This window comes from Eptesicus fuscus, chromosome 15, assembly GCF_027574615.1.
Source record: "Eptesicus fuscus isolate TK198812 chromosome 15, DD_ASM_mEF_20220401, whole genome shotgun sequence".
NCBI classification, from domain to species: Eukaryota; Metazoa; Chordata; class Mammalia; order Chiroptera; family Vespertilionidae; genus Eptesicus; species Eptesicus fuscus.
In genome coordinates, this window is record NC_072487.1 from 33870422 (window position 1) to 34007745 (window position 137324).

At 44.2% G+C, this 137324-nt stretch overlaps 2 protein-coding genes across 4 annotated transcripts; both read right to left on the reverse strand.

Moving 5' to 3' along the window:
- Positions 1–5251: 5251 nt before the first annotated feature.
- Positions 5252–115698, reverse strand: DMRT1 (doublesex and mab-3 related transcription factor 1). 3 transcript variants are annotated; one of them, XM_054727583.1, is made up of 6 exons: positions 115354–115698; positions 110467–110627; positions 84970–84992; positions 73308–73591; positions 56934–57078; positions 5252–6385 (listed from the first exon to the last, which is right to left on the reverse strand). In XM_054727583.1, exons 1-6 carry the CDS (start codon positions 115696–115698, stop codon positions 6231–6233), a joined length of 1113 nt encoding a protein of 370 aa, XP_054583558.1. In that variant the 3' UTR covers positions 5252–6230. The 3 variants fall into 3 exon arrangements, with proteins under 3 accessions (XP_054583558.1, XP_054583560.1, XP_054583557.1); XM_054727585.1 differs by lacking the exon at positions 84970–84992 and adding an exon at positions 107852–107865 and having other exon boundaries at positions 110458–110627; XM_054727582.1 differs by having other exon boundaries at positions 110455–110627.
- On the reverse strand, positions 105949–106620 carry LOC103289206 (mediator of RNA polymerase II transcription subunit 10-like). Its single transcript, XM_054727586.1, has one exon. The coding sequence runs from the start codon at positions 106581–106583 to the stop codon at positions 106176–106178; it is 408 nt and encodes a 135-aa protein (XP_054583561.1). The 5' UTR covers positions 106584–106620; the 3' UTR covers positions 105949–106175.
- Positions 115699–137324: the final 21626 nt, after the last annotated feature.

Genomic DNA, 137324 nt, shown 5'->3' on the forward strand with positions numbered 1-137324 from the left:
TCGCCACCCTTTCCCCTTTGCCACGCCAACAGTTTGGCATTATTTGGTCCCGGGCTGGGTCACTCCAGTGCACACTGGGGGCTGAGATCTAAATACTCATTTGATATATAGCGTAATAATCCTTTCCCCATATTTGATGGGAATGTTTTCCATATCCCAGTATTTGACAACATCTCCCTATAGGGACAGGTTTGTATTTGTGTTGGTAAAATGTCCCCTGCCTCCAAGTCTATTGTAACCCAACACCTGACAACCCCGAGTCCCATTTCTGTTTGCAGAAAGGGTTTATTCAAGCACATAATGGGATCCCAGCAGAAAGCCTCCTCGAACAAGGGGCCCTGGTAAACTTCACCACATGAACTCCGTTTCCAGGGCTATTAAGCTTTTAATTGGAAAATAGCAGAGGAAATTTCAAGGTGACTATAACGTGTTAGCAGTTAGCGCGGAGAAGAAAAGCCGAAGCGGGAATGAATGTGGAAAGCATATGGTCCGAATCACATTTAGGCGGAGCGGCCTGCTTCTAAGTCCCGGCAGCTTACACACGGACGGGAAAAATAATCAAAGGCACTGGAGAGGGAGGGAGGGGTAGGATGACAAGTCAATGGAATCTCACTAGACCGGACCCACTCGTGTTCTGCTCTGGGTGGGTGGGGTGTGTGTTTTCCAGCCACGACGAGCTGGGTAGCATGGTGACAGGCATTCACGGTGAAAGATCATGGGCCCGTGGGGTTCTTTCTCTTGGCGCGCGCAGTCTCACGGTGTATCTGTCCACAAGCTTGAGGCGCGCAGGTGTCCTTGCTGAGAAACCGAGGATGTTCGGACTCCAAATCTGGGAGCCCTGCCAGCTGCTCCTCACCTCGAGACACAATCAAAAGGACAGTTTCATGTTGTCCCGATTGTGTAATACATCAGGGCATTTTCTGCTTTGCTGGATTCTCATGGAGGCGGAGGTCAGGGTTCCTATTTTGTCGTTTTAATCTCAACCGCGGTGACGCTGGAAGCGGGAGGGGGTGGGGCGTGTAGAAAGCCCTTTGAATGCAGAAAAGCGAGCCCCCTTTCCCCGCGTAGGAACTTCTCGGCTCGCACACTGTCCGTGCCTCTGGGCATCCGTCTTCGGCCAGCTTCAAAATGAAAGGCTGGGGGGGGGGGGAGGGGGGGGGGGACGGACAAATGTCTAGCGAGGCCTTGGTGGGGCAACCAGCAATCGATTTCTTAAGGTGACAATAATGCCCTTGTTCTCCCTCAATTAACTGGGGAGAAACCCTTGAGCACTCCCCCCAAGACACCCCGACGCCGCCCTCTGGGGTGTGGGGCGGCGGCCGCGATTGAACCTGCATTTGCAGGGCCTGGGGGAAGCCTCTGGGCAGAAAGAAGGTCCGGAGCGGTTCTGTCCTCCCTCCGTTTGGGCAGCGGGAGGCCAGAGGATCTCCAAGGGCCTAGCCTTTGGGGAGCAAAAGGGGGCGCGGGGCTGCTGCTCGCTCCTTCCAGTTCTCGGAAGCCAGCAGCGACTCCAGCCTCGGAAGGTGGGCTCCCCCCGGGGCAGATTCCTCAAACCCAGCCCACGCGCAGGCCGCGCCCGCTCCCACCTTTTGGGGTGAGGTGGGGGTCGTTCCTGTGTTGCTTCCTCCAAAGGGCCCGCTGAGCAGCGACCTTAACTCCTTAACTCCGGGCTTTCGGAGGAAGGACCCGGAAAAGCGCTTCCCCGGAGCCAGGGGCCGGGCCCGCTTCCCGGAGGGCCCCGGGCGCAGCAGCTCGGTCTCTGCTCTGGTCTCCGGCCCGGGGGCGCCGCGGCCTCGGCCCGTCCGCCGCCCAGCGGGTTCCCGGGGGCCGGGGAGCTCGAGGCTTTGGCCCTTTGAAGGAGGGGCTCGCTCTGGGCTCCCGGGCCAGCCGGACACACCCCGCGGGCAGCAGGGAAGCAGGAGGGGGCTGAGGGCGCCGGTCACGTCCCCTTCCCCATTTCGCAAGAGGGTCGCAGCGGGCGGCCTTAAGTGTAAAGGAAAAAAGAAAAAAACGTGTACCCAACAAAGTAAAGCGATGGCTCTAAAAGTTTTACGATTATCTTATGCCTCTAATATCCGAAACAAAGCCGAGGAAATCTCTTTAGGTAAGCAGTGCAATATTCAAGGGGCAAGAAAGTCTTGCTTTGCCCTCGCTGGTTTGGCTCAGTGGATAGTGTGTCCGCCTGCGAACTGAAAAGCTCCGGGTTCGATTCCAGCCAAAGGCACATGCCGGGGTTGTGGGCTTGATCCCCAGTGGAGGGCTTGCAGGCGGCAGCCGATCAATGATTCTCTATCATCAAGGATGTTTCTATCTCTCCCTCTGAAATCAATAAAAATGTGTTTTTTTTAAAAAAGTCTTGCCTAGGGTTCGCTCATGGGGCTCTGGTGTGCAGCTCTTCCCAGGATGGGCCCCTTTTCCAGAATTCTCTTCCGCCCCCTTCCTTCCTCCTCCCTCGCTGTCCCAGAACAAAGCCCTGCGGCGGGGAGCAGGGAAACTGGGAGGATGGGCGGGCTTCCAGGAAAGCAGTCCCCGCTCAGGGGACGGGCAGTGGGTGCGAACACCAGGCACCGAGGCCGGGCCCGCGGGAGAAGAACGCAGCACCGCGCGAGGCGCGGGGACTCGAGAACCACCCCAACCCGGGAAATTGAGGCCGAGACTGGGCACACTTGACCCAACACGAAGCCCTCGGGACCGCACGACTTCCGGAGCAACCGGGGCTCCGCCCCCACCCAGCGCCCCGCCCCAGCCCTGCTCGCCCCGCCCACCCGCCCAGTTCCCCGCCCAGGCGCCTTCCCAGCTGCCTTCCCAGCTGTCAGGGCCGCGGTGGTGGAAAAGTTTGCTGGCTGTTTGGCCCGGGGACCAAACTCCAGTGGCTGAGTCCAGGCCCTTAGAGTGTCCTGAGGGGGAGTGGGGGCAAGAGGGAGGCGTCTTTTACCGGCGAGCCGTTGGCAGCGCCGCGCTCAGCGGCCGGCAGCAGGGCTCAGGCTTTGCCCGCGTGTGGGTGTGCGGAGGGAAAAAGGAGAACCCAAGCGCCGCCAGGGTTCCCCGGGCAATCTCTATTCAGAGGGGCAGCGGCCAGGGCCACGCCGCCGTGACCCCCATCCGGCCGGGTGGACCAGGCCAAGCTGGGTGAGCCAAGGAAAAGCCCTCTTTCTCGGCAGACTGCTGAGGGCTGGAGGATTGCAGCGCCAAACGCATCCTATAGAAACGCTTTGAATACCTCTTGATGCAAAGCGCCAGGCGTAGTGAGTGTCTGTGTACCTTGTGAAACCAGTTCACGGAAGTTCACGGGAGACGGAGAAGGGGCTCGGGTTCTATGCGTGGATGGGAGTCTCGTTCCCACGAGGTGATGGGGAGACGGCTGGGGCTGGCTCACGCCTATGCCGCAAAGTGCGGTTTCGTGCGTGGGTTTCAGAGAGAGAGAGAGAGCCCCAAGGCGGGTATGGCAGCGGTGGTGGCAGGTCAGAGGCTTGTCACCAAGGGCTTTCCCTGAAGCCCTAGGTCTGCAGCGTGGGCTTGGCAGCCGTAGCTGGGTGAGAGCCAAACCTACCAGGTGGGCCGCCGGCCCAGCCACCGCGTCCGCTGGAAGAAGGGAAGGGTCGCTTTCGCCCCAGCCACGGCTCGGAAGGGCGCGCGATTCCTTTGCGCACAACCCACCCCATGGCGTCGTGGCAGCGGCTTTACGCTGCGCTCAGGAGAGAAAGGCCCCGCAAGTCTGCTTCGGCTTTCCCGCGCCGGAGCAACAGATGCGCTTGTAAAAAGGCTCGGAAAGGGTCGTCCCAGCAGCCCGCCGGAAGGGGACACGATGCCCAACACACCCACACTTGCACACACGTGTTGTGCATGTTAGTGTACCGCACACATCACGGGTACCGTGGCCCCTACTGTTCCCAGATCCCTTTCAAGGGGGCAGAACTTTAAAATGATCGCCCCGCAAACGTATATTAATGTTTAAAATCCAGCAGCCAAGACTTCCAGGCGAGGCTCTCTCTTGTGTTGGGAATTAGGTAAGTTCCTAACGCCGCCCACCTGGGCCAGGCCCTGGGCTGCCTGGCACCCTCCTCCCTAGCAGTCAAGGATAAACACCCGAGGAGCCAACTTGAGCGCCACAGGGCCGCTCCTCTGCATCAGGCACGGGAGGAAGACCCCCTTTATGGGGCGCTATTCAGAGGAGAGGCCGGATCTTCCCGCGACTCCGCAGGGGCCCCATGGTGGACCTGGGGCCCGGCCCTCCCACGGGTGTGACCCTTCTGGGGCCGCCCGATTCAGAGTGCACTCTCCGGGCCCAGGAGGCCAGGGGGTCTCTGCCAAGGACGGGCGTAGCCCACCCAGCCTGGTTCCCCAGGCACCGGCGGCCGGAAGTGGATGTTCGGGGCGGCGACTGGAGGAGGCCAGGCCCAGAAGGTGCTCAGTCAAGACTCCACAAGAGCGCTGGCACGCTTAACCGGACTCCGCTGGCTTTCCAGAATGCTGGGGAACGGAAGGGGACTGTGCTCCGAGGGAGCACTCCCCGCATTGAGGGGGCTTGCCGAGCTCCTCCTACCAAACCGCCAGGTAAAATTAATGTGTTGAGGGTCAACTACGGAACCGTGAGAATTGCAGAACTCCTGGACCCGCAGAAGCTAGGGCTATTCCAAGAAATGAGAGGGGTGTGGGCAGCGAGTGCCCAGGTGAGCGAGGGATCATCTCCAAGGACGCCACCATTAAGGCCCTGAAGGTGGCGGCTCCACGTCCCGGTCCCTCCCAGCTTGCTGGAAGCCTCGCGGCATCGCCGTCACAATAGCTACAGCTACAAGCACCCAGAAGGGCACGGCTGCAGTAGCAGCGGCCTGACAAGTGTGATAAAATGATCTCCCTTAACTAAACTCGTAAAGCACTGGGCAATAAAACTCAATCTTCTGTAAAATCCAATTAAGTCATTATCTGACTGATTGTATCTTTAATTGAAAACAGAAGTGACAGTAAATTTCTGTGATATATCAGGATCAATCGATACCGCTATACGATTCAGCCCCAAGAAGTGATTTATAATGTCAAACCTATATAGGTAACTCCACATTATTCTCTCTAAAACCACTGGTGGATGAAATTAAGAGTAAGTGCATTTAATAAAAAACAAGATGGTCAGGTTATTGATTACAACTGATGGGGGTGAAATCAAATAGATGTTTTCAAAGCACAGAGCGAAGAAAATACAAGTAATTTCTTTTTTCCTGTTTACTATCGCTCACCAAATATACACACAAGAAAATGCAGTCATCAATAACATTTTTATTTCAGGTACAGCTGCAACTACACAAAACAATGAATTTTTTAAAGACTAGTTTCATTTCAGGATGGCTTCTGTTACATAAGGAAGTGATCCACAAGCAATTTTTAACAAAATAATGAACTCAGAAATATCTAGTAACTTTTAAAGATGTACTTATTTTTAAATCAGACTACAACGGAAGGTTACAAAATAACCTAGACTGCATCCATTTTTTCCCCTGTAGTAGAAAGAATGTGTATGATAAACCTGTGATGCTACTATTCTAGAAACAACACCCAGGAACTGTGCCTTACTGCGGTTACTTTAAATTGTACTGTTTTCAATTTACTTTTTACAGAAAAGGCAGCAATTCCTAAGGGCATGGCTTTTTCTTCTGACTTATTTCAGTCCTGTTTTGGAAAGGGTACATGTTTTGGGGATGAGGTTGGGTGTAGGCTTTACCAACAGCAACACAAACACACAGTACTTCCATTTCTGCAGATTTCTAAAACAATCACAAACTTTGTTGTTTCCTTCTCACCAGTCAGGCTAAATTTATGTTTTTAACGTTTTATTAAAATACTAAAATTCAAAAATATCTAAAGCACCTAAGATTTCATTTCCAAACTGAATATCTAATTATGGACACACATAGGTGCAAACATATTGCTTTAGTTGAGTGAATTACTATACTTCTTGAAAACTACATGTAAACCAGTGTCATAAAAATATGAGGGACACTACTATTCAATATTTAACTTCATGAGCAAACCACTTAATTCTTAGGGATGGTAGTCACCAATCCTAAACTATTCTAAAATTTGTTTTAGCCTCTGGGCTAAGATCTAAGGAGTATAAACCAAACACATTCTCAACAGTTAAGCTGACATGAGTCAAGGCAAAAGAGTAACAACAAACCCTGTGTATAAATGGAATAAGCCCGCTATTCCAAGTAAACCACCAAGGCACTGGGCACCGCTTACTCGTCCTCCTCGATGACGGGAGTGACCGCAAAGCTGCTGGGCTCGGAGGCGGGCTCACATTCAAGCACTCCCTTTGTGCTCTCGTTGCTAATGGGAGAGCTGCTGGAGAGGGAAACCAAGCCCGAATCTTGACTGCTGGGTGGCGAGAATACTGGGAAGTGGGAGAGACAGAGGGAGAAGAGTGTGTTAAAAGTGTCTAGTCTTTCTACATTCAGTTTTCAATTAGGTTCCAACAAATAAAGAGGCACTCTGCATTTCTATTTCCAGTGAGAGTGTTTTTATAGACACTCATTAAAATCCTGAGCACTTTTTTTTATAAGAAAATAGAATTTCAGCACAGTATTATCTCTTTAACTGTAGGGAAAAGTTAACTAGCAGAGTTCCAGTTTTATGTTAATTAAAAACAAAAAAACAGTCTGTTCCCCTCTCTAGGGGGAAACTATTTCCACCCTTCATTGAGCCCCTCCTTTGTGTAGAGGATGCTAATAGAACCTGTCTTGTCAAATGATCCATCTGACAAATTACCCCAAGCAAGACTCCACCCATGTATTTCCACCATTTGATGGGTAACCCTAGTTTTCAATATATAGCATGTGAAGGTGACAGCGTATCAAATTTCCTTGAAGATATGGGGACGAACACTTGGGGTGGGGGGGAGAGGGCCTCAGCATACATACTGTTTTTAAAAGTAAAAAGCAGTACATGGGAGGGAAACTTTTTAAAACCACAAAAAGTATAAGAAATTGAATTATACCCCACTAAAATAGAACCCAGATAAAGATTTTTAAAGCCAACCTGTGAACATAAAACTCCTCTAAAAACGGACATTAAATATGAAGGATGTTAAAGTAATAAAGTGCTGAACAATTTTTGTGACCTTACAAGCCACAACAGATACAAAATTTAAGCAAAAGGGTCTCTGACCTTCTTAACCTTAACTGAGTTCAGATCCACCCCTGGAACTCCCTTCCTGCCTAGTGTGAATGTAATTAAGGGGAAGCTGCAGTGGTAATTTCTCTCCTCATTAACTTCCTGATTGGTTTCAGCCTCAGGATTCTGCCGGGCAGTAGTTTGTCACCAATTCCAAATGGCCAATCGTTAATACTAATGTTTGTGTAACTAACTGCCAGCATCTGCCACGGCTTCTTGTACAACAATAATGGTGAAAGGGTACATTAGTGCTCCTGTGTTAATTCAGCTTGTGTTCATCAATAGGGAAATCTATGGTGTAATTAGCAAAATGCATTGGGAGCCGAGTGTTGAAGTCATTTGTAGAGAACTAAATCATAGAAGCTGTACTGGGTCCTGATGTGTTTGCCATCAATACTTACTATGTTTGGAATTTAATAAGGTATATTACCATGCTGAAGAGACAGACCCTTTTATAAGAGAACACCATTTTCGCTTGTTATGAGTTTGGAAAAGTTTGCTGCAGCTAGTGAAACCACACAAAAATAAAAGACTAGGGCTGGGATTTAAGAAGCAGACCTTTAACCACTCCACTGGACCAAATGATTTCAGAAAGCCCCTTTCTTCTAATGTGACATTTGGCCAGAAAGACAGATGGATAGTTTTGTATAGCTACCTCAATATCCAGTAAAGAAAGGCATGATCTGAAAACTTAATAATTGAATAACTTTGAAAAATAATTTAGGCGATTTCCTGATAAGCCATTTTCATATTCCCAGAACTTCAATGAAATGCAAGAGTAATAGTTTGTCAAAACAACAATGAGGTACCATCTCACACCTGTCAGAATGGCTATCATCAACAAATCAACAAACAACAAGTGTTGGCGAGGATGCGGAGAAAAAGGAACCCTGGTGCACTGCTGGTGGGAATGCAGACTGGTGCAGCCACTGTGGAGAACAGTATGGAGTTTCCTCAAAAAACTGAAAATGGATCTCCCATTTGACCCAGTAATCCCACTCCTGGGAATATATCCGAAGAAACTAGAAACACCAATCAGAAAGGATATATGCACCACTATGTTCATAGCAGCACAATTTACAATAGCTAAGATTTGGAAACAGCCTAGGTGCCCATCAGCAGATGACTGGATCGGAAAACTGTGGTACATCTACACAATGGAATACTATGCTGCCATAAAAAAGAAGGAATTCTCATCATTTGCAGCAACCTGGATGGAATTGGAGAACATTATGCTAAGTGAAATAAGCCAGTCAATGAAAGAAAAATACCACATGATCTCACTCATTTAGGGATAGTAAAGAACATTATAAAATGGTGAACAAAAAGATAGATACAGAGACAGTAAAGCATCAAACAGACTTTCAAAGTACAGGGGGAAAGTTTGGGAAAGGTGGGGGAGTTATGAAATCAAACGAAGGACTTGTATGCATGCATATAAGCATAAACAATGGACGCAAAACTCTGGGGGGGGAGGGCATGTGTGGGTGTGGGGTGGGGGGGGGTAATAGTAAGATATGTACACATATAATACCTCAATAAAAATATTAAAAAAAAAAAAAAAAAAAAAAAAAAAAAAAAAAAAAAAAAAAAGAGTAATAGTTTGTAAGCTTTTTTTTTTTAAAGGAGCCATTAAATAGTACTTAAAATGCCAATAAGGGTGCATGTGCATATACTGTATAAATATAAGTAACAACCAAAAAACCTGGCAACGATGAATTCTGAAGCCTTCATTTCATTGCAGTTCATTAAAGGCTTCTTACTAAATTATATGGATTTACAATTCCCTGCAAATTTAAGGTGAGTTATGAATTGTGTTACATGCACAAGGATACTGTATATACACAAATGTTTTCCAAAGGTGGTAGACTTTGCTATGACATCTTGTTATTTACTATACAGAGATCTGGAGCATTAAGAGCCAGCCAGAGAGTCCATCTCTACTTCATCCCTAATTCAAATCAGGGACAGAAGTTCTCTATAGAAGCGATGGGAAGGGGATGAACATTTCCTGACTGCTTCCTGTACTGCCACACACTTTATTGAGGTATTCTCTCCATTTTACGTAAGGGACCCTGTGGAGCTGCCAAGGGCAGTGTGGCACTGGACAGCCTGACCCTCTGGCTTGCTCTCATCCCTGCACCATCCCACCCTTGTGTACCTTTTAATCACTGGCAACTGATCCTTCCTAATCTCTGTGAGTTTAAAGAGGCAAACAACGGACTCTTACCGGACTAATGCAGAGGTTATAAGGAATAGATAAGTGTTCTCCAGGCCTTCTAAGCCCCAGGCCTGCCTTTGCCTTCAGTTAGCGGCTGACCTAGAATTCCTGCCCCTCACTCCAGTCACACACCTCCCACTCCCCATTTATGGGATTTGGGCCTACAAAAGGGAGATGGGGTAGGAATTCTGCAAAAGAAAGTAATTTTGGGCTAGACCCCCTTTTGCTCTCACTTGCCTTGTGGATATTTCCTTGGAAAGTATTTCTATGACTTGGGGCTACAAAAACATGCAGAGTGTTGTCACCTGCATAGACCAGGGAGGCTCTAAGCAAACTTAATGCATGACTGCACTGCGGAGAAGATGTCTTGAAACATAACTATTTTTAAAAGCATTTCTCCGCTCAAAATTTAAATCCATGTTATTTTACTCTGTTCAAGGCTTAGCATTGTCTTTGAATAATGGGCTGTTGAAATTAGGGATAGTACCTGTTCAACTCATTTTGGTAACACCTCATAAAAGTAGATCCAAGTGCATTCAAGATTTTGTAACTGTTTATCTTAGTAACTAAAGTTCAAAATCTATTTTACTACCATCCTTAAAGATACTCTCTCCATTTGAATGCAGCTTCATTAAACTGTGTTGGTGGAAGAGAAATAATTGATCATTGTAAATAATTTTATGCCAATTAAAAATTCAAAAGTCAAAATTATCCCTTTTTCCTTTTAAGTTGATTCTAATGAGCCCCGAACAAGGCTAATTTCAACTCTAAAGGTTTCTCTTAATTATTATTTTTTAAATGGTAATGTTTGGTGTCAGTGGGACTGTTTAGGAAAGGGCTGTTGTTGGTAGCATTAGAAATTGGTTCAATCTTTCTGGACAGCAATCTAGTGACATGTAATAAGAACCATAAAACTGTTCATACCCTCTGACCTGGTAATTCCACTTTGGGGAATAAGCCCCAAGAAAGAAAGATTAATTGGCCCATAGATGCTCAACACCCCACTATTTGCATCAGTAAAGATGTGCTGTGCTCTGGTGCTGGGGTGGGGGGTGGGGCTGGGGGTAGCAGCTCTTGGGTTGGGGGGTAGGAAGCATCCACAGGCAATCAACAATTCAGGATTACGCCACCCTGTAATCATCAACAGGCTCCCAGTATTTACAGAAATGGAAGAAATGACTTGTGGAGACCGAAGTAGAGACTGAACAGAAGAAAAAGGGAAACCTGCCCATCTGATCTTTTTACATTACAAAGAAAGTGGTAAACCTGAGGGTGACTGACCCCTGTTTGAACCAGCAAGCCCAGTATCTGTTTTCTCTCAAGTAGCCTATTTGTCTACAGAAGCTAAAGGGTATTTATTATTATTTAAAAACAAACAAAAACTTACACATAACCACTCTTACCAAGAATGTTGGGGGAAAACCTTAAGATGATTTCAGTGATACCATCTAAACCATCAGTATTCTTTTTAGAAAGTAATATGTACTGCCCCAACCCCCCCCCCCGCCCCCTGCTCTGAAAAACAAAACAAAAACCACTCTAGCTGCTAAATCTTTTGACATTGCAAAGACCCCTGACTTTTAACTTGAATGATCTGTTGGAAGTCAATGGACTGGAACGAATAATTCTCTTCCAGTGATGTGAGAAAACTGGATACTCATGCTTGAGAAAAAAAATTTCTTCTTCTATATACTATTAAACCCTCACTAAGAAACCATTTAAAAATAAAAATACAAGTGGCATTTTTCAATTGCTAGCAACCCTTCACTTAGATGCAGACAGGGGGAAAAAAAAGTGCTGGCCTCTTTAGTTTCCTAGTTTACAGGCCTAAGAGTCTGATGAAAAGCTGATGAATATTTCTCAAACAACAAATTCTTCTGCTTCATGATAACCATAGTGTTTGGAAATAAAATCATGTCCAATCAATACCACTTAGCAGATATTTAATGTTTCACAACAGAACTCTTTTCCAGAGTGGAACTGTGGCCCTTCTCACTAACATTCAAAATAATTAGGATTATCTTAGCTGTCCAAAGCTTGGCAGGTTCAGTTTGCACTTTCAAACAGCATTAATTCTTGGCACTCAGAACAAGGGATAAAAGCTAAAGATATGAATGGAGATCTTTATTCAACCTGATCTATCATGGATTAGCTCATTCTTTTCCAGTTCATGCCTGCATTCTAGTTAAGAGGAAGGCTAAGCTGTAACTGATGTAATTAGAAACCACAAGCTCAGAAAAAATAGCCCCTTTTTTCTTCCCCATTTCCTATATATTTAGTAAAAAAAATAATCTTTGAAACAATTAAATGTTTTTTCCACATAAGTGTAATTAAAGAGGAGTGAGGTATGCTTTCCTGAAAATATATCTTAATTGTCAGTTCTAAAATCTAACACCAATTTTATCTTAGTAACTAATGTCCAGAGGGGCCAGCTCTGCACTTTGCATATTGTATAGAGAAATGGCCAAGCCATGGCAAATGAGAGTTCCTGTAAATGGAATAAGTACATTATCAGTGCTTCTTCCTTGATATAACTATGATAACCTTGTAAACACTGGGAATTACCATTTTTAAAAATGAAGTGAACTTAGAAAGTACATACTTATGCAGTATCAACAATAACTCCCTCTAAATTTCTTGTATAAAATGCATGCACAATTCACAAAATAATGCTAGTACATTTTTCTTAAAAAACTCTTTTGACCCCCTTCACTAAGAACAACTTCTTAATTCTCAAAATAAACAGAAGTCTCTCAAGTGTCCTTCTGTAGCACATGGGAGAGTCTGAGGACTGGATCCCAGCCTGGCCCAGCCATTGCTACAGACCAGCTTTCCTACTGCTTGAGAAACTAGGGGATAATGCACCTAAACCTACTCCCTTACCCCGACAGAGTTCAACACAAAGGGAAGAATCTTTTTGTTTGTTTGTTATAATGTAGTACACAAAAAATGGAAAAGATAGAGGGGCTCCATTCAGTCTTCCACTGCACCCGGGACCCAGGCAGAATCATCTTGGGCCAGACATTCCTCGTCCACCCCTATCCCGACCCCTGCACAACAGACTCTCCTGGACTACAGCATGGCAGCTGCCAAAGCCCCAAATTCCTTGCTTATTTCATGGGGGAGGAGGAGAGAGGTCACCAAAACCAACTGGAGTCTCAAAGAAAACCCACAAACTAGCCGTGTGTCTGACAGCACCCCCACCCCGATAGGGACTCACACTCTCAATGAACCTCCCAAAACACCTCTGGCTGCTCCCTCACCACAAACTGTCACTACCAGTTGTGGAACTTTGTTCTCACTGACGTATTTCTTCCTGAACCCTTTCCAAAGTGAGCAAGGGTGTATATGAGGGGTTAACTCACTATTATTTGCTCAACTGACTTGTCTCATCCAGGAGGAAGTATAATAGAATCAAACATTCAAAGATTCTTGTTCACTGTGTTTTAATGAAAACAGACTCCATTTCAAAACCTACACATAGTGTGGCTTTTACTTCTCTTTGCTAACAACATCCTGAGGTAAATCCTCACTCTAACTCTGCTCTTTTTGTCTCTTTGGTGAAATAACCACAAGACACTCTGTGAAGAATTCCCCTCTACTATGGGTGAGGGACTTAAGCATCCTGAGCCTCAGTTTCCCCACCTGTGAAAGGAGGCTAACACAGCAGGTCATTGTGATAATGACTGAGTACACACTCGTTTCCTTGCTTCATCTGTCTACAGTCTATATCTCAATGTCTTCAAGTTATGTGACTCTTGCTTTTGAAGGCGCCAGAACTCAATCAGGATTTAGTACCAGGTCTATTCACTCCAGACACACAGAACTTTCTGAAAACCAGGACCCAGGAAAGCACACTTACTTCATTCTGAGTGTCACCCAGAAGGCAAAACTACTCTTCCTTCATTATATACACTCTGCCTTTTTATCTTTTGAGGGGGGAGGTGATAAGATGGCTGGTGTCAAATCAAAATCAAACAGCAGAATGTCTGTGGACATGCTTTATAAGCCATACAAAAAGTGTTATCCAGTGATCATGCAAACTATCTCTTCAAACAGTATTTGGAAGCAGGAAGAACCTCGTTTTTGAGCCCAGTCTGTCTAAAAGTTGGCAGCTTGGGAAGCACTTGGGCATGAGCTTCAGTTTTCCCAAGGATCCTAATCTCATGGCTCCTGACTGACTGAGGCTTGCTGGTGTATCGGAAGTTCTGGGAAAATACAACAGAGCAGAGCCAGGATTAAGTGTGTGGGCTTTGGAAACAACTGTCTCTTACTGTCTTCAGATCTTGGACAAATCCCTTATCCTCCCTATGCCTTGTTTTCCTCATGTGTAACATGGGGATAGAGTAAGCACTTGGTTCTATGCCAAGTGTTGGGCCCCCCCTTAGGCCAGTGCAGCTGAGAAGCCAACAATCCTGCACAACTTTACCAACTGGTCACCCACACGCGCGGCCTGGCAAGTGCAGCTCCTCGCACTGGATGCCTGTCTGAAACAGGCCCTATCCTTGCATCACTTCCCAGCCTCTATCCTCTCTGCTGTCCTCACCTACACCTCATCCTGCCCACTTGGTTGCTCTGCAGTGTTTGAGGGGCAGTAGAAAGAAAGCAGCTGCTGCTCCTGCTCTGGCCTCTCCTCTGGGGAGGCAGACGGGTTTCCCATCAGGTAAGCGCATTGATGACAGCAGGTGGTCTGAGGGGGTCCTGCTCCAGGCAGGGTTCGGATTCTCTGGGGCCGAGCCCAGTTCTGAACAACAGGAGGTGGTGTGGAAAGACCACAAGGTCTGTCCTCATATACTAGCACCTCATAAACACCTCTGAGTCGCAGTTTCTTCCATTGTAAGAGGAGGAGAATAATCATATATCTCACACAGCTGACTTTTAGGGTCAAGGAGATGATATATGACAAAACAGTTTGTAAACTTGAAGACTCTATACACTTGTCAGTCATGTTCTTTGACCCCTTCCCCAGGCCCTTCTCTAGGGAAGAAGACTGAGTTACTATCTGTATTCCATTGTCTAAGACAGGACCAAGAAATTAATAACATTTTTATGAAAACATTGGTTAGGAAAGAAAAAAAGATTTTTAGTGACACACAACTCAAATATCCCTGAATGTTTAAGTTTCAGTTCTGATGTTCACGGAAAGGTGACTTTTAATTTATCCCTTTCTTTATATACGAGAGACAAAGTTAAGATAGACCGTCAAACTTCAGAGGGAAGGCAGGGGAGGTTAGGTGGGGTAAGAGATCAACCAAAGGACTTGTATCCATGCATATGATCATGAACAATGGACACAGACAATAGGGGGGTGGGGACATGTAATACTTTCAACAATAAAGAATTCTTTTAAAAAGTTAAGATGGATTCCAAACTGAAACCTGAGTCTGTTACTCTGTGCTTTTTACAGCATCACACACAGGACCTCAGCTACACATGACACTTCTTGAGACTGGCCAAGAGGCAAGACTTGGCTGAACCAGGCTGGGACTAAAAGCCAGGAGAACCACCGCATGGCAGAAATAGAAAATCTACAAGGTAAAAGACAAACATCTGGCCAATTGAAACGAAACTGCGAATATCTACCATGCATTGTCTAGCACAGTGCAGTATACATAGTAGGTGCTTAATAATGGATGAAAGAGTGAGAATGACCATGGAATTTAATCGTCACAAGACATGCTGCAACAAGACAGGGCTGACCCACACATGGCAAAGAGAGTCTCCAGTCTAAACCAGTTTTGAGGATTTTAAAGTGCAAGGGTTTTATTTAATTCCATCTATATTTACTACTCAGTGGCTCTATACAGAGGCTGGGTGCCAAGGCAAAGAGAAAAGCCGCATCAAACACACGCTGGGACCAGAGGTGGAACAAGGATCTCAGCCTGCTCTTACTGAGCATGAAGAATCAGGTTCCTTGGGGACTCTGCAATGTAAAGTGTTACATTGAGGACTCAAGTCCAAGTGCAGCACCACCCCTGGGTGGTCACACAGACAACTGCATTTGAAAACAGTTTAAATATGAACGTGAACATCGCGGAAACTAAGGCAGACCAGGCAAAGAAGATGCTCTACAAGTCTTCTCTGGAATAGAATTCCCCTTTGATTCTGGGAAAGCAGTTTTCTCAGATATAAGAGGAATCAAACCCACAAAGCAGGCTATGGCATTTGCCATCCTAGAAACTAGGTTGGCTCTGTCCAGATATTTTGCAACAACAAAAAATGTTATGGTAGCCTTGTTTTCTTCACATTGAGAAGAAAGAATCATGCTTAACCTGATGGGCATCTTGTTAAGGCTAAGAAAAAAGACTAAAATTCTGGAGTCAACAGTACTGCCAGAGAGCTGGTCACAAGACAGCAAACACCACCTTCTAACCTAAGGCCCAAAATGAGCCCAGTTTCTGTCTAATCCACCAGCTTTCTGGCAGCCTTTCACTTTAGAATTACATTATCTTAATAAAACACAGTTTAACAAAATGTGTAAGATGTGCAGCTTTAGCTATATGGTTTTCAGGAAGTCCTTTATTTAATAAAAATATTCTGAGACTTTGCAATTAAATGGATCTAAGAGAAAGTTCATGAACCATTTCTCAAGTAGAACTTGTATAACATCTGCATTTAATATTTGAAATGATATGCTAGTACCAGGTAGAGGACTGTGTCAGGTAAATTACATTATTCTAACTACCAGGAGACTGTCTTCTACAAAAAGAAAATACAAAATTCTATCATATTGGCTATTATACTATGCCAACTTTTTCTTCTTTCTTTCAAACTAGCATTACAGGAAATTTAAGGCTAGTGATTATTAACCCTTTGCACTTGGATGTCGAGATTAAAATTACTCTTTGAATGTATCAACAATTTGAAATATAAAAAAATCCAAATAAATAAGTTTGTATGAAAAGAAACTCCAGTTTTTTATTCTACTGCCGTGCTTTGTAAAATCTGGGGTATTTAAAAAATTAAATCCTGAGTAGAATAAAGGAATCGAGAAAAAAGCAAGTGAGTGCAAAGGGTTAATATTTTTTCTCTGATATAGAAAAAGAAAGCAAACACCAGGACACATCTAAATAAAATATATACCAGATTAAATCAATTGGGATAGAAAGTTCCAGGCATTTCCAGGCAGGAGAATACATGCCTGCTTACAGTTGCTTAAGTTATACTAGTGGCCCGGTGCACGAAATTCGTGCATTGGGGGGGGGGGGTGTTCCTCAGCCTGGCCTGCACCCTCTCCAATCTGGGACCCCTCGAAGGATGTCCTACTGCCCATTTACAGGGATCGGGCCTAAACCAGCAGTCGGACATCCCTCTCACAATCTGGGACTGCTGGCTCCAGCTGCTCACCTGCCTGCCTGCCTGCCCCTAACCACTCTGCCTGCCAGCCTGCTCGCCCCCAAATGCCCCCCCGCCAGCTTGCTCACCCCCAATTGCCCCCCCTGCTGGCCTGCTTGCCCCCAACTGCCCCCCCTGCTGGCCTGCTCACCCCCACCTTCTCTCCCCACTGGTTTGCTCACCCCCCAACTGCCCCCTTGCTGGCCTGCTCACTCCAAACTGCCCCCCCCCACTGTCCTGATCACCTCCAACTGACCCCCACTGATGGCCTGCTCACCCCCAACTGGCCCTCCTGCTGGTCTGCTTACCCCCAACGGCCCCTGCCATCCTATCCTGGCCTGATCACCCCCCCGGCGACCCAAGGTCCCAGCCCCTCCTTTTTTCTTTTCTTTTTTTTTTTTTTTTAGCACCTCCTTGAGTGGAGGCCAGGACCGGCTAGAAGCAAGTATCTAGGATTTATTTATCTTCTGTAATTGAAACTTTGTAGCCTTGAGCGGAGGCCGGGGCTGGCCAGGGCAGGCAGGAAGCTTGGCTTCCTCCATTGCCAGGGGCAACCCAAGCCTCCTGCTTGCTCCAGCTCTGTGGCCGTCGCCATTGTTGTTGGGATTTATTTATCTTCTATAATTGAAACTTTATAGCCTTGAGCAGAGGCCAGGGCTGGCCAGGGCAGGTGGGAAGCTTGGCTTCCTCCATTGCTGGGGCAACCCAAGCCTCCTGCTTGCTCCAGGGCCGTGGCCGGCCGCCATCTTGGTTGGGTTAATTTGCATACTCACTCCTGATTGGCTGGTGGGCATGGCTTGGTGTAGCAGAGTTGTGGTTAATTTGCATGTTTCTCTTTTATTAGTGTAGATGCACCTAAATGCAACACAGCCAATATGGATGGATAAGGGAGTTCAGATTACAGGGAGCAAGAATACACTCTTTTGGAATAGTTCTTGTTAAGGGTGAACAGACATAAGAAAATAATGGCGAAATTATATGTTTTCCCAATAGAATATTTTGACACTTTCATAAGATCACAACAGCTAAAAAAATTTATAAATGTATCTCTTCAAACATTTTTGGGGTTAAAATGCTGTCTGTTCAATTAGCTCACAAGAAAGGATGTCCACCCTAAGAGGTTAATCTGCAGGCGATATAAGGCATTCAAGGAATATGATTGTACCTGCCTCTCCAGGGGTTTATGATATATTCAGGAGAAAAGATTCATGTGGTTTTTTAAAAATCTTTTTATTGATCTTGAGAGAGAGAGAGAGAGAGAGAGAGAGACACACACACACACACACACACACACACACACACACACATTGATTTTTTGTTCCACTTACACATTTATTGGTTGATTCTCATATGTGCCCTGACCAGGGATCGAACCCGAAACCTTGGCATATGGGGACAATGCTCTAGCCAACTGAGCTACCCGACGAGGGCCACGAGCTCATGTTTTGACAAGTATTTTAGTTTATCTTCAAGAAAATGTTTTTCCTCCCCCCCGCAACTGCATTCTGTCTGAAGCCACACTTACCCGTAGCCTATCTTTAGGGGCTTCTAAGAATAACCACCTACGGTGTCTTTGAGTGAGAAGCTTCTGGATGGGGCCTGCTGGTGCTGGTCAGTTGAGCTCAGCTCTGAACTGAATGAAGGAAACTAAAAGCTGTGGTACATTTACACCATGGAATACTATGCAGCTGTAAAAAAGAAGGATCTCTTACCCTTTGTGACAGCATGGAGGGACCTGGAGAGTATTATGCTAAATGCAATAAGCCAGTCATATAAAGACAAGTATCACATGACCTCATTTATATGTGGAATCTAATGAACAAAATAAACCGATGAACAAAATAGGGCCAGAGGCATGGATGCTTGGAAGAGACTGACAGATCTCAGAGGGGAAGTGGGGGGATGGGAAGAGATGAACCAAAGAACTTATATACATACTAGAGGCCTGGTGCATGAATTCGTGCACCAGTGGGGTCCCTCAGCCTGGCCTGCGGGATAGGGCTGAAACTGGCTCTCCAATATCCCCCAAGGGATCCAGGATTTCGAGAAGGTGCAGGCCAGGCCGAGGGACCCCACCAGTGCATGCTTTGGGCTGGGGAGAGATGTGGGAGGTTGGCCAGCTGGGGAGGGACCGCGGGAGGGCTCCAGGGCGTGTCCAGCCTGTCTCACTCAGTCCTGATCAGCTGGACCCCAGTAGCAAGCTAACCTACTGGTTAGAGCATCTGCCTCCTTGTGGTCAGTGCACATCATAGTGAGTGGTTGAGCAGCCTTAGCATATCATTAGCATATTATGCTTTGATTAGTTGAACGGCTGACTGGTCGACCGGACACTTAGCATATTAGGCTTTTATTATATAGGATATGCATAGCCCATGGACACACAATAGTGTGGTGAAGGCCTGGGTGGAGGTGGGTGGAGGGGGACATGGGGAGGGGGAACTATACTGTCAAAAATAAAATAAAATAAAATATTTAAATAAAATAATATTGGCAGGTATTTACTAAAGCATGAGACAAATTTTTTAATTGTTGCTCCCACTAGTAAAAAATGATTTCCTTTCAGAATTCAGTTTTCTGTTTTTAATTTTTTTTAATAGTGGTAAAATATATATAACATAAAATGTACCATTATAACCATTTTAAGTGTAAAGCTCAGGGGTATTAAGTACATTCACAATGTTGTACAACCACCTCCTGCCATCTCTAGAACTTTTCCCTCTTCCCAAAGTGAAACTCTATACCTAATTAAACAATAATTCCACATTTCCTCCTCCCCCAGTCCCTGGTAACCACCCTTCTACTTTCTCAGTGAATTTAACTGCTCTAGTACCTCATATAAGTAGAATCACATAGTATTGGTCTTGTTATGACTGACTTATTACACTTAATATACTGTCTTCAAGGTTCATCCAGGTTGTAGCTCTGGCAGAATTTCTTTCCTTTTTATGGGAAAGTTATCTGCTTTCCCACTCATTTATCAATGAACATATGGTTCATGTCCATCCTTTGGCTATTGTGAACACTGCTGGTATGAACAATGATATTCAAATAACTATTTGAGTTCCTGCTTTCAATTTTTTTAGGGTATAAACCCAGAAGTGGAATTTATGAATTGTATAATAATTTTATTTTTAAGTTTTTGAGGAAATTAGACAGTTTTCTAATTTAGCAACACCATTTTACATTCCTACCAGCAATGCACAAGGATTCCAACTTCTCCACAGCTTCAACAACACTTTTCTGTTGTTGTTTTTAAATAATAGCCATCCTAATGGGTGTGAAATATGGGATTTAGTTTTTGATCCTTTTCTATGATCCCTTCCTCTACTTCTTCCCACTCTTCCCCAACCCTGACCTATTATTCTGTCTCTATTTTATTACTCCCAAATTTAAATGAAGCGTCAGCCTCACTGCCCACTCAGTGGATTATGCTGGTGGCTGTCTTATTCCCAGGAGTTTTCTCAAGGTCACCCATAACCTGCTGATCACCAAAGCCAATGGCCTGTTCTAACATTTCCTCCTTCCCTCTGGAGCACTGGACACCTGACCATGTCCTCTTCCTTCCACCTTCCTCTGTCTCTCTCCAGGACTTCTCCCTTGCTCTGACCATCTCTTCTTCAAACACATCCTAAGTATAGACTTTCTCCAAATTGCTCAGTGCCATCCTCCCTTGTCATACAAGCTTTAAATGTCATCTCCTTGCAAATGACTTCACAATTTATATCTCTTGCCCTGAGAACTACTTCAGTATTTTAAATATCTGCTGGACATTTCCACCTGGTTGAACTTCTTGCAATGTAAAACTCACAGTATTTAAAAATGAACACACCATCTCTTCCTCCAACAATAAACCTGATGCTCCCTCCTCTCTCGGGTCCTGAGCATGCCCACTTCACCTGCTTGCTCAGGCTCTGAGCCTCAGGCATTATCTTAGATCCATCCCCACCTCCCTCCCACATCTAAGCAGCTGCTAAGTCCTGCTCTTGTGACTCCACAGAGCTCTTCCACACGTTTCTCCTTCCCAGTTACCTATCCCACCACAGCCCAGTCTGACTTCCCACCATCATTATCTCATACTTAATCTGCTAGCACGTTGTTGCTCTATCCAGTCTTGTCTCTACTTCACTTTACCCATGAAGTACCCATTCTTATCTCCCAGAAGCATGTCTCTAACAAGGCATTTTCCCTAAATAAACAGCTTTGGTGGCTTCTGAAAAAATCCAAACTCGCTGGCCTGGCATTTAAAGCACCCTGATTTTCCATTTCTCCCCTGCACTTAAACCATGTTCCTGACTCACTCCTGCTCTTCATTCTAGGACAGACCTAGGTTCCCTGGCTCTGACATTGAACTCATGTTGGTCCCAGTCTCCCCAACCTCCACAGGTAAAAACCTAGTTCAAAAGCCAACTCCCCCCCCCCCCTCTAATGCCCTGAGTATTTTGCCTGTACCCTTTCTTGTGGCACTATCACTGTCACCTTCCTATCATCTTCCATTATAGAACAGCTCCCCTACAAAACAGAATAGGATCCACATCCTATTTGTCTTTGACGCCCTTTGGTGGCCACTAGTTAAAAGTGTTACCCCTGGTAAACATTCAACAAGTAGTAGTTGATGAATGAATGAAACATAAGTCTCACTGGTCAAAGCCAGCTGATCTGTTTCCTAGAAACCACTGTTCAAGACCAGCACACTGGATGAGCATGCAGGAAAAGATGGTGCAGAAGCAGCGATCATAACAAGCGAGGAGTGACAACAGCCAGTCGCACATCAAGGAAGGGGCAAGGAACACTAAAAAGCAACTGGGGAACCAGTATAGGAGTACAGATGTGACAATGAAACTGAATCTCAAGAAAGGTTCAGCATCCCGAAGGCAAGAAAGAAGAAAATCTATAATAATAAAAGTGTAATATGCAAATCGACCGAACGACCGAACAGCAGAATGGCCCACACTGTGACACGCACTGGCGCCAGGCCAGCCAAGGCAGTTCGATGCAAATGGTCAGGGCCCCCTCCACCCCCATGCCATCGCCCCATGATCACCCCACAGAGGGAGGCCCAGGCCACCGGCCAGTGATGCTGTGGTGGGTGTGCGGGGCCGGCCAGCAATCGCCCCGCAAAGGGAGGCCCAGGCCAGCCAAGCGATCACACCCCATGCCTGTCGCCCGCAGAGGGAGGTGACCGGTGGTGGGGGAGGGGGGAGAGCGCAGCACAGATGGCAAGCAGTGGCAGTGGCGGGGCGGGGCCAGCTGCCGGCAGCTGGGGAAGGAAAGCCCCGAGAGGCCTTGATTGCCGTCCAGGCCTAGGGATCCTACCTGAGGGGTCCCGGATTGCAAGAGGGCGCAGGCCAGGCTGAGGGACACCCCCCGCCCCCCCGCACATGAATTTCGTGCACTGGGCCTCTAGTCTATTTTATAAATATCCTGTCATCGAAGGCTGGGAGCAGGAAACTTTGGCAATTGCAGGAGAAATCATCAGTTATTTGGAAAACTGATTTTTGTGAAACAGATCATTTCTCAATGATGGCAAGTTAATTAGACATGAATTCATTCTTATACCCAGTCCTTGGACAAATGTCCCTTCACTCTGGACAGTAACAGAAATGTAAGAACAACATGCTGGAAGACTGAAAAGTATACAAACTTTTCCTCCCTCCACGGTAAAAGAAGCTCATTAAAACTATTACCTTTCAAAACTAGGTAATGTGGTGCTATCAGACAGGTTGTGGAGAGACTGCTTTTATCACTGATTGGCTGAAGATGTGAGTGAGCTTGAGTCCACAGACATACACAGAACTCCAGCCCCAACAATGAGTGAAGCCACATTCCTCACAAGCACACCTGGCACATTAACACAAAATGACCATGTACTAGTTTACAAAGCAGGTCTCCACTCATTTAAAAAATGTGTGTCTTTTAAACCTTAGAAATCTTGGAGATTTAAGCCTGTAGTCTAACAGAATAACTGCAAAGGAAAAACCCTTCAGCTCTGAAAAAAATGATGAACAAGGTGAAATAAATTTCATTAACTCTGACTAATCAACAGGCCAGGATTTGGTCACAATATGATTGATTTCACCGTTAATGCTACTGTTGAAAGTATTTAAATGCCCAGGCACTGACGCCAACCCACACATTCCTCCCTCAAACCCACATTCCAAGTAGATCAGTTATTTTCACACTTGGTTCATCTTCAGTGAAGACGGTAATTAAATCTTTAATTTGAAAACAAGAGTGCAAGTCCAGTGTCACTACATTATTGGCTGCCCTCAAAGCTTACAGCAAAGAGCAAACAAATAACAAATGGTGACCTCAGCTCCTTAAAGCTTAAGTGATCAGCTTATTTCAGAAGGGAACATCTCAAAAGTGACCAGTTTACATGTGGGAATGCTTTCCAGTCGTCTGCAAACTTCCTGGGGATTGGAAACTTTACTTAAATTGCATAAATTGTCAAGTTTGTGCACTGTTTGGCTTTCTGATTACACCATAATTTTTAAAACATAAATTTCAGAGCACACTCTATTTTATGTACAAGGTGTTGGAAGAGGCCTCTGAGGAAGCTAAATACTCTCAGGAACAGGATGACTGCTGTTGGTCCTCTATTCCTTTTTTAAAATATGTTTTTACTGATTTTTTTAGACAGAGAAGGAGAGGGAGAGATAGAAACACTGATGAGAGAGGAACATCATCCATGGGCTGCCTCCTGCATGCCCCCTACTGGGAACTGAGCCTGCCACACTGGCTGGGCCCTCTTTCTTTCTTAATAAAGAAGTAGCTAAAACTCTTCTTAAGCATAAAAGAAGGCAGCATGGTGCTAACTGGTTACTTAATTTGCGGAATATTTATTGAGCATGTGTTCTGTGCCCCGCACTGTTGCATATAAAGGGAATATAGCCGTGAATAAAACATGTCTCTGTTCTCACAAGGAAATTGCCAGGAACACCTGGGACCAGATTCCAGCTGAGCCACTTACTGCTGATGTGATATTGGGTGATAGATAATTTAACAGCTCTGAACCTCAATTCCTCACCCATTAATAAAAAACAATGCTAAACGTTATAGTTAAAAATAAAATATACCAAATATTCCAGTGACATTAGTTCCTCCCTTTGCTTGTCTCTATAATAAGGGAGCAAACAGTAAGTGCTTCCAATGTACACCAGGGAACATCTGAAGCAAAATCAGGAGGAAGGTGACACTGTCCCTCAGTTACATTTGCCTGATCCTTTGCATCTCCTTGCACGTTTTTCCTGTTCTTAGGTATCCTGCGTTCTGTTCAGCGTTCCCTTGTCCTCTCCCATCTTCTCTCTGCCAAATTACACCTCACCCCTCCCCTCAACTCACTCCAGAAACAATCCTGTTCTGTGTACTGCTTGAGGTTCTTAATGAAATGCCCAATAATCTAATTCACCAAGGAGTAAATGCAGGCTTCGTGCTCTAACCCTCTTGCTGATATTTCCAAAAAATGGCTTCTCGACCTTGCAGAGACGTCATCTTTGGGGGCAGAGTAAATCTCCAAGGTCTTGCCAATATACCACTCACTATACAGAATGCACTGCTATTAAGTGGGTAAATCCTCAAGCTGCATGTTTCCTACGCCAGGTTTTCATAACTTACGGAAAAGAGGCATTCTTGCTGAGTGAGGTTCTGGTCCATGCCTGGCCTGCAGCCCCACCTTAGAACGGAATCACAGTCTTTCAAAGTATTGATTGGTGAGAGACTCTCAAGTTGGTAATCAGCTTCCTTGCACTTTGCCTTCAGAATCTTAATTAGAATGGAGTGCTATGGCTAACCAGAAAACTGGTATTTAAAGAAGAGAAATTGCAAGACAATTATTTTCCACGATCAGAAACTCTCATGTTCTCTAGTGTTTCAATGGGGTTCCAGAATACTAATGAAGTATTTGTCAGAGCGTTGAGTAAAATGAACTTTTATTTTTGTTTAAAAAAATACTGCTAGTTCTAATACTACTAAACCAGATAAAAGTGAGAGAAAGGAAAAAGATACAAATATTAGCATGAGCTAACAAATGTGTTTGGTAGTTAAAAGGAGAAATTTTTCATGATGCTAAACCAAGGTCCTCTGTTTATTTAAAAAGTACTTAGAACTGTGTCAAAACTCAGATAGCACAGGCTTTAATTTGCTCTAATAAACATGTATTATTTTTCCAGTAATAAAAAGTGATATAAAAGACAGAGAGTAAGGCTGAAAGTAAGTCACAGAAAACAGAAGCCACTGCTGGAGGCATAGCTCTTCCCTTGGGCTGTAGGACTGAACTGCTCTGTAATGAGTGCAGGCTGGTGGACACTGGGAGATGAACAGGAATTCCCAGGAAGAGACTACTGGCCTCAGGCAGGAGCTGGCAAGCGCTGACTTAGGTCAGCAGAGCTTGTTAAATGAGGTTCAGCCCACATTATTTATTAGTATAATTATTAATAATAATCATTATAATTTATTGAGCCCCTATCATGTTCCAGGCCTTGTCCTTTACTTATTTTTACATAAACCCTTTGGGGAGGTGGTATTAATATACTCATTTGATAGATTTTAAAAATTAAAGCTGAGAGGGTGATTAACATCCAAGGTCACACAAGTGCTGAGTGTCAGAATATGTACTCAGGACTCAAACCAGGGAATGTCCACCACCAGGCCACAGTACATGACAGTAGGTTTGCTGGTTTGTTTCTCACCCTGCCAACTCTCACCTCACCCAGGAGTCCCCTTGACCCTTGCTCTTCTGCACATTCACGGAGTTGCTGTCTGAGTTCCTCTCCAGAAAGCTGTGATCTTGCTGGAAAAGACAACTCTCAACCCCAAGCATCACCTGAGTTGTAGGTTTGCCTTCTGAAAATGAATCCAGGAAAGCAGCTACCCAAGGGACCCCAAGTCCCACATTTTTAGAACCTACTTTCCAAGCAGAAAAGACTTCAGGAATCCATCATCTGATTTGGTGGATTGAAGGGTTATCTGTTTGCTGCCTATCAGATTGTGTTTTTCAGAAAATAAAGTGAGAGTCACTTGGCAGAACCCTGCATTCTTTTCAAAAGCCACTTCTTGCTGCAGAGGCCTGTGAGCCCTGAAACAGTAGAGCATAGAAGAGGATAGAAAAGTACAAGAGTGGGGTCACAGGTCACAAGGTAAATCCCTCCGGCATCATATATCTCTAACAACCAGGTTGTACTGAATCCTGGGAACAACAGGGGGCCTGCCAGGGGCCATGGAGAAGATGCTGACTTCTACCAAGGCTCCTGCACATCTGGCAGGGGAGACTGGAACAGAACAATAGGATGTGGGAATTTGAAAGCTATCTATCAGACACTGCGGTGTCAAAAAAAGAGTGTTTAAGGGATCCTACTTTTCCCAAGACACATTCCATGTGTCTGGGAAGAAAAGTGGAAAGGGCGACAACGCCCCTTAGTAATGTAAAAGCTTGGCTTTTCCCTTCATCTAATTTCAGCTGATGTGCACTGTCCATCAAAGTACACATCCGACACAGGAAGGAGAGCGGACAGCAGGACGGAGCCGGCAGGGGGTGGGGTGGATGTCTCGCTCAGCATCATGTGGCACAACAGGGCCAAATTCTCAGCAAATCCATACAGGTGAGTTTTCAGAGCAGATAAGTAATTACCCTATTCCACCTCATGTGACCTTTCATGAAGTCGGAATGGAGACAATGAAAAATGAACCAATTCACCCCAGGAGGCTCCAGCACCTCACGGTCATCAGTATCAAGGGATCCTGATACATCTAACAGAAATGCCATAGTGCCTGGCCAGGGCCACCAGCAGGAGAAACCTATCAATCAATGAAGCTAACGCAGAGTCCAGTGCATGCTCAAATCTAAAGCCAGAGCAACAGGAAACAGTGCATAGTACAATAATAAACTCATGGGCTCACATGGTGTGTGTATTTAAGACTACGCTGTCTCTTAGGCAAGCCATGTTTAATGCCTCAGTTCCCACAGTTATAAAATGAGGGGGTTGAGAGCTCAATGACTTCCAACTCTCCCAAAAATACATTTTTTGTATATTATGATTTCTTATTGTTACAATTTCTCAAACCTCCATTTTTTTTTAAGGTCTAAAGGTTTAAGTGCCTGCTCAAAGTCAGAATTAATTGAGTATAAACAGAGCTGGGTAATTTAGCATCAAGTGATTACTTCTGAAGCAAGAAATTAACCCCTTTTCTTCCCTAATAGAGACATTAATGTTTTCTGTCAATAATGGACTAAGCTCTTTCCAATAAATGTGATTCAACTGTGTAATGGGAGGAGGATCAATTCCTCCATCTTTGTGCTCCTGTATATAAGTAGTAGCTTCATACCCTAGCCAGTATTGCTCAGTGGATAAAGCGTCGATCCATGGACTAAAGGGTCCCAGGTTCAATTCCAGTCAAGGGCAATACCTTAGTTGCAGGCTCAATTCTTGGCCCTGGTTGGGCATGTGCAGGAGGCAACCAATTGATGTGTTTCTCTCACATCTATGTTTCTCTCTCTGTCTCTCCCCCTCCCCCTTCTACTCTTTCTAAAAATCTATGGAAAAATATCCTTGGGTGAGGATTAACAACAACAACAAAAATCAATCAATCAATCAAACAAACAAAAAAACTCACAAAAAAACAAATGTAGCTTCCAGTGACATGTACAGCCTCTGCCTCAGAATCAAATGCTGATCACATTACGATGGCTTGGTGGAAATCAGATCAGCAGCTAACTTTGCACGATGCATTTCCTAACACTAGTGGTTCTTCAGTGTCTTGGTTGACTCAGTCTAGAATCCAGTCCTTGGCAGGTGAGTCACTGCTCTCTGTGTGAATCTCAACTATTGTCCAGTGTGACCTCGCAGACCTGGACACACCCCTCCGAGCACAGAGAGGACACGTCCCTAACCTTTCCTACAGAGAAGACAGCACATTTTTAGCCAAGTTGAAACACAGTTGTCCCCACATTTCATCAAGAAAACAGCCTTTCTGCTTTGTGGGCTGTCTTCCATTAAACTAGATCCTTTAGTAATGAGACAGTCACAAGAGATGAAAATCACTAGGGTCTTTACAAGCACCTCTGCTTGTGTAAGAGCTGGTGTTTTTATGTGAAGATTGATCAAGATTCAGTGCAAGCTGGCTGTCAGGCAGAGATGGACTACGCTGGAGACCCTTACCTTGTGACCTGTGACCCCAGTCTTGTACTTTTCTTACAGGAAGAGAAGGAAACAGTGGTGGATGAAATGGTCCAGGTCAGCTGGTGTTGAAGTCACTGCCCAGATGCTGAACAAGGGCACCCTCCATACTGACAAAAATGTAGATGTTCAATGATATTACGCTAGCAAAGGTTTAGGGAATGAAACAGGGAAAGCTCTGTCTTGGGGTTAATTTGGTGGTATTTAATATAATCTAAAGCAGGCTTTCTTTGAAATGCCCCTTCTTAGCATCTCCCCAGAAAAACACCAGAACATGTGTACAAGGGAACTGCAGCATTTGTTTAACACAATATGATTGTCAATATATAAGGAAATTAAGCAATAAACTATGATCTACCTAAACTATGGAATCCTATGTACCTGTTAAAAAGATAAAGCTGACCCTCATGTACTAACATGAAAGATCTCTAAGACTAACTGTTGATTTAAAAAAAGCATTTTTGAGGAACAAGATGTCCACCATGTATAAAGCCAAGCAAACTGTGTGTTTCTACAGACACACGTATCTGCATGTGATTTCATAGCAAAAGGTTTGAAATGACATATAGTATATGTTTAGCTCTTGAAGCAAACTGTTAAATAAATTGAGGGGGAAAAGTCCACAAAACAGTATGTACAACCAAGATTAAAACAGGTAAAAAAGAACAAAAATACCCTCATAAGGAATTAAAGAGAAAATAAAAATCGCAGTGTTCCTCTGTTTATTTAAGCAAAAATAAAGTCATTTTAACTCTACGTACAGAAACATATTCTGAAAAAAATGTTTCCAAAGTTATTTTTAATTGCTCTTTTATAAATCTCTGACTTATAAGGTACTTTTTAGATGAATAAAGTACAAAAGTTAGCTGTATAGGAAGTTTCATCATGATGGAAGTATGAAATGGCTGACTGTAAACTATTATGAAAGAACTAGAGTCCTAAAAAAAAAAAAAAAAAAAGAACTAGAGTCCTGGTGCACGAAAATTCGTGCACTGGACGGGGGGGGGGGGGGGGGTCCCTCAGCCTGGCCTGCCCCCTCTCACAGTCCAGGAGCCCTCAGGGGATGTCTTACTGATGGCTTAGCCCGCTCCCTCCGGGAGGTGGCCGCCCTCTGTGGGAGGTGACCGGCCCATCAGTGAAAGGCACCGCCCCCAGCACCCCCTTGCTGCTGCTGCCTCTGGCCTCCCTCTGTGGGAGGCGACCAGGCTGATCAGGGGAAGGCACCACCCCCATCACCCAGCTGCTGTTGCCACTGCTGGCCACCATGGCTGTGAGGTGTGAGCCCCGGGCCTTGCAGCCACCAGGGCTCACAGCTGCCTGAGCCCATGGCTGCCTGAGCCCACAGCTGTTTGAGCCCACGGCTGCCTGAGCCCCAGGGCTCTCAGCCACTGCCATGGCTGCCTGCCCTCGGCTCTCGTCCCTCGCAGCCACCACCAATGGCTGCCTGCATTCAGCCCTCGCAGCCACTGCAGCTTTTTCTGGATGGACATCCAGAAGACGTCTGCTCTAATTAGCATATTACCCTTTTATTAGTATAGATAAGCATTAACTAAAGTCTAGTTACAGTGTTAATATGAACCACTTAAAACTATTTTGATTTTTGGAAATGGTACATTGCAAAAGATCTAACTTGTTGATAAAGTATGCATTTCACTTCATTATTATTGCCAATCTGTTACAATACAGCAGGTCTTTATCCAACAGAGAGGTCTGCACAATTCCTTAGGTTAAGTTAGTCATTGGGTGAGGTGTAGTTTGGGCAACTATTCCCTAAATTATCTTGTTAACTTAATAAGTAGTCATGCACCTTCCAAAGCAACTGACAACTGTAATAAAAAATATTCTGTAATGGAGGGAGAAACCAAGATGGCGGCATAGGTAAACACCTAAATTGCTGCCTCGCACAACAATTTCAAAACTACAACTAAAAGTCAAAACAGACATCATCCAGAACCACAGGAAGGCTGGCTGAGTGGAAATTCTACAACTAGAAGGAAAGAGAAAAGCACACTGAGACTCAGAGGAGCTGCGGAAGTAAAGGCAGAGGTACGGAGGCGCGGAGGCGCGCGTCGAGAGGGCTGGCAACTGAGAACGCGGCTGGCTTTTTCAAGCGGGAGGGAGACAAAAGCTCCTGACTGCTCTGAACTCCAGTTCCGGGTGAGACTCTGGGGATCCAGACTCATTCGGGGAGAAACTGGACTGTCTGGCAATGGGCGGAACTCGAGGGCAGCTTTCTCTCAGAGGTGCTTGCAGCGATTACCACAGGACACTGAGACCCTGGGGGCCTCTTAGGGCAGGGCTGATGGGAAGCCATTGCTGTTTGCTCTGCCCTGAGATCCCGCCCCACGAAGCCATTGCTGTTTGCTCCGCCCTGAGACTCCCAATCCAAGCTGAGCTCAGAGGCTTTTGCATATGAATAGCCTGGTCCTTTGAATTCTAAACTTACCTAACAAACTGCAGCTGAGTCAGTGAGACCCAAAACATCCAAAAGGCCCAAGGCCCCACAGCAGCTTGCATTGCTTCACAGCTGGGCCTCATGTGGGCACCTCCAAAACCCAAACAAAAAGAGGAATCTGCAGATCTCTCTGTAGCTCCTGCTGGGTGGCCTCAGGCAGAGGCTAAATTAGCACCTTCTTGGAGATACAAGAGCCAGTGTACCCAGTAGTCAGAGTGGAACCATCCAGATTACAACTCCTCAGATCCATAAAGGACACACTCAGGGGGCAGACTCAGTGAGCACCAAAGCCCCACTGAAGCAAGTTTTGTCTCATAAGGGTGTCTCCAGCACAGAAGTTCTCCCATTGTAGACACAGCTGATCCTCACAGCCAATTGGCCTGGAGGTCAATTCCTCCCAGTGATACCAACAACAATCAAGGCTGAACTACAATAAGACTGTGCACACAGCCCACAAAGGGGTGCACCAAGAGTGTCCACCTCAGGTAACTGGGGAGGCTGAGCCACTGGGCCCTATAAGACACCTAGCACACAAAGTCACTCTATCAACTCAGGGAAGCAGCCAAAATGCAGAGACAAAGAAACAGGTCACAAATGACAGAAATGGAGGAAAGTAAATGACTGGATATAGAGTTCAAAACCACAGTTATAAGATTTTTCAAGAATTTTCTAGAAAAGGCCGATAAATTTAGCGAGACCCTCGAGGATATGAAAAAGGACCAACTAGAAATTAAGCATACACTGACTGAAATAAAAAATAATATACAGAGATCCAACAGCAGACTAGAGGATCCCAAGAATCAAGTCAAAGATTTGAAATACGAAGAAGCAAAAAATACCCAACCGGAAAAGAAAAAGAAAAAAGAATCCAAAAACATGAAGATAGTATAAGGAGCCTCTGGGACAACCTCAAGCATACCAACATCCAAATTATGGGAGTGCCAAAAGAAGAGAGAGAGCAAGATACTGAAAACTTATTTGAAGAAATAATGACAGAAAACTTCCCCCACCTGGTGAAAGAAATAGACTTACAAGTCCAGGAAGTACAGAGAACCCCAAACAAAAGGAATCCAAAGAGGACCACACCAAGACACAACATAATTAAAATGCCAAGAGCAAAAGACAAAGAGAGAATATTAAAAGCAGCAAGAGAAAAACAGTTAGTTACCTACAAGGGAGTACCCATACAATTGTCAGCTGTTTTCTCAACAGAAACTATGCAGGCCAGATGGAAGTGGCAAGAAATATTCAGCGATGAATAGCAAGAACCTACAACCAAGATTACTCTACCCAGCAAAGCTATCATTCAGAATTGAAGGTCAGATAAAGAGCTTCACAGATAAGAAAAAGCTAAAGGAGTTCATCACCGCCAAACCAGTATTATATGAAATGCTGAAAGGTATTCTTTAAGAAGAGGAAGAGGAAGAAAAGGTAAAGATAAAAATTATGAACAACAAATACATATCTATCAACAAATGAATCTGAAAATCAAGTGAATAAAAAATCTGATAAACAGAATAAACTGGTGAATATAATAGAATCAGGGGCATAGAAAGGAAGTGGACTGACAATTCTCGGGGGGAAAGGGGTGTGGAGGGTGTGGGAAGAGACTGGACAAAAATTGTACACCTATGGATGAGGACAGTGGGGGGGGTAAGGGCAGAGGGTAGGGTGGGAACTAGGTAGAGGGGAGCTATGGGGGAAAAAAGAGGAATAATTGTAATAATCTGAACAATAAAGATTTATTAAAATATATATATATATATTCTATAATGTCTATGATATTTGAAACATTTTAGAATAGTAATATTTTATGACACAGAGCCTGTTATTATATTAGGGATACATACAGTATTTGGAATGATACCAAATTTAAAGCACTTTAAAAACGAAGATCCTTGAATCAGGCTTGATTCCATGTACACACAAGAGTGATATGAGCCGAAACCGGTTTGGCTCAGTGGAAAGAGCATCGGCCTGCGGACTGAAGGGTCCCAGGTTCGATTCCGGTCAAGGGCATGTACCTTGGTTGCGGGCACATACCCAGTAGGGGGTGTCCAGGAGGCAGCTGACTGATGTTTCTCTCTCATCGATGTTTCTAACTCTCTATCCCTCTCCCTTCCTCTCTGTAAAAAATCAATAAAATATATTTAAAAAAAAAAGAGTGATATGATATTTAGGGGTAAGAGATTCTGTCCTGAAACTATGCCTGCCACCCAAGGACCAAAATATCTGACATTTCTCAGTTAAAGATTCATTTATTCAGAATAAACACTGATGTCCTTTTAAAATGCAAATAATCAACAGACCTCAGACATATGATCAATTATTATTTTACCGTGTTATTTAACTAATTGTTTTTCTAAAAAGAGGGAGAAGCAGGAGGGAAGTACGCTACCAGAAGTAAGAAAACGTCCTACATGAGTATGTGCCCTTACTGTGTGAGGACACGGAGGAGAAACAACGGAAGTCCACCCCACTAATCAATCACTCTGTTTATTTCCTGGAACTGGTACTTCCTGGAACACCTTCAATGTACTCTTTCTAAGAACTCTGGCAAACACCAACTCAATCAGAAACATACAATTAAGATAATAAAATTCTTCAAAAACCAATAAAAGTACAACTTACTAAGCACTAACCATATACAGTGCTAAGCCATTTACAGACATTACTTCACCTACTTCACCTTAAAATAAACCCTAATGATGCCGAGGCCGGTTTGGCTCAGTGGATAGAGCGTCGGCCTGCGGACTGAAAGGTCCCAGGTTCGGTTCCGGTCAGGGGCATGTACCTTGGCTGCGGGCACATCCCCAGTGGGGGTTGTGCAGGAGGCAGCTGATCGATGTTTCTCTATCATCGATGTTTCTGACTCTCTATCCCTCTCTCTTCCTCTCTGTGAAAAATCAATAAAATATATTTTTTTTAAAAAATAAAAATAAAAATAATAAAAAAATAAACCCTAATGAGATACATACTGTCACCTCTAACTTACAGATGGAAAAACTATGATTCAGAGAGAGGAAGACACTTGACCAAGGTCACATGGCACTAAGTGACAATGCAGGTCTGTGAGACACCAAACTCAGTGCTCTGAACCATTATGCACTGGTACCTCACCTCCACCTCAAATACAAAGAAAAATAAATTAATTTGACCAAGAATCAGTGCTTAATTCCAAAGCCAACACATATTCTCTGAAGGGGCACTCATAGCTTTAAACTCATCTTTTCTTTAAGTAGATATATTTTGGTTAAAAACGGTAAAAATAGCTTCTTTCCCATGCATGGTGCCTTTTCTGCTTTTCTCACCAAAACAAATCTTCTTTAGAATGGGGTACTTCATCAATAAATTGGAATCTGCTGGAAAATCTTCAACAAACTTACTTTTAACCAGTCCTCCTGGTTCCCCTTCCCTTGGCTGATGTTCCCACATGAAAAAGAAGTCCATTTGGCAATGGATCATATATCCCAGCATCCCAATGAGTTTCAACTTTAACGAAATAAAAATAATCCACACTATCTAATATCCAGGTCCTAAGTGTTAGGTGGCTGTGTGTGTTACACTCATGGGGAAAAAAGTTGGGTAAATGCACTGTCATGTATGAGTGCAAACGGTATTCCTATATACTGTGCTAGATGCCTCTAGAGCCAGACTCACATCCTATTAGCAACACCTCTGTGCAAGCTTCAACTCCACTCCCTGTAACAGCATCTTATATCAAGAGTGGACTGGGCCCCTTACTCCTTACCCCAGGGCTTCTCTGATGCTACAGATATTAGCAATCTTTAAGCACACATGTGCAACTCAGAAGTGAGGGAATGGGAACTCATGGAAAAATGCTTCTCCTGCCCGACCTGCATGACTCAGTGGTTGAGCATCAACCAATGAACCAGGAGGTCATGATTTGGTTCCCGATCAGGGCACATGCCCGGGTTACAGGCTTTTTCCCTAGTAGGAGGCATGCAGGAGGCAGCCGATCAATGATTCTCTCTCATCATTGATGTCTCTCTCTCCCTCCCTTTCCCTTCCTCTCTGAAATCAATACACACACACACACACACACACACACACACACACACACACACACTGCTTCTTCTTTATCCTCAGATGGATGATTCGAAGATGCTTTCTAGGAGCTCTTCAGAAGGTTCCAGAGCTAATGCCGGGTCTCTAATGACACAACTTTATGTTGGCTTTTCTCCTTCCCCTCACTCTTCCTCCTTGGAGTTACTACCCAATATTCTACAGCATACAAGTTCTTGTTGTCTTGAGTTCTAAGTAGAACCCAAGGTAGAAAATAGACCCTTTATACCTCAGCAAGCAACATAATACAAGGGGTGGGAGCAGAGTAAGCTTTAAGGATAGACTGGAGTGTGAAATTGAGCTCTGGCATTTATTTGCCACATTCTTTGGGGGAGTAACTTCATTAAGCCAGTTGGCTTCATTACTACAATCACTCACTTTTTTTGTGGGAACTGAGAGAAAAATGTAGAAATAAAGAATTTCAAAAATCTCTTTAAGAACAATGTAAAATACGTCACGCAATATCTACACATGAACAAATGAACTCATACAATAGTGCTAGGAAATGACCAATAAAACAAACCAATCTTCGGAAAATTTGACCATGAACACAAGAAAATCTGTATTATAAAAGGCCAGTGGCCATAACACTGTAACGCCCAAACAACCGGTCACTAGGAGGTGCATCGATGGGTCCCATGGTGGCAGCGGGAGGGACTCTGGGTCTCGCGCGATTTTGCGCGCTGGGACTCTAGTAAGCATATAAAGAGAAAAGCATTAAACATGAGAAAGTGAATATAACCACAGGTATCGTATTTTCAAACATTTATGAGATCACTATAATTTTTATCATTAAGTTTGAAAATAAAGGTAAAAATGGGTATTTCTTTTCAAATAAAAACCAACTGCCAAAAACAAATGAGGGCCGAAACCGGTTTGGCTCAGTGGATCGAGCGTCGGTCTGCGGACTGAAGGGTCCCAGGTTCGATTCTGGTCAAGGGCATGTACATTGGTTGCGGCACATCCCCGGTAGGGGGTGTGCAAGAGGCAGCTGGTCGATGTTTCTCTCTCATCGATGTTTATGGCTCTCTGTCCCTCTCCTTTCCTCTCTGTAAAAAGTCAATGGAATATATTTAAAAAAAAAAAAAAAAAAAACAAATGAGGAAGAGAGCTCATTAAACTGATTTCCATAAAATAAACAGAAAGGTTAATCAAGACTTACTTCCCATTTGCAAAAGGACTTAGGCCTAGATGGTTTTATGGACAATTTTATTCAAACACAAAGACATAATTATTCCTTAAACTTCTCCAAAAAATAGAAGATGAATGACTTCAGTTTCATCCTATGAGCTTAGTATAACCATAGTACAAAAACATGGTAAGATAACACAAAATAGGAAAAAAGGCAAAGCTCACTATGGCTAAAAATATAAAAGCCCTAAATAAATACAGGTAAATTGAAGCCAACAATGTATTACAGAGATGATGACTCATGACCAAGTAAGATTTATTCCAGGAATACAAGGATGGTTCTACATTTAACTATAGTAAAACAATAAAAATCTCATGGTTATTTTAATGAATGCCAAAAAGACATTTGCTATAAATATAGTGTCCACTCTTGCAGGTATTAATGTATCCTATATAATATAAGGCTAATATGCAAATTGTCCCCTCTACCCGGAGTTTGACTGGGAGTTCAACCAGGGGGCAGGGCCGGCTGGCCAACTGCCCATGACCCCTCCCCCGGCCAGCCGCACCCTTAATCGCCCCCCCACCCCCCTGACCCTGATCGGGGGTAGGGATCAACCCTGATCAGGGCAGACTGGTTGAATCCCACCTGTGCACAAATTCATGCACTGGGCCTCTAGTATTATCGTAACATTCATTGGGGAGGAAAGGAACACAAAAAGTGCAATGTCTACATGAAAGATATCATAAAACTTCATTATGAAACTTCTGGTTTAAATAAACTTCTGTATTATTGAATTTTTCCCCCAATGACTTTACATTTCTTTTTGTAAAAATAATGATAAAAATAGGCTTGCATGAAGGTTTGAACTAGGAATTATACACAGAATAATGCAAAAACCCTCTTTAGGCAGTTGTGGTCTATATCAAGAGCCAATAAAGAAATGACAATGTTCAGGGAAAGAATAAAGAGAAAAGTGTATATAACAGAAAATAGGACTAACTATTTTTAGTATATGCATGAAAGTTTCATATTTCAAAAGAACAGGACTAGGGAAAATTAACACTATTATGACTCACTTTGGAAAACATTGTGATAGAGGAGTTTCAAAGCTAGCTAATTAAAGAAGAGGATTTGAAGAATGAGGGCCGTTTGGAGCACCAAGTAGGGAGTAAAGATTGTTCCCAGTATATGGTACAATCTAGGAGTTAAGTTCAACAGGAATGGGCAGACAGTTAAAAGAATGTCCGTGGTGGCCTGGAGAGTGTTCCCTGGGCAAAGAGTAGGCACCATGGTCACCTCAGAAAGGAAGACGCTGAACTATCCAGGGCACGAGCAGGGGCAAGGCCAGGATCCAGCAGTCATGTAAACAAAGAGGATTCTTAGGTAGAGGGACACATGAAAGATGAATGGAGTGTGACTGGTACCCTGGAGATAGCCTGAGAATGCTATGGGGTGAGGCAACTCAACCAGTGGGGGGAGGCAGGTTAGACAGAAAGTCACGCTGGAGTTGACAACCTGGCACCTCCATTTCACAGGACAATGATGGCCTTACAACTTTAATGTAACCTTAGATGGTCACACAGCATTAAGAATGTACTTAATGGCACTAAATCCTGCACTTAAAAAATGGTTAAAGTGCCAAATTTTATGATATGTGTGTGTGTGTGTGTGTGTGTGTGTGTGTATAGCATAATAAGAAAAAATATAATAAAAATAAAAGGTTAGTGTTACACTGAGAGATATTATTAACACTAGAGGCCCGATGCATGAAATTTGTGCAAGGGGCTCAGCCCTCACAGCCCCGAGGCCCACCCACTGGTCTTCTGGAGGTCATCTAATTAGCATATTAGCTCTTTACTATATAGGGTGGCCTAGCAAGCCCCGTGGAAAAGGTAAATGGAAGAAGACAGTGGCCCAACTAAAAAATATATAAAATAAAATCATGAAATAGTTCTTTCAACTAGTATTAAACATGAAACAGGGTTCATAACAGAGCCACACAAACTGCAGAATCTGTGTTCCAACCATGAAGGGTCAGGCTACTGACCACTTGAATTGTCAAAAGGCATGAATGCAGCCATTTCACCCGTTTTCTCTCAACAACCAGAGTAAATAAGGATCAGGTAGCACACATCCTTCATAAAGAAGCAGAGCCAAACAATCCAATGAAAGATATACCTGTCCCATTATTTAGTCTTTGCTTAGGAACGTCCAGGGCAAGAGCCACCCTCTCCTTTTGGAGCCCTGCACATACTGGCACCTGGTAAGCAGGGGTTTGAGAAGCTGGTTGAGACCTAGAGCTGTAATTACAGTCAGTGTCTCCAGCCTTCAAAATGACTTCAGATGTCCCTCACTGCAGAGGGTGGGTGGAGAGACTTTCCTGTCTAACTACACAGAATTTCCTCTCTGGTTTAACAATGGGAAAGCACTAGTTGCAGGATTTTAAAAAATGAGCAAATCATTTGCCTCTGTTTTCTGGAGACAAACATTTGGTTTCAAAAGTAAACAAAAGTCATTTCTACTTAAAAGACCACTGATTTACTTCAATGGTCTGAAGGGGGTGTAATTTATTTCAGTCTATTTAGCACTGTAACAACTCTTTTCAAAAACCGACATTGATTCATGAAAATGAACATACGGACTGACTCTCTTTGCAGCATAAACCTCAACGCCTCAGGCAAGTGCTGATGGAAATGTAGTACAAGGCACTGCAGACCAGTAAGGGGACGTGAGCAATTACCCCCGGTATTTAACCCAATCTATTGCTCATCAGAAAAGCGCTTAGCACAGGAGTCAGACTCAGAGGAGCTGACAAGGAGCACAGCCACTTAAATGTCCCCTCCAGCGATTACACTCTCAACCCAAGAGTGTGTCAAATTAAAACAACTACACATTGACTTTTTGCTTCTGTAAACATTAAGGGGTGATTGACAGTTACAGGCTGCTGCCAGCCAGCCAGGCATTAGCATCAACCTCTCAGCTTATCTGCTCTTAGTTCCAGCAGTCTGTTTGCTTAGGAATACTCCCATAGAACACAAAAGGATTTCAGGACTTTCCACTGGGGCTTGCCTGAAGAGGTTCTGCTATCTCTTCCACATAAGCAGCTTTACGTGACCCTTAAAAACTGAGAGTTTTAAACACTGGTCACTTTCTATTAGAAAAATTTCCAATCAGAAAAATGGGAAATTGCCCTGGCTATTGTGGCTCAGGGGTTGGAGTGTCGGCCCTCACACTGAAGGACTGCTCAGAGGCACGTGCCTGGGTTGCAGGTTCACTCTCTTTCCTCTGATTGAGACACATGCGGGAGACAGCTGGTCAATGTGGCTCTTTCACATCGATGCTTCCCTCCCTCCTCCCTCCCTCCCTCCCTCCCTCCCTCCCTCCCTCCCTCCCTCCCTCCCTCCCTCCCTCCCTCCCTCCTTCCCTCTCTTTCTGAAAAGCAATGAAAAATATATCCTCTGGTGAGGATTAACAACAACAACAAAATATAAATGGAAAATCAGCCACTCTTACTGCTCTACTGTGATCTGGACTTGGGCAAGATTCCCTTCCCTTGCTACCCTATTCTCTGTGATTTTGGAACTGTAAGGAGTGAAAAAAGATACCGTTTAGACAGGAGGGAGAGCAAGTAAACCAAAGGAAAAAAACTGAGGAAATCTATTCACCAGAGATCCAGGTGAATCATCACTGGCAACTTTACAGGCTTGTGCTGAGGACTCAGCACTCCGTGACTGATGTTCTCTGATGATCAGAGGAAAAGGCCTTTCTGCCGCTCTCCCCTCTTGGTGCCAAGACCATTCCAAGGGAAAAGAATAGTGTATTCAATAAATAGTGCAGGGGAAACTGGATATCCACATGCAAAAAAAGAAAAAATGAAACTGGATCCTTACCTTACTCCATATGTCAAAATTAACTCAAAGTGAAAACAAGAATAACTCAAAGTGGATCAAAGAACTAAACAGAGATCCACCCTGGGCAAGTACTACCATTCTTGGACTGAGATCAACCAAATTCTAGTGTATTCACTCAGTTTCATCTGCTATTAAAAAAAAAAAAGTGTGCACCACAGTTATACTCAAAGGTCGACTGAGTTTATCAACCCTTAATTAGTCCATCCAAAAATAAGTCCTCCTCAACCAGGCAGGCTCTTCGAATAAGGGATGATGCTTCCACAAACGTAACTTTCAAAATGGTGCTTTTTGAACTTGGAGGCAAAGGAGGTATTGTCACTCCTTTGCCTCAGGTTTAAGCCCTGTGATTCCCCTTCCTGTCACTATGGAAGTCCAACACAGAAGAGCCTTCGTCTGTCTGTCACGGTGGCGTTGTCCAACAGGACTGTCTGAGGACAAACTGTCCTTTTATGCTCTCTCTAGTGTAATAGTCACGAGCCACATGAGGCCGCTACTGAGCACGTGAAATGTGGCTAGTGTGACAAAAAACTAGATTTTTAATTTCAATTGATTTAAATTTAAGTAACTGCATACGACTAGCAGTCCTGTACTAGATGGTGAGGGTCTAAGACAGCAGAGTAGATAAAGACAAGTTTTGATACTGGTGTGACAATGTGAAGGTGGAAGGTGTCCTGAGAGGTTTAAGTCAGGAGAGAGAAGACCACCCAGCTCCACTGCAGCTGTGTCACCTGGTCTCTATTCAGTGGATTCACAGAAAGAGATTTGATCTTTGTCCCTGGTTCCTGGCACAAAACTCCTAAAACCCTTAGAATTTCCTGAGTAATAAGCGTGACAGGAGCCTCTTTGGTTCTGATGAGTTGACTCCTGGTGGGCCCCTAGATAGCTTTAGGATGGGAGCTGAGTACCAAAAAGAACCAGCCTTAATTAGAAGCTTAGACCGTCTAGTCCTACCCAACCCCCAATATTCAGGGAGAGAAGGGCTAAAGATTGACTTAATCACCAATGGCCAACAATTTAATCAATCATGCCTCACATAATGAAGCCTCTAGAAAAAAACCCTTAATGACAGGGTTCCTGTAAAGCTTCCAAGCTGGTGAACACATCAAGGTGCTGCGAGTGTTGTCTGCCCTGAGAGAGCTGGGAGCTCTCCACCTCAGCCCATTCTTGTCCTGTGCATCTCCTCCATCCATCTATTCCTGAGTTATATCCTTTATAAACAGCCAATAATAGTAAGTAAAGTGCTTGTGAAGTTCTGTGAGTCACTCTAGCGAATCATCAAACCTGATGCGGGGGTCGTAGGAACCCTCAAGTTTGTAGTGGGCTAGGCAGAAATGTGGGTGGCCTGGGGATCTCATTTATAGCTGGTGTCTGAAGTGGGCAGCCCTGTGAAATTACGCCCTTAACCTATGCAGTCAGCTAACTCTGGATAATTAGTGTCAGAACTGAATTGAATTGCAGGAAACCCAGTTCCTGTCAGAATCGTTGGTGTCAGGGGGAAAAAACCTATTATTGCTTGATAAGACTGTTGTTAGGATTAAGTAAAATGATGTGTGAAACTGCTTCATAGAGTATTTTTCATATTTGGCTGAACGGTAATGGACATCAGCTAGTTCATGAATGCTAACTATGGGAAGTTTGCCTTTTGTCGGAGAGCTTGGGAGGTGAGTGAGTAGTCAGCAAATGCAAGACATTAGACCAGGAAAGATATTCCATTCATTCTGTATACACTGGCCCACCAAAAGTCAGTGTCCTTCTCCTATTTCCCAAGAACCTCATTAAGAAAAGACAGGTAGAGACAGTAAACCCTTCTATGTTATGGACTGAACTGTGTTCCCCAAAACTTATTATGTAGAAGCTCTAGCCTCCAATGTAACCGTATTTAGAGTTAGGACATTTAAGAAGGTAAATGCGGTTAAATGAGGTTTCGATCTTCTCTTTCTCTCTCTGTCTCTGTCTCTCTGTCTCTGTCTCTGTCTCTCTTTCACACACACACACACACACACACACACACACACACACAAGGCCAAAGGAGAGAGGGACAGAGGCGTCACAAAAAAAACAACCTTAACGGCACCTTGATCTTAGACTCCTAACTTCCAGAACTGTGAGAAAATACATCCCCTTTTTTAAAAAAAATATTTTATTGATTTTTTTACAGAGAGGAAAGGAGAGGGATAGAGAGCTAGAAACATCGATGAGAGAGAAACATCGATCAGCTGCCTCCTGCACACCCCCCACCGGGGATGTGCCCGCAACCAAGGTAACATGCCCTTGACCGGAACATTCCCCTTTTTTAAGCCACCCAGCCTGTGCTACTTTGTTAGATAGCCCTAGTGGAATATAAATAGTATTACCATAAAACAGGAAAATTACACAACCTGGCTTGCTCAGTGTCCTTACTAATACATTTCTCTCATTTCATATAGTGGATTCTACTCATTACAGACATTCATGTGCTGAGCTACTTTACTATTACTGACTAGAGGCCTGGTGCACGAATTCGTGCACAGGTGGGAGTCCTTCGGCCTGGCTAGCAATTGGGGCCGATAGGGGCCGGCCAGGGGGAGGGACAGTGGGAGGTTGACCAACTGCGGGAGGTTGGCTGTGGGAGTGCACTGACCACCAGGGGACAGCTCCTGCGTTGAGCGTCTGCCCGCTGGTGGTCAGTGCACATCATAGCTACCGGCCAGTCGTAATGGTCACTTAGGCTTTTATATATATAGATAATTTGGTTATAAAGGATATAACTCAGGAATAGACGGGGGAAGAGATACACAGACTTGGAGATTAATAAAATGAGCTAAAACACATATTTCACCTTGAGAATCTTATGATTTAATAGTTTTTCTGGGCCCTGTAAGATTATGAACTCAAAATAAACCATAAAAAAAAATAAGCACTATTACATGCTACATCTTGAATGAACCTCAAAAACTTTTTGCTAAGTGAAAGAAGCCAGATAAAAAAGCCACATACTATGATTCATTTATATGAAATGTCCAGAATAGGCAAATCCATAGAGACAAAAAGTCCAGTAGTAGTTTCCAGGGGCTGGGAGGGAAGTAGAAATGAAAAGTTACTGTAATGGGGACTCCCTAGGGTAGTGGTCGGCAAACCGCGCAACTCGCGAGCCACGGTTTGCCGCTCTGTTGACTAATGAGTTTGCCGACCACTGTCATATACTGCCTCTTTGCCTCTTTGCACACAATATGCCACAATTGCCTAATCCTCACAGCTTCCAACTACACGGCAACATTTAGTCTAGTCCAGTGGTCGGCAAACTCATTAGTCAACAGAGCAGCAAACCGCGGCTCGCGAGCCGCAGGTTTGCCGACCACTGCCCTAGGGGATGATGGAAATATTCTAGAGTTAGGTAGGGGTGATGGCTGCACAATTTTGTCAATATGCTGAAAACCACTGAACTGTATGCTTTAAAGGGGTGAATTTTATGGTATGTGAACTATATGTCAATAAAACTGAAAATTGATTTGTTGTGAATAAACAAATCAATCAAGCCCATCCCACCTCTATAACCATATAAGTAACAAAGTTGAAACATGCCTGGAAAGGAATAATTGGGGCATCTATCCATATCACATTTGGTTGTGATCCTCTTTTCTCTAATCTGAGAAGTAAACTCTCCCTTAGGTTTCAGGTGAAGACCTCAACCAAGTCTTGAAAGAGAGCAGGACAGCTGGGCATGTATCTACTCCCTCATCCACCCTGTAGAGGTTAGACAGCAAGGCTGTTCTGTGTACAGGAAAGAAAGATGTGTGTCCCTGAGACCTGCTGACATTTAGGGATCACTGCAGCATGCTCTCTGCTATGGTTCATCATCTAGGCATAATGCTAGGTCCAAAGACACATAATTGGCACTCAATGAAGTTATTACTTATACTAGAGGCCCGGTGCACGAAATTCGTGCACTGGGGGGGTGGGGGGGGGTGTGCCCCTCAGCCCAATCTGCACCCTCTTCAATCTGGGACCCCTCAGGGGATGTCCAACTTCCAGCAGTCGGACATCCCTCTCACAATCCGGAACCGCTGGCTCCTAACCACTCACCTGCCTGCCTGCCTGATTGTCCCTAACCCCACTGCCTGCCTGCCTGCTCGCCCCTACCTTGATCTCCTGCAAGCCTGATTGCCCCTACCTTGCCCTCCCCTATCAGCCTGATCACCCCAAACTGCCTGTGCCTTGGCCCCCAGTCTGGCCTCCCTCTGGAGGCACCACCCCCATAACCCCAATGCTGCTGCCACTGCAGCTGGTTATGGCTGCCTGAGCCTTGGCCTTTGTAGCCACTGCGGCTTTGTCTGGAAAGATGTCCGGAAGACAACCACTCTAATTAGCATATTACCCTTTTATTAGTATAGATTTGGGGACCATTACAACCACGCAGAACTTGAAGAAAACACATGGCCCTGGTCAGTTTGGCTTAATGGAGAGAACATCGGCCTGTGGACTGAAGAGTCCAGGTTTGATTCTGATCAGGGGCACACATGCCTGGGTTTCGGGCTCAATCCCCAGTAGGGGGCCTGTGGGCGGCAGCTGATCAGTGATTCTTTTTTTTTTTTTTTAATATATTTTATTGATTTTTCACAGAGAGGAAGGGAGAGGGATAGAGAGCTAGAAACATCGATGGGAGAGAAACATCGACCAGCTGCTTCCTGCACACCCCACACCGGGATATGTGCCAGCAACCAATGTATATGCCCTTAACCGGAATCGAACCTGGGACCTTCCAGTCCGCAGACCGACACTCTATCCACTGAGCCAAACCGGTTTCGGCTGATCAGTGATTCTTATCATTGATGTTTCTATCTCTCTCTCCCTCTCCCTTTCTGAAATTTTAAAAATATATATTTTTTAAAGAAAACACATGATCTTCACTTTGGGCTTTGTCATCTTACAATATCCTTTGTGCAGTGTTTTAACTTCCCTCAACTTTCCTTTACCCACCTTTAAAGTGCAATCTATTTTGGGGAAGATGATCAGGAAAGTGATTCCAATGGGTAGAAGTTTTTTTTGGAGGGGATGGGTCATGAAGATATTTAAAAATTGAGCATGGTGATGGTTGTACCACTCTGAATTTACTTTAAAAAGCCAGTTCATTGTACACTTTAGGTAACATGTACAGTATATGGGTTATATCTCAACAAAGCTGTTCTTTTATTTCTTTTTAAATAAAGACCAGTCTTATAATCAATTGCAGATGTTTTCAGAGGCCCCTCAAGATTTGCTCACCATGTCCCAAATCACGGCTGTGATTCCCAGTTGCCTCCAGTCCTGGTGGATCTGGATGGTGTGGTTTGCAAAGGAGAAGGTGGCAAGAGGCTTATGGAATTTCGGCAACCCCATTCCCCCGGTCTCCTCATAGGGCACCAGGGCCATTCCCACTGTGCCAGCTCTGCTCCCTTTAACCTGTTGGGCAAAAGAATCCTGCGTGCTCTGGCCAGAAAGTGCATTCTTTCTTAGGTGGCCCGGATGCTTTTTTTAAGGTCGTTTTATGGATTCAAAAGAATAAACAGAGATGTGGAAAGCTTTTGTCAAAATCCTTTTACATGGTTCTTCCAGTCTCATGGGAAATGAGATGTGGCTCTGAATTCATCCCAAAGTGTGTCTTTGGGCAAAAGCACCCAGAACGGCACAACTCCTGCAGAATGCCCCACACACTTTGCTGTCAGGACTCAGGGGGGCTTGAGGGTGAGCGAGGCGGCGGTGCCAGCACAGGACCTGGGAGAAGGTAGCGCTTTCTACACTGCCCAGGCCACGTGGACTACAGCAGTACCCGCCCAGGTGGGCAGGGTATTTCTGCTGTTTTGTTTTGGTCTGGCCTCCACCCCGTCAGCCACGGACCTGTGCCTGCACTGAGACTGAATGGTTTGATGGCCCTACTTTTTGGTGGACAGTGGATGCACTCCCAGAGACTGGCAGTTAGACTCTGGTGGCTTCTGAGTCCCTTGCGGGGAGAGCCCGGCCCTAGGTCAAGAACAGACTCAGGCGTCCTCGGCCAGGAGGCCTCCTTGGGCTAGGGGCCGCCACAGTTTGAAGGCTAGCCATGACCCCAATCCTGGCAGGGGTCTCCTCTGGGGTGCTGGCAGGCCTGGGCTAGGGCTGCGGGCGGTTTAGAGGCTGGTCACGCCCCCGATCCTGGTGGGGGTCTCCTCTGGGGTGCTGGCAGGCCTGGGCTAATGGCCACCCTGGTTTAGAGACTGGTCAAGCCCCTGATCCTGGTGGGGGTCTCCTCTGGGGCGCTGGCAGGCCTGGGCTCTGGCGCCGCAAAGGGAGAGGTTCCTGCACCTGCTTCCCACACACCTAGGCTAGGATACATCTTGTAGGAGGCGGCTTCAATGCCGGGGGTCGGTGACCAGGTCCTCCGGAGCCTCGCTTTCTGGGCTGCAGTCCCACGTCTCCCAGTGCCCCAGCCTCAGATGCGCCCACGCAGTTGCCCCCACCACCAGCCACCTCAGCGCAGGCCACAGCAGCTGAAGCTAGCCTCTTGGAAGCCAGGCCACCACACCCACCACCGCTAGTAGCTCTCTGCTGCTCGCTCTCTGTGCCCTGTCCACTGGGGTAGGGGAGTGCTCCCAGCCCAGAGGCCCTCCCTCCCTCCGCAGCCTGGCTTGGGAAGCTGGCCTCATGCTGGGGCTACTATGCCAGCATGCCCACTCGGCTACTATGGGTGCGACACGGGCCCCACGGAGGCCAACCTGGAGAACATAGACCCCAGCTCTGCATCCGGCTGCTGCAGATGGCCTCGGTGGTCAACTACCACCTGCTCCTTCCACTGGCCCCATTGATCCCTCTCAGCACCAGCCATTTAGGCCAGGGTGGCGATTGCCCGGGGACCCCGCCCCAGGAGCGGCTGGCTGGGCCCGGCCACGACCCCCCGGGAGGCTTCTGGCCGTGGCCGGCCACGCCCCCCCGGTCGCGATCCAGCCCGGGACCCCCGGGAGGCTTCTGGCCGTGGCCGGCCACGCCCCCCCCCGGTCGCAATCCAGCCCGGGACCCCCGGGAGGCTTCTGGCTGTGGCCGGCCACGCCCCCCCGGGTCGCGATCCCCCCCGGACCCCGGGAGCGGCTGGCTGGCCCGGCCACGCCCCTCTAGGGTTGCCATCGCTCCCCAGGACCCCCCGAACTAAGAGGATTTGGCGCCGCCATCTTGGTTTTCTTAACGGCCAGATAGGCCACCCGGAGTCCCGCCCCCAGCCTCTGGCAGGCCCAATCATGGGCATAGCGGAGGTGCGGTCAATTTGCATGTTTCTCTATTATAAGGTAGGATATTGACTGAGCTATCAGTATATATGCTGGGAGAGGATGGGTGTCAGGAAAGAGAGAGGAACTGGACTTGCCAGAGCACTTCAAGAGTTACTGTTATAGCTGGCAAAGCTACCAGGGGATAACTGAACCAAATGCATGAAAAGTACAAATTTCTACTTTGATTCTGAGCGGCTGTGCATTCTTTTTTTTTTTTTTTTTTGCTGTTATATTAACGGAACTAACCTATAGAATATGAAAAAAGAAATATCTGGACCTATGAATTACCTAAACAATACAGTTAATATGTTCAAAGATAAATTACAACCCAGAAACTTTTCACTGAGAAACCCATGGTTTCAGCCAAAACAGGAAACTGTTCCAAGCATGATCAGCACTGCCTCTTGTACTCTTTTTGTAGAAATATAAATGAAACTCTTAAAACTGCTGAGTATGCTTAGAGAAGTATTGCTTTCCTCCATGCATTTTTTTTTTTTTTTTTTTGCCTTCTACCCCAGGGTCCTAAAACAGTGGTTTGGAGCAGACTTGGATGAAGCATAAAGGTGCCAGATTTAACAAGTAAAAATACAGCATGCTGAATTAAATTTAAATTTTAGAAACAATAAATTATTTTTAGTATTGAGACAACATGCTTACATTAAAATAATTTTTTGTGGTTTATCTGAGATTTAACTATAACTGGCCGTCCTGTGTATGATCTTGCAAGCTTAATGAAGTGACTGCACTGGCTGACAACCCCCGTCCTGCCCTCCAAGAGCCAATGGAAGGGCTCTGTCCTGTGTCACCCTAGAGGCCAGAACCTTACACCTGCAATTGAAAGTGTTTCCTTGTGCTGCTTCAGGAAACTCAGATGTGGCACTGTTGTTTATCAATCTCTGGTAAGAAGACATTGCATCTAAAAGAAAACAACAACAACAAAAAAACAACAACAGAGGACTATGGTGGGAGGTCTATTTAAAGTGAGTGGAACCCCCACCCTAGACTCGTGTAAATGGGGAGAGTCCCTGATGTGATGTAGTACCAGGTGTGTAAAGGTCACTAAATGGTTCTCCTCACAACCCTGCTACATTGAAAAGAGAATTTTAAATTATGAACATGTGTGTGTTAAGATTATCATGGAGCCCTAGCTGGTTTGGCTCAGTGGACAGAGTGTAGAGCGTAGGCCTGCGGACTGAAGGGTCCTGGGTTCGATTCCAGTCAAGGGCACATGCCTTGGTTGCAGGCTCGATCCCCAGTGGGGGGCATGCAGAAGGCAGCCAATCAATGATTCTCTCTCATCATTGATGTTTCTAACTCTCTCTCCCTCTCCCTTCCTCTCTGAAATCAATAAAAATATATTAAAAAAAAAAAAGATGATCATGGAACCGTAGGGCCTACTGTTATCTCTGAATATTATATTTTTATGGAGCTCAGTTTTAATATTAGCACTTTTAGGGTAAATGTAAATAAACTGATCATGCAATAAATTCAGTGTGCTCTTTTATTTTGAAGATTTAAGCTAAAACACCATAAATCTTAGAAGCAGCATCTTTCAAGATACAGAGGCAACACTAAGATTTTGATATCCACTAAAAAATAATAAATAAGCAATGAACTTCAGAGACTTCCCTTCCCAACTGATGTGTCCAATGGGGTGTCTTCTCTTTGCCCTCATATCAAAGGGATCATCTAGTGTACTACAATAATCCCAGGAGAGAGGGGTCCTTGGTTTTATAAAAAAGAGTGGTAAGTATGACCACTGTACACATAGTAAAATCAAACCCACTTCCATGATGAAATAACCATCTCCTCTAGTTCCCCCAGAAGATTCCATTTATGCCAATCTCAATGAACAACAGTTGGAAGGTACATAAAGCTGGTCACCATCCTTTACAGCAGAAGCCCAGTTGGAACCTGACCTCAGCATATATTGTATACCCATGTATATGTGCAAGATGGGAAGTATATGCCTATATATAAATATAAATACATATAAAGCTAACTTTCAGTGTTCAGAAAACAAAAGCTATCCCCATATAACAGCCAAATTCTGACATAACTCAATTTGGACACCTCATCTGGTGTGCACTGCACTCATTCCCAGTGTAAACCCCACCGCGCTGGGCAATGATATACTGTAATGTCACATCGCAATCTGGATTTACTATAAAGGGCCTCTGACGAGCTTCAGAGCAGTAAACATTGCAGCGAGGTGTATTTCACACTGAGCTGGTTTTTATGAAGAACACTTCACCGCCCAGGCACGGCACCTGCATGATGAATGGTGAAAGATGCATGACAAGCTTCATCATTGTTTGTAAATCTTAACTGTTCCTGCTCACTAACTCTGGAGGCAATTTTCAAAGACAGCGGCAGACAGAAGGACAACACAGCTTTCCTGAAGGTTATTCAAGTTGTACTTGGCCTGGGCTGTGCCTCTGAGGAGCTGAGCAGGGGAAATAAACTCCTGCTCAGCTCCATGCCCGAAAAACATCACTTGAGGCCCAGTGCATTCAAGCCAGACTGGAATGAAGAAACCCCGTATGTGATGATGCTGGATGCTCTAATCAGAGTGGCTACTCTTGCATCCAAAATAATGCCCACATGGGTGCTGCATCTTCAGGATTTTAAAATTCAAATGGTCACTGAGTAAGTAACAGAAACAGGCAAATCTGCTGATGTGTGATGTGCTCACAATACACTGGGCTCCCTGCACTATCCCCTGTGCCACCCCTAGAGGCCAGCACCTTACACCTGCAATTGCAATTGTTTCCTTGTGTTTCACTGAGCAGGCAGGTATGTCACACCTGAATCTCATCAAGATAAAATTGCCATCGAAAAGATAGGCAAGCAATGTTTTCTAGTCATTATGTTCAACCTGGTTATGTCAGGACACTTCCTAAAGGTGTACTTTCCAGGGCTCCTGCGCCCTGTATCCTGCTGTAGACTACAATCTTTAGTCCCAAGGAAAACCCCTGCAAATGTGCCCTCTGTACGGAATTTAGAATTTTTAAAGCATAAGTTAAAGATGTAAAAGAAATCTCACAATAAGCCACTGACAGACTAAGTAGAGTGTAAAATACTGTCTCTATCAAAAATTATCTGGGAAAATCAGCAGGCCTTTTATTCACACTCCTCTTAATTCTATATAATAAAAGCATAGTATGAAAATTGTCCCCTCCACCGGGAGTTTGGTCAGGTGGTGGGGCCCGCCGGGAGAAGGGAGGGAGGCCCTGGCCAGCTGGCACTAGGGACCTTACCAGTGTATGAATTTTGTGCACTGGGCCTCTAGTTTTAAAATAATAGCTTATGCCAACGGGAAAAAAAAGAACTACAAAAGCAGTTAATTGTATTTCTATATACTTATAATTTCAAAGCCAGTAACTCCTTATTTAATTTTGAAATGTCTTCCTTTATCAAATATTAACTTCACTCCCTCCTGTTGTAACAAGAATACTCAAATATAACCACAAAATTAAAAGTAACTTTGCTGGCCCTAGCCTGTTTGGCTCAGTGGATAGAGCATCGGCCTGTGGACTGAAGGGTCCCAGGTTCGATTCTGGCCAAGGGCACATGCCCAGGTTGTGGGCTTGATCCCCAGAGGGGGCCGTGCAGGAGGCAGCCAATCAATGATTCTCTCTCATCATTGATGTTTCTCTCTCTCTCCCTTCCTCTCTGAAATCAATAAAAATATATATTTTTAAAAAAGGTAACTTTTCTGTGTTAATTAAGTAAAAAAAGGTGTTTTAAAGTTTATATTTAGCTTTGGGAATAATAGCAATGTAAATACCATACCTGATATGCTAATGATTTTTTTTTTTAAAGCTACTTTTTGTTGGGCAATTTTTATTTATTTATTTATTTATTTATTTATTTATTTATTTATTTGCTGGAATACCAACGGGCTACAGAAAGACAACCCCAGATAGGGGTATTTCTGCATGATGCACATGCTGAGGGAGCAAGTTCTGAAATTTTATCATTATAGACAAGAAGTACTATTGCATGACTGTTGTCCAGTGGACTCCAATCAAGCTAAGTCATCACCATGCTGGTTCTCCATCTGCACATGAAAATGAGGACCCCTTCTCCTCCCTACTTCATCAGCATCAGCTCTATGCCTTAGTATCCTCATCTGCAAAATGGGGATACTACTACTATTATAAGAATTGAACGAGAGGCCTGGTGCATGAATTCGTGCATGAGTGGGGTCCCTCGGCCCGGCCAGTGATAGGACCCGATCAGGGCCACGGGAGGTTGGCTGTGGGGAGGGGCCGCGAAGGTTGGCTGTGGGAGTGCACTGACCACCAGGGGACAGCTCCTGCATTAAGCATCTGCCCCCTGGTGGTCAGTAAGTGTCATAGCAACCAGGCAACCAGTTGTTCGGTCGCTTAGGCTTTTATCTATAATAAAAAAAGAGTAATATGCTAATTAGACCGGGCAGCCAAACGACCTTCCGGACGTCCTTTCAGACGAAGCTGTGGCGATGGGGGCCGAGGCAGAGGTTGTTAGGCGTGATCAGGCAGGCAGGCAAGCAGTTAGGGGTGATCAGGCAGGCAGGCGAGTGGTTAGGGGGGTCAGGCAGGCAGGCAGAGGGGTTAGGGGCAATGAGGCAGGCAGGCAGAGTGATTAGGAGCAATGAGGCAGGCAGGTGAGTGGTTAGGGGCGATCAGGCAGGCAGGCGAGTGGTTAGGGGCGGTCAGGCAGTCAGGCGAGTTGTTATGGGTAGTCAGACAGGCAGGCAAGTGATCAGGGCCAGTCAGACAGGCAGGCAGAGAGGTGAGGGGCAATCAGGCAGGCAGGCAAGCAGTTAGGAGCCAGTGGTGCTGGATTGCAATAGGGCACAGGCCGGGCTGAGGGACTCCCCTCCCCTCAACCCCCATGCACGAATTTCGTGCACCAGGTCTCTAGTATACATATAGATAGATAGATAAATAAGTTATTTCCATCAAGTGCATAGACATTGTCTTATATAGATTGTCAGAGTTAAATAACTGTGAGAAAAGGAAAAGGAGAAGGAAGAGGAAATCACAGGATATAGTAGTAGAAAGAATGCCCATAAATGGTTCAGAAAACTTGAGTTCCTATGTTGACTCTTTTTCCTAAACACCAGCACCAAAGCTCAGGGACACCGTAGCATCCAGCCTGCAACTCCATCCAATCTCTATTAAATGTAAAAAGTGATTAAGTCCCTCACTTCCTCTCTTGCACGGCTATGTTATTAATCATAAACCAAGTATATGTAAAGAATTAAGTCTTTAAAATGCAAGTTTTCCAAAGGGAAGATTCTACATGACATACTAGTAAATCCAGAGTATGTTTAAACCTCACGTCTGATCTATTTGGATTGTTTTACCAGTGAGGCACTGGCAGAAATGAGGCCAGTGAGGCACCAGCAGAAATGATCCAAAGGTCAGTTTCTTATTCATTCAAGAAACCAGGACCCACCCCTGGAGCCCTCTGAGAACATGGCCTGATGCTAGGCACCTGGAGAAACACAAAGCTGGAAGACTATGATCCGTGCCGTGTGTGAGAAAACACACCCTGGTAATTCTTACTAAAGCGCTGCAGTGAGTGAAGTCTTTCCTTACTGCAGCGAGTATGATGCGTTCACATAGCCCCTGCGAAGTGCCTGCTATTTTTAGACTGGTGATGACTTTGTCAAAAGCCAGAGTTTTACAGAGGACATGTTAGGTGCACATTGGCTCTCAGCCTTTTCCACAGTTTGCCTTGTAGGGTATTATTTTCATGGAGGAAGAAAAAGAGGTTTAAAGAAAATACAAAAATATGTGTGCCCTCATCAAATAGCATTTTAGTTTCCCTCTATCCTATTCTTTAGGTATAAGGGGACCTGCTGTGTCCTTATACACCCATTTTCTCTAGTTATTTCCTTTGTTCTATGTAGGAAATATATCATATGTGTGATATGTTAAAAATAAGTTTTCAAAGCTGCCATTTCTAAATGTTCATTATATGCTTAAAATGATTATGCTTCACCTTCCTCACTCAGCAGACCATGATGTCTATCTAGCTAATTTCAAGAATTACAATCCACATATGGTTAGTTTCAAACAGGGTCCTTTTGGAGCTAAAAAGTAAGCCCTTCTTGATGAACATAATCACTTTCATGTGTACAGCCCACTGCCAGGCACTTGCTGAAATAGAAAGATATAAGACATGGTGACAGGCCTTCATGTGAGAATAAGGAAGTTGACAGTTTCTGCCATACATTTTTATAATTACATATATATATATATATATATATATATGTATGTATATATTCTTATTGATTTCAGAGAGGAAGGGAGAGGGAGAGACAAACATCAATGATAAGAGAGAATCACTGATCAGCTGCCTCCTGCACGCCCCACATTGGGGATCAAGCCCACAACCCAGGCATGTGGCCTGACTGGGAATCATACCGGTGACCTCTTGGTTCATGGGTCAATGCTCAATAACTGAACCACACCAGCCTGGCATTCTATTTAATCTTAATTCCTTTACTTATCTCCTCTTAGACTAGGAACAAAGAATTCACAAACCCACACCTTGGGCCAGCTGGCTTTCCTTCCCTATTGGATTATTCCCATCAGCACACAAGCCTATCATAATATCTTCCATATTTGGAAAAAAAAAAAAAAGAGAGAAAAGGACCTTCCTTGAACTTACCTTTTCCTCTAGTTAGTGCTCCATTTCACTACCCTCCTTAGAGCAAAACTCCCTCTAGAACTATCTGTACTCATATGCTTCTCTCCCATGTAATCCTGAGTGTAGTAAGGCTTTGGTTCTCACTTCCTCACCAAAGTGGCTACTCATCCACTTTGATGTCCAGGTAATCAAACATCTCTTGCAGCAGCCAATGGTCAATTCTAGTCCTCATCTCATTTGATCCATCAGTATTATTTGACTCTTTTCATTTAAGTGCTTTCTTTAACTGGCTTCCAAGACACCATTCACCCTTAGTTTTCCTCCTACCTCATAGGCTGCTCTATATTACTCTCTCCTTTGTGGGTCCTCCTCATCCACTAGAGCTCTAAACACTAGAGGGCACCAGGGCTCAATCCCTGGTCCTTTCTTCTTCACCTACACTCAGTTCTTTGGAGTGGGGGTGGGGGGTAGGATCTCATCATATTGCCTCCAATATGCACTGAATAACATCTATGCACTGAACTTTCCAGTTCTTTTTTCCAGCAGTGACATCTCCCCCCAATGTAGTCTTCATACATCCAATTCCTATGACAATCTCATGAACATCTCAAACTAAATATGTGCAAAATTAAACTAATTCCCACAAACATGTGTTCCCCATAGTCTTCTTTACACCTCAATAAGTTGAAACTCCAGTTTTCTACTTGGTCAGGTTAAAAATTATGGAGTCATCTTTCACTCTTTCCTTTATGGCCCATCCCAAATCCATATGCAAATCTTATTGGTTCTATCTTCAAAATACATCTAGAATTCAACCACTTGTTATCATACCACATTCCCACCCTGACTGAGCCACTGTCATCTTTTGTAAGAATTACTACTGTAGCCTTTTACTAGTGACTGGTCTTCTTGCTTCCACATCAAATCCCTACAGTCCATTCTTAAATAGTAGCCAGAGTTTAAAACCACAAGGCAGACACGTCACCCCTTTGCTAGAATACTCCAGTGGCCTCCCAGCTCACCTGAAACAAAAGCCAAGCGCCTGCAATGGTTTACAAAGTCTGGGCCCCGCCATCTCTTTAATCTACCTCCTAACACTTTTCAGGATAAGCAAAGGAGAATGGCTTTCAGCCTTTTCACAAAGACAAACATTGAACAGTAGCAACATGGCATTCCCTACATTCTATTTTCATGTGGCAACCTTTAGCAAAACCAGAGGAAAACTTGTTTCTTTAGATGGTAAGGAGAGGTTATGGCTGTCTTTAAAGAAACTGAAGAAAAATAAACCTAATGGACAAACTTATACTTAACTAAGACTTTAAAGAAAACATTAAACCTCTTGAAAATACTGTTTTTCAAATTACTTAGAAGTTCCCACTTAGAATAATTGATGTACTATTTACTAACCGTTAACTTATTAACCCAACCAACCAAAGGACTTCAAGTCAAACTTGACAGAATTGATAAATGTAACTGGTTATCAGTCAGCCTTTGTCACTCTCACAAATAAAAACACTGATGTCATGTCCTCATCCCCACTCACAGCACCCTGCCACTAGCCTCAGCCCCATTAAGGGCCTAATTTGTCCCCAAAGAGCTCCCCACTTGTGTCAATACTGATAAAATTGAGGACCCTGTGCTCCAAGAGATGGCACCTGGGATGTCCACATACAAGTTTCCCTTTCCTCTTCCCTTCCCACCAGCTCTATAAAAATCTCATACAATGTAGAGCTCATGACACCATACATGGAAGTCATAAGGCCACACTTCTTTTAAAAATAGCTGAGTCTTGGGTTTCCAATTAATTCATGTTCTCGTTCTCCATCAATTCCAAATTAGAGATTTCACTGCAATTCTTCCTAGCTAATGCCATGTCTGAAGCTTGATCCTCCTGATTAATTATTAGTGAGTTAGAAGGTTACTGGGAGGTTAAACCACACTTTCAGATACACAAATCACCAGAAAAGTTTTGAGGAAATTCTAGGTGTTATTCACCCAATCTTTCCTTATGAACACTGGAGCAGCCAATCTTTTCTTTCCTGGACTGTAACCTCTTTCCTTCTGAGTCTCTTCCTTTTCTGCCATAAATTCAAATGCCTATTGCTCCTCTTCAAATTCATCTCTGTTCTAATAAATTCTTATCTTTTTGTCTTATTGCCTTCCTGTGAATTTACACCTTTGTCTCAAGAATGCCAGTGCTTCTCAGAACATTCCATTATTCCTGGAGAAAGAAGGTCAGGCAATTTCCACCTTAAAGTAGGTTTCATTGCTAATTTTCTGAATAAACTTTTTTTAAGGACTCCATCAGACTATTAGGATTCTGACCTTTCAGAATTACGTTTCCTTAAAGAACAAACTTACTTAAAATAATACTGGATTAATTTATGCATTCATCACTCAACTAATAAATAACAAATTTTTAAAAAGGCATCATAGCAGATTAAAAGCTATGAGATATGTTCACTATCCTTAAGAAGCTTACAATCCCGATAAACATATATGTAATCAATGGAAGTATGAAAGGAAGACCATTTGAGCATATATTATACAGTATAAATATTCATACTAGTTATGTCTGTCCACTCTGAAATATGACTATTAATAAAAGTCAAAGTACAATCAACCATATGTACTTCAGTTCACACTTATCAGTTCCCTTAACCTATATATTCCACGTTAATGGAATCCTTTATTTTTAGTACAATAAATAAAGTGTAACTTGCCTAGCCTTCTTAGACTTCAGATTCTCATTCTCTAAGTACTTGCTTTACAAAGAAACCAGTTCTCTATAGAGAATCAAGTTATTGAAATTACCAAGTCATTCACTATTGCCCTGATTTCTACCTACTGTCTCGACTGTGTAAGCTTCTCACTTTCCCAGGTCAAAAGATAATGCTTCAATATAAGGAACTTAAAAACAGGTCCTGGGAACACAACAGCCGTAAAAGACCTGTCTCCACAATGAAAACGCTGGGGAGAAGGTTAAAACTGAAATTGAGCAATTGTGTATTTCAAAGTGCTTTGGTACATTAAGCAGTCATTTTTCACTTCAAAGCCATTTTATCAGAGTTATTTACATTGCTACTGCATAAACTCTGAGATCGATTGTATTAAAAAATGTTTTATTATGTTATTTTATTTCTTTTCCCCAAAATATAAATATACCTTCAAATTTAAAATGGAAAAATTTTGGAAAACAAGTATTCAATATATGGAAATTCACTTTACCAAAAACATCAGGACTTGGAACCACATTTAAAGTGCCCCTGTATTTCATATTGATCCCTCAGAAAACACATTTTTAGCTTCTGAGGAGTCTTTAATCTTATTCCTGTCACTCTGGGTATACAAAAGAGAGAAATGTAATATTAAGAATCTAGGCAAAGCAAAATCATTCCATAACAAAACACCTTAAAGGATACTTATATAAGACTTACACAGCAATAAACTTCCCAATAGCTCTTAACTAGTGAACCCTTGGAGAGCCAGAGACCCCGTGCTGAACACTCATCCTCTCTCCACCCAGAATCTAGTCTGTGTAACCAGACACCTACCGCTCGCTTTGGTTTCCGAGTAAGGAGGGCCATCCTCAAAAGTGAAGATCTGGGACACGCTCTGGCCCAGGTAGGAGGGAGCTGGGTAGTAAGAATGCATCCTGTACTGGGAACCCACAGGGTGGCGGTTCTCTGAGGTTTTCATCTGCTTAAGAAAAAAAGAAGGAATGTATTAAGACCAAAGTTGCATTTTATAGTCAATTCAAGAATTGCCTAATTCTTTAAGTGAAGGGTATACCCTATTAAGTTGGTAGTGTCCTCAACCATGAATATACCATCCAGTATATTAACCCTGAAAATGCTAGAATTGTGCATTCTGAGGTGCCTTTTCTATCTTGGGGTTCCTGCTAAAGCACCCCTAAAATTCCTTCTCATCATATGATCCCCAATTAACAAGTACTAAAGAGAATTGGGTAGGAAAAACAGGAGAGCATGGCATTACTGTCACAATGACTACCTTGTTTGACCAGCAGCCAGTCATTTAACCTTCTCACATTTCTTCATGTATAAAACTGGCAACTCATCTTAGTTAATATACAGTGCATATCTATATATATAAAAGGCTAATATGCAAAGTGTCCCCTCAGGAGTTGGCTGGGAGACCAGGAGTTCGATCACTTGCTATGATGTGCGCTTACCACCAGGGGGCGGCGAGGAAAGAAGGAAGGCCCTGGCTGGCCCTAATCACCGGCCAGAACTAGGGACCCTACCCATGTACGAATTTTGTGCACTGGGACTATAGTAGAGAATACATTTTTTAAAAAATATGTTTTACTGATTTTTTACAGAGAGGAAGGGAGAGGAATAGAGAGTTAGAAACATCAATGAGAGAGACATCAATCAGCTGCCTCCTGCACACACCCTACTGGAGATGTGCCCGCAACCAAGGTACATGCCCTTGACTGGAATCGAACCTGGGACCCTTCAGTCTGCAGGCCACCGCTCTATCCACTGAGCCAAACCGGTCAGGGCGATAATATTTTTTAAAAACATGAAAATAGGGTAAAAGTAAGCTATGCTTTTCCCTGTAACAAAGAACAAAAGTGTGATATGTTTCCCAGACTCTCCTGTCACCAGGGTTCTGGAGGTGATTTGGATTCTGCTAACAAGACATGGAGTGAGATCTGGAAGACAGAAGGGAAGGCAAAGGGAGCACATGCTGTCCCTCCAGCAGCAGTGAGCAGCTGGCACTCGGCATTCGTGCCTTTTTTCTGGCAATCAGACCTTGCCTTTGGGACCATGGGGCAGCTTTTATATAAGGAGCAGTTCACACAGCTTCTTGGCCTCTCATTCAAAGCTAAAGAATCGGGACCTGCAGGCTTAGAAGGGCACCCCACTCCCACTTTCCTGGTTCTTCCTGGCCACTCTGCGAACACCTAGAATTATTCTGTTTCCTACACACACCCTGGTATAGACACTAAACATTAAATGCATGACCCTATCTTCACAGCAAGAACATCTAGACTTCAATTATTTATAGTTTCAAAAACACTAAATTCAGATGGTATTAATTTTATTTAAAAAAGTCAATCTAAGGAATGCTCTGGATAAAACAAGTCTGTTCAAGAATTAAGGAATAATTTTGAAATGTTTTTCAATCAAATCTCTAGAAGCTACTTATTTGATTTAGAAAAATAGTACTAACTTGGCAAAGCCTGGCAGGATAAAATTAGGTCCTAAGCTTCCTCAGGATTTTCTATGAACATCCAAATTGTGGACAATTCCTCCAGTAATGTAGGCCAGAGTAAACTGTGAATATTATGGCAGTGCTTGGTGGAAAGGCCTAAGTCCTTGATTTCTGTGTGCTAATTTGAGAAGCGCAAGGAGTTCATTTCTGCCCCTCCCAACTGTTCCCCAGCACAAATGTGTGCTTGGTGTGTAGATGATTTCTTGCAAAAGAAAGAAGACTCCATTCCACTTAATTATTACCTTTCAAGTGAAGTATATCTGGCCTAGTTACTTTTATCCTTCCTAGTTTTTTTCTAGAGCATATAAAATGGTATCTCTTTCAGTTCAATCATCCAATTTTCATTTTCTACCATTATATAAGTTTTTACAAAATAAGAGGGCATGCAGCAATGCTTGGAAATAGCCAAAGGGGAGAACTGGTTGCCTTTAGTGAGTGGGCCCAAGTCAGGAGAGCCATCAGGGAACTGTGTAATCATTCAAGAGGGACTATCAGCGGTGCTTTCTGCACTGACCCAGTTATCCGTTAGACCAGTACTTCCTGTTGCTCTCTGAATGTGTATGAGAACAGCCTGGGATCCTGTTAAAAAGTAGACTCTGATTCAGTAAACCTGGGTAGATCCTCAGAGTCTGATTCACGCCCAGGAGAAGCTGATTCTGCTGGCTCAAAACCTCGCTCTGGCCCTGGCTGGTGTGGCTCAGTTGGTTGGGCATCATCTTGTGCACCAAGAGATTGCCGGTTTCAGGCTTGATCCCCTGCAGGGGGTGTGTAGAAGGCAGCATTGAATGTCTCTCTCTCATACTGATGGTTCTCTCTCCCCGCTCCCTTCTCTAAGTCAATAAAAATATTTTAAAAAGTAAAAAAAAATAAAAATAAAACCTCACTCTGGTGACAAGGTACTAGAATAAACGATCCTTTCTCTCACACTGAACACCGTTAGGGGCCTATGACCAAAGGAGAACTTGCTGAAAAATTCTTTTGACCAACTGTTTACAACTATCCACCCAAACTAAGAAAAGGCAGAAATGATGCTACTTTAAATTTTCCATTAGTTTTCTTTTTATACATGAGGTTCCCCAGAACTAAGATTTTTTTTTCAGGGGTCCACAACCATCTAGAATGGCTACAGCAGTAGTAACACGCTCAAACACACTTTGCGTGAGAGAAACGTTTCTGTCTCTATAGCCTTCCCTCAAGTCAACACAGTCTAAGTGATGAACGCTTATTAGAGCAAGCGCCAACTATTAAACAAAAAGTGTCCTGACATAAATAATGGCGCCCCGCTCTGGGTGCTGAGTAGGTTACATCTTCCTCCTCTGGGGCACAATCTTCAAGTCAGTTCTTCAGGGAAAATGTTTTTAAATTTTCCCCAGGTGCGAGAAAATTGACAGGATTTGAGCCTACAGGCTCAGCAAAATCCTGGATTTTTCCCTTTTACTATGAATTTTTTATAAAACCTCTTTTCAAAATACTTGGAAAATGTTCACTGTGAGTTGAGAACAGGGGTCAGCAAACTTTTTTGGTAAATGGCCAAATAGTAAATAGTTTAGGTTTTGTAAGCCATAGGGTCTCTAGACAATCAGTAAATGAATGGGTGTGGCTGTGTTACAATAAAACTTTACTTACAGAAATGCACCCTGGTTCTCAACCTTCACTCCCACTAGATTAAGGGAAGAGGGAACTTGGTCTGGGATTTGGCCTGGGCCCTGCGTTATTTCAAAGCTCCTCAGATAATTCTAATTGAAACCAAGACTGAGAACCAGTTATAGAGTTATCTATACCTAGACTTACCTTCATATTTCCCACACCCCAATAAGTATGAAACCCCAGAATCAACTAAAAACGCAAAAGGTTAACTCTACAAACAGACTGGACAACTGCTGCCAAGAACAATGTGTGTATTATTTGAAAAGAGATTCAGATAAACTGAAGGTTTTTTTCTTTCCCTTTTAATGAAAGCTTACTGGAAAATAAATACAATATCAATTCCATGTGTGTTTATTTTCCGCCTTAATTCCATTTCTGTTTTTAGAAAGCATCAGATAACAAGAATCATTTGGAAATAGGAACTGAGTTATTTGAACTCAAACATTCAACTTCCCCAATGAATCCCCAAGATCACTGAGCTATAAAAAACTTCTATCAAAAAAAAAAAAAGACAAAGATACAAAGGGTCAGACTCCATCTGCGGTTATCAAAATGTGAACTTACAGAGACCATCAATCACTTCAGCTGCTTACAACTGGAAGAATAATCTACAAATAACCATCCATGTGACAACTTAGACGTAAGAAAGAAGTATGGTTCCATGTATTTCTAAGTGCATGTGTAAACCTCTGAAACATGGAGTTGAAACTGAACTGTGATTCACCCAGAAAGCCAGAAAAAGGTGTGGCTAAATGTAACTTAAAACTCTAAATCACTTCTTGTTCCTAACTTAAAAAACAATTACAGCCCTGCTACTTTTGAATTAGACAAAATGGGTAAATAAGGAAACCTCTGAAATCTGTTGTTTTACTTTAAGCCAGAAGTTATCAAGGAAGGGCAGTTTGTTCTCCCCGCCTCCGCCCCCCACCCCCCACCCCGCCCCAAAGAGGACATTAGCAGAGTCAGGAGACACCACTGATTATCACAACTGGCTGGGGGTGAGGAGGTGCTACTGGCTGGTAGTGAGTCCATCCTACGATGCACAGGACCGTCCCCACAACAAATAATTATCCAGCCCAATATCTCAATAGTGCCAAGACTGAAAAACTTGCTTTAAACTAACCTAACACTACCAACTCCTTGTGCTCAGCCCTTCCTCTCCACTAAGAAGCAAAGTTCTACCGAGAGCTAGAGGTGCTCGTAAATTAAAGGAATTGTTCATTCCTGCTAAAGGAGATGATCTTTTTCCCATTATGTAATAATGCCTTGTTCTTCTCTAGGTTTTCTTATTCCTTTAAATTAAACAAAGTGAACCTAAAACCCCAGATTCCAGTGATTTATGACTCCTATTATTATTAACATGTGGTAGCTGGCAAACAAAAGGCATGTTTTACATTCTTATTACCCATCCCAAGTCTCTGAACCAGAATGTGACCTATGAATGGGAGCTGGGCTAGTGCGGAACATGCGCAGTGTTAGTATGAACCCTAAAGGAAAACCTCGGAGCTTTGGATTTTATTTTATTAAACTGTTGAGAACATATAGCATAAGAAAGAAATCTGAACCACTGGTTTCCTTTCAGATACTGTACTCACCCTTTTCTATAGTAACAATAAAATCCCAACAAAACATAAAAATGTTAGATCTCACTTCTTTTTTAAAAAATTCCTAAATACCACTCATTGGTTATCGGTTAACACTTCAGACAGGAAGAGTATGGTCTTACACAAAACTGAGCACTCGGCCCTGGTAACGGCTGAAAGAGATCGTGAAAACCAACTTGCTGTGTGGTTGTTTTAAGAGCATGGCTCAGCAGCACAGAATCAGACTTGGTGGGGAAAGGGAATGGTCTCCTGAGAAGAGTGAATGTGTGGATAAAGCTCCTAATTCCAAACTCTGATAGGTAAACAAATAGTGTGAAGATTCCCTTGGCACTGGCATGTGGCTTACAGTCTTTTAAACTGCAAAGCCACATCTGGGATGAACCTTTGGTTTTATAAACAAAAACCTTTTTGTATTAAAAAAATAAATAAAGAGGGCTTGTCACACGCTGTGGAATCCTACATCTCCTGCTAAGAATAAAGGCTGGGGCTCACTTTTGCCCTCATTAAAGGAGTTCTTTAGTTTTAATAGAAGCTTCTTTTCAAACCATCTTAAAGGGACGCCTGTTCCCACCTCGCCTCACCACCCTCTGAGAGCTGTCCTAGTCCATACACCTCACCTATGCAAGTTCTTTACCTGAAAAGCAAGTGCCTACTCACCTCCTGTACTATGTACCTCATCCATCCTCTGCGGTTCCACATATCACACAGCTGGAAAGAATTAACTTTATATACAGGCTGAAGTGATTGCTGCACACATTTCAGAGATTACTGAGAGAGTAACAGGGCAAGTGCTGGGTTATGTGACACAGCAGATTCCCTTCAGCCATAGTCTGTGCCCCTCCCTTCTTCCTGTCCCTCTGGTCCTCTGGGTGCTTGTTTTTTCTCTCCTAATTTCATCCACTTCCTCTACTGCCCTCATCTTACTTTCTGTTAAGTGTTCATATTATGCAATGTCCTCCACTTCCCTCTCTAGAGCGAGGAGGGAAAAAGGAGAGAGGGAGACTGGTCTTGTGAGGATTCTGGCCCCTGGAAGGGATTCTTGCAAAGCCTGGGCGGATGCCTTCAATGAGCAAAAGAAGAGGGCGCTGGGTTTGAGGGCCAGCACTTAGAGGCTGAAGAACTAAGAGCTGTCTGTCCAGAAATGGAAGGGCTCTTCCTCCTCAGAAAGGAGGCTGGAGGGGAGAAAGGAGAGAAATGACAGGAGAAATACAATACTCATGCAACATGGCAGAGGACAATCATTTGAGAAATTATACATCTCAGATGCTCTCAGTTGTAAACCCCATGCTTCCCAAAGCTTCAGAACAGCTGTGACACTGTATGGGTAGGCTTTTCAAAAAGAATGGAAGGAAAGGCGCTCAACTCCAGGCTTGCATTAATACCAGAGTAAATTTTTAAAACATCGAAACAAAACAAAACAAACCCCATAAGATACACCATGAAAAAAAATAAGGAAGGCTTTAGAAATACAGAACCAACACTGACCGTTAAAACATAAAGCAAGCCCCCTCCCCAATTCCCAGATATCTTGGGCCGAGCATGGAATAGGGACTCAGACCACTCTTGTATAAACTTTAAGGAATGGAACCCCCATGTGATATTAGGATTACACTTGTATTAGTGGTCCATTCCGCTTGTTCTATTTCCACATTTAAAAAAAACCAATCAGTTTTTAAACTTGTATCACTCAGCTGGTGGTTTTCACCACCTGTGTTAGCTGTACTGACAGAACCAAGTTTACTCCTGCAGATGGTGTTGTCCAAAATGCAGCATTGTGACCAGTAAGGGGGCTCCAAAATAATTCACTGGGTTGTAATCAGAATTAAAAAACAAACAAACAGTATAGCAACAAAATCAAAACAAAATAGAACAGAAATATAAAACTCCATCATATGTGGAAGAGCTGTTTTATGAAACTTCATTTTGTCCTTATGTGTACGTATAAATATATACTGGATCACAATATGAAACATTTTTTACTATGGGTCTCAGTCTAAAATGTTTGAAAGACACTGAGATATATAAATCAGGTCAATGGAAGCAAGGACCTCTAAAAATAGGTACATAGTAGGAAAAAGACAAATATTAAAGATGGTTTTTTAAAAAAGGTGGTTTTTCTGGAACCTGGAAGGTTTTGATGGGCTCACAAAAGAAATGAGGGCAGTCCGTTTAGAGACAGCCTCTGGCTGGTACTAGCCCAGCGCCTTCCTCATTATCACAAATCTAGGCAAGATTTGCCAGCTCCTGGGCCAGAAACTTGTATTTGTCTCATTCACAAATCTAAGGCACAAACCTAACTAAAGTCACATACAGAGCCAGGCAGAAATGCAAATATTGTACTTTTACAATGAGCTGGTAGGCAAGGAAATGGCAAAGATTGTATTTTTAATATTTGGTTAATAATTATCAGGACATAGGCCTCTCCAGTCTCTGTAATATGTCGAATTTCTGAAAGCATTATAGAACATCTCTTAAGACAGGCGGAGAGGGCTTGTAACAGTGACATTCTTAACATAACTTTGCTGAAAAAATATTGGTTTATTGACTATGGGACTAATGGAATTTTAGAGGAAGAAAACAAGCATTTATTGAGAGATACTCTAGAGACTTGTCATCTCATGGAGTCATCATAATGTAATCATCATTAACATGGAAATAAACTGCTCAGAGATAAAGTAACTTGGTTCTGCAGAGAGAAGGCAGAATTCACAGCAATTGGACCCCAGAAGCTTCTCTCTACTAAACCAAGCCACCTGTCCCATTTTTTAAATTAAGATATCCGCTTGTTATAAAGGCCTAATCATTGCCTTTGGCTTTTAACAATTCTTCATATTTTAAAACAAGAATTTTTTTGGAGTGGGGGGGGGGAGAGTCTGAAAATGAGAAGAAAAGATGCCTATAATCACACATTCAGGAACTTTGATTTTAGGACTGGCAGTAACAGAGGCATGCATATCTGTTCCCATTTTGATGGACAAACTTAATTAACCTTTGCTACTCTGTTCCAACCTACTGTTTTAGACAAAACTAGTGACCCACAAACAATATGTTACCACCAGAATCTCAATGGCTACGACACCAAGAGATATAGCTCCATCAGCAGTATCGGGAAATAAGCCACTTGGATTAGCTGCTCTAAGAAATATGGATTATATTCACGTCACACATGATCTGTCAGAAACATTAGGATACTTTTAGCATAAATCAGCAATGTGAAGGGTATCTTATGAGTGCTGAGCATGACAGACTGCCTGGAGGGCAAGGTGAGATGAGATCGTCTGGGGCCACCCTCTACCAATAGAACATAGCAAAGTCACACCCAAGACTATTACTGGTAAGTGTGAGCACATGTACACACTCACAGTATTTTACCTGAACTGGCATTAAAAATCCAAATGCAAGTTGGTGATCACTGATGGGCATCCCAACTTGCAGTGGGCTAGTGGCATGGAAAGACCCTTCCCACTCCAAAACCATGATGGAGAGAATCCATTTTAAGTAACCAAAATGACACAAGACAGACAAAAAAAAATCTGTTTTCCTAAATTACACAGAAGTGTGTGTGTGTGTGTGTGTGTGTGTGTGTGTGTGTGTGTGTGTGTGAAGGCACAGAACCATGCTTAAGAGCCTTATGCTTAGTAATTTAAATTTGATTAATACTATCAAGACATAGGATTCCATTCCCTCTACCATGTCAAGCCTCTGAAACATTGTATGACATGTGACATCTTATAAAATGTTATAAGAGCTATAAGATATAAGAAAATACCTCTCAAGGCTTCATACGAGGATAACAAGAAATGTTTTTAGAAGACAAAGATATAACGGGAATGAATGTGCCTCTACAGTTAGGCAAACCCGGTTCCAACTCCAGCTCCCCCACTTCCAGCTGTGTACATAGTTACTTCATCTCCCTGAGCGTCAGTTTCCTCAGCCACAAAAGGGGTAACAATCTCTGACAGGGATGTGGTTAATGGTTCAGTACAATGTTCTATATGAAGTGACCAGTACCATAAGGCTGGTCAACAACTGTCCTGGTACACCTTCCCCTCTCGCTCCCCTCAGGGACCTCCCTCTGGAGCTGGTGCTTGATAAATGAATGATCAATGAATCTACGCAGGAGTTTTTTAAACATGCTCTGTAACATGGTGCAAAATTTTTGTAACTCTATTCTTTTTATTTTTCTATGGTATTCCTAACATAGAAAAATAAATAAATAGCGCAAATCAGCTTCTATTAAGCATTGCCTTGATTCTGGCCTTTATTCAACTAATGAGGGACACATAACAGGCCACATAAATATGGACTCTCAAGAAATTTGATAATCACTCATCCACATACTGAAACATTCTGATAAGTAACTGGTTTTATATCATATTCACATTTATATAACAGGGGGAAAAGTGAAATAGAAAACACAACTAGATAAGATTTTGGCACCAGCCCAAGTAAATTGAATCTGAAAGTTTTCAAAACCATGATCTAATTATCTAATTTTCAAGAAGATTACAGAATCCCCCAACAATTGTATAATTTACCAACCTGATGCTATTGTGTCAGGTCAGGTTGTGTAACAAAAATAAATCTCACAACAAACTGATAATGCATTTCTTTTCATCTCCAACTGAATTGTGGAGCCGTCCCTGGAGAAAATCAGCCCTTTCAAAGGTTTTCAACTCAGTCCAGATCAAACTGAACTCCTATAAGAATGGGAATTAACCTGTAGGACAGCCCAGGTTTTACTGGAGTTCCCCCAAGTTCCTAAGAATCTGGGTTTCCTGGGATGCTACTGGGCCACTACAGCCAGGCTGAGAAGACATCCCTCAGGATATCCAGAGCCCAGCCCTGACCCAGATCTTCTCTGAGTCATAGCTGCAGCCCCCCTTCCCAGGTTCCCAGGGATCAATTCTACTCTCTCTCTTATAACCCACAGGTTTTTAACCAAATGCTCTGCAAAAATGACCCTACTGTATCCCAGCAGGCATGGCTCAGTGGTTGAATGCCAGCCTAAGAACCAGGAGGTCCCAGTTCGATTTCCAATCAGGGCACATGCCAGGGTTGCAGGCTTGAACCCCAGTAGGGGGGCGTGCAGAAGGCAGCCAATCAATGATTCTCTGAAATTGATGTTTCTATCTCTCTCCCACTCCCTTCCTTTCTGAAATCATGACCCTACTATGCACTGCTGTAGTTATGGAACATTCCTCACCCACCTCTCACCATCTGTCTGAGTTCAGTTTCTAAAATGCTCATGAGCTCCCTCAGCTTTGGTTCCAGAGCAAGAGCCACCAGGAACATCATCATCACAGCACCATGCTTACAAACTGCCCTCAAGACAGGATCGAAAGCATGAAGTGATTAAACTTCCTGTGAAACAAAGCAGCAATTCCTTCGGGAAACTATAATAAAAATCAGAGGATGGCTGTCATGATCATGTAGAACAAGACAAAAATAGCAATTCCTTTGTGAACATAAGTGTAAACTAGAGGCCTGGTACATGGCCTGGCCTGCAGTATTGGACCGAAACCAGCTCTCTGACATCCCCCGAGGGATCCTGGATAGCGAGAGGGCACAGGACAGGCTGAGGAACCCCACAGGTGCACGATCGGGGCCAGGGAGGGGCCCGGGAGGGCTCCAGGCCATGTCCGGCCCATCTCGCTCAGTTCCGATCAGCTGGACCCCAGCAGCAAGCTAACCTACCAGTTGGAGCGTCTGCCCCTGGTGGTCAGTGCACGTCATAGCAACTGGTCAACCTGTCAACTGTCTGTCCCTCCCCTTTCCCCCCCCCCCCCCCCGCTCCCGTTGTTAGTGCACATCATAGCGAGCGGTTGAATGGCCTTAACATATCATTAGCATATTACACTTTGATTGGTTGAACTAACGACCAGATGACTGGACACTTAGCATATTAGGCTTTTATTATATAGGAGGATAGGGGGAAGATTAGAAAGTCAGTTCTGCATTCATTGGGCCGCAAATCTCTGGAAGGTTTCACACTATGGCCAGAGAATTACTGCTATCCTCACTGCCCACTGGCCCACAGAAGCCCTTCTCCCTGCAGGATTCATAATATGCTGGAAAGGTCTGAGAGAACTGGGTGTATCATCTCTCCTTAAAAAAGGAGAATCTAATAAGGAGTTATATTTTAACAGAGAAAATTATAGACTTGGCTAAGACTTGACAGGCAATTTATGGGACAGTTCACAGTAAAAGCAATGGAAGCCCCAAACCTGGGGACGTCTGACACCTTCACTGCACTGACTTAACTTCCTGTGATCTACTGGGACTTCTCACATTTCTTTAACCAAGATTCTCCAAGACTGGCCTTTGGACTTGGCAAAGCCCTGTGTCCTCACTGCACTAGAAGGCAGGACATAGTTAGGGTGCACATGAAGGACTCCCACAGAATTCTGGGCTAGCATGGGGGTAATCACAGGACTGCCATAAAAAGAAAAGATCAAAGCACTCTGCCTGTAAGGAATTAAACGGAGATTAAGTTGACACAATTTCTTTAAAAAGCATACTGAAAATCCTGAAGAACTTTGCTGTTGTCATGGTGACATGTTGACTGATGCAGTGGCTTCTAGGCTTTCTCTGGACTTCAAACAGGTAAAATATGAAGAAGAAAAAAAAAAAGAGGGTGGAGTGAGGATATAGAAGTAGTTTTGCTAACTTTCTTTTTAAATCCTCACCCGAGGTTATGTTTTCTTTTTAATTATTGCTTTTAAAGATAGAAGGAGAGAGGGAGAAACACAGATGTGAGAGAGAAACATTAATTGGATGTCTACTGCACAGGCCCTGACCAGGGACTGAACCACAGCCTAGGTATGTGCCCTGACCGGGAATCAAACCCACAATCTTTTGGTGTATGGGATGATGTTCCAACCAATTGAGTCACCTGGCCAGGGCTTTACCAACTTTTTATATTGCCAAGTAAGTGCCTCTGCAATGTAATATATAATTAACAGGATCATATATTATTTTTTTAAATGTTGGAAGGGTATGGTCTCAATAAAAACAAGTTTTGAACTGAATAACTTAGCTTTAGGAAAAATCCACTTATCATATTTTCCTCATTTCTTTGTAACATTTTGCATACATCACAATGAACTACTAGACACATTCCCAGTAAAAGAAGGAACCAGCATGCACTATTGGTATCTAAACTGAATTAACACACTAAGAATATAAATCAGAACTGGAGATATATTTAGGGGGAAGAAAAATGATCAATAGTTTTCTGTAAAATGACTATCTAACTGGAAACACCTAAATAAGCAATTATAAAATCATTAGAATTTATATAAGACTTTGACAAAGCATTCACAAAATCATAAGACTTTGACAAAGATTCACAAAAGTGGCAAGATATAAAGTAAATACACATCATAGAAATAAAACTTGTAACTCTTTCAGTCATCAACAGAAATTTATCCTATATAATGAAAGGCTACTATGCAAAATGACCGAACAGCAGAATGACCGGTTGCTATGACATGCACTGACCACCAGGGGGCAGATACTCAATGCAGGAGCTGCCCCCTGGTGGTCAGTGTGCTCCTACAGGGGGAGCGCCACTCAGCCAGAAGCCAGGTTCATGGCTGGCGAGCACAGCAGTGGTGGCGGGAGCCTCTCCTGCCTCCATGGCAATACTAAGGATGTCCGACTGCTAAGCCATCAGTTGGACATCCCGAGGGCTCCCAGACTGTGAAAGGGCGCAGGCCGAGTTGAGGCCCCCCCGTCCGAGTGCACGAATTTCATACACTGGGCCTCTAGTATCTCTATAATTCCCCTTTAAGGAAACAAATTATGGTTGTTAGTCCTAATAGGTCAAATCAAATACTATATTTTAATTACCCTTTCTTGAGGAAAGAAATTGCTTTAAATGTTTTAAACTGTTTATGTTCCAATAAACCCTTCTTGTGCCTGCTTGCAAACTTTGTCAATTTTTCTTTCCAGAGGCAAAAAATAGTCAGGGTTATCTAGCAATAGATAGTGACCAATAACAAGGGAAGCCAGGGCTAGTTTAACCTGTCAAAGGCATGAGCAATGGAAGTGGGTGGGCAGCCTAGTGGATCACAAGACTCCGTGTAGAAAGAACACTTTCCCAAGGGTAGGAAGGCCCAGGTTTAGGCCTGGCCTTCCACTAACAGCTGTGTTCCTCAGGCAGGTCCCTTACCTTTCTCAGTGCAGAATTACTAGGAAATCTGAAGTGACCAGATGCACCTTATCCTGGGGCCTGATGGTGCAGCTTGGTGGCCTACTGCACCTTAAAAATTGAAGTGGAGCCCAGCTGGTGTAGTTCAGTGGCTGAGCATCAACCCATGAACCAAGAGGTCACTGGTTTTCAATTCCCAGTCAGGGCACAGGCCTAGGTTCCCAGCTCAATGCCCAGTAGGGGGCATGCAGGAGCCAGCCCATTGATGATATGTCTCTTTCCCTCTCCCTCTCCCTTCTTCTCTCTCTAAAAATCAATAAAAACATAAAAAATTTGAAGTGGATTTTGCATTCTACCTTCTTCCTGACAAAACATTTTTTAAAATTTGGGAATATTTTAAACTAATGACTGTTAACTATAATTGTTTCCCTGGGAATGGGAGTCCAATTTCAACCTCAGGTTCATATCCTGCTCCCCCACTCCCTCCTCACTGCTGGATCCTCCTGTGAAGTTCCCAGGACACAGAAGTAAAGGGGCTATGGCCACTTCCACAAAGCACATGCTTAAGAACTCACTTCTTCTCAACATTCTTTTAGCTAACATGATGCTCTGATGCTGAGCCAAGCTAAGAAAAGAGGAGGCAGTGTGAACACAAGGGCCCCTGCCAGGCTGCTGGTTATAGAACTAAGAACACCAGGTGCTGGAAGGCCATCCCAGGAATGCTCACAAGGGAGCACCTTTCTCTGTGTTCCAAGCTACAGGTGCCAGAATAGAATTTCCTTCCTGCCTCTATCTCAGTTTCAAACCCAGGCTACTTTAAACTGTCCCCACTTCCCTTCTTGTTTCCCAGGTAATGGTATCAGCCCTCCCCCCAAGACCAGCTTTTCATTTCTGTCTGCTTGGTTCAGTGGTAGATTCCCTAGCACAGAGTAGGACTTCTGTCCATGTTTATTTAATAAGTGAATGCATTCCAATGAGGTGCCTGATCATAAAGGGACAAGCATATCATAAGACATTTCAGAATGGGCCCAAAATAACCACCAAAGGAAGGAAATCACCCGTGTGGCCATCTGACCACACCCTGACTGTGGTCTGAGTGTGATGACACTCTGGTGGCACAAGCTTCTGAAAAGCAATCGAGAAGGTGCCTGCCTGCCACAGGGGTAGAAAGGATTTTCAGATACTGCTCTGAGTCCTCCCATATTTATTTCTACTCACTTGATATGCACCTCTCCCTTGTCAACCTGGTACAACATGTTTATTTAACAGATAATGTTGCCGTGGAGGAGTGCATAAGGCAATAAACAGCTTTTGCAGGCAATTAAATGTAGAAGTGAAATTGAGCCGCTGGTCAGGGGAACCGGCTATTCATCGTGAGTTTGTACCAGTGGCACAAATGTTATTCCTGTTTCCCAACAGGACAGGAATCTATGATTGGGCCACAAATCTCCACAGGCTGGAGACGGACCTCAAGCGATAAAAGCAGCTTTCAGTGTTTAGGCACAAACAAGAAAGAGCCTTGGGATTCTGACCCAGTAGACTGTTCCAGCAAGGGTACAAGAACTTGTCCTCAGGGGAACCTTGTCTTGCACAGTGGCTGAGACAGTCCTCCAAGTCTAGGCAACACTGCCATGCAGAGAGCCGCATCTTCTCCTAGCTATCCCTAAGACAGAACCTTTGTAAGGGATCACCAAGGAAATCCAAGACCTCTGCCATACCCTTCCCAGGTTTTCCAGGTGGAGTAAGAATAAACATTAGCGTGTCAGGCATCACATGCCTGAAAACCTTTGACAAAGTAAAGGGTAAATTAATCTAGGAGATTTCTGACTCTCCTATAAAGCTGACCATAAGCTGTCTTTCTTTAAGAAAACACCTAAGATTTTTCTTTCTCATCCTTTTTCTCTTAAGGCAGCAGGTTGAGACCCTCCCTACTTTATCCTTAAAGCCTGGAAGCAGCCAGGAAACTCCCCTGGGGAATCTGCAGGATAAACTGTTTTGTTTTGTTTTTTAACTACAAGAGATGTCTTTCTCCTTTCAGAGTAGAGAGTCTTTAGTAGAAATCAGCCTAGAATCTGCCTCAAATCATAAAATCCAAATGGCATTTTGAAAGACCTGTAGGGGCCCAGCTTAAAGATTCATAAATCGCTGCTTTTCCTTTGATACTCATACTACCCCTCAATTTTAACACCAATGTTCTAAGTATGGGTTCTAAAAAGTATGATTCTAAAAATAAAAGGTATTAAAGCTGACATATTAATACGCCCAAAAAAAGTCAGATCCCTTGGAATAGTGAGAGAATCCAAAAAGTGGGGTGACTTGAATATTAACAATTTCCCAACACATAAAAAAAGAAAAATAGAATAGAGTTGCTCAAAAAAAATTCAACTCACATTTTTAAAAAGTTGACATAGAAGGTCAAAGATTTGCCCTAAACACCTAATTGTAAGTTGCATTGTCTCGGAATCCATGCCCAGCTGAGAAAGTTTACATACAGTAAATGCATCCAAAATGAGAACACTTATCACGGAATCATAACAGCTTACGGCTAGAGGGGGCTTGGAGATGTTGAGCCCAAGAGCTCATGTTTATACACATTCCCACCATGTGGTAATACCACCTGAAAATGCTTTCAGTGGAATGGTCAAAACTGAGGAAAAAGAACAGCTCTGATAAACGCTCCTTCCCTGATAATGAAAATGCTTTTTTCCCCAAAAAATATTAAAAAGCTCTTGATTGCACACTATTTTTAAATTGCACACTATTTTAAATATTTCAGAGTATGAATGACTGACCTCCATTCCCGGCTAAAAACACCCACATTGGCCCAGCACAGCAGTGACCTAATTCCTTTTCTTACCTCTCTTCCATTCAAACATACATACAGATTTTGACACTTCTTACTCCCAGGGTAAAATTAATTCATCAGGAAGACTACTGCCATCCAGAAGACTGCACCCAACATTTCCTATGCTGCTCAAAGAAAATGGGGGCAAGGCAGGAGAAGGTGGGGCATAATATAGTAAGCTACTTTTGAATCTGACTATGGCCAAGTGGGTATTTATGCAAAACAACATTAGAAAATGAGAAAAGTAAAATTAAAAGACACACAAATGTATGCATATTTCTTTACAGTTCCTTGTGGACAATGTCTGAGGTTAAATAATCTTATGTGTAGAGAGAAAAATTCTTTACAACTTTTGTATAATGTGCATATACATATGAGAAGTGGGGTATATGTGTGGTTTTCACGTATCCAGTTCACTCTCTGGGTAACATCTTACCTGCCACTGGTTTCCTGTCTGACCAGGCACATAAGGTGCTGGGAGGCTCCGAAGGCTGTTCTTCACTGGGGATCCCCCAAGAGGGTTTCCCATGTCCCCAGAAGGGGAATCAGCAGTCAAAGCCATGGGGTACTGTGGGTAGTTGTACAGATTGTTGTAGTACGGAAACAGAGATGGCTGATAAAAGCTGCTGTAGTAGGTGGATTCTGAAACCAGGTCAGGTGCGTTCTCCACGTGCCCTCTGCTGGTGACAGCAGGAATATCCTGGATGACCATACGTCCATCTAGAAAGAAAAAGAAGAAAAAAGCAACACGGTATTAATCTGGAAGTTCACAAAACTTGACCTCTAAACCTTGGCAATGCATAGCCATCCTCCTCAAATCTCAGAGCTGCAGAAAAAGGCACCCGAACATGTAGCCAAAATAAAGGAGGGTTCCCAGGGTTGACCTAATTGTGGAGGTTCAGATGACAGATGCTTGCAGATTACTTTTACTAAGAATACAGAACACATTTTAAGGGTCATTTTAATTAGATAAAGCCTGACCAGTAACTTTTTATCCTAATGTCAAAAAATTAGAGATAAAATCTAAATTAACTTGGCTGTCTACAACATTATTACAACAAAAGTAATTATACTTCATTTTAAACAAGGTAATAAAAAATATCCCAGTGCCCTAACTATGGTGGCCACATAGATATGTCAGAAAGTCAAAGCAAAAAGTTAAAAGTTTAAGCAAACATTGTTTCCTTCACTTCCTTCCACAGCTGATACCCTATCCTTCAGAAGTCTGGACAATGATTTAGACCAGGAATAGGCAAACTTCTTCTGTGAAAGGTCAGTTAGTAACTATTTTAAGCTTTGTGGGCATTCAGTTGCGGAACAGACAGGTTGTTGCAGTAAAACTTTATTCACAAACAGATAATGGGCCTATGGGCTATAGAGTTTGCCAGTTGTGGGTCTACACTTTACACTGTGCCAATTCCAATAAACAACTAAAGGGACTCCTATGTTCAAAGAGTTGGTCCAAATGCCTGAAAAGGCTGCAAGGTGTCAGGATGCTCCTACCCAACAGGGGTCTGCAGTCTAGGAGGAAATATATGATGGGATTACAAATAATAACAAGGATTATCATACAGAAACAACCATAAACTTTCACAAAACTTCAAAGGCTGTAAAAATGACTTGCAGCCTAGAAAGGAATTACAGAGACCTTCTCAGGAAAAAAACTGCATCCGAAGGGTATTATGCTAAGTTATATAAGTCCAACAGAGAAAGACAAATATTTATATGTATAATTGAATGAAAAAAACAAGCAATCAAAATAGAAACAGACTCACAGATTTAGAGAACAGACTGACAGCTATCAGAGGGGAGAAGGGTTAGGGCTGGGTGAAAATGTGAAGGGATTAATCAGTACAAACTGATAGTTATAGAATAGCCACCGAGATGTAAATTACAGCATAGGGAATGCAGTCAATAATCGAGATAAATATGGGGCCAGGTGGGTACCTGAAGCAGCGGGAAGACCACTCTGTAAAGTACATGGTTTTCTAACCACTTTGCTATACATCTGAAACTAATAAAGAATAATACTGAATGTAAACTGTAATTTAAAAAAATAAAAATAAAATTTTAAAATTTTAAATGGGGGGGAGAAAAACTGCATGCGAGTTGCACTTTAAAAGAGAAGCAGAAAATAGGTTTGAAAAATGAGAAAAGGGCGGTAGGGACAAAGAAAAGGAAGCAGGAAAGTGGAAGGCAAATCTGGGGTTGATGAACAGGGGGTGAAGAACTCAGTGCAAAGGGAAGGAGAGGTCCAGTCTGACAGGTAGACTGGTGCAAGGTGAGGGAAAGCCTCCGTCCAATTTTCTGGCTGGTCTCTCGTCACGGTGTGGCAGGAACCACTGAGGATTTCTGAGCAAGGAGTGGAGAGGGAGCAAGCGAGAGCTGTGCTTGGGGGTGATTTATCTGATGGCAATTTGTAAGGCAAGGGAAGGGAGACCAGAGGCTGGGAGACCCACTAGGGAGCCACTGCAGTAGTCAGGGAGAGACCTAGAAGACTCAAATATGAGAGAGGGGACCTGGGCCAGGGACATGAAGGAGACAAAACTCAACAGAACGGGAGGACAGATGGGACGTCAGAAATTAAGTTGCAGGATAAGGCGAAGAAATGCAAAGCAGGTGTCAGGGAGAATGGGAAGCCTGGACGTGGCAGAGGAGAGGGAGGTGGGTAAGTTCTGTTTAACCAAGGTGCCAGAGGGACACACAAGTGGGAGCAATGGGTGAGGGTGAGGAACTTGGCACCTGGACTCATGGGAAAGGCTGAGATTCAGGAGCCACCACTGGTGCCTCTGGGAGAGCAGGAGGGAACTGTTACAGAAAAGCATGTTCTGAAAGGAGAGTCAAGGCTAAAGTCAGGGAGAACTTAGGAGAAAAGCAACGTCACAGAGGCCAAAGTTGACATGGATTATGGGGGAAGAAGGCTGACCTGTCCACTGCTGCTAAGAGTTCAAGCAAAACTAGTTCTGGAGAAGACCAACAGAGGGTTGGGTTTTTAGCGGAGAAGGAGCAAGAGGGCGAGGAGCAAGTGAGCAATGAAGACACAGAGTGGTGGTGCTTCGGTCTCACCAGAACGAAAGGTGCAGCAAGAGGCACCATGCCTGTTAGCTCACCTTTGCACCCCTGTGCCTAGCACAGTGCTGGCCACCAGGTGGTAAATAGTTGCCAAAGGGATCAATAAATGATTGTTTTTCAAGTAGCCTGATGTCAAAATAAATGTGATAAAAAAAATAGAAGCTCCAGAGACTAATAAGATATTCTTCATTTTTAATATATAGAGGTTTGGGATATGTAGGCAGGTAGAAGAAGCTAATGGAAAAAAATTCTCAGGACAATCAGTGCACGGCCATCTCTCCAATCTCTGCTATAGAAAATTCCCAAAACAGTAACTAGAGGCATCTCTTCAACATTGGATGTCATCAAAGCTGGTAAGTGAGGCTAAGTGTCACTATTAATTTCAGATAAATCAGAAAGTAAAATTTCTAACTCATAAGCCACAAAATACATAAACTAACCATACAAAATTTGAAATATGTATATCATCAGAAAGTGGTTTTCCACATACAAACTCCTTTTTTTTTTTTTTTTTAGTACATGCCCCAATCTGGGATAGAACCCCAAACCTAGGTATGTGCCTTGGCTGGGAATTGAATCCACAACCTTGTAGTGTACAGAATGGTGCTCCAACCAGAGCAACCAGGCCAGGGCCCATGTATAAACTCTTAATAGCCTATTAACCACTTTCTGAATCCAGAAAAAAACACAGTAAAAACTCACAGACAGTTCTATAAATCTGACCTGAACCACCATCCGTCCCAGGCCCCTCACTGTGACTAGTTTCTCTTGCCCAACGCCATGCCTAATGCACACTGTGACGGGATATTTTACCTGCACAGTCCGTATGACTAAGTATAAATTCCACAGAAAACATCTGGTTTGGCTCAGTGGATAGTGTTGGCCCTCAGACTGAAGGGTTCCAGGTTCAGTTACAGGCTCCATCCCCGGGCCCTGGGGTGTGTGCGGGGAGGCAATCGATTGATGTGTCATGTTTCTCTCTCTGTATCTCCCCCTCCCTTCCAGTCTCTCTAAATATCAATGGAAATACATCTTCAGGTGAGGATTAACAAAAAAAAGTTCTTTTTTAAAAATTGTAGTGGATATACTGGTACAATATTATATTAGTTTCAGGTGTATAATACAGTGATTAGACATTTATATACATTACAATGTGATCACCACAATAAGTCTAATAACTATCTGTCACTGTACAAAGTTAATACAATATTATTGACTATAATCTGAATCTCACTATTTTTCTAAAATAAAAACTGGCCAAGGTTAGCACTTAACAATATTAATCATAGGAAGCACAACAGCATTGTTCCCAAGGGAATGTAGTAGCTCTCTTAACCAGTGGTCCCTTGCAGGAATTATCAGTACCTGCCAGGATGCCAATGAAAGTATGAAGTTAGCAGTTTTAAGTGTTGCTATATATTTGGTGTAGTCTTCATTTGTGCTATCTGGAACAAAGATCGGCAGGACTGGATTCCACAGCTAGGAAAGGAACTGGAGAAGCATGTACCTACAGAAGCGACCAACAGCATTTGCAGTAGAGACGTTTGCAGAGATGATGCTTGCAGACTCGATCACATCTTATTCCAATACTCATATTTGTGGTTCCATGCATTTACCTTCCATTCCAGAATTCAGTTCTTTGGTAAGGCTTCCTAATTGCTCTGCTACTTTTTTTGTGCTAACGTATGCAGCGTGAAATATGACTCACTCCTTCACGAGAGATCAATATAGCCACACATGATAAATACCCTTATTGATCTTGCAGTGTTATATGCTGGTCTCTGGGCCCATGGCATATTAATAGTAGTTAACCAGTAATTCATTTTAAGGTATGTGAAGGCTCCAACCCCCCCACTCTTCTGTAGTGTCAAGATTCCCAGAGTTGTTGCACTTTTGAGTCCTTTACGTTCAAACCAGGAGCCATACTCTCCCCCTTTCAATAACAACACCAAACCCCATAGTTTCCAATATGAAAGATTACATATAAAACCAAAATTTACAATTTTCAATAACACTATTTTGTGATTCACAATGATCTCATGTAAACAATTAATTTATGTATACTACATTTTATTTGTCTTTGTAATCCATACTCTCGAATGGTGCCTTTCCACTTAGCTTCTAGTTTTAAGAGTCACCAATCAAGGAAAAATTGTTCCCAACTAAATCTGAGATATCAAAATTATCTGCCATCAACTAACATGTTGTGCTGAATGCTAGGAGGGCACAGAAAAAGTACAAGTCATCTTCCCGATTCTTTTTTTACTCAAAGAAAAAGATCTTGAGAAAAAGACTATATCATTTGATGATGGCATGTCACAGACTTTCGAGGATGACAGTAGGGTGCACCCTCACTGAAACAAGAAAGCTTCATTTCCTCAGCTCCCTGCTTTCAGCATGCTCCTCTGCAGGGCAACCCTGCGTCCAGCTCCTGGCATCTCCTAGACTTAGAAACACTGAGAAATCCAGTGTGAGGCTTCAGGACTCTTCCCCTACAAGAGAGAGAGCCTAGAGGGAGACACATGGGGGGCGGGGGGGAGGGAGCTGTTGCATGAGCTGACACCTGGGCCCTCTCAGCACTCACAAATCTAAGAAGGAAAGCTTGCCATCCTGACCCAGGAAATGGGTTGCTTTTCTGAATTAAAGCAGAGCCATTACAGAGAGAGGCCTGATAACAAGGCAGCAGTGTGCCTACTATTCACACCACTAACTGGTGACTGTGATGATATCGCCACACCTGTCACCTCTCCTGGCCGGAGAAACATTTCATGTTCAATGCAATAAATTTACTGAGCACCTACTGTGTGCAAGACAACCTGTCCAGCACCTTGGACGCTGCAGAGCTTAGCTGTAAGGGCAGATTCTGAAACAAACACACAGAAGGAAAGACTGACCAAGGCTACGGGGCAACAAAACTGTGTGGAAGGGAGGGCAGGATTAAGCCCAACCTTCAAAGTGCAAGTTCTGCTGATGCTGGCTCACTAACGATACTCTTGTACACAGGAGAGGAATATGTGAGAACCTATTTCTCCTTTTTCCCTAAGAAATTTTTTAAAATGTAATTTGGTCCCAGATGAATCTGTCAGGTTCACTTTTCTTTTTAGGCTTTTCATAAAAAAAAACACCAACCTGAAGTTGGTTGGCCTTTAAAGCCAGGAACAGGCTTGGTTTAAAGGTGTGGGAAATGTCAATGTGGGAAGCAAAGGGATCTGGGGGGGGGGGGAGGAGGGTAGAGCAGGGAGGAGGGAGGGAGGAGGAGGGGGAGCAGGCGGACGAGAGGGAAGGAGAAGCAGATTGATTGTAGAGTAAGACTAGATCAAAGAAACCAAGCAGGAGAAAGATGGAAAAAACATAAAGAGAGGGGAAAGCAAATCCAAGGAACTCACCAAGATTTAAAACAGGCTGCCCCCAGGCCACTGCCAAGCCCAGTGAGTAACAATCACAGCCATTGTGTGTAGCAACTCCCAAAGTGCTGAGCCAGGAGGGGAGGCCAAAAAGAAGCAAAAGCAAGCCTGCCCTCTAGGACCTTACCCTCTATCCACAAAGTGTCTGGGAGTTAGAAGAACAGGATGCAGAGCAGGGGCGGGGGGGGGGGGGGGGGGTGCGCACAGAGTCCCTGGTGAAATGAGAATGAGGCTGCTAAGTGGATCCCAAGGAGCAGCTACAGCACTGCACCCCTACCTCATTCACATCTGCACCTACCTGCCTTACTCACAGGTTTCTGCTCTCCCTTCCCTGGCTTCTGCTCTCTGTGTCTCCCTCCCCCTCAGAAGTCCCCAGGGCACCCAAGGAAACTGTCAGCCTACAGTGGGAGTCAGATATAGAGAAAATGCCATTTCTCTGACTTTACCAGAAAATGTCTCGTGGCCATGAAAGCCTATCTCACGGCCAAGAAAGATGTTTTCTCTCTTTAGGCCAGTTCAGAATTTCCTATCATTGGTGAGATGCCAGCAACAGTTTGGGGCTGTCAACACTTCCCAGCAGATTGGATAAGACAATGCCACACAACAGGCTAGCAGCAAGGTTTGAGTTTGGGAGTGAGAGAAGAGAGGGAAGATGCCAACATATCTCCTCCCATCAAGTACTCTATTCTAAAAGAAGTTTTACAGAGAATTCCTTTTCGAGGATTTTTAATATCTTTTACACTAAGAAAATTTTAAACTAGGAGCATACCTGACTGTGTACATACAGGGGTGGGGAAAAGTAGGTTACAGGTGTGAATACATGAAACACAGCGCTTATTCTTGTATTATTATTTATTATTATAGTATTTATTTGTACTACAGCTGTAAACCTACTTTTGCCCACCCCTGTATATTTAGGCCTCCACAGAAAAGGTATGCTTTCAACCATATTTGGACAGCTTAAAGTGTAGGGGCTTAATTTATCAGGGTCCCTGTTTGTGCTTGGGCATGAAGGGTACTGAACACAGGAGGCGTCTGGGACACATTTTAAGTCTGCTCATGGCCAGCCCCCTTTAGGTTTGGGATTTGGATTCTGCTTTAACAATTTGGATAACTTTTAATAATAAGCTCACAGCACAGCCGGCATGGCTCAGTGGTTGAGCATCAGCCTATGAAGCAGGAGCTCACAGGTTCAATTCCCAGTCAGGGCACATACCCAGGTTGCAGGCTCCATCCCCAGTAGGGAATGTGCAGGAGGCAGCCAATCAGTGATTCTCTCTCATTGATGTTTCTATCTCTCTCTCTCCCTCTCCTATTCTCTCTGAAATCAATTTAAAATAAATAAAATAAAATAAAATAAAATAAAATAAAATAAAATAAATAAAATAAATACCAGGATGACCAAACCATCGCCAGACCAGACACCTCTTGTTTAAATAATAATAATAATAATAATAATAATAATAATAATATCACAGATGTGTGTCTTTGCTCCTGTAGGTCCCAGATGATGGTCTGAAGTGAAATGGGGTCTTAAATAAATGTGAAGGGATTAAAAAAAACAAACACAAATTACATTGCATCAGATTATTTCACACGGCTTTTGTTCAAGTCAAGATTCTACCAGTTGAATTTAATATCGCGTATTAAATTCAGGTATTTGTTTTATGTTTCAAGTCATGAACAGTAACTTATCCTGTTGCTGGACTGGGCCCCCCAGGAACTGGATCTGCCTCTGAACCAGCAGCTCTCACCCTGGCTGCTCTGGGTTGGAGTGGGAGCTAAAATTCCTCAGGGCAGGGCCACACCTCAGACCACTTTACACACACGAGAAACTCTGTCTACAGGATGGGACCCAGGCATCAGAACCACCAGGGTGAACCCAACACCAGCAGGTTGAGAACTGCTTTAAACCTATCAGAGGTTGGTGTTTTAATGCCATCTTACCATAGTAGTTCCAAACATGGGATTGGAGGCCTCCTGTCCACACTTCCCTTTCCAGGGTCCACAAGATCAAAAGTATTTCCACATTAACGTAAAAATATTATCTGCCTTTTTCACTGTTGACATAAGCAGTGATGATGGGAGCTGGTGCCTTAGCACAAATCAAGGCAGTTCCACCAAAATGCATAGGCACACCTCATCATTATAAAGTAAACTATTTTTTAAATCCTGTGTTAACTTTGCTTAAGATGCCCTGGTGAAGCAGAAAAAGATGACTTCATCAAATATCTGTTTTGGAGTGTGTCTTTTTAAGATTGTGTGACAAGATAGGAAGCCCTCATCAAGTATTTCTGCTGCACACCACAGGGTGACAGTTGTCTTGAAAAGGGCCCTTGTGCAACTATTTAAATGAAGAGCTAAATTTGCTGCTTTTTGTATTGGAACACAGTGGACAAAAAAGGGGTTCTATGGAAAGTAGCCACACAGGGTGATCTTATCATAAATTCCTAACTGGGCAGGTCATGGTGGAAGTTAGGCCCCAGGCATATAATTTCTTTAGGTTTACCTTTGCCTTGAACAGGCCCTGTCCATTGTTTCTGTGCATCTAGGTTAACACACTTTTGAAATGCCTCTTTTCAGAAGCATAACCACCCTCAAGAGAGCACATAAGCATTTTAATTATCCTGTAATCCAACTTCACCTTACTTTCTCCCACCTTCATATAATCCTGAATTCCCTCCTTAATTCCAAATGCATAAAAGAAACTGCAAAATTGTCATTCTCCAGTGTATCTGAGATCTTGCTTCCTGGCAATCGTCGTCAGTTTTGGCTCAACTAAGCTCTTACAGAAATTTTCTATAGGTTCAAACATTTCTGACATCGACAATGCCATATACTTGAAAAAATGACTGATGAAAAGTATGGTTACTGCGACTTGGATATTTGGCACAATCTTCTCGAAATCAACAAAGTGAGCCTCTCACTTCAAGAAAAACTAACAGTATTTACTGATATGAATCTGAGCTTTCAAGTAAAAATTAGAATTTTGGAAAACTTAGAACTGCCACCATGTGCTTGACAGCTTCCCAATTTAAAGACTCTTTTGATGAGATCAGTAACATATTAATGAGTGGGATAAAGTGATATTTTGTGATGAAACATGTCAACATTTGGGGAAAAAATGCATAACTCAGTAAACTAGTATTTTCCAAATGACCAAAGCATGAGGTTATGAAATCATGCATGGATGAAAGATCCATTCAAAGGGCAGGATGGATCAATGAGTTTAATTTAACAAAAAGCTCATTAGCATAATTTCAGACTCACTATAACTATTACAAAATTATTACTTGTCAAGTTTCGACCTAGTATCAAAGAATAGTCACAATGATCTGAAAAGGCTATACAAATTCTTTTCTCCCTTCTCTATTTAATTATGCGAAGCTGAATTTTCTTCATGTATTTCAATCAAAACAGTTGAAGAAGATATGGGAACCTAGCTGTGTCCTATTATGCCAGACATAAAAGAGGTTTGCAAAAATGTGAAATAATACCACTCTCCTCACTCATTTTTGTAATATACTCATTTTTCATTAAAATTTTACTTACGTTAACAAGTAGTGGATTTACTATTTTAAAGAAATTAATAAACATAGTTTTAATTTCTGAGTCTTAAGTCTTTAATTCATTAAATATTAACAGATATAACACACAGACAAAAGCTCTTTGAAGTCCTGGATAATTTTTAAGAGTGTGAAGGGGGTCCTCTGACTAAAAAGTTTGAGGACCTCTGTCTTAGAGGCTCCTCTCTTTCCAGAAGGACTGATTTCAGAACAATTGAAGTTCAGTGTCTCATTCTGAGCTAGCTCCCTGAGCTGTCAGCAATCAGCAATAAAGTCCCAGCTGAGATCTCTGGCTTTATCCTTGAACCTGGAACATCTCTTTCAGTGCGGAAGACATCCACCACTACACACCATGCCAGGCAGCAGACTCTCAGGCTGAGAAAGCTGGCTCCCAAATCAAACTGCCTGATCAGCTCTGAAATCTACTGCCCCATGACCTCGGAAACGGTTACTTAATTCTTCTGTGCCTCAGTATCTACATGTGCATGAGGGAAATGCTGCTACTTACACCATAGAGAGCAGGAAAGGCTCTGAAACATGGTAAGTGCTCAATAAATGCTAGCTATTGTTATTATCACGGTAACAATACACTGATAACATTCTCCGCCATCAAGCAAGAGAGCCACCAAATAACTCTGTAAAGTTATCCTTGCTCCAAACGTTCATCTTCAGGGAACTGCAGGAGGCCTGGGCTGCACCTGGTGTGACTTCCCGGTGCGAATGAACTTGGGAAGGAGCAGAATTATCCACTCCTGGCCTTCTCTGAGGTCAGACAGTAGCCTTGAGTGCAGTCAGTGTGATATCACTCCCTAAAGTCATAATCAGGAAATGCGGGAACAATCTGTTTCTCCCACAAGACAATCATGACAGGGCTATTTTAAACGTCAAACACAAACCTGGCGCCAGGAAAGTAAACAACCTCTTCACTGTGTACCTGCCTCGCCCGGAACCATCTCTACTTAGTGAGACAAATACAGCCAAGTGAAGAGCTGACCATTCCTTCTCTTCCCCAAACTCCGTCTCCCCCAGCCCCACCTCCTCTTGCATTCAATTCTGCTTTTGAGAAGTGCAGCTATGGTGCTTCCCTTAAGCAAGCCAGGGATTTTATTTATTTGGAGGACTCCTGCTGTTTCAGGGCTGAACTTTTAGCTCGCTATAAAGTTAATGTGCTATTCAATGTTCATTCCAGGCTAGACTGTGAGGCTGTGTACTTTCTGCCACCCCCAGAAGGCCATTATCTGTAATTGCCCATTACCATGCATAATTATTTCTCTTAGCTTGGTCTGTGACCTCCAGGGTTGCACTGTTACAGCTAACTGCTCCGTCTTACCAAATTTGTGAAGGAAGCTTTTCTGATATTTTGTGCTTTTAATGGTATTTTCCAAAGCCAACATCGTGTTTTATAGGCACACTTTTCTCCAGTCAGGAACATTTCAGATCTCTTCCAGGTGCACCTTTCCTACCTCCATGGAGTTTTACCTCCCCTCTAATAATGGGAAAAATAAAGTATAATCAACCCTCCATTATGTGGGAGCTGATAACCCATACTAGGAATTATCTGGAGCCCTTTACACTCCCTTTTCTTTGATTTCGTTCTTTAATTGTATCATGCTTTTTAAAGATGGCTACTAGGAAAAGGTGGAGATAGGGAAGGGAATAGGGAAAGGGTGAAATATTAAATCTCAAATTCAATATAGATGCTCCCACACATAGTGGTTTTTGAGTGGAAGAACTATGTTCAAATCAGTGGTTAAAATGAGATTTGGGGATTCCATGTGCATTTAAAATATTCATTCTGGAACTGACACCTAGTGATAGACCCCGAAGTGTCACTTGCCATTTATCTCACTTTTCATCATTTCAGGAAAAGAAAAAGGGGCGGGGATTGCTGGCTGTACAAGTGGGTGCTGAGATGCTCAGCTATTTACTGGCATCTGTGTGTCTTCCTCACCATTGCCTCCTTCGGAAACCCCGCTGCACCACTTAGGTATGAGGTTGTGAGATGTACCTCAAAGATATTAAAAGGTTCACAAAAAAGTCTGAAAAAGTGTGAAACCACCTAGTGCAGTGGTTGGCAAACTTATTAGTCAACAGAGCCAAATATCAACGGTACAACGATTGAAATTTCTTTGGAGAGCCAAATTTTTTAAACTTAAACTATATAGCTAGGTACATTGTTATTAACTTAATTAGGGTACGTGGTATTTTGTGGAAGAGCCACACTCAAGGGGCCAAAGAGCCGCATGTGGCTCACGAGCCGCAGTTTGCCGACCATACTGTCTGTGTGGCCACTAATGGCCCCTGCGTCTGAGCCTGTTCCACCAGAATCTCCTGTGTGTGCACTCCCTTCATGTGCCATCGCCAAGTCCCTTCTGTCCCTCCTTCCTTCTGAATAAAGTTCCTCTGAAATGTAAGGAAGTCGATTCTAAAAATAAAACCTTGTCCATCTTTCAATAATAATTTTTACCCAAGTCAGGTAAGGTGAACCTCAGAGCAGATGTATGGCCCTCAAGGCTCTGCCAACGTAGGCTATGTGTATATAGACACACACATCTTATCTATATACTAGAGGCCCAAAGCACAAAATTCGTGCAAGAGTAGGTCTTCCTTCCCCCAGCTGCCCGCACTAGCTTCCCTCTGGCACCAGGAACCCGGGCTTCCCTCCGGCCGCCAGTAGGCACCTGGGACCTGGGCTTCCCTCAGAGCCCCAGCTTCATCCAGATCATCATCCAGAAGGATGTCCGGTCTAATTAGCATATTATGCTTTTATTATTATAGAAGATATATAAGGTCAACCGATCACTATGACACACACTGACCACCAGGGGGGCAGACACTCAACACACAATCCTGTCTGGATTGGGCCTGCGGGGATCGGGCCAAAACTGGCTCTCCGACATCCCCTTAGGGGACCCGGATTGCAAGAGGGCACAGGCCAGGCCAAGGGATCCCACAGGTGCACAAATATGTGCACCGGGTCTCTAATCTATATATATAAAGAGGTAATATGCTAATTAGTCCTAACAGTGTCCTAGTCACGACCATTCAACAGGCTGCGTACACACAGGAGCTAGTGGGCAGGGACTGGGGTGGGGACTTGCACCACCGGGACATGAGGCTGCCACCGGGGGCGGTCCCCCTGGTGGAGGCACACACAGGCCTGCTGTGCCACCCGGCCCGGAGGGGGGCGTCAGGACGGAGGCAGCCCCCTCAGCAGAGGTGCACACAGGCCCATGGTGCCGCCCAGCCCAGAGGGGGGTGTCAGGATGGGGGTGGGGCCTCGGCAGAGAGCTCTCAGGACTCCTGTGCCGGGGTCTGAAGGTGCGGAGAGGAAAGGAGAGAAGATGGGCAGTTAGGGGGTTTAGGCCAGGAGGGGAGAGCAGAATGGCAGTTAGGGGAATCAGGCCAGGAGGGGAGAGTAGATAGGCAGTTAGGGGGATCAGACAAGGAGGGGAGAGCAGTTAGGGGGATCAGGCCGGCAGGGGAGAGCAGGTAGGCAGTTAGGGGGATCAGGCCAGGAGGGGAGAACAGTTAGGGCCATCAGGCCAGCAGGGGAGCAGTTAGGGGCATCAGGCAGGCAGGAGAGCAGTTAGGGACATCAGACAGGCAGGCAGGTGAGCGCTTAGGAGCCAGTGGTTCTGGATTGTGAGAGGGATCCCAGATTGGAGAGGGTGCAGGCCAGGCTGAGGGACCACTCCCCGTGCATGAATTTTGTGCAGCAGGCCTCTAGTCTACACTAATAAAAGAGAAACATGCAAATTGACCACCACTCTGCTACGCCCACCAGCCAATCAGGAGGGAATATGCAAATTAGGACAAAGATGGAGGCCACCCAGTTGCTCCAGGCATCCAGTGGCCGGGTGGGGCAGGACACCTGCTATGAGAGGGAGGGCAGGGGGCCGAAGGGATCTACAGGAGCAGCACTCCGGCTGCAGCAAAGACAAAGACTGCAGACTCCGGAGTCTGCAGCGAAGACAAAGAAGACATACTCTGGCTGGAATCTGCAGCAAAGGCGGCAGACTCCAGCCGGAGCTAAGGCCTGGGTCCCAGGTGCCAGAGGAAAACTGGTGCTGGAAGCCAAGGGAAGGAAGGCCTATGGCACAAATCTCTTGTGCAACAGGCCTCTAGTCTATATATATAAAAGCCTAAGCAATCGTTCAACTGGTAGCTATGACACACACTGACCACCAGGGGGCAGATGCTCAACGCACAGGCATGGAACCATGGAACAGACTGATGAATCTCAGAGGGAAGGGGAGAGGGAGAAGGGCGGAAAGAGATTACCCAAAGATCTTATATGCATACTAGAGGCCAGGTGCACAGATTCTTGCACCAGTGGAGTCCCTTGGCCTGGCCTGTGGGATCGGGCCAAAACTGGCTCTCCAACATCCCCTGAGGAGTCCTGGATTGCAAAAGGGTACAGGCCAGGCCGAGGGACCCCACTGGTGCACAATCGGGGCAAGGGATGTGGGAGGTTGGCCAGCTGGGGAGGGACTGTGGGAGGGCTCCAGGGCATGTCCGGCCCATCTCGCTCAGTCCCGATCAGCCCCAGCAGCAAGCTAACCTACTTATTGGACTGTCTGCCCCCTGGTGATCAGTGCATGTCATAGCAATTGGCCGATTGTCTGCCCCCTGGTGGTCAGTGTACATCATAGCAAGCGGTTGAATGGCCTTAGCATATCATTAGCATATTATGCTTTGATTGGTTGAATGGACAAGCGGACGATCAGACCCTTAGCATATTAGGCTTTTATTATATAGGATTCTCTAGTATATATGTATATACATGTATACAAGCACACAGATGTATATATCTGTCTATGTATCAATCAACATCCTAACTGCAAAGTCAAACCATAAATGAAAGAAATGATTACCTAGAACCAAGCTGGGCCTGTCAACTAAAACGTTACCATGGCAACAGAGAAACAGCACCACAGAAGCCATATAACCCGTCACCTTTTCACAACTACAGTCACAGTCCCCTAACAGCTCTTTATTTTCCTCTGCTAGCGACCTGTGTTGTACAGATTCTGTCCGTCTTGAGCTCCAGCAATCTCACATGCTCCCAGAAATGCCATTTCACAGGAAGGTCGCTAGTATCAAGAACTATTTAGCAGCATAGTCGTCCAGCCCTTACCCATGGGAGATATGGACCAAGACCCCAAGAACCCTACGTATACTATACTCTTTCTTACACATACATACCTACGATAAAGCTTAACTTATAAATTAAGCACAGTAAAAGAGTGACAATCACTAATAAGAAATGGAATAATTAGCCCTGGCCGGTGTGCTCAGTGGTTAGAGTGTTGACCAAGCATGGAGAGGTCGCTGGTTTGATTCCCCATCAAGGGTATGAACCTGCAACCCAGGTACATCCTCTGGCCCAGGTAGGGGCATGTTCGAGAGGGAACCAACCCATGTGTCTCTTACATGGATGTTTTCCTCCCTCTCTCTCTTTCTCTCTCCCTCCCTTCCACTCTCTCTAAAAATCAATGGAAAAAATAATTTCTGGTGAGGATTAACAAAAAAACACACAGAACAATGATAACAATATACAACAGTAAAAGTTCTGTGACTGCTCCCTCTCTCCTGTCACTGCACTGCACTCACCTTCCTTGTGATGATGTGAGATGATGCAACGCCGCGTGACGAGATGAAGGGGGGTGGGTGACGTAAGCGTTGTGACACAGGCTACTGTTCACCTGACGATAGCCACACTTGACGGCTTCTCCGTGGCGCATCTGAACCGCCAGCACCACCACCCGCGCTGGTGGGGCCTTTACTAAGTAACAGAAGGGTGACTGGAACACAAGCGCGGTGGAGCTGATAACCAAGATGGCGGAGCTGATAACCAACGCCCACAGCGGAGCTGATAACCAAGATGGCGGCTACCATGTCCCACGGGCGGGAGCTGGTGCAGCGGGACAAAGCGCGGTCACGTCCCAGGGGGGGGGCATCGCGATATTTCATCACGCCCCTCAGAGTGGCGCACAGCTGAAACCTTCCAAAGCGAAACCACCCAAGAGGGAGGCCTCTGTCCTCCAACAGCACCTGGCACCCTCTGAGGGGCCGGTCTGTGGCGGTGGGAGGGGTGCATAAGCTCTAAACCGGAGGGCGGCGGGGCCTGCGTGCAGGGCGCCCTCTCTGCGGCAAAGGGTCCCAAACTCGGCGCGGCACCCGGGACCCTCTGTGGCTGCGGCAGCCACCAGCCTCCCCGGTGCTGCTCAAGGTTTTTTCTGTCTCAGAGACAATACTGGATTGGCAAGCAGGAGAAAAAAAGATTTTCTTAAAACCACCCATGAGGCAAGGGTCGTTATCTGAACAACAAAAAAAGCACTTACTCCTACAAGCACACACGTTTTAAATCTAAGTTGGCTTCTTTTTCCCAGGAAAGAAAACAACAAAATAGGCAGCACCTCCAGACTCACCTGGGTGTTCTCTCTCTCTCACCCCTGGACTCCAGACCAGACACAGACCAGAAAAGCAGCAGGAAGGCTGACGAGACTGCAATGCTGGGTCCAAGGGTCTCAGAGCTGAAGAGCTGAGCTCAGTGAAAAGAAGAGGACGGGTGCTGTCCCAGGAAGGATTCACCAGAAAGTCAACCCCAGGGGAGATAACGGCTCTTCTTTCATATAGGGCAGTGATGGCGAACCTATGACACGCGTGTCAGCACTGACACGCGTAGCCATTTCTGATGACACGCGGCCGCATGCCGAGGATGAAACATTTGCTGCTCCTGAGGATGAAACATTTGCGACTAGAGTCTTGGAGTTAGTTTTTTCCTCAAAGTGACACACTACCCGAGTTACGCTCAGTTTTTTGGCGAAGTTTGACACACCAAGCTCAAAGGTTGCCCATCAATGATAGGTTGAGCAGTCACTTGCCCCAGAAAGGTCAACTTGTGAGAAAAAAAAAACACGCTCAAAAACTCAAACAATTCATTCATTCATTCATTCATTCACTCAATACCAACTGAGTGCTCAACCATCTATCTCCAAGGTAAAAAGGGTCACTTTATCATGGCATTACCATATGCAGACGCAGATGCCTTCAAGTCCAGCTGAATGTGAAACTAGGAAACCCACAACTGCACAGAATGCGTAGCACTTTATTTATCCCAAGCCCAAATACAGACAGTGCAGCTAAAACAAATGTGTAGACGAGGAGAAAAGACAAACTGTGCGGCAGAAAATATGCCACCTTAAGAAAAATGAAGAAAATAATAAGCAACAGATTATTAAATCCTCAGGCACTGGAAAAGCAAAAATAGGGAGGAGAAACAAAGTCACTGCAGATTAAATATGGAGAGTTTTAAGCCAATTATAAAAGATCAAAGAGAACAAGAGAGGGGAGGAGTAGCCTTACAAGTAACCGAGATAGGAGACCTTGGGAGAAATATGACCAGGAGAAAATCATTACAGTGTACAGTGAAAGTAATCTAGGGATGACTTTAGAGAGAAATTCACTAGACACCACTGCTAGGAGAACAGCATGGGGACAGAAATCAAAGAGCTCTTTATTTTAAAAAAGCACACAGTTCCAGAGGGAAGGTACTTCCTATGTAGAACAACAAATAGGATTGGCAAGGTGAAATGTATCAGTGAGAAATGACAGTGCTTGGGCCACATTTTGGATTTCCTTTTTTTTTTTTTTTTAATATATTTTATTGATTTTTCACAGAGAGGAAGGGAGAGGGATAGAGAGCTAGAAACGTCAATGAGAGAGAAACATCGACCAGCTGCCTCCTGCACACCCCCCACCGGGGATGTGCCTGCAACCAATGTACATGCCCTTGACCGGAATCGAACCCGGGACCCTTCAGTCCGCAGACCGACGACGCTCTATCCACTGAGCCAAACCGGTTTTGGCACACATTTTGGATTTCTATGCCATCAACCTCTGGCTCGGAAATTCAGCGTGGCCTTCATTACATGCCACCATGGGCAAAGGGAAGAAGCAACAGTTGTGGACGAGTGTCCCTGACACTCACCTGGCACTTTATGTTTTACCCCCAATAAACATCTGACTGTGACCCCTTTGAATAATGTCGACTTTCTCAAAAGTCTTAACCCTTACTAACTATCCTAAATTTTACCCAAGAGGAGCTAAACTAAAAAATGAGCCGCTGCCCTGGCCGGGTGGCTCGGTTGGTTGAAGTGTCGTTTCGGGTTCCATTCCCAGTCAGGGCACATACCTCGGTTGTGGGTTCAGTCCCCAGCCGGGGCATGTATGAGAGGCAACCAATCGATGTTTCTCTCTCTCCCTTCCTTTCTCTAAAATCAATAAAACATACCCTCAGGTGAGGATTAATTTTTTTTAAGCTGCTAATGCAAATGTTGCTAACTTTTAATTTCACATCACCTTTCATTTATGGAATATGCTGCAATTTACACATATTCTTTCAGATGCTATCCACAATCACTCCATGAGGTTGAGAGAGCAGGAACTATGCTCCCCAGAAGAGGAGCCGGCTGTGGCTTAGAAAGGTGCCCTGCACACGAAGGAATACAGCAGGAGCTGGAATCAGGATTAAACCCAGGCCTCTGATTCCAGGACTGGAACCTTCTTACAATGACATAAAAAACGCAGACAACCCTGCTCTTCACCTTTACTGTGAGTAATTAACTCAGTGTATTTTCGATTTTTTTGTGTTATCAATATACTGGACATACTGCCAAGGGAATCCCCATTACAACCAGCACATATATGATCAAGAATAATGCCCAACTTACTAAACTTGTCTTTCCTACATGAGATTATACAGACCACTCTATAACTATAAGGACACTAAAGGCTTATGGTACAACTGAATTTACAGACATGATAATAACATAGCACTCACTGATACTACAGAAAAATACATCTCAAGAAAAGGAGAGAGCCCAGCCGGTGTGGCTCAGTGATTGAACATCGACCAATGAATCAGGAGGTCACGGTTCAATTCCTGGTCAGAGCACATGCCCCGGGTTGCAGGCTCCATCCCCAGTAGGGGGCATTCAGGAGGCAGCCAATCAACGATTCTCTCTCATCATTGATGTTTCTCTCTCTCTCCCTTCCTCTATGAAATCAATAAAAAATATTTTTAAAAAAGAAAAGGAGATAAAGAGAGAAGAGAGCTCTGGACATCAACTATTTTATTTACTTCTATAACTGGATACAAACTGTTCACCTGATTTAGTAACCTGGCTACCTACTGGGTCCCAAATTAGTACTATCAATGCAGGGAATGAGAATGGGCTTTGAGTCACAGGCCTGGGTTTGAATCCCAATCCCACCACTTAATACATGTGCAATCTTGAGCATGTTATTAAACCCCAATTTCCCTACAAATGGAAAAATAGTTCCTATTTTACAGAGTTGCTGTAAAAGATTAAATAAGAATATAAATAACGAAACAGCTAAAACAACACCTGGCATAAGGCAGACACTCAGTAAATGAGAGCTAGCAGAGTTGTAATTATTACTACCACCGCTGAAAGCGTAACGCCAGAGTTGGGGATTGAACAAACTATATTCCAAAGGCAAAGAATAAAGCATTGTCTACTCTCCGAGCTTCACAACAAGGAATTAGGAAAACATTATTCACAATCACACATGAATCCTCAGTGTGAAAAACATCCCTTATTCCTGCCACTCTGACCTTGGCAACACAAACTAATGTGAAAATTACATATCATTGTTTCATCACCCTTATTAAGCTTTGTGTTTTCAGTTCTACCCAATTTTCCCCTGCTCCTAGATGCAAGCTTTTGTTCCCTGTCAAACTCCTTTCCAATGCTGTAAATAACCTCTCTCCCTCTTTTATATTACCTTTCAAATATTTATAGACTGTTATTCTCCTTCTCTCTAAGCCATACATCATTTTTGTTGCCCTTCCCCTGGATTCTCTAGTTTATCTACATCTTTTAGAGAAAAACAAACCCAGGTGCTTCAGGATGAAAACAGCACACCCAAAGCTAACAACCCCAAACCAATGAGGCCCCTTATTCAAAAGCCACAAGGAAATTCTTTGATGTGCTTCTTACTCCTTTTCTCCTGTAACTCATAACTCCATCTCCCAGATAAAACTGAGGCAGAGAGTGATAAGGAAAATGAGCGCCACCCTCACCACGCGGATGGCCAGGGCTCCAAGAGACAGCAGCTCCTAGGGTGGGATGCCACGGGACAGTCTCAGACGTGGCTCACACTCGCTAACGAGGAACTGTGCATGGCCTGTGTTGCTACTACTTGTTCATTCCTTCCCCGTCCTCTGCATTTGATGTGAGTGTATTCGAATAGCGTCCTTGAGACTCCCTTGATGCTTTGCTTTGCCCCTAATGAAAAAAATCTGTCATTAATTTTCAAAGCACACAGGTTTGGGAGTATTTTTAACACTGAAAATTGTTCAAGCTAAACACTTAAAAAAAGACTATGCTTATCAACCACTGGACCCCATCCCATAGTGGGCAACAGGTGGACTCACCTGGTTCAGGTTTCTCACATTTCTTCTGGAAGGCGGTGATGTCAAAGTGTCTGTCCCCCGCCGAAAGTTCTGTGCCGACACCCCCATCTCTTAATCTGACATACGTGTCCCAAGGCGTCTCAAATGTGTGCCTCCCAAACTGCGAGGGGCAGCAAATCCTTACGGTGCTTTACCTGTTTTACTGAAAGCAACTACCTCATCTCGGCGCCTTGAGTATTTGAGTGGTCACACACTCCCCGCTGCCTTTAGAAAGGAGAGGTGGCTAACACGAAAGACATACAGGCAGCCCTCGGGTTACGTCGGAGATCCGTTCCTACTCGATTTTCACGGTAAGTCAGAACCCACCTATATAAGCATCTACGTCACTCACATGGAGCACATACACAGCAGTAATGAAGTAAAACAGTAAAAAAAAAAAAAAAAATTTAAAAGAAAGGTAATTCCTGACCTTTACTTGTGGTAAATAAATAATAAAAAACATAAAGCACATATGTACATACGTTGAAATGACGGAACTTTTTTTTTTATATAAATACTGTAAATGGGAGATGGCAACGTAACCACGAAACAACGTGCGTTGAGTCCGACATAACCCGAGGACTGCCTGTATGTGTCTTTAGTGTTAGCCATCTCTGTAAAATTAGTGAAATAGAAAAATAAAAGTAAGACCAGGACAAGAAGAGGGAAGCTTAATCTAATTATTTCAATGTGAGGGTCAATACATTTACTCTATATGAGCATTAAGATATATCTCTGAGATTCCTGGCAGCTGGGGTGGAGGGAAATGGGATAAGTTACATAATCCTCACCCAGAGAGATAATTCTTGTGATGTTTCTCCTTGTAACTTAATTTTTGCAACAACAACAACAAAAAAAAAACCACCAAAAATAGTTTATGGTTACCAGGCAGATCATGTCCAGGATCATGTCCTCATATTAGAATCTGAAACATGAATTCTATGACATGTTTCTGTACTTCATCATGGCTTACAAGGAATTACATAAATATCTTAGTTGAGCACAACAATTCTGCCAGATAAACTGAACAGACATTATTAATTTATTCATTTGTCCTCTGAAGAAATTAAGTTAACTGCTCAAAATCAGAGAGGCAGTGAGTAACTGGGCTGGGTCTTTGGACTCCAGATCTGGGGTTTTTTCAATGACATGGAGCTTCCTCCCCAGGTACAAAGTTATCAAGGTAACAAAAAGCTCTTTTTCCAGTTGTCTTCAAGCCTTAAGAACTTCAGTCAAGCTTCTACCACCATTTACCATTCTCTCAGGGACAACCTGGCACTGCCATGTGGTAACAACAGCTCACCCTGGGGGAAGCATGACCCAAACGTGTTCCACTTCAGTCAAAGAGAGCAGTTAAATTTCTTTAAAACCAGTGGCCCAGTGCATGAAACTCGTGCACGGGGGGGGGGGGGGGGGGGAGGTGTTCCCTCAGCCCAGCCTGCACCCTCTCCCATCGGGGACCCCTTGGGGGACATCCCTCTCACAATCTGGGACCGCTGGCTCCTAACTGATCACCTGCCTGCCTGCCTGATCGCTCCTAATTGCCTCTGCCTGCCTGCCTGCCTGCCTGCCTGCCTGCCTGCCTGCCCCTAATTGCCTGTGCCTCCTGCCTGATTGCCCCTAATTGCTCTCCCCTGCCTGCCTGATCACCCCTAACTGTCCCTCCCCTGCCGGCCTGATCTCGCCCTCAACTGCCCTCCCCTGCTGGCCTGATCTCGCCCCCAACTGCCCTCCCTTGTTGGCCTGATCTCGCCCCCAAATGCCCTCCCCTGCAGGCCTGATCTCACCCTCAACTGCCCTCCCCTGCTGGCCAATTTGGTTCTGATTGGCTGGTTTCTATGCCAGTCAGCATCAAAAGCTCCAACTCCTAGGCAGCCACTGGCTCCTCACAGTTGACCCAGATTTGGTTCTGATTGGTCGGTTTCTATGCCAGTCAGCGTCTCCAGGCCTATCTCCGGACCTGATAAGAGGCGGGGCTGATCAGCAGCCCCCGCAGAGGTGCGGAGGCCCGGAGAGAAACAGAGGCACGGCTGCTAGTGAAGCCGAGAGAGAAAGAGAGAGGCAATGGCTGATCAACAGCTGCTATGGAGGCTGCGGAGCAGACCCTTCCTCTCTCTCTGGGTCTCTCTCTGGGCCTAATCTGCAGCCCCCTTGGCAGTCAGTGCTGGGTCGCTGCGCCCGCACTGGCAGCAGTCAGTGCTGGGTTGCCTAGACAGTATACCCTCCTCCTTAGTCGTGCCGTACCAGTTAATTGTATACCAAACTAGTGGCCTGGTGCATGGATTCTTGCACATTGAAAGGAAATAAATTAGAAGGTGGCCAGCGGGGTGGGACTGGGTGAAATGGGCCGTACACACCCTAGAGCCAACATCCTGCGGTCCCTCCCTGGCCAGCCCCACCTGGGGCGGTGCCTTGACTCAAAGGGCATCTGTGGAGTAAGTGGGGTCCCTCTGGCAGGTGGGGTCCCTCGGCCTGGCCTTGGGGGACGGGGCCGAAACTGGCTTTCCGACATCCCCCAAGGGGTCCTAGAGTGCAAGAGGGCACTCTGCAAAGTTGCTGTCGCTCAGCAGCTCCTGCATTGAGCATATGCCCCCTGGTGGTCAGTGCGTGTCATACCTACTGGACAGTCGGACGGTCACTGCGCATGAAATTGCGCAGGACCCAGAGTCCCTCCCACCGCCACCGCGGGACCCATCAATGCACCTACTGATGACCGGTCATTTGGTCATCCCAGTGTTCTGGCATTCTGGCCACTGGCTTTTTATAATATAGATGGTAACAGAGAAACTTCTAGGTCACAACACTGGATGTGACTGTGAAATGGTTCAATCACTGGGGCTGTTAGCTTAACCTGAGATCTGCCCATGGTTAAACTGAAATGAAGAGCAGAAGTTGGAAGAATATAAAGACATCAGGTTTAGCTGTGCTACTATGTTCTAGTATGGCCCTTTTCACTTGGCCTGGCTAATGATCCACTAACCAGGAACTGAAAGAATCAAGACTCCTGCTCCACTGCATGACTCCAAAATGTGCAGTGACCAGAGCTCAGTCCTTAGGCTCCTCTCATCTTTGCAGTCTGTCCCAGCATGGTTTGAAATACCAAGGGTGTGTGTGTGGGGGGCGGGGGGGAGTGGCATGGTTTGCAACTCATATCACAAAGGGCCAACTTCTATAATAAAAAAGACCCCCATAAATATGGGAGAGATTCAATAGAGAAATGTGCTAAAGACATACACGAATGGTTCACAGAAAAAAAATACAATATATAAATGGAAAAAAAAGTTCAAATTCACTAACAAAGGAAAAAGGGATTAAAATCTATCTTACCTAATAATAGACAACATGTAAATTGACCGTACCTCTGCTATGCCCACAGCCAATCAGAGTGAGTATGCAAATTAACCCAACAAAGATGGTGGGCTAATTTGCATATACAGGCATGGAGTTGCCAGGAGGGGCGGGATGCTTGCTATGAGGGGGAGGAGGGGTGGCAGAGGGAGCTACAGGAGCAGGGCTCCGGTCAGAAGCGAGGACTTGCCGGCTTCCAGGCGGGCTGGGAGCAGGGACTTGCTGGCTCCCGGGCGGCTGGGAGTGAAGCCAGGGGAAGGAAGGCCTATTCTTGTACGAATATCGTGCAACAGGCCTCTAGTATTAAATATATTTGTGTTCTATCTAGACATATAAAAGCCTAAGTGACCGTTACAACCTAACAACCGAATGACCAGTGGCTATGATGCGCACTGACCACCAGGGGGCAGATGCTCAATGCAGGAGCTGCCCCCTGGTGTTCAATGCACTCCCACAGCCAACCTCCCGTGGCCAGGCAACCTCCTGTGGTCCCTGCCCCCGCTTCCCCCCCGCCACCCCACACCCTGGCAGCTGGCCCCAATTGGGACTGGGCCACACAGCCCTGATTGGCCCCAATTGCTGGCCAGGCTGAGGGACCCCACCCATGCACGAATTCGTGCACTGGGCCTCTAGTTGTTATATAACAAACTACCACAAATTTAGTGGCTTAAAAGAGCACACATTATTGTACAGCTCTGTGGGTCTGAGTCTGATTCAAGTCTCTCTAGGCTAAAAATCAAGGTGTCTGCAGGGCTGCATTCCCTTCTGGAGGCTGGGGGAGGCCTGTTTCCTTGCTCATCCAGGTTGCTGACAGAACTCATTTCCTTGCAGTGGTAGGACTGTGGTCCCGTTTCCTTATTAGCTGTCAGCTGAGGGCAGTCCAAGCTTCTAGAGAACTCCTCCATTTTTTGGCTTGGGACCCCCTTCTTCCATCTTCAAATCAGTGGGTCAATTCCCTCTCACACGTCAAAACTCACCTTCTCCTGCATCTTCTTCTGTTGTGGCATTGCTGGCGTAGCCAGCTAAGGTTCCCCACTTCTGAGGATTCATGCCATTAAAATGAGCCCTCTGGAGAATCGAGGATCATCTCCAATCTCAGGATCCTTGACTTCATCACATTTGCAAATTCCCTTTTGCCATGTAAGATAACACCTTCACAGGTCACTGGACTGAGGTGCAGTCATCTCTGGGGGGGGCGGGCATTATTCTAATAACCATGCCAACATACAACTCTCCACCTTTCAGACTGATAAAGCCTCAATGATAACCTAGTATTGGCAGTGCTGTAGCAATCTCTCTCTGGAGAGAGTGTCACTGACAATATCTATCAAATTACATGTAAATTTGCCTCCAAAACGGACCCCCTGTCCCACTATTTCTTTCCCTCTCCACTACCCACACTACAGTCCAAGTTGCTCTCCCCTTTGCCTGGGCAACTGCACAGCCTTCACTTGCATTCCTTCAAACTACACTCCACACAGCAGCAAGAGAGCTTTATAAAAAAGTAAATCAGATCATGCCTGTCACTGCTTCAATGCTCCACTGACTTCCCATTGCACTCAATGAAATCCCAACTCTTCCCCTGGCCTACAAGCCTTGGGAGACACGGCCCCCCGTACCATCACCCTTGCTCTCACCGCTCCAGATCCCTGGCCTAAGGGAGTTCTCCCCTCGCTGCACCTTCTGCCTAAAAGACTCTTTCCCCAGACCTTAACCACAATGGCCCATTAGGACTCAAGACTAGGTCCAATTTAGTCTCCTTAGAGAGGCCAGGTCCTCTTTCCCTAACCACACTGTCAAACAGCCACTATTCCTTCAAGTACGTCCATCTTATCACTTAATCTTTCTTCATAGCACTTGTCACTTTCTAAAAATATCTTGCTTATTTATTGGTGTACTTATTTATCAACAGTCTCCCCGTTGGATATATAAGAGACCCACGAGAGACAGATGTTTTATGCACTGCTGTATATCCCATGCCTAGAAAAGGGTCTGACCCAATGCAGTCCCACAATGAATAGTTGTTGAATGAGTGAAAAATAAAACAGAAAAATAGAAGGAAGAAAGGGGAGAAGGGGGGGGTGGGGAATGAAAAGTGTCTATAAGATTTAGTTCATCAAACATTTATTGGCGTTATGGATCCAATCTGCTTCCCTGAGTTAATGCGTATTCTGTATTTTAGATAAACCCCTAAACCTCCGGACCGCAGTTAAGGAGTAAAACAAAAATAGGGAGTAGTTTTGTAAGTGCTGAAATCAATACTGAAAGTATTCTGTGTTAGTACACATTGGATTGAACTCATATTGTATGGCTAAAGTATTATCTAAAAATACTTACTGCCAATAAAAATCTGAAAAATTTGCTCTCATTATAATACTGAATTACTATTTTCTTTTGACAAGCCAGGTATTCATAGTTTAAGAGTTTATTATGCATTTTTTTTCTGAAAAGCACATTTAATGGTGTTGCACACTAAAACCAGATTAGGGATTGTGAAGTCCGCCAACAGAGAGAGATGAGAATAAACTGGGTTTGAAATGTAAATCTGGCTCAGCAAGAGGGATCAATATTTATGTGAATTTGCTTAGGGGAGTCAAAAAGGTTGTTATATCGATTTATATATATATACATATATATATGTGTGTGTGTGTGTATATATATATATATATATATATATATATATATATATATATATAAATTGAAAAGTAAGACACCTTCACGCTGAGACAGAAATGCAGATCTGCACTTACACAGTTGCCTGTGACAATGGCAGAAGGAACCCTGACAAGTCAAGAACCAGTGAGACAGCAGCTGGAACCATGAGAGGGCCACAGGCGCACCTATCCATTTCCTTTGCTTCCTGGAGCAACACGGAGCACGACCAGGCTCAGAGCCCAGATCATCTGGCAGAGGTATAGAATTTACAGAATCCTGCATAAGGTGTTAGCTGACATTCCCCGTGCACCCTTCCCTGTAAACCTCAGGCCTTTGAGAAACTTCAGAGTCCTCATTATTTCAGAAATACAGATTAGACCAGCATATAAAACAAAGAGAGAAGTCAGCAATAAAGCAAGAATTTAGAGGCTGGGAAAAGAAGAAAGAGAGGAAAGAGAAAGGATGCTGACAGAGATAAAAGGAATCATCTCATGTGAGTCTACAGGTGATTTCAAAGGCCAAGAAGCTTTGAAGAAAGCTGACCTAGCAAAACAACATATGGGTCAGAAAGGTGTCTACAAGGTTCAAAGAGTAGGAAGTGGCTGAGGGGGTGGCCAATGGACAGGATCACTGGACCAGCAGATAACCAGGAATCCACGGTTCAAAGAGTCCAGGGGAATACTGTGGAACAGGCGAGTGAAAATAATGACACAGATGAGCTTTTGGACATCCCAAGTTTCCTATAGCAGTAAATGCAAAGCTGTATCCTACTATGACAATACCTAGTGTCGCCATCTTTAAAAGTTCTCCAATGCCACAACCGGCTGTTGGCAGTAAATTCTAAGACAATCCTTGAAGCTACCATATTCCCATTGATAACATGAAGGACAGCTGTCCATTTTAACCATCTCTCAGGTTTTCTCTTGTGCTTTCCACAAAAGTGATGGTAGTCTTCCACAGTTAGAAACTCAAGTTCCTAGAGCAGAAGAAGTCCCTCTTCCTCATTCTAAGGATATGCTTGTCACGCAAGGTCTGAAAAGTTGCTTTTCCTCTTCAGAAACAAACCAGCATTTCTACTGGCCAACAACATGACCAAGAAAGCCCACTGTGAGGTCCTTCAATGGTTTACTTCCTCCAGCACTGTTCCTTTCACTACAAGCTACATGTGATAATGAGGTAAAAGATAAAAATATTTTAGATACTGAATATTAACATATTTCTAGAGATAATAAAGTGCAAACCTATCGAATCCTCCATGATCTAAACTTCTGGTCATCAAAAAGACTCTCAAAGGGTTTTATATCTGTAGTTTGCCAGAATGAAGGCATCTTAATCCTTTAATTAAAAAATAAATAAATTAGAATTTTCTGAAATCCTCATACACTGCTGGTGGGAATGCAAAATAGTGCAGCCTCTTTGGGACACATTCTGGCAGTTCCTCAAAATTAAAATCATAGTGTTAACATATGACTCCATGATTCCACTACTTAGTAGGGACCCAAGAGAATGAAACATATATTCAGACAAAAGCCAATGTTATAGAGTTATTACTCAGAATAGGCAAAAAGTATAGCAACCCAAATGTCCACTAACTGAAGAAAAAAATATATATACATGCACATACATATTTATATATAATAATGGAATATTGTTTAGTTAAAAAACAGTAGTAAGCACATGCTACTACATGGATGAGCCTTGAAAATACTATGCTAACTGAAAGATGTCAAACACAAAATGATTCCATTTATATGACATGTCCAGAACAGACAAATCTAGAGACAGAAAATCTATTAGTGGCTGCATGGGGCTGGTATGGAGAATAACTGCTAGGGGGCACAGTCTCTTTTAGGAGATAAAAATGGTCCACAAATTAGATTATGGTGACGGTTGTGAAACTCTGTGAATTAACTAAAAAACAAGGAACTGTACACTTCAAAGAGATGAATTATACAGCATGTGAATTAATACCTTAAACTATTAAATTATGTTTTAATGTTTAGCCATTTAAAAACATTATAAAACAAAAATGCACACTGAAGATCAATGACTAACTCTTGATACCTCAGGTTGGTTCATGATTACTATTCTAGTATTTTAAAGCACAACTTCAAATTTAACCAATGTTATTCATCCATTCAGCATCTACTATAAAGCCATGTACTATACTATGCACATGAATAAAATGCAATTCCTGCCCTTACGATTACATTTTTGTAAGAGATGTAAATGTAAACCAATAAAACGTTTTTATGTCTCTTACATATGCTGGTTACAAAGCTTAATTTGTGACTTTAAACCCTGTATTTACCTTTTTTGTAACACTCTGTTTTCTAAACTTCCTTTCTCGTCAAAGGGAGATCAGTAGGTTACTTTCTGTGTTCTTCATTGTTGTAACTGCTTTACAGAAATACTGTTTGCAGAGGATATGAATACAACTAATTTCTATATTTGACATGTAAGCAAAGACTGCCCTTCAAATAAATAAAACTGAGACACTATTTAAAACAACAGGCTATCAAAATGATCAGTACCATTAATGATAAGTGTTTTCTTTCATTCAAGCCTCCAACTGTTGCTTCAGTTTGAGGAGTTTTGTTTTGTTAGACATCCTGGAAATTTGACTCTGAAAGTAAAACTGGAGAATGCTTTTTTCTAAAGGCATTTTTAAACCAAACATCTACATTTTCTATTCTATCTGAAACTTAAGAGCTCTGTCTAAAATCAAGTGGAGCTCACTTATATAAGGGAACAGCATCCTTCAAAAATAAACTCTCAAGCCAATTTGGGTAAAATGTTTTGCTTGTTCACTTGAAAAGCTTCTTTCTGTACAATACTGGGAAACTGCAAAGATAAAAACTAAAATATATTTTAATAGCTCCAAAGAGGATTTTGAGGGCAGTCAAATTACTCTGTGTGATACCATAATGGTGGCGATATATGTCATCATAAACTTGTCCAAACCCATAGCACAAGAGTGAACCCTAAGGTCAACTATGGACTTGGGGTGATTATGATGCGTCAATGTAGGTCAATTACAACAAACGCACCACTCTAGAGGGAGTGTTGACAATAGGGGAGGCAGTGCATGTGGGGGCAGGGGATACATGGGAAATCTCTGTACCTTTCTCTCAATTTTGCTGTGAACCTATAACTGCTCTAAAGAATAGTTTATTTTTGAAACAGACTCATAGACAGAGAATAGACTGATGTATGTCAGAGAGGAGGAGGGTTGTAGGGCTGAGTGCAAAAGGTGAAGGGTTTACGAAAAAAAAAAACACCGCATAGACACAGACAACAGTATGGTGATTACCAGAGGGGAAGGGGTGGGGGTGGGGGGGCGAACAATACAATATACAGTTGATGTGTTATAGAATTGTACACCTGAAACCTGTATAATTTCATTATTAACCAATGTCACTCCAATTAATTCAATTAAAAATATTTTTTTTTATTTATTTAAAAACTCAGTATCTCGAATTGTTAATTCATCAGCCACATTTCTTACTGGTAAAAAGTGCCTGGGAACATGACTCCATTTTCAAACTGCCACATTTCATCTTTGTAAAGCATTTAAGCACTTAGAAGACACACAACGGAAAGTGTTCCCTTCCTTGTGTGCCTGCTCGCCCCCCGAACCCCGCCTTTATTCAGAAGTGGAATTACTGCTAAATAAGAGAAATGAAGGAGGGGGCCCCGCCATTATCAGACACAGAGCTGACTGGCCCTTCCAACAGGAGAAAGGTGACAGCCACAGGCCACAGGAGACTGGGCTGCCCGTTCAAGACGGTAGGAGGTGGTTTGATGTGGGGGAGTGTGAATGTGAGTGTGTGGAAGTCCAGGGTGCTCCAGAAGGGAGGGCCCCAAGGGAGATAACATTCAGGTCCTTACTCACAAAGGATACATATGCAGAACCAAATGATCTACAATGCAACCCTTCATCTGACAGCTCTGCACAGAAAAGCAGTGGCAAAGCACTAGGCAGACGTTAGTGTAAGGCAGCAGGGTAAAACAGCAATCTACTGACTGCACAGGAAGTTGAAGGAAAAGTAGAATATAAAATAAAACCAAGAGGAGCCCAGAGAGGAAGAATGCCTAAGATATTTTTTAAAGTTCATAACTTTTGAAGTATATTCATTTATGCTAAAATTTAAAAAGTAAAACCACAGAGATAATGCTGAAGTTACTATTAATTCATACTTCTTTATAAGCCAAAATGATCACCTTTTTTTCGGAGTGTCCCAAAAATGTCTGGGAAGAAATTATTTGCTAATCAATAGTGCATCTGCTAACATCTAATCCTGCTAGTATAAGAAACAGCAACGAACAGGCTAATTTCTTCAAAAGGCTATTCTTCCACAGTAATACTCACAATCATAGGTGAAAATAACAACAAAAAATCTTTGGCTGAGGATTGTAGAGACTTTTTTATAAGGTACTCGGTCAGTTCTCCAATAAAAGAAACAGCTTGGTAAATCCAATTGTCTCCAGTGTCCTTAGAATTCAGCCAATAATCTCTGCAATAATTCTTGAGAGTTTCTCACTCTCACTTTTGGCACTTTCAGAAGCCAAAAGGACATAACTAAGAAAGTTCAAGGGCATGAAAATTATTGCATTTCACTGAGCTACTGCCCTGTAAACACTAAACCTAAGGTACTAGAAAGAGGAGGTAAGCAACTTGCCCCCAGATGAGCAAGGTTGGTAGGTTCTACTATTCCATAACAAGTCCTCCCACTGTCACTAATCACTTCAAATCCTAGCCTTCCACATCTAATAAATGGAATACTAGGCCATGAAGACATTCCAAACTGCTTTAAATGAAAAAAAAAAAAATTACACACAGGTGGGAACATACACCCCCATTATGTTAAATGTGTAAATATAATATCCATATATGAAAATGACCATTAGACACATAAGCTTGTACATGCAGTGTGTAATTCTGAAATGACAAACGTAAGAGGCGTTCAGGTTGGAAGTGGAAGAACACTTATCTTTCGCTGGATATGTTTTTTTACTCTAGAAATGAATACTATTTACCTGCAGAAAGTTAAAGCATTATTTTAAATAAATCCTCATCTCTGGAAATTTAATGTGAGCTACGTATTTGTTAGCAGCAAGCTATCTAAGAAGTCAGGCCCCATGTGCTGCATAAAACCTAGACACCCTCCAGTGAGTCTCTTTGGTTCTTTCTCTCTCACTTCACCACCCCTTCCTTCCTTTCTCCCTCTATGTATTATTGGCATTTCTGTTTTTCTCTTGCTCATATCCCAGCCCAGTCCCAACCCAGGAGCTTTAACGGAAGTCCAGTGAGCGATGACAATGTATCTGAGGCTCCTGCCCCACCCAGGGAGATGAACTGGCAAGGGAAACGCCCATCACCTTTGGCAGGGATGCCTCCCCACCCACACCTGAGCACATGAGCACAATACACTATTGGCTTCCACATTCCCCTCCCTTTGAGTGTTTATTCAAGACTCCAGAAGGACTCCAAGGTCTATCAGGTCCAGAGGCAAAGAAGGAAATCCGGTCACATCCTCCTTGACCCTGAACCTTCTATCCTGCTCTTCTGCTACTTCTATTTGTAATTTTCCCCAATGCTACTCTGAAAGACCCTGGGAGACCGTCTCTGTCATTCTGAACTCCATCTAGCCTGAAATCCTCCTCTAAAGCTCCACTATCGTGGGGTACACAATCACACTCTGACATCCCTTCCTCCAAGGTGGAATACAGGACAGCAGCTAGACCAAGTTCACCTGTGATGACTTACAAAATGCCCGGCATTGACATTTACCCATCCCTTTCCCTGTATGTCACCCCATGAAAGACCAGTGGCTGCAGTCTTCTATGTTACCGGAGAACGGCAGAGACTTCTGCCCCTAACGTGGTTCTTATCGCCCATTAGCACTGAATCCCTTCTGAGGATTAAACCTGCCTCTAATCACAATTGCCCGTTTTCCAAAGAAACATGGCTACTGTTCCCACAGCCTTTCTTCCCAGGCAGCTAAATGGAAAACCCATGGGCTTTGGAACTTGGCATGGGCTTCAGTTCCCTTACCATTCGTGTACTTATCTGTTAACGGGAGTAATTCCTGCCTCCTGAGATGTCTGGGAACATCCACTCCTCTCTACTCCTCTGGCACACCGTTTCCATTTCAGCCCTCCCGCTAAATCCACATCAGTCCTGACCAGGTACGTATTATTTGGTAATTAACTTTAGACACAGCTTAAAATCCCAAAGTGTAAAGATCATGCTTCTGATAGATATACTCTTTCCTTCCTCTCTCCGGAAAGGAAAGTTTGGAAACTGTTGTAAGTATGAGAAACCAAGCCAAAAATAAATAAGTAAATAAGTAAATAAATAAATAAAAAGGAAATAATACCATTTCCTTTGTTAGCTATAAAACCTATAGCCCCAGTAACACACATAGTGACAAACACACAGACACAGCAATCTGCAATGTAGAAATTATGGTTCCACCACGCACCTGCTTACTTTCTCCTTATTTTTATTTTTTTATTTTTTTTTAATATTTTCAAACCCTTTACTTTACCTACCATATTTAATATTTACAAGATAATTCTGCCATACAGGATCAAATGCATCACGCTCAAAAATGTGTGCTTACCAGCCCTCTGCAAAGAGGGGGCCGCTGGCAGCACAGCTCTACAAAGCCCTCTAGGCCTCCTGTCTCTGAGGCCGCTCAGTCACAAGCTGCTTGAAGGTCATGGTGACTCACACAGGACTAGATGTTCAAAGTGGAAGGATGAAATTACGACGGGGGATGGTCTTCCCCTCGGATGCTTCGGTATTTAGCCATGTCTTCTGGAAAGACTTTAGAAAGCTCTTGAATCAACAGACTTTTAAATTTCTTCATCGTATCAATCTTCCCTTTAACTTGTTCATTTTTCGCCAGAGCTCTTTCCAGGCACTCTTTGGTGTAGAGTTGTGGGTTTCGACCTTGATCTATATATTCAAAAACTTCTAAAGGTACAGTAATATCATGAAGTTGCTGTCTGCACTTATCAATATCCTGTAAGCCAGTCACGATAAAATTCAGTTTTTGGTTGAGCCCGGCCTGGCTGCTGGGCTGGAAGTCGCTGACGATGATACCGAGCTGCCGGATGTTCTCCACGAACTTCTCCAGGTGCTCCTCCAGGGGGTCGAACTTCTCGGCCATGGCCCCACAGTCGGCTGCACCACCACTGGCGTCGTCCAGCTCCCTCTCCTTATTTTTAATGGTCAAGATTCAGAGAGTCTTCGAAACCCTCAAAGACCTCCTTCCCCCTTTTATGAAGAGGAAACAAAAGGCCCAGAGAGCTTAAGTGGCGTGGTCAAAGTTACACAGCTAGTTAATGACGGGCAGCTGAGCAACTTAGGCCAGCGGTTAAGCACAGCAAACTGAGTAACTCGTGAAAATATTAGGGAAGAGATACCACACCGCAGGGCTCTATTTCCTGGGATCACACCACAGGCTCTATATCAGTGGTTCCCAACGTGGGGCACATGCCCCACAGAGGGGCAATTTGATTTTTAAGGGGAGCAATTCAAGAATGAGTTATTAACAGTGAATTTTTTGCATTTCTTATGGTTCCAGGGGCCTCATATACAGTATATAAGTCTGTATTGTGACATATTTAAGCATTTCACTTCTCTTTTATATGTTTTAAAAATATTTGCTATTTTTTCATATCATTTCATATTATTATTTTGTAAAACAATTTCTTAGTGATTTCTTCCTCAGCACTTCAACTACCCTTTCATTCTTTTATTTTTCTCTTTCATTGATGCCATGTTCTTTGGAAGCTTGTTTAGACCAAGTTAATGGCCTTTTAGGCTTCTTCCACGTGAATAGTTCCCTTTTTGAATAATAAGAATTATATGCCACAGGGGGTATTATCAGGATTTTAGAGGTGCTTAGGTGGGGCATGGCCAAAAAATGTTTGGGAACTGCTGCTCTACATACATGCTGTGAATCTCAGCATATCTACACTAATAAAAGAGAAATATGCAAATTGACTATACCTCCGCGATGCCCACCAGCCAATCAGGAGTGGTATGCAAATTAACCCAACAAAGATGGCGAGTTAATTTGCATACACAGGCACAGAGTGAAGACTGAAGGCTCCGGCCCGAGCGAAGACTGGAGACTGAAAACTGAAAGACGACTGAAGAGGACTGAAGACTGAAGAGGCTTGTCTTCTCCGCTGCGGCCAGAGCAAACACCTGGGTCCCGGGTGCTGGAGGAAAACCAGTGCCGGCAGCCAGGGAAAGGAAGGCCTATTGCACAAATCTTCGTGCAACGGGCCTCTAGTGTATTAAATATAATAATATATGTATTTGTTGCCAACAGGATTTCACAGATCTTTGGTGGATTTTCTTAGAGCTCTTGCATTCTAAAACAGGGCCATTAAATGCACCTTTGTGAGAAATGGCAATGCACACTACTCAATATGGTAGGCCTTACCTCTATGTGTCTACTGAGCACTTGAAATGTGCTAGTACAAATGAGGAAATGAATATTTTAAATTTTTATTGTTGTAAAATACACCTAAAATTTATCATCTTAATCATTTTTTATTAAATTTTAGAGAGAGGAAAGGAGAGGGAGGGAAGCCGGGAGGAAGGGAGAGAAATATAGATATTAAGAGCCAAACATTGAGAATCAAAATGGCAACCTTTCAATGCATGGGACAACACCCAACCAACTGAGCTACACCAGCCAGGGCGCCATCTTAACCATTTTTAAGTGCACGGTTCAACAATACCTATATATATAAAAGGCTAAGTGACCGTCTGACCATCCGACCAGCCGGTAGGTATGATACACACTGACCACCAGGGGGCAGACACTGAATGCAGGAACTGCCGAGCTGCGGTGACTAGGCAGCAGCGGTTCTCGGGTGATGCACCCTGGAACCAGAGAGGAGGGAGCCCAATTCCGGGGTGCATCACACAACAACTGCCCTCTCACAATCTGGGACCCCTTGGGGGATGTTGGAGAGCCGGTTTTAGCCCAATCCCCACAGGCCAGGCCGAGGGACCCCATCTGCCAGGGGGACCCCTCTCACTCCACAGACGCCCCTTGAGCCACGGTGCCAACCCAGGTGCAGCTGGCCAAGGAGAGACCACGGGAGGTTGGCTCCAGGGCGGGTCTGGCGCGTCTAGCCCAGTCCCGCCCCACTGGCCACCTTCTAATTAATTTTCTTTCAATGTGCACGAATGTGTGCACCGGGGCACTAGTTAAATATATTTAGAATGTGCAACCATTACTATCATCCATCTCCATAGTTCTTTTCATCTTTGTGAAACTGAACAGTGATTTTCAACAGGTGTGCCACAAGAATTTTAAAAACATTCAACACCTATTTAGTTAGGGGCACTGACCTCTTTTTCCTTATATTGTCAAATTTTAAAAATGATAACAGCCAACAGGATAGCTGTCCAGTGTGAATGAATCAAAATTATACCTATTTTTTGGTCAGATCAGCAAAAAATATATTTTTTGGTGTGCTGCAGAATTTTAGTAATTAGTCTGTGTCCCAAGAGATGAAAAAGGTTGAAAATCATTGCTCTATACCCATTAAACACTAACTCTCCATTCTCCTCTCTCCTGACAACTACCATTCGACTTTCTGTCTGTATGATTTTGACTACCCTAAGTATGTAAGTGGAATCATACAGTATTTGTAGTTTTGTTACTGGTTTATTTCACTTAGTAAAATATCTTCCATTTTGTAGCATGTGTCAAAATTTCCTTTTCAAGGCTGAATGATTTGCTTATCGGTTCATCTGTTGATTGTCAGAACTTCCTTTTCAAGGCTGAATAATTTGCTTAACAGTTCATCTTTTGACGAACACGGGTAGCTTCCACATTTTAGTTATTATTAATAATGCTGCTGTGAACATGGGTGTGCAAATATCTCTTCAAGACCCTCCTTCCAATTCTCCTGGGGATATAACCAGAAGAGGAATTACTGGATCATAGGGTAATTCTATTTTCAATTTTTAAGGAACCTTCATACTTTTTTCCATTATCAGATGAACCATTTTATTGTCCTACCAACAAAGCACAAAGTTTTCCATTTATTCATATTCTCACTAGTGTTATTTTATGTGGGGATTTTTATAGTAACCATCTTAATGTGTTGGTATCTTATTGTAAGATGGAATCTCATTGTAATTTTGATTTGTTTTCCATAATGATCAGTGATGTTTAGCAGCTTTTCACGTGTTTACTGGCCATTTGTTTATCTTCTTTGGGTGAATGTTTTATTTCATTGTTATTAATCTTACATAGCCATGTGTGGCTAGGGGCTTCCCTATTGGACAGTGCAGCTCTAGACCATCTGGAGACCCAGTGCAATAAGGACAGTGAGCTCTGGGAGGCAGATGGACCAAGTCAGATGCTCTCTAGCTCTGCAGATTTATTTAACCAATCACTTAAACTTCCTATACCTCAGTTTTCACATGTGTAAAATGGGACTAATCCCTCCTACTTCTGAGAATGAAATGAAGTCAACAAACATACATGTAGCCCCTGGTACAGTCTTAGCACACGGGGGAGAGAATTTAAGCCAATGAGACACGCCTTCCCTCACATCCCAGTGCTCACTGAAACTTGATGCAAATGGATTGCAGTCATTTGCCAGAGAAATGGACTTTTAGTTCTAGAAAACAAGGATCTTTAGCTGTCACCAAAAGGACTGAAAAATGGAAGGGTGGGCTGTGATGAAATCTGGAAAATCTCGCTCCTCTGACATTCCTTGCAGATTCAGTCTTGGCTAATAACCAACAGAAAAGTAAAGCTGTTGAACTTCCAGTTCTAGAATACATGGCCCTCTCCTTGGTGAAGCTGCCAAGAACACCTGCCGAGGAAGAATCCTTTCAGAAAACCCTCTAAGACGATATGTGACTCGGGACGGTCCTGAGGCTGTTTTGGGGGCCTTGGCCCTTCTTGCCTCGTGCTCAGCCACACTGGGAAGCCCGGGTCCCCCAGGTTACCTGCAACAGCACTGGCGGGGGCGCCCACCGGCGGCGGCGGCGGCGGCAGCGGTGGGGGCGGCGGCGGCGGCGGCTGCGAGGAGCTGCCGCTCTCGGTCATCAGGCACGCGCTGCTGCCGTTGTTCTCCCTCTTGACCAGCAGCTCGGCCGCATTGGGCAGCGGGATGGGGTGGCTGATCCCCAGCTCCTCCTCTTGGGCCTGCTGCCTTCTCAGGGCCACCTGAAAGCACAGGGCAGCGGGTCACCCGAAGCATCACTCGCGCAGCTTTGAGAAACGACACTGAAGCCCCCGCCCACCCCACACGGCAGGACCCAGCAGCTCCGGGGTGAGGTCTGCACACCTCTCGGTGCCAGGTCGCTGTGATGTGCAGCCAAAGCTGAGAAGTGGTTGAGAGCCAGTGTCTGGCCCACAGTAGGCGCTCAAAAAAAAAAAATGTTCAGTAAATAAATTAGCATGTAAAGAAGGAAATAATGAGGCCACGCGCCCCTGGGTCTGGGAGAGGCCACGCGCCCCCGGGTCCGGGTGAGGCCATGTGTCCCTGGATCCGGGTGAGGCCACGTGCACCTGAGTCCGGGTGAAGCCGTGCCCCTGGGTCCGGCCGAGACCAAACCAGAGGAAGTCGGCCCTCCGTTACCAACATTTGTCCACCATCCAGAGCTGAGGGGTCAGTGCTGACATGTACACATAAGGAACTGGTGGACATTGAAATTGGGTCTCTAAAGAACTGTTGGTCCAGAAAGAAACTCACTACAGACTGATTCATTTGCCTGTCAGCATAACTATTATTGCTCGTCTCACATTCAGTTCTTATAAGTCTATATCTAGTGACATATGATCTCGCTCATCTAGGGGAAATGATGAACAACATACACTGATGAACAAGAACAGAACCAGAAACAAGGAGGCGTCGATCTGACTATCGGGCCTCAGAGGGAGGATAGGGGAGGTTGGGGGGAGGGGGGAGAGATCAACCAAAGGACTTGTGTGCATGCATATGAGCCTATCCAACGGTTAAGTTCAACAGGGGGTTGGGGCATCCGTGGGGAGGGGCGTGGGATGGGAATGGGGGGATGAGGACAAATATGTGACACCTTAATCAATAAAGAAATTAAAAAAAAAAAAAGAAGGAAATAAGGTTGGGTAGGGAGAATCGGGAAAAATGGTAGTCAGCCAAGCAGAGGTGTTCAATCTGGGAAGTCAGCACTCAACATCAGAAAGGCAGGAGAATGGGATCTCCTTCGTTCCACAAACCTGTAAAAGGCCACCGCGCTGGGAACAGCGATCAGCCAGAGACAGTAAGATTAGATTAGGTCCCAAGGTGCTCACTGTTTTAAAGGAGAAACAAGCCCTGGCTGGACGGGTGGCTCAGGAGGTTGGAGCATCATCCTGGGCACCAAAAGGTTGCATGTTCAACTCCCAGTCCGGGCACACACCCAGCTTCCAGTCGGCACCCGGGCCTGGGCGTGTACAGGAGGCAAACAGGCGACTCGAGACAGAATGGCAGAATGTGGCACACACACCACAGGAGAGGTACACACCGGTCCTACATTCAGAGCCAGACATGGCCTCAAGTGTCAGAATCAGCCCGAGGTGGTATTGGAACAGAGCCTGGAATATTAGATTGAGTAGGACTTGGACAGGCCAAGGATGAAGGGGCAGAGCCAGGGAAGCGGGAGGGCAGGAAAGTCAGGCTGCTTGGGACACCCCCTTCAGAGCCTGGGGTGGAGGGGAGGGAGCGTGTGGAGAAGTAACGGGGAAGAGGGGGAAAGGGCTGGAAGCTGGTGTGGAAGCCCCTGGAGAAGAGAGAGGCTGTAGGTGGAGAGAAAGCGAGAGGACAAGTGGATGGATATTCCAGGCAGGAAAGGAGGAGATGGAAGGGACCTAGCATACGTCCGGCACACCTGCCCGGCCAGTGTGGATCAGTGGTTGAGCGTCCACCCAGGAACCAGGAGGTTGCTAGGTGGACTCCCAGTCAGGGCACATGCCCAGAAATTTCGGGCTCCCTCCCCAGTGGGGGGTGTGCAGGAGGCAGCCAACCAAAGATTCTCTCTCATCATTGATGTTTCTCTCTCCCTCTCCCTTCCTCTCTGAAATCAATAAAAATATATTTCAAAGAAAGAAACTCCTCATAGCCCCTCTTCAGTTTATCTCCTTTTAAATAACATTGTTAAAGGTTGAAAACAGAGGTGTGAAGAAAATAAATTGTATGTAACAAAAAAGGGAGACTTGCTGTTGACTCTTGGTCAAAGTACCTGTACCTCAGAGTCCCAAAAACAAGCCAAAGTTGAAATCAAAATAAACTGGTTTGTTTTGAATTTTTTTTAAATGGTAAACTGGAAGCACAACTACAATTTATATATTGTTTTAGGGAAATTGTAGTCCAAATTCAGAAAGCTGATTAATTTGGAAGTCATTTTACTCATTATAAGAGGAGTTTTCAACTTACAAAAGAATCCTTAAATAATTATGCTTAAATCTTGGACTTTATATTATTAACCATGAAATTTTAAAACAGAATATTAAGGATCTGATCAGAAATAATAAAAATACCCACAGACCTGTGCAGTATGCCAATGCCTATATCTTGATTTACACAAATCCCATTCGTGCACAAAACATACAAAATACTCCACAAACTAAAGACACTTTTACAGCCCTAGCCGGTTTGGCTCAGTGGATAGAGCATCGGCCTGGGGACTGAAGGGTCCCAGGTTCGATTCCGGTCAAGGGCATGTACCTTGGTTGCCGGCACATCCCCAGTAGGGGTTGTGTAGGAGGCAGCTGATGGATGCTTCTCTCTCATCGATGTTTCTGACTCTCTCTCCCTCTCCCTTCCTCTCTGTATATATAAAAAAACAAACAAACAAAACAACAACAAAAAAAATAAAGACACTTTTACAAAGACCTCCCAAGGGTTCTTAGGAAATGTTATTTAAACAGGGAAGGTGAGGCAACTAATTAAACACACACACACACACATACAATTATTTCAGAGTCCTATTTAAGATGAATTTCAAACTATTTTAGGACTAAAAAAAAAAAAGGCTGCTACATGGTTTTTGTTTTGAAAGGTTTCAGAAACAACCCCAGCCTTCTGACGTGGAAAACACCGGAAGTTCCACATTTTCATAAAAGTAATCCTGAGTTGCCTTTGCTTTTAACATAACAAACAGCCTTCTCCCAAGTTAGTGCCCCTACAATAAAGCTTGTTCAAAATGAATATTTTTATTGTATTTTGAGGAAAATTCCCCATCCCAAGCATACTCTCCACACTATTTAAGCCAACGACTAAATGTTCAGAATATTTTTCTTCCTCCAAATACAGTATGTTCCTAAGGTGTGTGTGTGTTTTTTTCAGTGAGCTCATTGTGGTGCATTTGAATGCTACACTCAGCTTACTCTTCTCATCCACTGCAGATTAAGCTAAAAATCTAGAGAGAAACCAAGAAAAAAACAACCTACACTTCCATGACTGCACTCAGAATCTGTGAAGCCAAAATAGATCTCGTTTAAACACCCCCCCCCATTTTTTTTTTTAAAAAAAGGATGTATATAGAAGTGTAATCTTCAAACATTGGTGCAGTCCTGTTCAACGCGCTCAACTAAAACATTTTCATTTCTTTTTCTAAAATATATTTTATTGATTTTTTACAGAGAGGAAGGGAGAGGGATAGAGAGCCAGAAACATCGATGAGAGAGAAACATCGATCAGCTGCCTCTTGCACACCCCCTACTAGGGATGTGCCCTTGACCAGAATCGAACCTGGGACCCTTGAGTCCGCAGGCCGACGCTCTATCCACTGAGCCAAACCGGTTTCGGCGAAGCTAAAACATTTTCAACGGAGGACATTCCTCCCCCAAAGTAGCACATCGTTGGTAAAAAATATCTTGGGTATCTTTTCTTTTAAAATAACCTATCTTGAAAGATAAAACATTTTTAGCTGGGAAGAAAAAGTCTTCACTCTCTCTCCTAAAAATCCTTTTAGGATGCCAAAGACTTTACTTCCGTTTCGATGTTAAATTGCCGTCCTGCTTTTGCCGTCTTAAAGGAAAATGAGCCACGAAAGACGAACGAAACTTCGAAGCCCAGCGTTCCCTCCGCCGCGCACCTTTTTAAAGAAATTCTCAAGTTGTTTGAAAGTCGCACACAAAGCAACCCGCAGTTTGGATAAGTTGGGTCGGGGCGGCAGCGCCAGCGAAAACGCCGGTGACGGCGCCGCGGCGCCCAAAATGGCTGAGCGCCGCCGGCCACGCGGGGCGAAGCCGAAAGGGCGCCAAGAGCGCAGGAGGGCTACGCCGGCGGCGTCCGTCGCAGAGAAGTTTCCAGAAAAAGAGCTGCCCGACGGGAAATCCCGATCAGCGGGCAGCTCTCGGTTTCGCCCAGACGGGTAGCCCGGGCCCGCACCCTCGGAATTTAAGCGCAACTCTCCCCTGGAGGGCGGAATGGAGGGATCCCCGGGAACCCCCAAAGCGCCGATCCTGCAACTCTGCTGGGGGCGGGGACGGAGGTCCCGAGGACCTCTCCCTGCTGGGCGAACCTCCCACCCCCACCCCCCGCGCGCAATTCTCTGCTGGAGGGCTGGGTCAGGGATCCCGGGGACTCCCGAGCGAACCCAACTTTGCTATAAAAGCGGGATCAGAGATTCTGGGGACTCCCCGAGGGGCGAACCCCGCAATTATCTGCCGGAAGGCTGGGCCAGGGATCGCGGGGTGCCCAAGCCGAGTGAACTCCGGCAGCTCCCCGCTCCGCCCGCTCCCCGCTCCGCCAGCGCGATCGGAGACGCGTCCCTCCGCGCGGGGCGTCGGCGCGCGGCTGGGAGCCCGGGCGGAGCGCGCCGCAGCCGCCGGCGAGCACCGCCGCCTCCCTCCCGCACCCGGACCCCGCGTGGCTCTTTATCCAAAAAAGTTTGGGGCTCAGCCCCGGCCCCTGGGCGCCCGCACTCACCTGCGCGGCCATCACGCGCTGCCTCTCGGCGATCAGGTTGCACTTCTTGCACTGGCAGTCCCGCCACATGCAGAAGCGCTTGTGGCCCTTGAGCGGCGACGCGTAGCCGTGGTTCCTGCATCGCGCGCACTTGGGCAGCCGCGGAGACTTTTTGCTCCCGGCACCCGTGCCGGACGCCCCCGAGCCGCCGCCGCCGCCGCCGCCGCTGCCTCCGGCGCCGGAGGTTCCAAGCAGCGTCCCGGCCACTTTGCCGAAGCCCCCGGCCTTGCCCTGCGGCGGTGCCCCGGGGGCGTGCGGGGGCTCCGACGGTGCCGAGGGCTTGCTGAATGCGTCGTCGTTGGGCATGGTGCTCCAAAAAAGAAGCGCAAGGAGTCTCAGGGCGCCTCTCCGGCCCGAAGACCGCTACAAGGGAAGCGCCCAGCCGACGGCTAGGCTCCCGAGAGCGCGCAGGAGGCGTGTGCACTGCAGCGGGAGGTGCAGCGAGAGGAGCGCAGTCTGTGCTCGCAATGCCCAGAGTAGTGGGGGGTTGCGCCCTTTTATATTTTCTTTTGGCGCGCGCGGCGCAGAACTTTTGGATACTTTTAAGAATGTTCCCCGGACTGTCTGGGCGGGAGAGGGCGCGGCCACGCCCCCCGCCCCCCAAGTCTGAGAGCTGTGCTCCTGCTGCTAGTGAGCTTGCACAGTCTGCAAACACCAAAGGGCTGCTGCACGGAGGAGCTGGGCTCCCCAGGTTGGGAACAAAGTTGTGTATCCTAGTCCTGCAAGCTGCGTGGAGGAGGTGCAGACCACTCCGTGGGGTCTTGTCGTTCCCTTCCCCCAAAGACACCATTCTGCAAGCTCCGTGGGGCAGACTTTGGCAGAAGCCAAGTGGGAAAGTGGTTTCTTTCTCCCTTAAGATAATTTAGTATGAGGTTTTAAAAAAAAAAAAGACTCTGCACTTAAGCCCGCAAATAAGACCCTTAGTGTGTGGGGTTCAAGCGCACCAAAAATTGGGGCTTTCTCTTCTCCAGTTCCCCTTTCCTGTGCTTGTGTTCGTTTGCTCACAAAATTTCTACCTGCTGGCATAACTTTCAAATCTATAGTTCCAGCCTGTGTTGCTTCCCTCACTAAGGCGCATATAGCTTCTTGCTTTTGAGACAGCTTCACTTAGGATCTGCAAAACTCAGCCTTTAAAAAAACCTCATGCAGACATTTATCAAAATTCATTCCACACTTAAGATTTGTGCATTTTGCTGTACGTATACTATAATCATATCTCCAAAAAACGCTCCATCATCTTACAGCCTTCGCCCCACCCCCACCCCGACGCCACCCCACCCCCACCCATGTTTGTATCTTTCCTTGCACAGCCATCCGTCCCTAAAAGCCTGGTGATCATTTCTTCCTACACACCAGGAAAAGAGCTGCCCATATCACACGCTAGCCTTCCTCACGTCTGATTCTCTGCAGTAGCTTCCAGTATATTCCATGCACACAGCAGCTGCCCTCCCTACCCCCAGCAGTGACTCCGTATTGTTTTCCATGTGAAAAAAAAAACACACAAAAGTTAAAGACCTAAGATTACTGCTTAAAGGACCCAGAATGATCTCCCTCTGCATTTCTCAGCCTCATACAGTTACCCACCAGTTTGGAGGCGCTCTTTGTTGGCCCAGGGCACTTCCCTGACTTTGCAATGGCCGTTGTGCAGCCTGGGGGGTGCCCTTATATCATCCCCCATGCTCTTTGCTTTTCCCCAGTGTCAGTACTCAGGTTCCAAATTCTGGGCCCCGACCTTAGGGGGACTAGGTCTACAAAGGACCCTGGCCGTTCCACTTGGGCTTCTCATCAAAATGGTTGTGTAGTGACCCTCTCTTTCAGCAGGGGTGGGGGTGGGGCGAAGGCTGTAAGATGATGGAGCGTTTTTTGGAGATATGATTATAGTATACGTACAGCAAAATGCACAAATCTCAAATGTGGAATGAATTTTGATAAATGTCTGCATGAGGTTTTTTTAAAGGCTGAGTTTTGCAGATCCTAAGTGAAGCTGTCTCAAAAGCAAGAAGCTATATGCGCCTTAGTGAGGGAAGCAACACAGGCTGGAACTATAGATTTGAAAGTTATGCCAGCATTTTCAGACTGAGCTCTGAAATCCTCTAACCTGCCTTTCCCATTCTTATTCTGAGGTCCCTCTTAAAGGCTCTTTTGCTCACTGGATTTTCTCCATTACTGTTCTCTGTCTGAAATTTAGTTCCTAAAGGAGGGTCTAGCTTTACACAATACCTCATATCCTCCCCATTGAGCCAGTGAAACTCCTCTCTGGATAGAGGCCAGGGTGCGACCATTCATCTCATTCTGGACCCTGTTAAGTGATAACCACTATTTTGTTCAGTAATATCCCTAAGTCTTCCATTAAAACCAACGTGCCAATTGCTGTTATCTACGATTTACTTTTCTTTTTCTATATTTACATTTTAATACATTAGCTAGAGCTGAATCATTCCCAAAGCTCAGTCAGTTTTAGAGAGTGAAGTAAATGCTGCACACAGTGGCTGTTAAATCTCAATTACAGGGGAACCATATTTCTTATGAGCATCCTATCCCTGGAATCTGTGATGGAGGAATTTACTAGTAAGCCTACAGAAAATTTGGGACCCGGAATCTATGTGACCAAGGTATTAAAACATAAGATATTGTGATACAGTTAATGACCTAATAAAGTTTTTATTCACAAACCACAGAGGAGGTACCAGACACGAAATGATCCAAAATTGAATTAGGAACGCCCCAAGGATGAACAGTGTGGTCCTGGATATTTGGAGTAGTCTGACCCTGTGGTATCCTTTCTTTCCTCCCCACTTTCCAGAAACCAAATGCATCCTATATAATAAAAGGCTAATATGCAAGTCGACCGAACGGCAGAACAACCGGTCGCTATGACGCACACTGACCACCAGGGGGCAGACGCTCAACACAGGAGCTGCCCCTGGTGGTCAGTGCGCTGCCACAGGGAGAGCACCGCTCAGTGAGAAGCTGGGCTCACAGCTGGCAAGCGCAGCAGCGGTGGCGGGAGCCTCTCCTGCCTCTGCAGCAGCGCTCAGGATGTCCAACTGCCTAAGCCGTCAGTTGGACATCCCCCAAGGGCTCCCGGACTGTGAGAGGGCGCAGGCCAGGCTGAGGGACACCCCCCCGCCCCCACCCTGAGTGCACGAATTTCGTGTACTGGGCCTCTAGTAAAGAATAATGATGCAGATCTGTATTTATTGAGGTAGAAAGATATCCAAGCATGCTGACAAGTGGGGGATGGGGGCAGGACGATTCTAAAACATGGCAGGGTTAGGCAAAGACTTCTTAGGTATGACACCAAAAGCACAAGCGATAAAAGAAAAAAAATTGATAGACTGACTTAATAAAAATTTAAAAACGTTGTGCCACATTAAGAAAGTGGCTCAGTGGTTGAGCGTCGCATTTGAAGCAGGAGGTCACAGTTCAGTTCCTGGTCAGGGCATATACCCGGGTTGCAGGCTCTAGCCCCAGTTGGGCGAGCGGGGCGGGGAGGGGGTGCCGGAGACAGCGGATCAATGATTTTCTCTCATCATTGATGTTTCTATCTCTCTCCCTCTCTGAAATCAATAAAAATATAATTTAAAAAAAAAAAGAAAGTGAAAAGGACCCGGGCCAGTGTTATTCAGTGATTAGAGAATTGTCCTGCACACCAAAAGGTTCTGGGTCCAAATCCCAGTCAAGGGCATATACCTGGGTTGTAGGTTCGATCACTAATCCGGTTGGGAATACCTAAAGAACTGTGGGAGTGTATAATAAACAGACAATCCAATTAAAATTTGGGCAACATTTTGAATAGACATTTCATCAAAGAAAATATTTGGATGGCCAATAAGCATATGAAAAGATGCTGGTTATTAGTCATTAGGGAAATACAAATCAAAACAATGAGATGTCTCTTCACAACCACTAGGATGGCTATAATAAAAAACAGATAATAACAAGTGTTGGCTAGGATGAGGAGAAGCTAGAATTCTCATATGTTGCTGGTAGGAATGTAAATTGGCATAGCCATTTTGGAAACTTTACCATAAGACCCAACAATTCCACTCCTAGATATCTACCCCAGAGAAATGAAAACATTATGTACACACAAACATTTCTACATGAATATCCATAGTGGCATTATTTATTTGAAACAATCCAAATGTCCAACAACAGTGGAATAAATAAGCAAAATGTGGCATATAAATACAATGGAATATTATTCACTATCAAAAGAGGTAAACTAGTGATATGTGCTCCAGCAAGATGGAACCTTGAAAACACTATGCTAAGTAAAAGCGGGTTCAAAATACCACACTTGTATGTTCTCATTTGCATGAAATGTCCAGAATAGACAAATCAATATATAGAGAAAAATGACTTGTAGCTGCCAGGGGGTGGGAGTGGGAATGCAGAGTAAGTGCAAATGGGTATGAGAGATTTTCTTGGCATGATAAAATAGTCTAAAATGGGATTATGGTAATGATTACAAAACTCTGTACTGCAAATAAAATTTTTGAATGATTAAAACAAGAATGTAATGGTATATGAACTATACCTCAACAAAGCTGTTTAAAATTTTGAATTAAGGACAAAAAAAGAAATCCCATGATGTACAGTATGTTTCCACGTCTGAAACGGGAACTAATGTGTATTTGTATCTGCTTGAGTAGGTATTTGGCTCTCTGTAGGTTATAGGATTATGGGTGATAGTTTCCTCACGCTTTGTTTTTGTTTTGCTTTTTCAGAACAGGTCTGTGTTCTTGCTCTCTGCCTCCTGTCTCGTCTGCCTTGGTTGTGTGGTAGGAACTGATGTCTGGGTTTGGGCCTAGCCTGCACAGCCTCAGCCCTCCAGCTCACCAGCTGTCTTAGCATTAGAATTTGGAACTCATGCTCATTTCACAATAAATTATTACATGTTTTGCTTTCCAGTTACTATAGCTCTGTGGTCTTATATTTTGTTTATTATCTGAGTTTTAAAACACTTCGAAGGCATTACTTTCACCATCAGATAAAAAAATACATTATTTTTTTGGTGAGGCAGGATAGCATCGTAATTAAATAATCTTAGGCAAGTTTCTTAACCTCTGTGATTCAGTTTGCTCATCTGCAAAAGAGAGTCATAATAAATACCTACCTCCAAGGATTGATAGGGAGACTAAATTAGTTAATACTCACGAAGTGCTTAGAAAAGTAGCTAGCACACAGTAATATGTCTATTATTATATTACTAGAAGCCCGGTGCACAAAATTCGTGCACAGGGAGGGGGTCCCCTCAGCCCAGCCTGCACCCTCTCCAATCCAGGGCCCCAGGATCGGGCCTAAACCGGCAGTTGGACATCCCTCTCACAATCTGGGACCACTGGCTTCTAGCTGCTCACCTGCCTGTCTGCCTGATCATTCCTAACTGCCCTCCCCCCACCAGCCTGGTCGACCCTTACTGCCCCCTTGCTGGCCTGCTCACCCCCAACAGCCCCCCACCAGCCAGCCTGGTTGCCCCTAACTTCCCCCCCCTCCCCCCGCCAGCCTGGTCGCCCCCAACTGCCCCACCTGTGGGCCTGGTTGCCCCACGCAGCATGCTGTTCGGTCGTTTGGTCGCCCCTCACTAACCCCCCTACCAGCCTAGTCGCCCCACGCAGCCTGTTCGGTCGTCCATTCGGTTGTGATGGTCGCTTAGGCTTTTATTATTATAGATTATAGGATATTATTTTCATAATGGAAAGAAAAAAATAGTAGGAAAAAAAGAGTAGAAAGGTTATATATACATATAACCTTACACATATTGGGAAAGCTTGTGGAGGGGAGAGCTGTATTAAAAGCAACAATGATAAATTTCATCTACTTTTCATTTTGTCCATGGAAAGCAGTTTTTGCCCCAGGATTTTATCCAACAGATAACAGGGAAAAGTCTCTGTGGAAACAGGGATGAGCAAAAGTAGTTTTAAAGGTTGTAAGTACTCAAAACCCAGAGTTTATTCTTGTATTATTAATTAATCATTGTATTATTTGTGTTCTTTTTAAAAAATATATTTTATTGATTTTTTACAGAGAGGAAGGGAGAAGGATAGAGAGTTAGAAACATCGATGAGAGAGAAACATCGATCAGCTGCCTCCTGCATGCCCCCTACTGGAGATGTGCCCGCAACCAAGGTACATGCCCTTGACCAGAATCGAACCTGGGACCCTTCAGTCCGCAGGCCGCCGCTCTATCCACTGAGCCAAACCGGTTAGGGCTATTTGTGTTCTTATTGTTGTTATTATTTCATATCCTTACTTATGATTTATCTTTTAGGTAAAGGTGGCTGGTACTTTAACCTACTTTTGCCCACCTCTATGCATGAATCCACATGAAGTCCAAATATTCAGCTCGACAGAGTATCAAGTGTGGAGCCGTGAATCAGCTGCCTGAACCAAGGTTCTGGTGTACAACTGTGTGTGCTCCGTGCCCCGGGGACTGGTGGAAGGAATCTAGGGAGAAGCCCGACTGGTAGGGCCGGGAGCATTTCATGCAGGAGGACCGTGGGCGAGAGGGAAGGCTGAGCTGTGCCCTGTGTCACCAGGTTTGAGTCGGCACAAAGGAGAAAACAGGACATTCTAGGTCGTGGGAACAAGGGACAGAAGGCTGGGCATGGGGAGTGAGCCTGGGGGCTGGGGGAGAGGGCACAGACATGCCAGTCTAGAACAGGGGAGTCAAGCTGGAGCCCAGCGGGAGATAAGGGTGGAGAGATAGTATGGCACCTTGCCTGCCAGTGAGGAATTTGGCATCTATCCTATAGGCAAATGGAGAATGATGGAGGCTTTGTCCTTGAGGTGCTTGAGGAATGAAAGTGGGGGGTCTGCCAATCACTGCGTGAATTCAACAAACCACTTAACTGTCTCTGAGCCTTGAGCCCCTATGAGGAGATGACGATATCGTAGAACCATGCCCTCCACACACAGAGTGGCTTGGAGGAGCAGGAGAAATTTGAGAGCAGATGACACTGGGCCCGGGTTGCTCAGGAAGATGGCTATGCCTGAGGCTGCAGCCGTGAAACTGACTTACCAGCCATCTTCCTCTGTGCATTCCAGTGCCCAGCAATACCCACACAGATGGCGTGCTGGACAGCGTGGCTGGCGTGTAGGAACCCAGACAGGCCTTGCCAAGAGTCAGGCTGCCTGTGTTAGAGTCCCAGCTTTGCCACGTACAGCTATGCACCAGCTGGGCACACCACGTACCCTCTATGCCTCCAGTTTTCCATCGGGAAATTGAAAATAACCTGAGAATTGTAAAGATGCGATGACATGTATATAAAGGGCTTAGATCAGTGCCTGCAAGAGACTGAGCACCATCTAACTGGGAGCTTCTGGTGTTTTGGAATTCTGTAGGAGGAATTCTGAAGCACAGATTGACAATAAAGGGACGAGGAGGCAGGTTTTAGGATCTGGGCGGTTTGCTAGTTCCTCCCAAGTAAACCGCTCCCAAGAAGGACAGTAATTAGGAGCCCAGCCGGGAACGTGGAAATGAGTAACAGAACCTCTGAGAAGCAAACATCTGTCCCAGAGCACATCACGCCCACACTCTCTGAGCACCTGGAGCCAGGCTCAGGCTCTTAGGAAGACAAAAGGACACCGCCAGGTGTCACATCATGAGGAGCACGATGGCAGAACAGCAAAGGTGAGAGCTGACGGCAGGGAGGAGGCAGCACAGCCACAAGCAGGGAAGCAGGTTTGAGTTACCCAGGGCAGAGCCCTGGGGGAGCACCACGGTTTGGTTGTTATTGTTTTAATTTTGTTGTTGTTGTTGTTGATTTTTAGAGAGAGAAAGGAAGGGAGAGGGAGAGAGAGAGAAACATCAATGTGAGAGAGAAACACCAATTGGTTGCCTCCTGGATGGAACCAGAGATTGAACCTGCAACCTGCGTATGTGCCCTGACCCAGAATTGAATGCACGCCCTTCGGTGCAAGGGATGACACTCCAACCAACGGAGCCACACTGGCCAGGGCTGCACCTCTGTTTTAGAAGAAGGTCCAGTGATGTAATCCCTGAGAGTTGTAAACAAAAAATTAAACCATGTCCAGTTCCTTTCTCTCTGTTCAGTAAAAGTATAAGTATTCTGGGATACTTCCCAATAAAAATTGCCAAAATGTAAAATTTTGACATTTAAAGGAGAAAGCTTAAATTATTTAGAAAAAAAACAACAACTATAATACACTGAGTGGCCAGACTGTTATGATCTCTGAATGCATAATCATCTGGCCACTGTGTGTGTGTGTGTGTGTGTGTGTGTGTGTGTGTGTGTGTGTGTATTAGTGTGTGTGTGCATGAATTGGTGCATGGGTGGGGTCCGGCCAGCCTGGCCAGGGGGAAGGGGACATGGGCGGTTGGCCGGCCTGCCTGCTGGTCGAACTCCTGGTCGAGGGGACAATTTGCATAGTAGTCTTTTATTATATAGGATAGGATATACACTGAGTGGCCAGATTATTATGTGTTCAGAGATCATAACAATCTGGCCACTCAGTGTACAAGTTAAATGAAGTAATCTAGAGAAAATGCACTCTAAAGAAATTTAAAGATGTATTTTAAAGATAATGGTACACGATTTTTCAGTATTAACTGCTGTTGGCAATTATTGGCAGCATAATGACCCTTTTCCATCAATTTAAAGGAATAGAAATTACTTACCATCACATGTTTTTCTTACAGGATCGATTGCTTAAACTTTCAAGAAGAAATCTGGTTTAAAAATTTTATTTCTACAAAGTTAAATTGGATGGAGAAAAAGTAACTACATAGATTTACTGTTTGATATTTGTGAAGAGCAAACAAATGTCAAATTGCTATTTTAGATTTTATTCTACAAATGCCTTATTTTAACTGACCATTTGTAAATAAAAGTAATTACTTTTCAAATTTGATAATCCATCCCAAATTACCATCTATTTAAATATTTTTTAAAATTTTTAAAATATATTTTTATTGATTTTTTACAGAGAGGAAGGGAGAGGTATAGAGAGCTAGAAACATCGATGAGAGAGAAACATCGACCAGCTGCCTCCTGCACACCCCCTACCAGGGATGTGCCTGCAACCAATGTACATGCCCTTGACCAGAAGCGAACCTGGGACCTTTCAGTCCGCAAACCAACGCTCTATCCACTGAGCCAAACAGGTTTTGGCTAAATATTTTCTTATACAATTGATTCTCTGGTAAATTGAAGCTTTACCAAGAGTTTTCCTGTGCCTTCTGCTGTAATAGGCTTAAAAGAAGAGGGAAAACTGTGAAAACAAATCCTGAAATAAAATCTCATTTAAGTGTTTCAAATGAATTGGGAGATTAAAATGTGTATCAACAAAGGTGTTCATATAATAGTATACCCCACCTTGTGTTCAATAGCCACTCTCTTGCTGATATCTAGGTTTGTTAACAAAATAAAAACAAGACAAAAAGACAGATTACCAGTGCTAATAACAATGTAAATAAGCCTGTATTTTTACCATATGCTGTTTATATGAGGTAGAGAGTTGGGAATAGTAAAATGAATATTTTGTGACTGATTCAAAGTTTAAATATGGAAATCTTTGGTAGATACATAAATATCGGCTATTACGTATTTTATCAAGCCTCCCGCCCCCACATAAAAAAGAAGGCCTTGTCAATTTTCCACTTTATCAAAGAATGGAAGAAAACTACACTTAGTTTTAGAGATTATATTATAAAAAATATTCACCTAATTCCTAAAGATAGAACAACGAGCTAAGAAAGCAAACAGTGAGAGTGACTGTGGTATTCATGCCAAGAATTAGATTAACTATACTCATTGTAATTATTAATACAGATTCTTGTAAAACCACCTGCAACTATAAAATGTCAAAAAAGTAATTATATTCACTCATACATTTCCATAATACTACTGATAAATACTGCTTGAGTTGATTATATGGTTATTGTCAGAGCCAGCTGCTGAGACATGAGGGGCCAAACCACCACGCCCTTAACCAAATGTGACTTCAGAAATATGATAAAGCATGTCCCTGGCCCAAGGAAAAGATGAACTATTTCACCATAGAAAACATAAGTAACAGTTCAGTTCAAGAGATGTCTCCAGTTAGTGCAGGAGTCATTACCAACTGAAAGGAATTTAGGGAAGAAAAACACTGAGGACTTGGAGCTCCGAGGGAGGATCCCTGGAAGGCTCCCTGGAAGAAGCAAGCTTTCAGAAAAGCAGTATTTCGATTAAGGAATCGAAACATGAAGGGGTGGTGAACTGATGCAAACTACAATTAGATCTTCCAAGTGGGGACTGGGCCTGTCCCATGATGGGAATATACATGCATCCTTGACTCTGTCCCTGAAGTTTTCATCCCTGGGGTGCTCACTACCTCCATCCCTCATCGTTCCATGCTCCTCCTCCACGGTCCTTCGTGGAAGCATTCCTCCTGCTTCAACAGGCTCAGGAGGACTCCAAAGCCTTTCTTTGCTTCCAGGAATCTTGACTGAGACAAGCCTGGAGTATTTTTAATTATTACTTACAAATACTACTAAAAGCTGGGAAAAACAACAAGGAAATAATCAAGAGTGCCGTGAATCGACACACTCCGGATTGCAAAGCGTCATCTCCTATTTCTCTTCCTGGGGACCCCGAGGAGAAAAGGTCTTGGCTGGGGCTCTCCCAGCTACAGCCAGGGGTGGCCCCACGAGGCAGGGGCCATCTCTACGCAATAGCACACCTTCCCCTCCCCCCCTTCGCCAGACAGTGGGTCTCCCCATGTGACTGTGCCATCTCGCACCCTAGTCCTAGTGGAGGTCCTGGGAGGGGCAAGGAGTCTCCCCGCCCCCTTCAGGCCCCATTTCCTGCCCGGAAGACCCGCCCCCTCTGCAGTGATTGACAGCGTCTTCGGCCCTCTGGCAGCTCAAGTTGCTGTCCACCTGGGAGTGTGCATAATGAATTCTTATGGGGGGTGGCGGCATGGTGGTGTTGAGGGTGGTAGGGTCCTCGTGTTAGAGAGTGGGATTGATATCCTTACATCTAGCGAAGTAGGCGTGCCAGGTAACTTACATAAATATTGCATGGGTTGTTCTTATACTAAAAAAGATTGTTCCTTTTTTCAAGGTTGTTCCTTGTTTACTGAAATTCACACTTAACTGATGTTCTATATTTTTATTTGCTAATTTTGAGGGCTCTACTTTTAAGGGTCCTCAAGAGACACCATTTCCCCAAGGCCCCTTAGAAGCGGGGAAAAAAAGACCCTGTAGACCAGGGGCACTCCTGCTGTTTTTGTGTGGCCTGCAAGCTAGGAATAGGTTTTGCATTTTTAAATAGTCGAAAGAAAATAAAAAATGGAATTTTGGTGACAAGTAAAATTACCTGCAATTCAAATCTGGGTGTTCATAAATAAAGTAAAAAAAAAAAACCCAACAGTTTTATTGGAACACTGGTTCCTTTATGTTTGTAGCTAGCTGCTTTGGAGATGCAAAGGTAGAGTTCAGGAGCTGTGACAGAGGCTGTATGGCCCACAAAGCCTAAAATATTTACTACCCGGCCCTTTAAAAAATGTGAGGATCCCCCGCTGCACACTTCCATTTTTTTAAGGCTCCCAATATGATTTTTTTTTTTTTAAAAACACACAAAGATATGTCCATATGGGTAATGCATTTGGAGGTATGCCCAGAGGCTTTGTCTGAAATGGTAGTCCTGTCTTTGCCCCTCAGACTCCCTACCTGCCTCCAGGCCCCTGCTGCCTGGTGGGTTAAAGGATAAACATGACTTAGGCCCTCTCTGGCAGAGCTCATGACTGCCTGGGAGATGGCCACGTAAAGAGGGTTCTGCTGGAAGTGTGTTAGGGGAGTGTATCAAGGATGGGGAGGAGAGGAGAGTGTAGCACCCAGCCTTAGCAGGCAGGCAGGAAGACAAGAAAGAGCATCTATTTCAGCCAAGCGGGAGGATAAAGGTACAGATGCATGCAAGTGTATGATGTATTCCTGAAATGAAGTTAAGTTTGGCTAAACCTGAGAGGCAGGGCATGGCAGGTGGGTGGGGCAGGGGAATACTTAACAAAGTTCATATTGAGCTTTCTACGTGCCTAACACGGCTATAAGTGCTTTCTGTATTCACTGATTTCATTATCCTAAGGGTCCTGTCATTGTCCCCACTTTATAAATGAGGAATCTGCAGTACACAGAGCTCAGGTGTCTTCCCAATCTAAAAAAAGGGAGAATAGGAGGAGGTGGACCCTGGCTCACCATTCTTAACCTCATTCTAAAAAGGCCAGACTGGCCCTAACCAGTTTGGCTCAGTGTATAGAGCATCAGCCTGCGGACTGAAAGGTCCCAGGTTCGGTTCCAGTCAAGGGCGTGTACCTTGGTGGCAGGCACATCCCTAGTAGGAGGTGTGCAGGAGGCAGCTGATCAATGTTTCTAACTCTCATCACTCTCCCTTCCTCTCTGTAAAAAATCAATAAAGTGTGATTTTTTTAAAAATAAAAAGGTCAGACTGCTCATCTCTCCTCACTCAGACAGTGGTGGTGGGAACAAGAGAGTAGTGGGAATGGAGAAGTGAGATATTCCTTGGCTCCCGGGACCATCTCAGACAATTGTGTGAATGGTGATAGCAACTCAATTAGGGTGATCTACATTGAGCCCTCTTAGAGTAAGGTGACCAGACGTCCCGCTTTTGGCGGGACAGTCCCGATTTTTAACAATTTGTCCCGCGTCCCACGGCGTTTTAAAAAAGTCCCGATTTTTGGAAAGAATGCACGACAAGCTAGGGAACGGCGGGAGAACGGGAAGGGAATATACGGTTTTCGGCGGCCATGTGGCTATTTAGCCAGGATATGAGTTTTATATTATTTTTGTTAATTTTATAATGTTAAACTTTAATAATAACAAATAATTGTTGAGAACTGATTATCGAGAACTGCTTATCAAAGTTCGCATTGTTGATCAGTTGTTAGAATTCGACCACCATTGTTTGGACTTAATGAACAATGGCATTTTTTGGGATTGGCAACGACGAAAACATTTTGTAACTGTCTCTCAGACGATACACATCGTACTGCGTGCTAGTAAGCTAGTTAAACAAGTGATGTCATTACAAATCAGCTATTCAGATAATTTAGGTAAGTAAGCCTTGAAAGTGACACTTACGACTTACGTTACGGCAAATTCATGACCTTTTAAACAACGACATCAATCTACTAAAAAAAAATTCACTCAAATGAGAAATATGCCAAAGAATAAAATAATACCATACATAATTTTTTATTATATTTGTAAATTGTACTTATGTTGAAATTTAAAAAAATATATTACAATACTATTTTTGCGTTCTATGAAAATTTTTGTTGCTCCATATAGACCAAATTTTTAATCAAGAACGCCCCCCCCCCCCCCCCCCCGGTCAATGGTGTCCGGCTTTACCAATGTTAAAATCTGGTCACCTTATCTTAGAGCCACAGCAAACAAAACAAATGCGCAGGTAGTCAGTGAAGCGCGATGCAGACTGTAAATGCTGTGGAAAATCAGAGCGGAAAGGACACGATGATTCCTGCTCATAAAGGAGTTGTGAGGTGTCCGAGAAGCAGGCCTTTCAGCTAGTCTTCCAGACACTCAGAAACAAGGCGTGTTTCTGCGGGAATCTTCTCCGTCTTTCTGTTCGTTCCTGTTCACAGCTGTTTCCCCAACACTTGTTAGGCTCAGCGGCTCACTAATATTTGTCCAATGAGTGAGTCGATTTAAAAATATACATGTAATTTCAAATGGATAACAGAGTCACGTGGTTCAAAAGTTAAAAGACTCAAAAATCGAAAGAGTGAAGTCTCTTCCCTCGTCACCCTCGTCCCCAGTGCCCCTCCACAGAGGCAAGTCGGTTTTAAATTTTTTGAGATTTATTGCGGTGATCACCACTTTGTAGACTGGCCGGATGGTACCTTCCACCATGGATGGAGAAACCTACCCTCAGAATCTGACAGCTACAGAGGTGGCCTGGTCCGGGGAAAGACCGGCTTTGGGGCCAGACAAAACTTGAATTCCTATCCTTGCTCTGCATTTCCTTGGGAAAGCGACTGCATTCCTCTTTAGCTTTCACATCTGAATTGGGGATAGTGATTCTCTGGGGAGATGAAGATTAAATGAAATGAGGTAATGAATAGAAATAGCCGGCCGAGGTGTGTGGTGCATAGGAGGGAATCCGTTCTCACCTTCATTTAACGGTGTGGCTGTGCTGTGACCCCTTCACTCCACACACTGTGACAGGAACCGCTTAATGATCTGGAGGGCTACAACATGGATGAACCCTGAAAACATCACGCTAAGTAAAAGAAGCCAGTCACAACGGGCCACATACTGTATGACTCCCATTTATATGATGTATGCAGCAAAGGCAACTCCATATAGGTTCACGGCTTCCTATGGTTGCCCAACTCTCAATATGTCAAAAGCCATTGAGCTGTATACTTTAAATGAGCAAATTTTATGACGTGAATTACACCTCAACGAAGTTGTTATTTAAAAAATGCCCTGGCTGGAAGGCGAGGTGGAGGAGGAGGAGGAAGGGATAGAAAGACCTACAGGTAGCAGAGTGAAAGGGCTGCATTCGGGGTGCAGGTCGAGTATAGCGAGGAGCAACAAAGGGCCTACACTTCGGGCCTGGCCAAGCCTCCAACTGGCTGTGTGACCTCGGAAAAGCCCGTTCACCTCTCTGTGCTTTGCCGCCTCATTAAGAAATATAATAAAATGAAATAAAAATAAGGAGATGGAACATGATGGCCTAGGGTCTCTTTCTCATCTAAAAGTCTACAATTTGCCTCCTGCCTCGGCTGGGGGAGGAGAGGTGAGGGGAAGCCAGAGATAGGAGGAAAGCAGAGATCCTGGCCGGGGCTCTCCCCTCCTCTCTGCCCTGCTCTGCACCCTGCCCTCCCCTTGAACCCGAGGCCTTTGTGCAGCTTCCCCCAACCCTGGAAGGCCATGAATGCAGGGGAGAGTGTGAGGGTTGGGTCGGGTCAGGGTCATAAGGAGGACCGGACAGAAGCCACAGTCACAGATATTATTCTATTTTCTAGTACAGATTATAGATCTTGGGAAGGAAGCAACTTGGGAAAATAAACGTAGGTTCAAGGTAAATTCTCCAGCAGAGAGGTGGTTTTTCATTCACTCATAAGGCTAGCTCTGCCATTATTAAGGTTCATTAGCACCTCTAATATATGATAGTGAACTATACTCATGTATGTGCCTGATAATTTTTTTACTGTGGCAAAAAAAAAATACTTAAAGTGTACCATTTTAACCATTTGCAGTGTACAGGTCAGTGGCATTAAGTTGTGCCACCATCACCACCTTCCATCTCTAGTCACACTGTTGTGCAATCATCACCACCTTCCATCTCTATTTTTAAAATTTTAAACTGAAGTATAGCAAACATATGTGCAAGAATCCTGTGCTTCCCTCCATGAATTTTTACATTTGCATATACCAGCCATCTAGGTCAAAATGCAGACCATTTATAGCATTCCTGAAGTGTCTCTCTGGCCCCCTCCCAGCAATTACATTTTAAGGTTTTTTTTGTTTTGTTTTGTTGTTGTTTTCTAAATCTCTTTGATTGGAAGAAAAAACAAACAGACACAAAAAAGCCATGGTTCTTTTGCAAACCACTTAGGTGGTTTTGCAAATTGCACAGTCAGCATCCTCATGTTTCATTCCTAAAGCTTCAAGTCCCAGTGAACTCGGGCAGGAAGGCGCTGTGCTAGGACAGTGAGCACGCTGTTCTGCGGAAGGTCCCCTCTCCTCCAGCCGCCTGGAATCCCCTTGTTACACACCCCAGGGCCAGTTCACGGGCTGAGGAGTTCTCATTGCAACATGCTCTGAATTCTCACTGCAGATGGGGTAAAGGCGACAACCTTTCCGCTTAACTGAACGCAAAGGTACTTTCTACGCGCTGCCAGGTAATTTGTTGGGTAAGGCATCCCAACATATGCCCTGCCAATGACATCAACATGTCAGCTGGTACTGTAGCTGGATTAGAAATAACAGAGCCTAGCCCACTTTATCATTCTGTAGCAGAAGCTGGAAGCTAACCAAGGTTAGAATCAGTTTATGGTTGTTTTATTAGGTTTTAAATGTAAATTACATTTAAATTTTATTAGGATATAATTGACATATTATATTAGGTTCAGGTACATAACATAATGATTCTACATGTGTATATATTGTGAAATAATCACCACAATAGTTCTAATTAAACCCATGACCACATATAGTTATACTTTTTTTTTTTTTCCTGATGAGGAGGACTTTTAAGATCTACTCTCTTAGCAACCTTCACATATACAACATCGTCATCTATAGTCACCATGCTGTGCATTACCCCCCGAGGACGTATTTATTTAATAAAGTTTATACTTTTTACCACCTTCACCATTTTTTTTTTCAATATTTAAATCAGGGCTGTTTGCCTGTGGAGGAAGAAGCAGAGGACCTACAGTATAATTCATCGGCCCAAGAAAGCAGCCAATAGGAAACGAGGGAAAATAGATAATGAAGGAAACTTGAAAAGGAAAAACTGAAGGAGGATCATATCAATCCCAGAGAGAGGGAGAGGTTACACAGTCCTATTCAGGAAATCCAGAGAGCAAAAACAAACAAAAATCCCTGCCGAGCTCCAACATTCTTACTGAGAACGCCCGCCTGCTCTCTTCACCACTCTCTCTCCTGAGCTCAACAAAGGGCCTGGCACGCAGCAAGCAGTCAAGAACAAGGACGTATACAAGTGAAATCATATGTTATTTGCTGTTGCAAATATTCATTCTTCTTTATGGCCAAGTAATATTCTGTTGTATATATGTACCACAACTTTTTTATCCACTCAGTAAAAAAGAACAAAATAAACAAAAAAAAATTGAAACAGACTCTTAGACACAGAGAGCAGGTTAATGGTTGTCTGAGAGGGGGTTTGGGGGACTGGGTGAAAGAGGTGAATGGACTAAGAAGCAAAAACTTGTAGTTACAAAATAGTCACGGGGATGTAAAACACAGCACAGGGCATATAGTCAATAATATTGTAATAACTAGGTATGTTGCCAGGTGGGTACTGGAAATATGGAGGGGATCACTATGTGAAGTACATGATTGTTTAACCACTAAACTGTATGCCTGAAATCAATCTATATATATAAAAAGCCAGCTACTGGAATGTCATAATGACCAGAACGACCAATCACTATGACACCCACTGCAGCCAGCAAACCAGCCCGATTGGGGGTAGGGCCAGCTGGCCAACCTCCCTTGGCCCCTCCCCCCAGCCTGCCCTGATCCCCATTGGCCCGCCCCACCCCACCCCGATTGGCCCACAGCCCCTCCCCCTGGCTGGCTCCACCCCCATGGGCCCCAATCGGGGCCGGTGGGCCAGCCAACCTCCTGCCACCTCCTCCTCCCAACAGGCCTGGCCCCGGTCTGCCCCAATTGGGGCCAGGCCAGCCAGACCCCACCTGTGCATGAATTTGTGCACTGGGCCTCTAGTACAAAATAAAATGGAAAATTCTACTTGATCAAAATTCAAAACTTTTGCACTTCCAAGGACACCATTAGGAAAATGAAAAGACATGTCACAGACTGGGTGAAAATATGTGCATATCATGTGTTTGATAAAGCTCGGCTGGTGAGAGCCAAGGTTTCGGGTTCAATCTCGGGTCAGGGCACATAACAAGAATCAACCAAAGAATGCATAAGTGGGTAAGTGGAACAATAGATCAATCTCTCTCTTTCTCTCTCTCCTTTCCTCTCACTCGCTTTAAAAAAAAAAGAAATCAATCAATAAAATCTTTAAAATATATATATATATATTTTTATTGATTTCAGAGAGGAAGGGAGAGGGAGAGAGAGATAGAAACATCAATGATGAGAGAGAATCATTGATCAGCTGCCTTCTGCATGCCCCCAGTTTAAGCCCACAACCCAGGCATGTGCACTGACCGGGAATCAAACCATGATCTCCTGGTTCATAGGTCAACGCTCAACCGCTAAAATTTTTTTTTTAAAAGTAAACTAAAAAAATTTAAAAAAAGAACCAGGAAGCAGAAATGGACATATCAGCTAGAAAGGCCCATTTCTCACTGGAGAAAATGGCCAAGGCAGGGAGAGGAGGAGCAGGCGGGAGAGTCCCCAGGGAAACAGGCACCTACCAGAGTGGTATGTGCAGTGCTGGTGCTTCCCAGCGCAGGCACCTGGGAAAAGGAGGAAATCAACCTCAGGGGAATGGTTTGCTTTTTTAAAATCGAGAAAACAGCCGAAACCGGTTTGGCTCAGTGGATAGAGCGTTGGCCTGCAGACTGAAGGGTCCCAGGTTCGATTCCGGTCAAGGGCATGTGCCTTGGTTGTGGGCACATCCCCAGTGGGGGGTGTGCAGGAGGCAGCTGGTCGATGTTTCTCTCTCATCGATGTTTCTAGCTCTCTGTCCCTCTCTCTTCCTCTCTGTAAAAAGTCAATAAAATATATTTTTTAAAAAAATTAAAATCGAGGAAACACAAGAAAAAAAAAGTGTAACTGTGTGAGGTAATGAATGTTAACTAGACCTATTGTGGTGATCATTTCACAATATAGTACACAAATAGTGAATCATTATATTGTACACCTGAAACTATAATATAACATACAATAATATAGTTCAATATAATATAAATGTTATATGCCAATTAATTATGTATTGATTTTTTAAAAATCAAGGAAAATAAACACTTAGAACTATGGGGCAGAATTGCCCAGGGACTATGAGGAAAAAGCCTTTTCTTTAAATTAACACTAGTGGTTGTGAAATATATCTCACTGTGATTTTAATTTGCAGTTCCTTAATGACTAATCATGTTGTATTTTTATGTGCTTATTAATTATGCCTTCATCATCTTTAGTGAAATATCTAATGGGGTTGTTTGTCTTTTTATTAAAGAGTTTTAAGAGTTCTTACTCTGGATACAAGTCCTTTATCAAACACATGATAGGCAAATATTTTCACCCAGTCTGTCACTTGTCTTTTCATTTTCTTAATGGTGTCCTTGGAGGTGCAAAAGTTTTGAATTCTGACCAAGTAGAATTTATCAAATTTTTTCTGCTATGGATGGTGCTTTTAGAGTGATTGTGCTGTTAGGGTGCTAAAGCTAAGAACTCTCGGCCTCGCCCAAGGGAAGACCTGCTTCGTGCAGTTAGAGAAGGGAGGCTACGTTGCTCACTATAGGAGGTGTGATTTTTTGTATTGATGTTATTTTAGAATTAGCTTTCTGAATACTTTCTGAGGTATTGGAATCCATCGTTGATGAGAAATCATTTCAGTTTGGTCATCAATTCACAATGAGAATACTAATAGCTGACTTCAATTGAACACTCAGTGCCAGGCGCCTGGCTGAATTCTTTAAATAAATGAATCTCATGTAATCCTCACACCACACCTGTGAAGTACACATTGTTACTATCATTGTGTAAAAGATGGGGGAACTGAGGCACCGAGAGGCTAAGTGAAGAGGTAAAGTAAGGGTTGTAACCGAGGTAGCCTGAACCGAGAGACCATTCTCAGTCACTCCATAGTGGGCAACAGACATCTGTCCAGAATTCCACCGAGCCTTGTCTGTGCAAGTACAAGCCTCCTGATTCTTAGCTGCTTGCTGGGAACTAGCTGCAGGATCAACAGCCGTCAGTGATTTTTTAGGAGCACAGGAAAGGTCTTGCCTGTATATAAGTTTTCCTCGCTAGCTCTCTCTGGAACCTGGAATTTTTGGCTTGTAGAGTCATTTGTTTTGGATTGAAGCAATTGCTCTGCAGTGTGAATGGTGAAATTGATTTCAGCGTACTTCTCTGAATGTGTGCCTTGTCTTTCTCAATGATTATAAACTCCAAGATGGCTGAGATCATGTTTCATTTTTGCATGTGTTTTGAAATTTGAGCCCAGATCTCTGGGCTCATGGTCTGTGGAGCTTTATCTGTGGGAAAGGCCACCTGGCTTGAGGGTATGTTCTTGCTTCTGCCAAACACCCCCAAGGGTGTTACTAGTTCAGAGCCACTTCTTGATGTTAATATCTCTGTGTGGAGGTTCCCAGCCCTCACAGGTAGTATACATTCCAACTCCAAAACTCTTCAAGGACAGTTTGTGGTTACAAATTCTCATGGACGATATCTTCCTCACACCCTACCCCCGTACCCCAAAGCAAGGCCCAGGTGGACAAGCTTCCCTGTCACCTTGGCCAAGGGGTGCGATCTTCTGGTCCATGCCTTTATTCAGGTATATCCTTTCATTCAGGGCTAGCCCCAGCTTTGTGTTGGGGGACCAATTCCAACTCAGTTTTCAGGAACAGCCAAAAGCCTTGTGTCCTGGCCCTGTGAGAGTCTTAAAAGAGCCAAGCCCCTGGCTCACTAAGAGGTGCAACTCACACCAGGGTACCCTAAGCGTCCATCCTCTTACCCTCAGTTTTTTAACCTCTTGTTTGTTCTTTACCTCTGGGGAAATGTCAATACTACCCAAAACAATCTACCGATTCAATATAATCACTATAAAAATACCCATGGCATTTTCCACAGAACTAGAGCAAATAATCTTAAAATTTATATGGAGCCATAAAAGACTCCAAAGCAATCTTGGGGAAGAACAAAGTTGGAGACATTACATTACCTGATATCAAACTATACCACAAAACTATAATAATCAAAACAGCATGGTACTGGCATAAAAACAGACACATAGATCAAGGGAACACTAGAGAGCCCAGAAACATGCCCATGCTTATATGGTCAATTAATCTGTGACAAAGGAGGCAAGAACATACAATGGGATAAAGACAGTCTCTTCAATAAATGGTGTTGGGAAAATTAGACAGATACACACTCCCCAGATAAAACTAGACCACTTTCTGAGTTCCTTGTTTTCTTGTCAGCTATGACTTCATAGTATATTTATAATATTTATTTTTTCAGAATTTATGAGACTTTTGTTGTGGGAAGTTGCTCCAAGTAGCTATCCTGCCATTCATTTTTGGAAATGGAAGTCAGTCAAGAACCGTGGGGTTTTTTTGTGTGTTTTTTTAAAATATATTTTATTAATTTTTTACAGAGAGGAACAGAGAGGGATAGAGAGTTAGAAACATCGATGAGAAACATCGATCAGCTGCCTCCTGCACAACTGCCACTGAGGATGTGCCTACAACCAAGGTACATGCCCTTGACCGGAATCGAACCTGGGACCTTTCAGTCCGCAGGCCGACGCTCTATCCACTGAGCCAAACTGGTTAGGGCAAGAGCCGTGTTTTTATTAGCCTTTGCATTTTCCTCAATACCCAACACAGTATTATTATACAGAAGATAGATGCTTAATCATAAACAATGGTTTTATGAATGTTAGTGCTAATCACAAAGGAAAATATATTACATGAAAATTAATTTGTGTGTCATATTTTAATTTCAGACTGATGCCAAATTCATTCCCCAAAGGGAGGCAGTGCATGATAGGGGAGTTTCAGTGGGGAATAGGGAAAAAATGGAGGAGTGGCAAGGTTCAACAGCAAAGGGAGATGCTCAGGAAAGCCACATGCAGGGCCGGATCCCCAGGGAAAGGGATGGGGTTATCAGAAGACAAGTCGCTGGAGTGTAAGATCACTGGGGTTCAAGAGAGGAGCTTCTATCAACCCCGTCCCAACTACTGCAATCTATTACATGGAGGGCAGTTTCTTAGTATCACTTTCCCACTAATGAAGTCTCTAAAGGTTTGATAAGAAGATTTAGCAATGTGTAAAATGAAATTAAGCTCTCTTTTCTCTCTCTCTCTCTCTCTCTCTCTCTCTCTCTCTCTCTCTCTCTCTCTAAAAGAGAGTCCTTTGGAGGTAATTAGTAAGAGAAACTAAACTCCAACTTTTCTCTCCAAATTTTGGAGAAGAATGTCTTAGCGGGGACAGCCATGTTTATTCACTTCTAACAGGTATTTTTTAAAATATATTTTTATTGA

What these genes read in the sequence shown, in the direction of transcription:
- DMRT1 (XM_054727582.1), bottom strand. Translation starts at nt 115,698, where the DNA reads ATGCCCAACGACGACGCATTCAGCAAGCCCTCGGCACCGTCGGAGCCC. An exon ending in GCCAACCACTGCACTAGGTG is followed by an intron (nt 73,592 to 84,969) that starts GTTTCACACTTT and finishes TTTTCTTTCTAG; the next exon opens with ATGGACGTATGGTCATCCAG. An exon ending in CTCGGAAACCAAAGCGAGCG is followed by an intron (nt 6,386 to 56,933) that starts GTAGGTGTCTGG and finishes CCCACTTCCCAG; the next exon opens with TATTCTCGCCACCCAGCAGT.
- LOC103289206 (XM_054727586.1), bottom strand. Translation starts at nt 106,583, where the DNA reads ATGGCCGAGAAGTTCGACCCCCTGGAGGAGCACCTGGAGAAGTTCGTG.